The sequence below is a fragment of the Mixophyes fleayi genome, chromosome 2, assembly GCF_038048845.1.
Source record: "Mixophyes fleayi isolate aMixFle1 chromosome 2, aMixFle1.hap1, whole genome shotgun sequence".
NCBI classification, from domain to species: domain Eukaryota; kingdom Metazoa; phylum Chordata; class Amphibia; order Anura; family Limnodynastidae; genus Mixophyes; species Mixophyes fleayi.
Window position 1 is genome coordinate 289502837 of NC_134403.1, and position 123135 is coordinate 289625971.

General features: G+C 40.6%; 2 protein-coding genes across 4 annotated transcripts; both read right to left on the reverse strand.

The window, feature by feature from the left end:
• Positions 1-16714: 16714 nt before the first annotated feature.
• On the reverse strand, positions 16715-39312 carry LOC142139077 (ras and Rab interactor 3-like). 2 transcript variants are annotated; one of them, XM_075196356.1, is made up of 6 exons: positions 38646-39312; positions 30481-30758; positions 25142-25939; positions 19450-19764; positions 18899-19024; positions 16715-18444 (listed from the first exon to the last, which is right to left on the reverse strand). In XM_075196356.1, the coding sequence occupies exons 2-6, from the start codon at positions 30707-30709 to the stop codon at positions 18242-18244; spliced, it is 1671 nt and encodes a 556-aa protein (XP_075052457.1). In that variant the 5' UTR covers positions 30710-30758; positions 38646-39312; the 3' UTR covers positions 16715-18241. The 2 variants fall into 2 exon arrangements, with proteins under 2 accessions (XP_075052457.1, XP_075052456.1); XM_075196355.1 differs by having other exon boundaries at positions 18899-19027; positions 38646-39310.
• A 1611-nt stretch (positions 39313-40923) lies between these two features.
• SIRT2 (sirtuin 2) lies at positions 40924-77949 on the reverse strand. 2 transcript variants are annotated; one of them, XM_075196358.1, is made up of 16 exons: positions 77898-77949; positions 68689-68732; positions 66487-66526; positions 65086-65196; positions 63750-63791; positions 57666-57772; positions 56262-56318; positions 55625-55693; positions 55311-55440; positions 54660-54719; positions 52014-52069; positions 49248-49324; positions 47511-47562; positions 47347-47414; positions 46928-46994; positions 40924-42698 (listed from the first exon to the last, which is right to left on the reverse strand). In XM_075196358.1, coding segments are annotated over exons 3-16 (1032 nt in total). In that variant the 5' UTR covers positions 66488-66526; positions 68689-68732; positions 77898-77949; the 3' UTR covers positions 40924-42563. The 2 variants fall into 2 exon arrangements, with proteins under 2 accessions (XP_075052459.1, XP_075052458.1); XM_075196357.1 differs by lacking the exon at positions 77898-77949 and adding an exon at positions 70445-70514.
• Between the last annotated feature and the right edge of the window lie 45186 nt (positions 77950-123135).

The window sequence follows — 123135 nt, forward strand, 5'->3', positions numbered from 1 at the left end:
GCAGCACAAAACACCCGGTCGGGTGTCCATGACCAAATATTCCTCACGACCCTTGTGGCAGCCCACCCAAAACCTCTGATCATTTATAGCCCACACAAGGAGAGGCATAACCCGCTAGCCTCGCACACGGCCACTGAGGCCTATCTGACTGTCACCTTCCCCCTGCAGTCCATGGGCTGGGTTATTCACAGCCTAATCCACCCCCATTGCCGGATGCTGCAATTACTCGATTGGCACACACACTAGCCGCGGCTGAAAAGGGGGAGAAAAAGATAGGAGCAAAAATACCTGCGGCCGAACGGCTCTCCCCGCACTGAGAACTGAGCACACCTGTACTGTCCACCACACACACTACTGCTGCTGCACACAGTGTAAGACTGCAGCACAACATCCGACCCTCAGAAGGGCGTATGCAGGAACGGCTCTAGTACCGGATCACTTTTGCTTTGGGTATTATATTGGAGACTGAACCCACACTGCAGGAGCATCCCCCAGACAGTTTTCATCCATGCACACTTACCTTGTCAATCAGAAGACTGCTGCGGCTTTGAGACATCTCGTAGCAACATCACTGTAGGAAGGAATGTGCTACAGGATTACCTTCCTGTCCCTGATTACTGACACCTCACTGCCACCCTGAATCCCTCTCATTGATTGTTCCCTGGCAGTGTCTACGTCTCACCCCCTGCCTCATTGAAACGGATATTGCGAACACTACAGCATCATTGCCTTACAGCTTTTCTGACCACTTGCTGCCTCTTGGTGGATATAACTGCAAATTACTGTCATTTGCTACAGAAATTTGCTTTCCAGTGTATGCAGATTTTGAATAGATACTTATGACTCGCACTGAATGAGGTTGCCAGGTGCGAGGGGAAAAACCTGTATAATTTTATGTGCTAACCCAATTAACCTAAACTACTGAACCCTACTGGGAAGTCCCATCACCTGCTGACTGAGCCCTTGACACCGGTCTCTACAACTTATATCGGGCACCGTCTGATCACTCAAAATGTCACATTGTCACAAAAAAGTGCCATCTACACCCAAACACACATTTGTCAAAGCACTAGAGAACGCTGACGTGTGCACCAAGTTCACGGTGGAATCGGAGGACATGGGCTCAGACTCTGATGAGGCCTCTGTGGTGTCTTTGAAACTGACAGCTAACGATGTCATCACAATTGTAACCAAAACCATCCAGTCTGAAATGAGGATGATCGTCTCGTAACTGTACACTGATATAGCTTAACTGGGTGCTTGTACAGGTACTGTGAAGATTCAGCTTGACATTGTCTGCCTGTACCAACAAATCCCTGACACGGAGGTTTCTGATTTGCGCACTGAAATTGACTTGGAGATCATCTTAAAGATTTGGAGAATCGCAATCGGTGTAATAATATAATATTTAAAAATGTTCCGGAGACCATCACCCCAGGTGCCCTCCTGCAATATTTAGATGGATGTTTCTACATTTGCTTCCAGACTTGTACAAGGACTTCCTTCATCTGGATAGAGGGCACAGAGCGCTTCGCCCCAAACCGAGCTCAGATCAACCCCCTAGGGATGTGGTTATCCGTTTTCACAATTTTAAAATGAAAGAGCAACTCATGGATTTTGCACGCAATGTTTCCTCCATTTCTGCTGGATCCCAAGTGCAACTCTACCAAGATCTGGTGCCTTCCACGCAAAGACTTAATGATTGTCACCAAGGCTTTCCACAATCAGTCAGTTAAATAGAAATGGGTTTTACCCTTTCAACTAATCATTACTAAAGATAGCCGCTACCACTCTGTGAAGACGCCGGAACAGGGACTGGATCTCCTCAAATGGTTCGGACCTGCTGTCCACCTGCTTCTACTCGATCTCCGGCCCCCGCTCCAGAGTGGCAACAGGCCTGAGATTTGATTTCAGACCCACTTATCTTCAGTAACTATGTTTCGAAAGTTTTAAGTTCACAAATGTCATAACTATAACTCTTACTCCCATAGTGTAAATCTTTCTGAAACTACACATGCTTAGGCTCTTTACTCAGATTTCTCTACTTGACCTTGTGATACATACTTGACTTACTCCATTCAGGACTCCTGTTCTAACTGTACCTCCCCTACGTGGAGTGGCCTTGGGTCCCGACAGGGTACTACTACATATAACTTAATGTCTTCTCCTTTTAATATGATTTTCACTCATATCACCCAACTGTTCAGAGGCCCTCAATGTTGATTAGGTTACCTACTGCTTTTAATTTATATATTATAATTTGATGTTTCACCTGTTTTATCAAAGTGTGTATCTTACATTGTGTTCCCCTCTTGTCCCTCTCCTTGCATTGACTATTTTCTCAGGCCATGCAAGCCTTCCACCCGCGGCTGGCCACTGCCTCCCACTGTAAAGGAGAGTGCTTTTGTACCAGGACATGGGGTCACACCCCTTCCCCCACCTCGTCCTTTCCTGGTGTTCTTCCATCCAACCCCCACCTAACACGTGTAGCCTTGAAAAAATCAGCCGCCCGCCTACCGGATCAGCAGCTCCACTCTCACTACCCACCATGACATTGAAATTCCTCTCCCTAAATTTTAATAGACCTTAATTCACCAACTAAACGCACCATGGCACCCAGATACCATCCTCCTTCAGGAAATACATTTCAGAATACCCCACCCCTCTTTAGCCTCTAAACAATATCTTACAGCAGACGCAAAGCACAGAGGCACAGCCATACTCATCCACAATAGACACCCGTTCACTGTCATTGCCGCGATCTCAGATCCCCTGGGCCGTTTTCTAATCCTTACAGGCCTCTTAGAGTGCACCCCAATAACTCTGGTCTCAGGTTACGCCCCTAATGGGCATCAGGGTGAATTTTATGTTGATTTTTTTTCAGCATTTCACTTCCGGGAATGACGATAATAGGCAGGGATTTTAATACTATCCTAGATCCTTCCTTAGACTGATACTCCATTGCTCATATCTCATCAAGCCACATAGTGGAATCTTCAAAATTGAGCATGTAGCTAACTCTTAACCTATATGATGCATGGTAGATCTTGTATCCTGCATCCAGAACGTACACCCATTATTCAGCTCAATACAACCTCTACCCCCAAATTGGTTTTTTTTTATTTATTTTTTTATATAGATCATACGACCACTCAAGCCTTCATTGGCCTCCAGATCCTCCCTGTGTCCTGGTCCAATCACTCGGCAATTCAGATGGTCATGTGAGCCTTGAATACGCCCAGCGCCATCTCAAATGCTTAGGGGTGTGTTGATTAATCTAGCTATAGCTCAGAAGTGGACAGAAAAGGAACGTGTCGGAGACCTGGAAAGCCAGCTAGCAGACCTCACAGACCTAAAAAACTAACTTACCATAAGATAATTGCCTTGAGAGGTTAAGTAACGAATTGCTCTCCAAAACTGTAGCAAATACCCTACAGTGGTTAAAGCAAAGCCATTACAAAAAATGGGATAAAGCAGATACCCTCCTTGCCTACAAGCTCAAAGCTAGATGCACCCGCAATTGGATAATATCCCTAAAATCAGCTGACCGCTCCTTAATATATGATCCGAAACTTATAGCGCAAAGATTTCGGAACTGTTTTGCCTCTCTTTATAATCTTTCTTTCCCCAATTCCTCAGATCTCTGCTGGCGGGTCTGTGGTCAGAGAGGCACCCTGCTGCACATATGGTAGACTTGCCCAAAAAAAATGCCTCTACAGGCGGGAAGTCCACTCTCTCATTTTTCAATCACTGACGTCTGCATGCCGAACTCTGTATTATACACACTGTTGCCCAGACCTATTTCTGATACCCCTCGCCACTCACAGAAATTGATCCCCTACATAATAAATGTGGCGACTTGCCTCATAGCCACACACTGGAAACACATCTCCCCACCTTCTCTTTCCAATACTATCCAGAATGAGTGGGCCACTTACCACATGGAAAGTATAACGGCCATGTTGCATAATACCCCTAATGCCTTCCAGGCGGACTGGTCACCTTGGAGCAATCACTATGGAGCTACCCCTCCCTTAGAGATTCATTGCTGTTCACTATCACTTTCTCACATTGGCTTACTAACCTCCCCTCCATCCAGGCAGTTGCCCCCCCCCCCCCATGATTTCTTTTGGGTGGGCAAAGACTTAGTATGGAAGTATGGATCTAATACAGATTAAATTACTTGTTTTTATCTGAAAACTACGTTTTCCATTCATAATCATTTAAGAAATAACCTGTAGTGATGAACAACTAGATAATTACTTTTATACTGAACTTTGTGCAGTGTGTCCAGTAACAGACATGAGCTATAGCAATTTACATGTTTAGCACATACCATAATAAGTGAGGCAGTGACTACAGATTTAAAAATATTCCCAATCAAATGAGATTAGGCTGTCATCAAAATCTGAATAAAAACTAGGTTAATGATTATGAAAAATGTAAATTTTTAAGATGAACAATTTTATTTTTATCTATCTAACAGATATTGTACTAATTGGTAGTTAATATTAATAATATGTATTTAATAACATATAAATAAGTTTTTGGCCTCCTGAAGCACTGATAAAAATTAACATAGTATTGGAAGTCTTTGTACATCTACAGTGACTGTTAACAACTGTCATAAAACGAGGTGCCAAACGCAAGAAAAAGGGACTCCAAGTCCTATGGTAGTCCTCAGACTTTTGCACCCCCTTCCCCCATGAAAATTTTTGTTCCTACGCCCCTGCCTCCAACCACCTCTTTGTATGTCTTCCCCTAATAAACCTCGGTAAGAAGTTACTCCATGTTCTATTTTGGTTCCTCTCATTTGTTTAGACACTATTTTTGTACTTTAATATTGTCTTATTGATTACCACAGTACCTTTTGATATATTGTTGAATCTAACTTTTGTACCCTTTTAAAACCAATAAAAATGTATTTAAAAAAAAAAATATTCTCTCTTGACTGTTATATAGGTGTCGGTCCACCATTGTTTAATAATTAACCATCATTTTATTGTGTATTTTTTATTTAATTTTTTGTTTACCAAAGTATATTAAAGCCATGGTTTGATTAAACATGTGACGAGGAAATGCAACCCTAGGGTAGGAGACTGTGTTTGCAGATTCATTAGAGACATGTTAACTAGATTAGTTCTTGCAACTGATGTATTTGATACTGCACAATGAAGAATGAGCACTGGATGATATGGTTGCAGAAACTGTTCTATCCGTTTTTGGCTATTATAGGAATCCCATGTAAGTAAATATTGCGGTGCTCAATGCCAAGCTGGTTTATTAAAACAAATGTTGCTTTATCTTTAATACATGCATTTGCAACAGCTCGTTCTTATGTTGTGTTTATATCTTGTCATAAAAGTAGAAAAACATTCTGAAATATGTTTTTGGACTCTTCCAAAAGTATACAAAAATATGACCTCCATATATAATTTTATTACAATTTGGATAGTGTAGCCGTTTATTTAAGTAAAGTTCTCTCTAGCCAGTGTCTTTGGTGTCTGTGTGTTTGTGTGTAAATGTATGTAGATAGTGTATACTTCACTTGTTCCTTCATATAGCAGTAGGTAATCATATTACCAGTACTGCAGATTGGAATGAAACTTACCACATTTAGGAAGTAGGACAAACTATCTGCATGGAGTGGGGTCTCCATCAGCAAATGACTTTAGTCTGTTGCCTTATGTAAACCATCTTGCAACTTTTACATTGTACAAGTACATTGCTTTATGTCTTCTGTAGTTTTTAGCTATTTATTTATGACTTCAGGTAATGTTACTTATTTTTGTTGGATTCAATGGTTTATTGTGTCACTGAGTCATTTGTTATATTACAGGTATGATTGTAAAAACAAAAAACCAAAGTAGTCTTATTAATCCTATGGGGCATATTCAGTTAGCTGGGGAGTGCTGTGGAACACTAGCAGTGATGCAACATCGCAGATTCCTCCCCCCCCCCCCCCTCCATAGGGGTTTGAGGAGAAATCCACAATGTTGAGGTACCGAATAACGTGCAGAGGAACATCGAGGCTAATTGAATATGCCCCTATGATTGCTACTAATAAAAGGCCAATGATCCATAGAGCTTATGATCTACTTAGTTAATTGAAGACACACTTTGGTAGGTTAAATGTTCTAATCACAATTTGGCAATAGGCGATAACAAAAGTTTGACTTTTGTAAGAGTGCTAATGATTTAGAAGGTAAGATATCAGTCCTGATTTAGGTGTGACATGTATGCGTTCACCTGAACTCTATTTAATTCAGTTGTGTTCAAGTATGTAACAGGAATTTGTTCTCTCTTGTAATAACCTGTATTAGACTGCTGACCCGTAAGCATATTTTATGACACCATTCTAGCCTTTTCTCATTCAGCCTGACGAAGAGTAATAGAGGGGAATTCAATTCCCTGATATGAGCTGTCAGAAATCACCAAGGTGCAAAGAGATATCTGTAATATTACATCGCCATCGAATGCCCCTGCGACAGGTCCGGAGCACTCTGCAGAGAAGTGAATCTGCCCTATAGAATTCTATTTGATCAGATGACCAATTAGCACAGATGTAGCTAATTTGTATTCTTACATAACTATCTTGGCATTCACTCTAAGGGGCTGATTCAATTCACTGCGATGTCTGGCTGGGCACATTGCCGCCTATTATGGTAAGGAATCTGCTCATTTTTCAGCTCACCTTTATGGGGTGCAAGAAAAAATTAGTGAGTTTCCTCGATTTGTTTCTGTATACTGTTCAGGAGACAGAGACACCTAAGTGTTCATAAACACAGTTGAACAAACTGGGAACAAGCTCTGATGTCCTCTACCCTATGTCTCATATTTGTACCCTATGTCTCGTATGCCTACTCTCTGTCTTCCTCTCTGTCCCTATTTTGCCTTATGCTGATTTGTTTTTTTATGCTATATTATTTGTTCTGCTATTTGCATCCATGTCCTTGTTAATCTGCTTATCTGTACACATTGTTCTTATCTTTATATAATCTTGTATGTTCTAACCCCCCCTATGTATGGTGCTGTGGAAGCCTCGTTTATAAATCAAATATAATTACCTAAATGTTTATTTCTGAAATAAAAATTAATCATTATGATAATATGAAGATGGTCCTATGGATTTCCTTACCGTCCTAAACTCCAGGCTTAAATGGCCAGTTGCACACAATCATAAATGGAAAGGGGCTATATGTTGTCCCTTTGTGTGTTGTCTATTTACGTTGATGTTTTCTTTCATGTTTGTTTTTTCATGTCCTTATTCTTCTAAGAACCAGCTGATGTTTTAAAACGTCTTTTGTGGGAGCAGCCTTTACAGATGGTTTTGGTCCTTTTCGCATAGCAATCTCTTTCAGGATCTATAATGTGTGTTGTTTCTGAGCATGCAAAGCTCCCCCAGTAGACCACGTATAGATGCCATAGCTAATGCACTAGACCAGGAGGAGGCTGGTTGTCAATTACTTTTCTTAATTCATCTTGAAAAGATTTTGAATTTCCATTTTTGTTGTAGGAGGCCATCTGGAAATCTAATTTAAAGCCAGAAAATATAAATTGACTAAGATAATTGTAAACAAACATCTTCTATCATAAAAGATATTGAAATCATACCTTAGCCCACTCAACCTGGTACAAAATACTATGCTCTTGCACTTTCCACTTATCTTCTATTGCTTTGGGGTTTTCGTTAATGGTGTTTTTAATGTGAATTCAGACCATGTCACTGCAAGAGGAAAATAAGCGGGGATTTGGGATCAGAGCAGTTTTGTAACCACTGGGCTTCATTAGTAAAAAAAATAACATGTAGCATACAGGTGAATTAATCGCCGTACAGTCGTGCGCCGTGGCTCTTTTATATATGTTATGGTTTGAATGGCTGAAACTATTTTTAGACAAATTTTGCAGCTCCTGTCTATGAAAGTGTGGGGGGATACATTTAAATAACTATATGGATGTATGAACTTTGTGTGACCTAAGTTGTGGTGTAAAAGAAAATGTTTGCTTTGCTTTGACTCTAACAAACAGGCAAATTGAATAAGGACTTTAATGAAAGTGGGCATCTATAAAATGTGCGAAAATATAATCATCTACTCTTACTGTAACACTGTTCTAGAGCAGATAGCTGAAAGACACTGGGAAGATTTACTCATGTGAGTTGATCCAGCTCATTTAAAATGCAGATATAGATATTGTTGTGGTCCTCTCTTCCATTGTAGCTTATTCTACAAAATCTTTTTTTATAGCAAACCTACTAACATTATTCATATTCTGGAGAAGAGACTGTGGACTTTCACCATCTTGTCGTTTCTACATGATCGCAATCTCTGTGGCTGATACAATGGTCATCCTCCAGATCGTCATTCTTGAACTGATCCTTAAGTACCACACTCCTGAACCCTTCTGGAGCAGAGTGCCTTGGTGTATGATCCGAGATGTACTAAATTATGGAGCTTACAATTCTTCTGTCTGGCTGGTGGTCTGCTTTACCATTGAACGGTTTATATCAATCAGAACTCTCTGTCTGAAACCCACGTTTTGTTCTAGAAAATGGACGGTCTGTGTGATAGTGTCTGTCTTTATCTGCAATTACCTGCTCTCTGTACCATATTTCTGGTCAAATGAGTCAACACCACTGAATGAGACTGAAGTGTTTAGATGTGTATACAATGATGAGCTACCTAGCCTATATGTGGGAAGCTTGGTGTGGTTTCAGACCACTCTCGTATATATCATCCCCTACATTATAATCTTTACACTTAATGGAATCGTTTTAAGGCTAATCTGCCAAAGCAACAAAGTTCACTGTGAAATTAAACAAACCCACATTAGTTTTTCACCAAAGAAACAGAGGGTGAGGTCAATGTTGCTCTTAGTGACTGTTTCAATGACTTTTGTCTGTTTGTGCACCATGCGGTTTATTACCCAAATCATAATCAAGACTATGCACTACAGAATAGATAGAGAGGACTATAGTAAGAGCATTAATATTGCTGCAGATATTGGAACTATGCTTGACCTTACCAATACTGTAATTAACATTTATCTGTATGCCTGTACCCAGTCCAGATTTCGAAAAGAGATTTTACAGGTGGCAAAAATGTTTATAAACCCCTGCAAAACTGACAAGCCACAAAATAATATCCATGTGACCTCACACCTATTTCAGAGAATGCAGTCCTGAGAGGGGGAATTCATTTGACCGCAAGTTTTGTTTTTGTTTTTTCCCCCGCAGCGTTAAAAAAAACGCAGCGTGAATACTTAATTCAATTGAAAAAGAGAGAACGCTGCCCTCGCACATTACTCATTGTGTTTGCGGGTTTTTAGGGGAGTGAAGGGGAGTTTTCATGCGATCCTGTATAACACAAAAAAAAGTATTGGATACATTTTCATACATTAGATTGCATTACGCATTAATAATATCTACATTACAGTACTTTCTTTAGCATATTTTTTTATTTAACTATTTTTTTTACTATAGAATCATCTATATTATGTCAAAACACATTAGTACATACATATTTGTACCAAAAACATACATGAATTTATTTAATTAGTGATTTTTATTTAATTATTTTTTAAGTTGTTTTTTTTCATAATTTGTTCAAAAGAAAATCAACTTTTACATGTTAGGCATTACTGATAAACAATAGTTTATCGTTTTGTTTTTTTCATTATTACATGATTTCAAATAGTTTTCTTAGGTTTTTTATTTTTATCACACCCCAAAGAGATGCGAGATAACACAGCATATTGGCCTGTTTAACGCGCCACGTTAAAAAACAATTGAATAGCTTTTAACGTGGCTGCCTCTCGCACACCCTATACTTGCAATAGACCTTCTACTGGAGCGCGAGAGGACCGTTTCATGAAAAAAAATGGAGCGTTAAAATTGGAATTAAATCGCGTGGAATTAAATCTTTCACCCGCTTCCTACCTATAGCATATTGTTATTACTTGCATTGGCTTTTGAAAAAAATCTTTGTTTGATGGAGGGTAGGTATGGTGCTACTTGTTATTTTTGTTAAAAGTAAGCGTAAGTGCAGGGCCCTTTTTGATAAATGGGTAAAAATGCCAATTGCTCTGTGCTCAATAGCACAGGGAAGCTTCAAAGTAAAATTGCTTCTGTTTAATTTAGTAGTGTCCTACGAATAGAAGAGACCACTTGTTCTGTAGGGATAAGACTCCTCTTTACAGTAACTTGGCCAAGGTAGTCCTAAAATGTTCAAATAAAAAACAAGCCTCATGTCTAACCTGATATAGCCCAAAGTGGTGATATGGAAAATGTAAGTAAATGAAATTTGCAATATATTGTCACTGAACTGGCCTCATATGCCTGCTCACCAGCTTAAAATCAGCTCCAGGGCAGACTCTGAAGTCACAGTATGAACAGGTCTCACAGATATGTTCAAAATCTAAGAACCAGTTCCAAAATTTAGGAGTTCCATTAGGCTGATCCATAGTACACGCCAAGTATATTATGCCGAGACATATCTGGGTCCAAATGTACAATAGTAAGTCATATCTGGTGACCAGTATAGTTTGTTGAGCCATGCCTGATATGTCCAGAGATAAAACATTGAACACTACTTTCAAGTACATTATTTTGAACTATATCTGGTGCCTTATCTGGTACTGTCAAGTAAAATATGCTGAGCCATATCGGGGACAAAGCATACAAAGGTGAGAATATATATAATATGTTACTGAGAATGGGGAGGGAGCCCCAAATGTGTTAAAAGAGACGGACATGACACACCTCCTATGCCATATGGCATGATCATGTGGCTTTGTGGCAGAGCACACTCTCTTATTCCCATAGGAACTTTTTAACAATATTGAGCGTAACGGTGTAACTCAGCCTTTCCTATAGTTAATTTTATGCATTTTATATTTTTAAGCAAGTTATACTTTATTGTGGCCTCATCAGAGGTGTCTAATTTCCCAATAAGGCCATAGGACCTAAAACAATTGTGCACCCTAATTTAGATAGTCCTTGCCCCTCATCCTTACTCTTTTTTTGTCTCTTGGTAAGGAGAAAACTGCAGAGATATTGAGTGGGCATATTTTTTTGTTTCAGGATGGTGCAGGGATAAAAATTGTCCTGGTCTCTTCATTTGATATAGAGCAAGGTTTCCCAAACCCAGTCCTCACAGCCCCCTAACAGTGCAGTACAGGTGTATTCATTACTGGCTGGCACATTGTAACAGATCCACAGGTTGTCATCTGGAAAAACTGCACTGTTAGGAGGGGGCCATGAGGACTGGGTTTGGGAAACCTTGATATAGAGATACCTACATTTCCTTTTTTCATGTGGGATTTATGGACAGCACGGTGGCTTAGTGGTTAGCACTTCTGCCTCACATCACTGTCATAAGTTCAATTCCCGACCATGGCCTTATCTGTGTGGAGTTCGTAAGTTCTCCCCATGTTTACATGGGTTTCCTCCGGGTGCTACGGGTTCCTCCCACACTCCAAAAACATAGTGGTAGGTTAATTGGCTGCTATCAAATTGACCCTAGTCTCTCTCTCTCTATGTATGTGTGTGTGTGTGTGTGTGTGTGTGTGTGTGTGTGTGTGTATATATGTTAGGGAATTTAGACAATGGGGCAGGGACTGATGTGAGTGTGTTCTCTGTACAGCGCTGCGGAATTAGTGGCGCTATATAAATAAATGATGAAGATGATGATTTAATCATTCACATAATCTTTGTTTTTGTCTGTATTGAATCAATTCATAATTCCTATGTCCCTTTTTAAATTACTTAACATCTTATGTGAGATCTACTGTTGGCATTCCAAATATATAAGCTATAGCTAAGCAAATAATTGGCTTTGTTTTATTATTATCTTTATACAAATATCGGTTTGAATTGACTTAATATTAGGAAAACTAATGCTTAAATTAACTTGCCTAATTGATTGAACGCCTGTGGTTACATAGGTAGGATAGCTAACGAGGCGCTCTAATGATTGGATATTGTTTCTGAGGAGAAAACGCAAACTACCTATCTTTTGATAGTCGTTTAAAATGTTGAATTGCGCCATTCTTTCCGTGCATAGAAGAGGAAAGTAGACCAAGTACTCCACGTGTTTGCGGTACACTCTGGACTCAGCATTTTGTACTAAAAACCGCTGCTGTACTGAGGGTTACTTCATCTTAACTTGGGTGTGACCGCCCGTTCCTAATCAGAAGGTGACCTAGTCACTCACTATTTCACACAGTTGCAATATTTCTCTTTTTGGGATGTTACAGTTCTTAATAGTAACTTATTTTTGCATGAATGCGTGGTATGATACCTAGTATCTGACATATCAGTGTATGCTGGTTAGCTGCATATATTATTATTATTCCTCCTGCGTTTGAATCCAGCCTTTATTTGTGATTTTTTTTTACCTTTATTTATAAATGTTCTTTCTAACTAAGCAGTTTCTTTGCAAATGAACTCTGCCATTCATTTAACACACAACTTTTTTTTATAATAGTTGGCATCTAAGATCCATGATTACATTTAATTGATCTAATTTGTAAACTTATTAAGAACATTATATCCTCTTGCATACACATATTTTTTTTGCAATTTATTTTTCACGTGGTCTGTTGGGAATATTGCTCTATGACAGTGCTGTCCAACTAGCAGCATGTGAGTAGCTACAGCTCTGTCATCCCTTAGGTAAACCCAGCGTTCACAATGACCACTCGACTTTATTCTCCAAGTTACAGCAATAAGCAATATAATTGGTTGGGACCACTGTTGCTGTTTGACTAGCATAAGCTGCATAGTTTCAATATTAACCGTTGTAATCATTTATTGAAAACAAATGTGAATTTGTTGTTTAAAATCCTTTTTGATTTCTAGTGCATGCAAACCTTTCATTGGATGAAATCACAGTGATTCCTCTCCATTGGTTCTCCACACTAGCAGGGCATTCTCATGCCTGTCAATATTGAGAGAACCTTACCCACCAACAAAGAGATGGGACTTAAGACATGGGTGAAAGTACAGGGCTGTAATGTATGAGGATGTTTTGCTGCACACAGCTAATATATGGTGGGCATAGTTATAAGGGGTACAGGGCTACTTATTGTAAACGTGGGCATAAGTCTATATGTGGAGTTTAGGGCTGTGTATTTTGGGGAAGAGGTGATTATGACTATTAGGTGAACAATAGCTGGATAGTCAGGTCAGGAAAGAGGGCAAGCAAGAAAGGTATGTTGGCCAGAATATGCCGTGTGGTGTAAACACACTACATATGGACATGTAAATAAAGAAAAGATAAAAGGATGGAGAGCACATACCATAAGGTTTTTCCCTTGCTGTAATGAAAGGTGCATGGCCATTTCCACTCCTCAAAAAGATCATGTATTTTACATCAAATCAGAACTGATGGTCTGTGGATCTCATCCTTTTATTAATGGGGTGCAATTTGTGCTTTCATGTTACACTTCAGCCAAGCTGGACAGTTCCAGACCACTCAAAGCACAGTAATAACAAGCTTTATGTAGGTAAAATTGCCACAGGTACAAAGACAGCCACTTGGTCAACTCATTGTTATGATTAATTTAAGCCAAAGATTAAATTATATCGAGCAGTATTTTAGAAAAACTGATGTTCAACATCATGAAAGGGGTTGTTCTGTAGTAAAGTGGCAGGTCCATTGACTTAATGTGACATTTACACTTATGGACAGTGCACCTCTGGAGATATGTTTACCTCTCTCCACCCTCAGATCTCCCGTTTGGTGAAGGTTCTGCTGGGGTGGTGATAGTCTGAGATGTTAACATTTAGCTCAACACCACCTAGCTCCACTTCATAATTAATTTTCCCATTAAAACAAGCAAAAAGACCTGAAATGTATGTTTTTGTTCATCCGCCATTTCATTCCTTTGTCCCAAAGTACAAGCGTTATCTTTTATTTTATTTACACTTAATGCCAGTGAAACTAGACAACATTATGTAATTATAGCGTGCACATTATTATGATTTCATAAACAGTCTGTTCATGAAACATGATAAACAAAGTTCCATATTAGTGTTACACTCAACTTTCCAATAATAAAGATATGTAATAAAGAAGATAAGAGATGGTTAATCATTAATGGTTAATCCATGTGTGTATTTGAGGAAGGATTTACATACATTGGATGAAAACAGGAACATAGTACAAAATGTGCACAAGTCTTTATTTTAATTAACTTTACAAAGTACTGAAAATAGATTTATCTTTCATACTACAAGGAGGTCTAAAACCGCTCCAGACATATTATAAATATTTGTCTGGATTCAATGCCAAATTAAGATTTTTCAGAAGTGAAATGAAAAAAAATAATATAAAGTGCCCAAAATAAGATGCATAAAATAATTACTACTTATAAGGTGATCATTCTTGCAGCTAATACAAACAATAATATAGTGGCACAAACTCTGTGCTAAAACCTTAAAGCAGGATTGCTACTTTACTCACTGACCAAGTGCTTCCACTTGGTGGAGCCTGGAACCTGCATGTTCTTCCCGGGTTTCCTTAATTTCAGTGGTAGAACACCCATAACTGTCTGCAAAGGGAGGAGCGGAGGTGACCGGGAGACTAATAGACACAGGTGTCTATCTTTTCAGAACTTAACTTTTCCCAAAGTAACTTCTTCAGCATTGGAGTGTGTCCACATGCTTTATTTCATGGCTCCGTTGGTGTGAAACTTATTTAACGTGTCACGTTATAACCATTTACCATCTCATGCTTTTAGTTGACCTAGCTTTTATCAGTATATTCCCTATTCTAGCATTTGTTGCTCAAGTTCCAGCTTTATTTGTACATATTTTCAGTTGAGTGTACATTGCTGTATTTGCCAGTGTTATTACTTAATCCAGTGGTTCCCAAACTTTTGCAGTTCACGGCACCCTTAGAGTCTCCAAATTTTTTCAAGGCACCCCTCCAAAATAATTACTGAGCAGTCCTGTTTTAGAAGTAGTTGGGTCAAAAAAATGTAATAAGTATTTAGGTCAGGACAGAAATACTTATTTAGTTGTATGCAAAAATGCCCCCTCTACATCCAGACACACTGCCCCCTCTGCATCCAGTCACTCTGCCCCCTCTCACGCTGCCCCCTCTGCCATCTCTCACGCTGTCCCTTCTCACTGCCCTCTGTCACGCTGTCCCCCTCCTCTGTCACGCTGTCCTCCTCCTCTGCCCTCTGTCACGCTGTATCCCTCATCTGCCCTCTGTCCCCCTCCTCTGCCCTCTGTCACACTGTCCCCCTCCTCTGTCACACTTCCCCCTCTGCATCCAGTCACTCTGCCCCCTCTCACGCTGCCCCCTCTGCCCTCTGTCACCTGTCACTGCCCTCTGTCACGCTGTCCCCCTCCTCTGTCACGCTGTTCCCCTCCTCTGCCCTCTGTCCCCCTCCTCTGCCCTCTGTCACACTGCCCCCTCTGCATCCAGGCACTCTGCCCCCTCTGCAGCCCTCTGTCACGCTGCCCCCCTCTGCAGCCCTCTGTCACTCTGCTGCCCTCTGCTGCACGCTGTCCTCCTCTGCTGCTCGCTGCCCTCCTCTGCTGCCCGCTGTCCCCCTCTGCTGCCCGCTGCCCTCCTCTGCTGCCCCGCTGTCCTCCTCTGCTGCCCTGTGTCTCCCTCTGCTGCCCTGTGTCCCCCTCTGCTGCCCGCTGTCCCCCTCTGCTGCCCGCTGTCCCCCTCTGCTGCCCGCTGTCCTCCTCTGCTGCCCGCTGTCCTCCTCTGCTGCCCGCTGTCCTCCTCTGCTGCCCGCTGTCCTCTGCTGCCCCGCTGTCCTCCTCTGCTGCCCTCTGTCCTCCTCTGCTGCCCCGTTGTCCTCCTCTGCTGCCCCGTTGTCCTCCTCTGCTGCCCCGCTGTCCTCCTCTGCTGCCCCGCTGTCCTCCTCTGCTGCCCGCTGTCCTCTGTCCTCCTCTGCTGCCCGCTGTCCTCCTCTGCTGCCCCGCTGTCCTCCTCTGCTGCCCCGCTGTCCTCCTCCGCTGCCCCCCTCCGCTGCCCGCTGTCCCCTTCCACTGCCCTCCTCCACTTCTCCCAGCCATACTGACGTCGATATTCAGTGACAGCTGCGGGAGAGAGGAGGCTGCTGGGTCCCGGCGCCCGGCGGATTGGTAAGTTTATGTACTCTTTCTTTTTTTTTTATGGCTGGCCCGCGGCACCCCTGGGAGCTGCGGCGCACAGTTTGGGAACCGCCGACTTAATCAATGCACTTTAACTGATGTGATAAATTGGATCCATAAACATAGAAAACACGTTACCACCCACTCTTTCTTCTAGCTCCAGCCTGGTCAACCCATGCCTATCTAGGTGTTGTGAAACTACAAGTCCCAGCATGCTTTGCCAGTAGAAAGCCTGCGATAGCTAGCAAGGAATACTGGGACTTATAGTTTCATGACACCTGGAAAGCCACAGGTTGGGCAGGTTTGTTCTAGCTATTCGTGCTAGCATTTTCTATTTTGGTTTATTATTTGAGGTTATTTGAACAAGAAATATAATTCAAACGTACTATAAATATGCATACATGTGAAATAAATATATCAGTTATTTTTATCAGTTTTTAGAGCCATGACTTCAGCTTTTTAAATCTTCCCAAGTTTCTTTTCCTTTTTATCCTATGTATCTATGGAAATGAGATAAGCGAGTCTGACCTAAAACAAAGGCAAGCTCCTGATGTAGAGATAAATAACAAAGGAAGACTGACATTTTCAAAGATATATTTTTAAAAAAATGTTTATTAGTAAGTAATGAATTGACATGGATGTGAATGAAATGAGATTTTTTTTATGCTACCACCATCTCAGGACTTCCTTCTTCATTACCTTCCATATTTATTTATTATATGTTATGTGGTCCCAGGCCCCATTCACTTACTCCATTAGTTCACCACTTTCTCACACTTCTGCGCTGTGGCATCTCTGTCACACTGCATATGACGTATGCTAATTTCTGCTTAGTCACACAGCTCTTTGCCACCCAGGATTAATTCCAGTGAGTAAGAGAAGGGCAATGAGTAAAATCAATTAGAAAATGTTAAGACCTATCTCAAGACTGGCACGAAAATCCTGGGAAATTCGGCAACAATGCCTTAACGCTTTCTTGTTAAAACTGCCACATTACATGTCCCATATATGCAAAATATACAGACCTATAAATATGAGAAACACATATACAACATTTCTAATAAATAAGCAGTGGAATGGGTTGGGCCTGCACCCACAATATACATTGAAGATGCACATGGCACACATCAAATTAGAACAGTATGATCCAGTTGGAACCAGGAATAGTATGGTACATATATATATATATATATATATGTGGGGTATAATGTATACCTAAATCAAGGCTGTTCATGATGACAGGGTGGTGGTGAAAGTTGTTATAAAGCCTCCAAATGTTCTACTACATTACACCATCCTTAAGTACTAGTCTGGTTTTGTAATTTATAAGCATCATATATCCAACTGGCAGCCTGCAGGATATTACAGTGTTAGAACAGGTAATACAAGTAAAAATTCAGCTTTTTAGGACACATTGCTGATTCTGTGTGAGTTACAATGTTGCACTTGTTGGCTTGGTCTGATCTAAACAGCTCTATTATTAAGATGTTCAGGTTTCATTTGCATATGTGAAACGAAATAATTCATAGTGCCTTGGTAGACTCCATTATGTCTTTTTTTCCCCCCCAAATAGGAGTCCTTCATACATATTCATACATATTTCATGCTGTAAATGTATAGCATAATGTGGGGTGAGGCACAATAAGACTGTTTGGGAGACAACAAACTGTAGAGAATTAACTTCAAATATATCTAATGATATCTTAAGTAAGAATACTTATCTTATAGTGTGCACTACTAATATACATTCATGTAGTTTGAGCAAATTATGAGAAACACACCATTGTAGTTGAACCACCAGGTCTAGTCCAGGGGTAGGCAACCTGCGACTCTCCAGGTATTGTGAAACTACAAATCGCAGCATGCCTTGCCACCTATTTGCTGGTTATCTACTGGCAAAGCATGCTGGGACTTGTAGTTTCACAACACCTGGAGAGCCGCAGGTTGCCTACCACTGGTCTAGTCTTACCCATGAATACCATGTATTCCCTTTCAGTTCTACAATGAGTCACCATGGATTTTATAAGTTACCTCTCAATGCCTAGTTAAACATTGTGCAAATATACAACGGCGTGAATTTCTGCCTAGACATTGTAAAACAAGATTGTACACAACTTTCCATCAGAGGCCACCAGAGATACGTTTTTCTGATGTCTCCTTGTTCACTTGGACACGTTTATTAAAAGTGTGTTTGCGCTGAATAGTCCGTCTGCGCTGCCATTGGCGAATAGAATTCTGGGCCTCCACACTGAGCTGCCTTGATACAGTGTTAAAGCTGCCTATATGATACAGGGCTCCAAACAATGTAGTCAGATAGTAACCACCTGAGGAAACAAAGTGATCTTCATTACTGGGAGCAATTTTTATCATTTCCATTTTAATGGTTATCGACAGCAGGAACTGTGTTTTCTTTTACACTACTACCAAGACCCCTCATTATTATCATTTGCATAAAATGTAGCTGCCATTTGAAATTGAATTTGAATGCTATCAAAGGAGAGGCATTGATCCAGGTAAAAGCCAAATTGCTAAATAGAAAGTATATGTAGTACACAGGGCTAACATGATCACAACTGGTGGGGTTTGATTAATAGCTGAAAGTTATAATACATCATGACATGCACACTTTAATCATGTATTTGTAAAATAGCAATAGGGACAGTAAACAAGAAAAAGGAAATACAAATAGAAAGACTATGATCTGGCAGGGACACACTGAAAGGGGTGGACATATTGATCAGTTCTGCTGACCATGATTTTATCATAAAATATGCTCACCTTCTCCTTGAAGTTGAGAGGGATCCACAAGTTCCATCATATATTCCACATCTAAGAGCACAGAAGTGAGGTCACAGCCCAGTAAGACATGGATCAGAACGGGCAAGAAGTCATCAGCACCAAAGGCTTCTGGGAGGAAAAAAAATTAAAACTTTATCAGTCAAGCCACCATAGCTTGGAAGAAATGCACACATATGGAAGCACAAGGAAGTAAACTTCATAAACAGATGCATTTTGTGTTCACTAACTTTAAAAACATCATGTCATGTGCTACCAATGTTTACGTAATGCTACTGTTTCAGTGTTGGGAGAATGCAAATGTTGCTTTTATGTCTGTCAAAAAACACAGTTAAAATAACAATTTTATAACTGAAAAACTGTGTCCTCGGTTGAGGATAATTAAGATACATAAAATATTGCTTCTATCAAACAATTTTGATAACACTGTATTTTTACATTATTCCCCCCCCCCCAACAAAATATACATAATGGGTAAATGTAATATTTAACAATGATTTGCAACTTTGTATTATTTTTCAATAATAACACACCTTTTTTTCCACTGGAGGTCTCCATTGACTCATAAATTATTTTGCACACTTTCAGCAAGTGTCGTATCTTCTTCTCTGGGGAATAGGCCATGTGCATAAGTGATAGCTTCTGCTGAATCTTCTCTATAGTTCCGGGCCCTGGTAGTCCCGCACGTGGTTTCTGGTCAGTATGGCTCCAGGACTTCATCTTCTGCTGGTTCCCTAACAAGTTGTCCAGGGAGCCATCTCTATTGTGCAAATCCAGAAGTTGTGAATAAATGGCATCTTGGAGAGGTTTCAGCACACACTTGTATAGAGATGTTTCGATGATGGAAGCTAAGGCGGTCAAAAATAAAATGAGCATTTTAGTTAGCACAACTATTAGTGTTACATTAAAGTGAAAATATATTTTTCACGCTCATTAAAATGAAAATACTACATGATTAAAGTCTTAAGTTTGATCACTGTGACTGCCTTCTAAGTATTTCTGGTGTTACACCCTTCTGCACCAGCATTTCAATAGCATAAATTTACTTGTTATGGTCTACATTGATTAACTTTCCACTTTATGAAATGAACAGAGCTTATGTATTTCCGCAGTGCATGATACACATGGGGGTGAGCATAGTGTCAGAGTGAAAGAGAGATGGTAAGAAATATAATGCAAAACTATGTTTTGTTTTATTGACAATCTGCAAATCTACTGTCGCTTTACTTACTTGAAAGAGACGTACATGTATCATAGTTTGTACAGCTCATTAGAATAAAACAACATAAGAAATGTGTACGCAAGTGCTACTCCTAAAGCTCTCTGTTTCTACCGTATATGCCTAAGGAAGGACAGGGTAGATAAAGGGCTTTATTTTCTATGTAATTTTACTTTTTATTCTATTTTAACTGGTTGCCCTTTGCCACATGCCCAGGTAATTTCCACCCAATAGGATGGATTATGGGTGGGGCTTATTGTGGCCCTATTTTTCCACAAGGTTGTGAGGTATACCATACATCCAGTCAGAACCAGGGCCTGATTAAGAGTTCAGGGCGCCCTAGACTAATACAATTGTAGCGCCCTCTCGCCTTCCATGCCAGACTAATATGCAGTAGGTAAAAACAAACTCGTCCTTAATTTAAAATCTAGCTTTCTTCTCAACCCCCTTACACCAATGTTTATGTTCCCGTGTTTTAAATTTCAGAACCACTTGGCTATTTAAAGGGTCATGGCAATCTTTGTCATTCAATTCGTTTTCATTGAAGTCATATATGTATATCAGAACGGCGGCATGAACGAGTGCTACTGAGCCTGTTGTCATCCTCGTCTCCCCTACTCACTTATCCTCAAGTGTCTGACTAAGGATGACTCATTGTCTTCAGCCCTTACCATTGGAATACGTCAAGATCAAAACCTTACCAAGTTTTTCTTTCATGTTTTCTTTTAACTTGAGAGAACAACTATTCTCTGATATTCTCTTATAATGCTTAAGAACGTTAGGTTTTGCGGTCGGATGATAACAAGTCTTTGGATGTCTGCACCATATGTTTTTCTGCTTTTGCTCTGTGTAACATACTCATCACCCTCATGCTTCTCTTGTCATGCACATACTATTTGCCAGTAGTTATGCACCACATCATCCCTGACATCAACGGTGTTACCTATTTAAGTTTAATCATTTTAGTTGTTTCTTACCTGGGCAACAGTTTCCAACTGAGGAAAGCTGGCCAGAGTGACAGATGGGGTCCCTGTTCCCCAAGCTGGTCTCCCTTGCCAGTCAGAGCCGTTTAAGCAGTCTGATTGGTGGACAGTGCCGCCATTCATCAATTACTGTATCAGGAGGTCCCAACATGCTGACTGGCGAATGGCCTGCGTTAAACACTAGATTGCCTGGAGGGGTATACTGGATATAATGGCTTCACAGCATAAGTAAGCTTCCTCTCACTCATGCCAAGAGGCAACAGGAGGCCACAGGAGGGGTAAGGAGACTTTTTACATCCGCCTTCTATGGCAACCAGGGATCTGAATTATTTCACAAGAGATTTCGGGGTCTGCACTGTAAAGTCACCAGATATTTGGGGGTATTCTTTGTAGATCCACAGCAGAGTCAGCATTAAACTGGTCACTGGTATACATATTGTGTTTTGTATAGTAGTATCTAGAATGCTATCTTTATTGTATATCAGTCACAAAATGTTCTCTATATATTGTACCTAGGTCAATAAGATGTTATCTATATATTGCTGTCTATATTGTATATCGATCATAAAGATGCTCTCTGTAATGTATATGGACTACTAAGATACTCTAAGTTATATAGTGGTCTCTGCATTATATCTGGCACTGGAGTGTTCACTGATTTATATCAATCAACAGAATGTTCTTTGTGTTGTAAGTTAGGCATCACAAATTGCTCTGTATTGTATAGAGGACATTAGAATACTCTATTGTATAAAGATCAATAGATTAGATTCTACATTGGATACTGGTCAGATGGGGCTATGCGGTGTGAATAAAGCTTTTCCATACATTACATTGGCATTTCCTTTGCAGCTCACTGCTACAAGAACCTGGGCTTCTTACTTGGATTTGCCTCCCTCAGGTCAAAGGATGACCTCCCTAGGTATCCACTTTGCAGTTGCTGCTCCTAACACTCACTGGAATGCATGGTACAGATGGATACAACCTTGCCTACAGCCCTCACCTTGGATTTTAATTTGACCTTTCTTGCTTGCCCTCTTTCCTGAGCTGACCAGGTCCAGCTATTGCTCACCTAATAGTCAGCTACAACTTTCTATGTTCCTCTCAGGTGTCACAACTTCTGGTCCACACCCTTCATCATCATCATCATTATCATGTTACTTATATAGCGCCACTAATTCCGCAGCGCTGTACAGAGAACTCATTCACATCAGGTCCCTGCCCCATTGGAGCTTACAGTCTAAATTACCTAACATACACACCCTTGGATGTTCTTTCATCTTAAGTGGTATATTGTGGATCCACAAGTTGTTAAAATATGTGAGACTTTGTATGTCCGTCTCCAACTTGCTTCCCTGGCAAACACAGGTATGGAAATGGTGGCAACAGATAATGCTACTTATTCTATAATTGCTAAGTATTTTTAAATTACATGCTACTAGAAAAAAATATTTTAATAGGAAACATTTAGTTATACTTCCTATGTAAATAAATATCATGGTGTCAAATTATTTTTTCATAAACAGCAACTGCAACCTATAGTATATGAAAATAATATATAAAATATAGTAAAAGGCCAGTGTATATAAATAACAAAAAAAAAGATCTATTCACAACTAATCATTTTCTAATGGGAAAAATGACTCAGTTCAATTACTTTTTATTCACATTTTGATTATTTTCCTTAAATTGGCACCTGAATTTTCCACATTTTCTAGTTATCATAAGGTAACATTCAACATGATAGTGTGCAATACACCAAGGTAATGTGTGCAGTCCTTCTGTTATGACAACACACTTTTTCATTTTCTTTTATGTATTGCTGCCGGCATATATATTTTTAAGGTTAAGGTTAGAATGTGAAAGGAAGTCTCAGTGTGCATTGCCAAACCACAGACACATGCTATTTCTGAGAATAGTCGTCTCACCAAACACCAACCGCTTGTTGTGTCTAACCAGAGCAAGCAGCTATTGTCCTGCCTGTGAAATGGTGTGAACAGAAAAAGCAAAGTGACATCACGTAGGAGTCCTAGGGCTAAATTTACTCAACTGCGGGTTTGAAAAAGTGGAGATGTTGCCTATAGCAACCAATCAGATTCTAGTTATCATTTATTTAGTACATTCTGCAAAATGACGGCTAGAATCTGATTGGTTGCTCTAGGCAACATCTCCACTTTTTCAAACCCGCAGTTTAGTAAATCTAGCCCCCAGATTATGGGAATGGGATTTATGGTTAGAAACGGCATTTTCTAATATAGTTATAGGTTAAAAAGAAATGTTAGTTTAAATGGCAGTTATATCGTGATACTAGAACTCAATGTGGTAATGGGAACACATCTGCATTCTGGTGGTAGTTGTAATTATATTACACAGGTATAAACCTTGAAAAAAATTAAGCACATATGGGCACAATTAATTATGGCACTGGGGGTCTAAGTTATAGCTGGTTAGGTAAAATGTTTTCTGATCGAAAACTCTGTTAGAGAATATTTTTTGGTTACAGCATCCTTATAAGCAAAGTTGTGATAGTGTGTGCATTGCCCAGGATATTAATGTATACCATACTTGTCTACTTTAAGAAACTACCTCTCAGAGGGGAGTAGAGTGAAAAGTGCAGGGGAGCGTGTGGTCCTGAAACTCACGTCATTTTGGCACAATGCCACGGTTGTGTCATTGTGCCATGGGGGACAGGTCCAAAATGACGTTATTTCTGCAAATCGCATCCTTGAGGCCCCATACTAGGAAGTGGGTGGGTCCTGGGAAAAAGGCCTGCTCTCCCGTGGGTCAGAGAGAAGTATCCGAAATTCGAGTATATTGTATATAAATATATTATAGCTCTAAATTGGTCTCTCAAATTCAAAACAAACGATCTTTACTATGACACCCCTTCCCTTTTCAATATGTTTGCATAGGCATGCATAGCACATCTCATTAGGGTATGTACCTAGGGAGATCTAGAGAGATAAACTCTGCACTGCAGCCGGAGGGGTGTGTCTAGCACCACTAAGTCACACAATAGTGCCTCCAGTTCATATTGTGCCAAATTGACGGCACTTCCGTTTGGCATAATATGAACAGAAGTGCCCCCAGATCCTATTATGCCACACAGTAGTGCCCCCATATTATTTCACACAGAAATGCCCACAGATCATATTATGCCAAACAGAAGTGCCCCACAACTCACTTAACTGATCCGTCCAGAGCTCCTCTGGGGGCAGAGATAAATAGGGCGGGAAAGGGGCCGCTACATCTTGTGAGTCACTGAGACTAGTGACCTTCTCAATGACATCAACAAGCATGCAAGCACAAACAGTCTCCGTCGGAGATGGCATCCGACATTAGGGTGTGCCTGAGCACACCCGACACACCCTGTGCGCACGCCTATGTCTAACAGCCCGTAACTCTTACAGCCTGCTATAGTTGCTGTGTCCAGTAACCCATGAATAGGCTTTGTCAAGGACAATAGAGTTACCCATATTTGCTATATGAGGAGAAACAAAATAAAGCAAAATATAAAATAAAAATATAATCTGTATGCAATGAAGAAATAAATATAAAAATTCTGAATTTGCATGTAATGAATTATACTGCAATGTTACTCAAGACATACATACGTGTGAGTTGTTAAGTGGAGTATATTTCCTAGTATATATATTGACTTCTACATCTATGATATAGTTTAGGGGTCCCACTTAATCCTTTGTTCTCAAATAGGGCTACAGTGTATTACTTGCAAAGCTGTATTCTAGCATTGATTTGTACAGTCACTGTAATTGGTAACTGCATATTATGATATTACTTTACAATTATAGATTGCCCTTCTGCTTGTGCAAGGAGATTGATGTCTAAAGTATTAGGAAAATAGTCATGAGGTGGGGGGTACTTTTTTAAGGACCACCTGTTACTCACCACTATCCTAGCATAACAACTATACATAATTGTATAATTCTTCATTAATAATTAATTGTACGTAAATAATAATGATGTTTAAAGCATTGTGTTAATAAGGGGTAAAAGTCATACCAATTTTGAAATCTTCAATATCTTGATGTTCCACAATTTCCCAAATCTCATTGCTGTCAAGCAGATAGTTCTTGAGGTTAGTTATCAGTTGACGTATAGCCTGCAGCATCTCTGTACTGTACTGGTACTGCACAGTCCCCTTTTGGAAGTGACATATGAATGTCTGAACAGTACCTCCTAGAAAAGATAAAGGGTCCTCCGCAAGTTGTTGGATTCTATTTACCAAATGTTTCTCAGGGGATACAAGTCCAGTAAGTACAGTACTAACGGCTAGTAAGCTATGTCTGACCATATCACCAAGTCCATGTGAATGTTTTCTTTTGTGCCTCATAGAACTGCATTCTTCTTCTTCAACACTACTGATGGAAACAGAGTCCAGTTCTGGCAATGGAGGCAGCAAAAAGCTGTCGGAGGAGTTTAGTGAAGATTCAGAATTCGATTTCTTCAAAGTGGTTTCTGAAACATGATCCTGTTCAATCCAAGTGACCCTGTGTGGAGCAAAAGGATGTCTTTTCTCACGTGACTGCCATAGTGTTTGATTATTATCACCGAAACCTTCATCTACAGTTTGTGATATACTTATTGTTACATTGGTGTTTATGTTAGATGCTTTCCTTGTCCTTACAACAGGCTTCCGAAGCAGTTTTGAGTTCTCTATACGCGAGTCTGAATTATTTTGACCTTCACAACACTCTGTTACAGTCTTCTCCTGATGAATGAAAGAATCACTGCCTTCTATACTTGATGTTTCACAGGTGTTTGATTGTTCATCTGTATTGTTATAATGACCATTTATATCTGCAGAATTAATATTAAATGAAAGGTTAAAACTCATTCTCACAATACTGTGGACTTACCATCAACTTTATGCACAGTATTTTTTATGAAATCTAGCATATAGTAAATGAGGAAGCTAAGTGCTTTTACATGGTCACAAAACTCCAAATTGACTTCTAAAAACTTTACCTTTTAAGGAAGGGGATATATTGATCTTTACAATAAATGAATAGTAGACCAATGAATTTTAGTACACCACTTTTTCATCCACTGTGTGTAAGCCTTATTATACCCAACCATACCACAGAGTGTAATAAATTGGCACCATCATTATCCATTATTGTGATATGCAGAATTTACATATACAGTGCAGAATGTCATTCCGCAAGATGCCAAACTAACAGTGGAATTTGAAGATTGCAATGTTGGATCTTCACACCTCTGTGAAATGTTCTGTTTCACCAAACAATTTGATTTGCATGAAATTTCCCTACTATTTTGCTCATCTCTCATGGTGGGCAGAGCTTTCGTTTGGCAAGCTACAGGGTGGTGAGTATGATTGGAAGGATAACCCCTGGATGTATGGTGGTGGCAGTAACAACAATGGAAGAGTGGGGAATGAAACAGGGAAACTGTAGTTATTGCTTAAACAGTTTATGAATTCTTGTGAAATATACATCCCTATATACCAAATATAAAGAGATAACATCACAAAGTACAGAAGGTAAGACTATATTTTCACATGCGTTACAATTTACCACACTACTATATATTTTTGTATTTCGGATGTGCTCAGTCCTATTTTTGCTGTACTGTAATGTTTCTCCAAAGTCTCTCTTCAGTCCCTGCATTTTAAGCTAGAAAGAATAGCTCTTTTTGATTTCGCTAATTAGCTAAATATTCAGTATGTCTTTGTGTTTTGCTATTTGTAACAAGACAACTATTAACACAATGTATCAAGTAATAAATCTTAAACAGTTCTGCTTTTGGGAAAGAGATTAATCATCTACATTTCCATTTGTCAGTTTAATATGTTTAGTTGGCATTTCTGAAAATGTCCTGATTGTTGGCCGGTGAGAATATATAATTAAAGGATGAATAGGAGAGTTATTGGGGTAGATATAACTGTAAATGGATTTGTTTTACTGGGGACATAGTTTAGAAAATGTTTGAACAAATTTCTTTACCAACTAACAGCATGCAAAATTATGTTGTGCACAATTTGTCTAAACAATGGTAATAGTGTGATAGAGATAGGAGGTATAATTAATGACAGAGGGAGAGATAGTGGGAACTGGTAAACTTAACTCTTGCCCTTCCTGATAGTCTGTAACTTATTTGCTTGCAGTTCAAACCCAGGAATTAAAAAAAGATTTCCAATTTACCCCCATTTATTCACATACATTATTTAAAACTTTGAGGTCAGCTGGTCGCAAATGTATTTATAAAGTATTTTACTAGAAGGAAATAGATGGAGGTGCTCGGGTACAGTTGGGTGCATTTGTGTCCTGACTGTACACAGGAGATGAGGCGTTGATGAAAATGTGCATTTACATGCATATGTGACCAGCAGTACATTTCTAGCATTTACACCAGGTGCGTCATGGGTAACAAGTGTTGCTTCTCGGCGTTTTGGCTAAGATCAAGTGCAGTTGTGGCAGATCAGCACTTGCCTCTTTGACTAGAGGGCTGGAATGCAGCTTTGAAAGGCTGGGACAAATGTGTATCCGGACCGGCAATCCAGGGAGCCATAAATCACGGGTCAGGAGACCTTAATACAGATATAACGTGATTCTGTTGGTACCCACGCACTTTTGACCACTTTCTCCTAAGCAAATGCCATATTCTTTGCCTGGGCCTTTTGGCTGGGCAAGAATATTTTTGTACCCGGCCCAGGGTGAAGCTTCAGTGGATCTCAGGGGCAAAATGGGTCCCCTAGTGTGGCAGGCCAAGGGTGCCCATACTAGCCCAGCCACCCGGCTGGGGCCGTATCCACTTGGCACACCGATTCCTGGGTGAAGCTCCGGCAGATCTCAGGGACTAAGGGGCCCTACTAGCTTTGCGGCGACGAGGGTCCAACCTTGCCCAGCCACCCGGCTGGGGCCGTACCCCTCAGCTCGCATGGGCCCCCTAGTGTGACAGGCGAAGGGGACCCATGCTAGCCCAGCCACCCGGCTGGGGCCGTACCCCTCAGCTCACATGGGCCCCCTAGTGTGGCAGGCGAAGGGGACCCATGCTAGCCCAGCCACCCGGCTGGGGCCGTATCCACTCAGCGCACCGAGTCCTGGGTGAAGCTCCGGCAGATCCCAGGGACTAATGGGGCCCTCCTAGCTTTGCGGCGACGAGGGTCCAACCCTGCCTAGCCACCCGGCTGGGGCCGTACCCACTCGGCTTGAGCCCTGGGTGAAGCTTCGGCAGATCCCAGGGGCTAACTGGGCCCTCCTAGCTTTGCAGCGACGAGGGTCCAACCCTGCCCAGCCACCCGACTGGGGCCGTACCCACTCGGCTCACCGAGCCCTGGGTGAAGCTTCGGCGGATCCCAGGGGCTAAGAGGCTCCCCTAGCTTTGCAGCGAAGGGGGCCAGACGACCCCGGCCCCTAAGTGACCTTTTTGGTTCTGGTGGTCGAGGACTAGGGTCCTTCCTCTCCGGAGGGAGGACCACGCACCGAAACCATTGTGCATGTTTTTTGGGTATTTACTCATTTTTTTCGTTTACAATGGATAAAAAGCTCTGCTTTAAGGCTTTCAATAAAAAAAAAAAATGGGTAACAAGTGTGTATACTTATGCCCCGCAATAGCGCAAAGATGGGGATTGACAGTCTTAGTAGTAAATGCGATATCACATTACCCTATTTCTACACAATATAATGTAATGAAAACAAAATACTAAATTTAATTCAAATTAAAATATAACACTCCCTATCTACGTGTGCGTCCAGATCTGCTACTTGCAATTATGTGATCACATCCTTACTGTCCTCTGTCTACATTTGCACCCCTTTCCCTCCCCAATTCCACTTCTCCAGTCAAAAGGATTTGTAACTGTAAGATAGGTAAAAAGCAGCTTACATTTTTATTTATGCATGTGCAGTAAGAAAATGTGTCTAAATGAGTCCCTGAGAGTCATCTCTTGTGTTCAAGTATGTATTGCATACATTATACACAACTGTGACCTGGCTACAGCTATAATTCATTAAGCATTACAATCAGGGACAGTACAAGCTTTGGGTGCAACCTTCCCCACCACTGCTGCTTCTGGTGGGTAGTGGGGAGGTAAGCTTTACTCCTCAGACTGGGGGTGTGACCCTTAAATCCTCAGACCGGGGGTGCGACCCTTGGCTCCTCAGACCGGGGGTGCGACCCTTGGCTCCTCAGACCGGGGGTGCGACCCTTGGCTCCTCAGACCGGGGGTGCGACCCTTGGCTCCTCAGACCGGGGGTGCGACCCTTGGCTCCTCAGACCAGGGGTGCGACCCTTGGCTCCTCAGACTAGGGGTGTGACCCTTGGCTCCTCAGACTAGGGGTGTGACCCTTGGCTCCTCAGACTAGGGGTGTGACCCTTGGCTGTGACATCATAGCCAAGCACTAGACTCCAGCATAACATTGAGATGAGATGGAGGAGCACCAGCTTAACATGCGTGAAGGTGTTGGCTACTTCCCTTCATGTCAACAACCAGTGCTCTGTTTGGGGGCACCACTGAGCGTTAATGTTACAAATCCAGTGTTTTTTTTTTTTTTTATGTCACTCATTCAGTGTTTTAACCATTGGCTCCCTAGGCAAATTCCTAGGTTCACCTAGAACAGCAGATAGAAGCAAGTGACAGAAGCTTGAAAGATCTTACACAGGTGGCAGATTTAAATGACTCAGATAGCTTGTTCCAGAAATGGCGGCCTCCTTACGAGGAGGTAGAGTAATAAGATTCCTTATTAAAATTATATCTTAAAAGTATATCTTGTTTGTTTGTTCTGGTATTTGGGTAACTTGTCCCAAAAGTTTTTGAAGGATAAACAGGCAAAATATATTCTAGATCTCATAACAGTCACAATATTGGGTTTTGTAGTTAAAAACCAAACCAAGCAGTACGTGTAAAGTGGCTCAAGCTTGTCAAAGTGAATCTGTATTATTACTATTATTGTCAATTTCTATTTTATGTAAAATATGTTTACAAATCAAAAGCAATACAAATAATAAAACATTTTGTGTTTTTAAGAAGTGTTTGACCAGAACACTTTTTTGTTATCTATCTTCTGCTCATCCAAATGTGTCCCCTGATTTGCAGTGGGCTGCAATAGAAGAGCCTATAGCCAATAGAATTCTCAGACAGTTCACAGCAGTGAAGAATATTTCAGAAGATAATTAAAATAATCTTGTAGGAGGCAGTGACCTGTTCACTCAAGTTATTGTGCAAGAGAGTCCAGGGCTGCATGTGGCTGTGTTAGGATGTGAGGAATGGAATGGAGGCAAGGTTCCTGTGAGACAGATGTAGGAACTTTGCGGTGTCAAATGCTCCTATGTAAAATAAAGCTCATAAACCCAACCGGTTGTAAGGTTGTTGCACGTACCTTCCAGAGCAGTTCCGTGGCTTATTTTGTTGAGATCTTCTCCAAAACACCATGGTACACTCTTCCTTTTTTCTGCTACCTGGCTTTGTGAAACATGGCTGAGCCATGTATCTCCATGTTCATGCAAAAAGAGTGGATTGATGATGCAGAGGGCCCCATTTTCCGATGTCACCCGAACAGAACAGAAAGGCTGCCCCTCTTGGTTGCTTTGTGGCAGATTCAGTTTCATCCTCTAATGGGACAATTCTGTAGGAAATGCATACACTTTCCCGAGTCGCCTGAAATGAAGCACAGACAAGGTTGTTGCGTCTTATCATCACTTATAGGGAGTGCACAGAAAACATCCCAGGATAAAGAACTACCTAATTTCTACAAACGCACTGAATCCAGGATTTGGTTTAGTATTCAACTAAGTTGGCTAAATAATTAGGATTCAGCCAACTTAATCTGAACCTTGATTTATCTGTGATTTTAGTACATAGGACATTATTTAGTCTCCTTCTGTGTTGTAAACTTGATAACACACTTTATACTCTGTTTTGAAATCCCAATTTACTTTTAGGTTTGCTTTATTAACACATGATTAAGAAATAAATATAGTCCCCTTGAATTCTGTCATTGTATGAAAATGTTAACATGTATGTTTGAGGATGTTCTAAAATGCAGTCTTTTTTACACATATTCTCGGATACAGGATAAGCTACCCGCCTCTTCACAGCATTTCTGCTATTAGGAGTATCCTAACCCTAAACAGTAAGAGAGAGCATACCAGTTCATTTATTTTTAAATTGAGTGGTACATCAAAGCCTCAAAACAGCGGGTTTTATATAGACCAGCACCCCAGCCAGCTACTGATCTTATAGAGGCTGCTCAAACAGTAATACACACAATGGATTTGATTAATTTATAAGGAACAGGTGCTTTAAAGGAAGGGTTATCTAAAAAAAACAAAATCCTCCAGCTGTTAGCTAGTAATAAAGGCAATTAAAACCTTATAGTACATATTCCTTGCACAATATACACATAGTATGCCATGCTGTGGTTAGGTGCAGATACAGCATTACCAATTTTTGGGGGCATAGCTGCTCAGACCTTTAGTTGCATAGACTTCATGGGTCTGATTCATTAAGGAAAGTAAGTAAAAAATTGAGTAAGTTTTTTCCTGCACAAAAGAAGAAAAGCCCTAATAAGTGATGAGAGCTTGTGCCTCTGTGCATGCTGTCACTTGTAGTGCCACAAGTATGTACACTATATGGACAAAAGTATTCGGATGCTTGACCATTACACCAACAGGGACTGTAATGACATTGGGCTTCATTCATTAAGGAATGTTAAGCGAAAAATTGAGTATGTTTTGTTACTCAAGTTTTCTGGACAAAACCATATTACAATGCAAGGGGTATAAATTATTTTATTATTTTGCACATAAGATAAATACTGTCTGTTTTTTCATGTAGCACACAAATACTGGACAGTTTTATTTGTAAACTGAAATTTAAAGCTGATTTAGAACATGCCCTGCCCCAAATATAAATCTGCCATCACATTTTAAATTTGCCTCCTCTCCAATGCAATATGGTTTTGCCAAGGTGCAAAGTTACCAAATTATTTTGCCTTACTTACCGTTATGAATCAGGCCCCATGTTTGTATTCTAGCAAACACACAAATCTCTGTTTGTAGCTCCACCATTGTTTGAATGACAGCAATTTCACTCCATGGTAGTGCTGAATCTGCACCTACCCATAGTATGTGATGGCATATTAGGTCTGTATTGTGCATTTATTTTAAGGCTTCTCCATTAACGGACATATTTTCCTGGCTTTTTGGAGCTTGACTGAACCTAACATTTTTCAATTAGTCAAAGTATAATGTATGTAATTTCCTTTAATCATTGAGCTTGAGTAAGCATAAGACACAATTGGGGAATCGTAGCTAGCACTGAAACAAGACGATCATTGTTTTCGCTCTACAAGCCAAATAATGGAATCTTCTACCATGGAACCACTAAGCTATATAAATTGACTGAAAACACTCAATAGGCCATATAACTATTAATATCACCTTAATCCCACCTTAAGAGTGAAGTTTAAGAAAATCTGCTGCAGAAGCACTACTTTCAATAACATCATACGTGACCAGCGGGCCCTGCATTCAGAGCAGCTCACAATGTGCCTGACAGCAACCATCAGCATACCCCAGCATTTGCTTATCCTCCTCAATCTCCTTATTAGTACTCTACAAAAAGAAATACTGGCTCCCACTAAACTTACCCCTTACGTAACTGTCCAAAGACTCATGTCACTACACACTAGAGAGTCTGATGAGAACTATACGATATTGTATAGTATTCTTAATACTATCTTGGCAATCCCAACTCAATCCCAACTCTAGTGCTATAAATCAAATATAGCGGTGCTTATTGCATATTCTTTCTCCCCAACGCCTTAAACACTCTAACGATTGCATTAGAGCTAATGATTTCATTAATTTCTGGCCTTTTAAGTCCTGACAGCTCTGTTATCTAAACAGGCTGATTAGCAACTTCTTACCACCACCATCATAATCTGTCCTGAGAGCATAGTAGCATCCTGCCTCTGGTAGCCACCCAGCCCTTACACTCATTTAGCCTAAGCCACAACTCTCTGGTTTGTTTTTTTTACTGGCACAGAAGTCACCAAAATGAAAATTAAACCCTAAGGTGACTTGTGAATGAATCAAGTGCACAGCAACAGTCATATTATACCTGTCTTTCTCAGCATACATCACCATGATTACTTGGGACTGCTTTTATCTCAATACTATGTCTCAAAGAAACTGTAAGGATACCCCAACCCCCACCCCCCACATTACCACCTGAGATTCCTCATACTCCACCTAGTTCAGCACTGGACACTGAAGATACAACCTCTCCTGAGACTCGACAACTAATCGATCTCATGCATGAGGTAAAGCCCACTTCCCAGTCTAAACTGAAAGCTGCAAGTTTCAATAGTGTCAGGTGGCTGCAGACGGATGAGATCAGTAACTTTCAAGAGGAGATTGAACAATAAGTACATAGCCTCACAGCAGAGTTAGACTTGCTGAAGTCAGTTAATCCCAGATATACCCGCAGCTCGCTTGTGGGTGAGGGGGTATAAGTTCTGACGACCCCTTGGCATACCTGTTTAACCACTGCCGAATCAGTTTATCCTTTTCCAGCAGGTATGAAATGGGCACTTATAGGTTAAATCAGACCCTGGGATTAGTGAAGGGAAGCTTCAATCCCTTCACCTGACTATTTTTCTAAAGAGCTAGAATTAAGCCATACACTGTGCCTCCTTCCGATATCAATGCATGGTGAAAAAATGGTGTGCCCATTGAAGTGAATTGAGCACTGTATGTTATTATTTAAATGATTAGATTGTAAACTTTTGAGTTAAAAGTAGTTTGGTGATTAGTTCCACAAAGTATCATTTAGACACTGTATTTACACCCAAAAATTAAATTGAAATGGATCTTGAGATATGCTTTGATTTGAATACGGTCGGAAGTACCCTCAATTACCGTGCTTATTATATATACTGCAAGTGGCGTGCAAGTTGTGATTGGACATGAATCATGCTCAATATACTCAGCATAATATAAAGGCACAAATGTATACATACAATATATACTTAAGCCTTTAACTTAAATATAACTGAATAACCTTGAGTGTTAACCTTTGGTGTTAAAGACTTTTTTTTATTACTTCTCTTTTTTCCATTAGCAGCTAAAAGGAAGTATAGAATTATATAATTGCCTAATTTCCCACAAAATATATCTGCAAAAGTGCAAAGTGAGTAAAGAGTCCCAACTGTCTTGTTCTCTAATTTAATTTTGGCCCTTATTGAGTGAAGTTACTGGTGAAGTTATTTTTAGCCTGGGACTGTTTTATTGTAGACATCACCTCAATAAAAAGGAAGAGTACTGTGAGGATAGAGCATATCATTAAATATTACACATGCACACACATAGGAATTCAGCCACTATTTAAATGAACTATTGCCACCAAAACCAGATCAGTGATTGATGTTACTAGATCTCAGTGGCTCCTTCATGCTACATGCTTGCTGTGGATTTATTCTACCATTCTGCAGCACGCAGGGAAAGTACAGCATTCACATTGTCCTGGCAATCAGGACAACTATATTCACTGCCACTTACACACTCTCAGTCCTGCCTGTGGCTGCCTAGAGAAATGTGTGCTGAAGTAGCAGGACTTCATGAGTGCTTTACGCTCTCCCATCCCTGATATACAGGCAGAAATAGCTCAGCTCACTGGGACAGTGCTATTACTTCTGTACACCTACTGCTTTACGCAGTCATAAACATGATTAAGCCTTCAAGGGGCAGAATCCACTGTAAGTTTAGATCCAATTCACTGCATGTTTAGTACTTCAAACTCCAATGCTTGAAGTAAGCGAAACCTGAAGGTGACTTGCATAGCTTCCTGCTTCTCAACTAACTCAGACAGGTCTCTGGCTCCAGGTTTGGTGCAGTAGATGAGAAGCGAAGACCAGGTAGCAATGGATAATGGACAAGATGCAACTGTGTTCAAGGACAGGTCACAATAGAAGGCACATATTCTTTTTTTAGAATGATCTCCTCTTCCACTGGGAGTTTTCCAGGTAGGCCAACAACCCCCCTCTATTTTATATATAGGTGGCTGTCCCCGATACTAGAGCGCTTCCTGATGTCTGGTCCCATCCCAGGGACCAACCACATTATTGTATGGGCCATGCGGATAAGCCCGGATTTATTCTCTCACCTTCCCATTCATTTCCCTTCTTCCCCTCTGCATGAGCAAGTCAATGTGATTCACCTCCTGACACCAGTGCTGAGTGAACTGTATGGTGTCCGCAGTCACCAGCAGGGAGGTTAGGCTTCATGCTCTGTGACCCCCAACAGCACATAGTGGAGTCATTAGGTCAGTAGAGAGACCCTGTCATTGAGGATTGTAGCGCAAGTAGGTGGGTGAGTGTGTGTGTATTGATGTAATGTTGGGGCTATTAATGGGTGCAACTGATTTATTGTTGATGGGGTGGGGGTCTAGTTTAGTCACTCATTGCTCAACTTTCCAGAATGTAATAAGCATTTTACTATTTTGGGGGACTGTTTTGCATAGTCATGACTTTGCCCACACCAAACCAGACCACACACCACATATGAGTTATGTCCTGCTTCATGTGCATTTGCTCATGAAGGGGGAGTCGCATGCACTTTTAGCAGTAGTGCACTCATCATTACCAGTGTGTTTGAAGGAGAAGGGGTTGGAGGGCGGCCAAACATGTCCCTTTCATACTGTCCATGCCCACTTCGGCAGCATGGCAGTACCTACACCATGGTGCCCGGCCGCAAATTATATTCAATACTAGGAGTTGACTCTGAACAAGAATCTGCCAAAACTTCTGCAAGTGAACTTATATGATTATGTTTATTAATTCCTCTTCTTCTGATATAACTGCTTACTTGCTCCTTTTTTCCTATTAGGATTGCACTATCCATCCACTTAGAGAATTAGTAAAAATAAATTTTTTAAAATAGTTCATTTAGCCTTCACTTGCAGAATTTCATAACAGCAATGCTTTTTAGACAGTCAAGTTCCACTCCCTATTAAAGAAGACTATAGATCTAAAATGCTTCTCAGACTAGAAGGCTATCAGACTCAAGAATTGAGGGTTTCTCAAAGGGAAGTTTAAAGAAAGAATTCAATTATAGTGTGTATTTAACATTTGCATAGTTAAAAATGTCTGTATTTTATTTTCTGTTAAATTGTATTTATGTAGTGCAATTGCTTTCATTAGGTTTTTTATGTTATGCTAATCTCAATTCAGTTCACTAGTACAGTATTCTGAATGCAAGCACCAGGCTCAGGACACTCATATAAATGAGCACTATGTACCTGTTGACACAAAGCCTTTAAGGGCTAGATTTACTAAGCTGTGGGTTTGAAAAAGTGGTGATGTTGCCTATAGCAACCAATCAGATTCTAGCTGCTGTCATTTTGTAGAAAGCACTAAATAAATGAAAGCTAAAATCTTATTGGTTGCTATAGGCAACATCCCCACTTTTTCAAACCAGCAGCTTAGTAAATCTAGCCCGAAAACTCTACTTGGCTATGGAATATACTGCCAGACATATATTGCACTCAACAAAATCACAGTGTATGAAGAAAATGCATAAGCAATCCTGATTTGAAGAACAGACAAGGTGGACAAGACATACAGGATATGGTAAACAATTAAAAGACCAAATCACTTACTGTAAAAACGTGAGCAGCAGTGTGACACATTCATAAATAAATATCTTCATTACCCACCTTCCATAAACACCTTGTATATGATGTGTTCCTAAAAATGCATACATGGCACCAATATATTGCTACATTTGTCTGAAAATCCAATAAGTCTACACACAGTTGGTAACCAGTCCTTATTTTCAGGGACATTGCTAATAAATATCCCTGGTTTTCAATATAGACTAACTACACCGTACAATTCCTCTAATTTTGCTAGTTGTACGTGCTGGAAATGATCTCTTTGTGCTTTATAAATGAATATTAATTGAAAGTGAATATTTAAAATAAATAACATTCTAATCAAGTTCAGTAAACATGGCATGATGGTTGTTCCACACCAAGGTCCATCTAGACAGTACCATGCAAGATGTGCTTACATACACCAGCCTAGCATTTAAAAATGGTGGCCTCTATGCCTATCCTCACATAACTGCCTCCTGTCACTCCTTGCTCATACATAACTTTTTTAAAAATGTTAGGCCAAAATTTGAGTTCGAAAACTATAGCATATAAAAGTTTCAAGAAAAATTATCTTTAAAATTAAATTTAAATCCTCTTGATCCTTTGTACCAATGCTCACTTAACTGTCCCAAGTTGTTGGGTACTGAGAAACAAGGCAGTATGACAAGTTGTTGCGTTAAATAGGATTAATGCATAATGATATTTAGTTTTTGCAAGATTTCCTAAAACCTCCTAACAGAAAGGAGTCAGTTTATTCGGTCCAGTCTCCCTGCTCCTATTCTTTAATCACTCCACAAATCATTGTACGCCACTATGTGTTTACAATATGGGGGTAAATGTATCAAGCTGAGAGTTTTCCGGCGAGTTTGAAAAACCAATCAGATTCTAGCTATCATTTATTTAGTACATTCTACAAAATGACAGCTAGAATCTGATTGGTTGCTATAGGCAACATCTCCACTTTTCAAACCCGTCAGAAAACTCTCAGCTTGATACATTTACCCCATGGTATCTACCAAACAGAAACAAATAATGCAAGACCAGAAGACAAGATGTCAGTACCTTGTTGCGTACTTTGTTTTTCAAACATTAGCCTGGTATTTGGTAATGTGCAATTGCGGTGTGCAAAGAATACAGTTTGTCTATAAGCATGTCTTGGTAATGCCATTTGTATTGTCTTCTTGATATTGAGAGAGGGAAAGAAAGGGAGAGAGATTGTTTTTGCATATCTCTCATATCTGTGAAATCAGACGGAAAAAGGTGCTGCACTAACCATTAGCAGGGCAAAGAGAGAGGGGTGTGGTGGCAGTAGGCACAGCCTGTGACAGAGATAAAACTCACGGGGGCTAGGTGGGAACACACAACATGCAAGAAATTAATTGCAGGGACTGAGTTCTCTTAAGAATTGCAAGATAAAAAGGGATTAAATAATTCCAATATTGACGTATTCCTGGTTTCTAGTTTGATACACTCAGTAAAACTTATCTTTATGTACTTAGTGAGGGGTATATGACCAATGTTCTACAGATTTCTAGACAAGGTTAAATATTAATAAACAGCACTTACATTTTTCAAAAAGTAAAAGGGATGTTCTATACAAGAGAGGATATTGTTATCTAGATCTATATATCTGTGTATATGTACTGTATACACCTTCTTCTAGAACTAGATACTAATACTGAAAACTTAAACTAGAATAGATTTTACTGTGTAAGCTGTCAGTTGGTATTTACCCTTCTTGCTCTCACACTTTGCTCATACATACCAGTTTTTACAATACTATGTCACATTGCACTTCTAAAATTATAGCACATAATACAAGACATAAATGTCAATTAAACGTTAAAATAAACTGTAATAATTAAAGGCTGTTTCTTTATTACTTACCCAACTATCCTGACCTGTAGAGTCCTCAGAAATGCAGCACGATGATAAGTTGTTGCATTACAAAGGAGAACACTGCAGAATGACATTTTTTTTTTTTTTGCAATACTTCCTAAAAAGCTTTAACAGGAAGGGGTCAGATTATTGGGTCCACTCTCCCTCCTTCTCTATTTCCTCCACAAAGCATTGCACTTCTCTATGCGGTTTGACTCTTGGTTATTGTTTAATCCAGTAGACATAGTTGTGCTCAAACAATGCAAATATAGAAAACAAGTTCGTGCCTGCCGCCCGTTTCTGTTTTGGTTATAAGTCTTTGTTCAGTCCTGGCTATTATAGTGTCAGCTATGCATCATGTTTCTGTATTTATGTTACTGACCTATTCCAGTTGCTAAATTTAATACCACGCAAGATAAATGACAAAATAAAGTAAAAATGCAGTGTGGCTTTTCTAAGAGTTCTAGGTCTAGAATGTTAAATTATCAACAACAAAAAAACACGCAGAGATCAATAAAGGTCGTCACTGCCAAGCTAAAATTATCTCTCATAATCTTGTTTCTTGTTGCTACAGCGTAACATGTAATTTAATGACTAGCAGGATATTATAGAGGGTTACCTTGTATGGCAAGAAGAGAGGAGTGAATGGGGGTGTGAGATAAACCATTTCACAGAAATAACTGTAACATTACTGGCATTTCCTAACTGCATTTACACCTTCTCATTTCCTATACTATGTTATGAAAGTTGAACCTACAACAGATAAAATGCATTCTGTATATTTACCACAGAAGCATGCAGAGAGGAGTAAAATTCAGCCAACATTATGCTGGATTATATTGCATGAGACATTCTTAGTATTTCACATTTACAGGCTATGGGTCATCTACTAAAAGTCAAGTTTTAGAAATAAAATAACTAAATCACTGATTAAAAGAAAATTGGGCCCAAATGTTTAAATGGTGTTTATATAGGTGCGCTGTTTACCCCATTTAATTTAATGGATGCATGAAAGTGAACGTGAAAGCATTATTTTTCATTTTATCCCATCAACAGAGATTTGGAAGTCTTATTAAGTGGATAATTGATTTTCTACCACTTTGATTATGCTCAATATTGAAAGCTTACTACTATTTAAAAAATGTAATAGTAGTGGGGGCTTTTCAATATTCAGTATGACAGCACAGTGTTCACAAACGAATTAACCACTCAGTTGAAGACTTTTGAATCTCTATTGAAGCCACATAAAACTACTGCTGCAGGATACTGCACATATCTCGTTTGACTAGTAATGGAAATCTCTTTAGACATTTTTTTCCCCCATTCATTTCAATGTGTTTGACATGGAGATGAGTGCATATTTATTTTGACATGGCATTGTTGCACGTGTACAGTGTAAATGTAAAAGTTCCCATACCTGAACAGATCTTGATTTATTTACATTTAAAGTGTATTTCAGTGCAAACTAGTGTTCTCTGTGATCAACCATTTTCGGCAAAAGTTGGCTAAGACCGTGGCTGATGTGTCTTTCAATGTGATTACTGACAGGGGGTCTAAGAAAATATCTCCCACAACAAACACAACTTAATCTCAAATATCTACCATTCTGCTGAATTCTAGGAATATTTACTTCCATTATCGTTATTAGAAGACCTTATATAAACCATATATTGTCTTTAAATGGGGGAAAAAATATACCTTGCTCATTCAATTATTTCTTATTTGTGTTCAATTTAACAAAATGAATTCTGCACAGAAAGGAACAGTGCCCCTAGTGTCCAGACTGTAATAAAGTAAAACAGTTTGCTTGGCACTCCAAAGCATTGGCCTTTGACAACCCTTAGACATGATTAGACAATTCTGTTTTACTTAGGAAAATTAATCATACAAAACATGTCATGGGGAGACCTTTATAAAAACTGTTTCACAGGAAAAACAGTGATGTAACCCATATCAAACAACAGATTCTGCAATTTGTCTGGCTCCGTTTTAGAAAATTAAAACAAATATCTGCTTACGGTTTGTTATAGCATCAGTGTAACAGTTTTCAAAAAGTGTCCCCAATTGTGTTTCTAAAACAAGAAATCTTGTGTGGAGATGCTACAAATCTATCCGTGTAGACGGTGCAAATTGACAGCTGCCTCTGTCCTCCAACCAGCATGGGTCCCAATGAAGGTACCCCACTGATCGGCAAGTAAGGGGACAGGAGGATGGGAAAGGTATACGTAAAAGTAGATACTCATTTAATAAAGAATTAGCTTTTAAAGCAATGCAATCAATTCTGATAACAGGTTTTAAATCATTTTAATACAATAAATAATGAAAGTATATTATGATGTATCATTTTTACACACATTGTAACCAATGTAAAATCGAAATATGGAAATGATTCAATATGTTTAATGTTAACAAGTACATGTATGGGATTTTCTTACTTACCTATTATCCAGAGAGTTTAGAAAAACAGAAAGAAAATAAAAATGGGATAATTGCTGCTATTCAGGATAAATGTCATAAACACAGACATTATTACCATGTGTCACCTCCCATAGTCACTGTGAGGAGCACAGCTTAACAATTTAATAAGGAGAAGAAAGTCAGAGGCATGTGGCTATTTAAATTTTTGTTGTTGTAGGTTTTATGCAAGCATGGTACTCCAAATTTCAGGGGGAAAAAGTTTATCTGGAAAACCCAAGCATTCTGGATAACAGGATCTGTATTACACTACATGATCCCCTATGGAAATTGTATGTGTTGTGATTTCTTACTTCAAAAAACATTATTATATTGAACAAAATCCTGCCTTTAAAACCAACTATTTAGACAGCACTACTACAAGATGCAAAGGCTGAAAGAGGCACTACACACCAAAAACAAACAAATCTGCAAGTTTAGAGAAAACGTAAAAGTATATTGGCATGAAGAGATACTTCCCTCTTAAAGTCTTGTACCCCATTTTAGCCTTCCTTTTTAATGTATTTAGTGAGAGTGCTCTAGGTTATTACTACAGAGTTCATGTTTTGTTTTTTATTATCAATTTGAAAGATGATTACACAATCTCTTAGAATTAAGATGATTTTTTTTTTTTTTTTTAAACAAAGAACACTGTTTCCTTCCATTCATGACGTGCAGCACCAGGGACAAAATGCTCTGCTCCCATTCGTCCCAATAATCCTACTACTGCAGTAAAGTTAATTACATTTAAAAGGTGCTATTTAAGATCAAGTATTAAATTCTGCCCAGTTTGTTACAAATGTAAAAGAATTTTAAGAAAAGAACAGCAATATTTATAAGGTACACTGTGTGTAATTATAAGCCATAGCTACGTCATGTCTCTGGATTCTAACCAGTCATTTATACGAGACCAATTATAGTTTCCGGTGATGTTCTAGAACCAAACTGTAGATGACCAGAGCAGAATAAATGGTAACTGCACAAAAGCAATCACTTTACAGATGATACCAAGTATGGATAATAGCGCTATACTATTCTTTCTTTTCATTCCATGTCATTGAGTTAGCAATAATTAGTGTAACGAGATCAGATTGTCTAGTGACAGAAATAAAACAGTATATGCGTTTGGCGCCATCAATACTTATATGTCCCATTATATTAGGGGTAGGGTGCCCCAAATCCAGATGTTGCCAATTTTCATCTCTCAAGGTGCTTAGTAAACGGTCATGGAAAATTTACCAACAGCTATAGTGCTGATCACTCACTAAACAGTAAAAGCGAGAAAAATGCTCAGGGGAAAAGGTGGCAGATATGTAAACGCAGTTCAATGTTAACTGTGCAAAGATTACACTTACATCTGCCCTACTCCTGTGCCAGTAGCAGTTCTCAGATAGAGAAACAGTACAGGAGCACATTCAGTGTTAAAGGTGCATTTATGAAGATGTGAGAAATCACACGGACATCCCCGATCGGTTATATTGCTGATTTTTCATCCTTCGTTTTCTTAGGAGAGCCCTTTTTCTCTGTTTGCCCAGGACAGCTCTCCTTTTCCTGAGCGGCTGCATCGATTGCTGCATGTTCTTTCTTCACCAGTTCTTCCAACTCAGCCTGCAAGATGTTACAGGAGTGTGTAAGCGGAGCAGCTCATTTAGATGCGGTAAAAAATTAAATGGAGCAATCATTAGCACATTATAATATGGTGCAGCAACTGACATCTGTTATAGAGACAGGACAGAATGTTGTACTGGTTTATTTTTATAACATAATGTATAGTCATGAACAATCTGATGAGCTTAAATAGTAAAGTGTCATAAATCTGGACGGCTATCAGTACACACAAGACACTAAACAACTGGAGACAATGGGCCGGGACCCCAACCAAAACATCTGCAGTAATATATACTCATTGCAGCAACTAACTCATTAAGGCTAGGATATTTAGTATAACAATGACAAGCAGCTGTTTCACAGTTGCGTTATCTCAGCAATACTATCTCTCTCTGGTGAGCGAACCACCTCCCTTGCCTGATATAATGGTTCTTCATAGGACACTTAATATGTTCAAATACTATAAATCTCAGACACTGTCGTAATCTATTCCTGAATAGTTTGCGAGTCTGTAGCCATCCACTTACATGCCACACATTTCCTCTCAATAAATACTAATTTTTGCACCACTGTTTATTCCCCAGTGCCCCAGCCCGGAACACATACTTTGTGGTTCTCTGATATATACATATAGCTATCTATATCAATATATATCTATATGTATATCACATTCATTATGTTCAGACCAGTCTCAAATGGTCACCTAGTAGGATTTAAAAAAGAGCTCCTGATCAGCACTGAAAATCAGATTCAAACAGAATTACAACAATTCACCAGAGCAACTTGCCAAAAAAAGATTGAAAGCCCTGAGAACCTGAGCAATGATCTGTGTTTGATCTCCTCTTGGGCTATGAGGTTCAGTCTGCCATCAGAGATCTAGAGGATGCTACCTGCCCCCATGGGAATCATTAATGCAGTGTGTTCTCTTGTATCAATGACAGGTAGTTATTGAACACATGTAACAGTGACATACATGCTGCTTGTCCAGACAGTTGTATTCTGGATTGTTTCACTAGGTGCTCAGATTGTTGAGAACTGTAATTCGCATGTTAAATTCATATCTAACTACGAAGTTTAATAGCAAGAACACCCATCCTTACCAAATGGTTTCTTTATAGCAATACTCTGTATTCAGTTATGCTCCCACTCTATACCATCCAAAGAGCAATACAATACAGTACATAAACAGTTTGCTCATTTTTCAGGACTACCCTATGTTGCAATGACAATGCTTTGTTCACTCTTCTCTCATCTTACCCCCACTCCTATCCAGTCCCTTCCCCCTGTCCTCCGTACCCACCTTTATTCCTTTTCCCCCTTAGTTCTTTTACTACCCATGTCCTACTTCATCTCCCCTTTCTCCAGTCTTTGTTTCTTTCTTATCATTTCCCTCTCCGTCCCTTCTTTCCTGCTTCCACCTAATTTTTCCTCTTTTCGAATCCCTTTTAAAAATTTAGGTTTTTACTTTATTATATGTGTGACGGGTTACTACTGTAAATTATCTTATCTCTAGTGTCTATATTTTAAGAATACTTTTGTTGCTGTAAGTAATATTTCCTTCTCCTCTCTCTCTCACTCTCTCTCTTCCCAATTCTGTTATATATCCCTTTGCTGTTTGCTATCAGTTCGCCCTTTCATACATCAGCGGTTTTAAAATTGCCCCTAAAAAGCGATGAAAAACCTTGATGCATTTCCATATAGGGGTGAAACATGTTGGATTATTACACTGTAACAACTTACAATTTATACCCTGCAATCTCTGCTATTCAGTCTCTATTAGACTGGCGGCTGCTGACAGATATGGACACCAGCTTTTCACATTACCACGATCAGGAATGCAACTTCTGTGGCCACAGCAAACAGAATCAACCGCTCTCACTAGGAGCAGCGACAGAAACAGCGAGAATCCACTGCGTGGTTGCAAGGATGGTAGAGAAGCGGGATCTCTGGGAAAACAACCTCTAAGGGTAAGACACTCACACCCATGTCAAAGCTGATTCTGCATAAATAACTGCAACCTGAGGATCTCCTACCAAGAGCGCTATAATTCAAGTTATGTCGTCAGAGAAACTTTTTATAACTACGATAAAATTGTGTATCAAGTGTTTAACTGAATTAAGCCGTAAATGACACTGATTTTGGCATACAGGGAATTTGTCTACCTATTCTGGAAGATTAACACCCCTGCAACGAACTATACACCATCAATATTTCCTATCTGTCTTATACTACACTTTAACAAGCTCAACACCATACTACAACTTTTAACTGGTTTATGGGTTTTTTTCCCAGCAGAATGAGTTCAAAAACATTTGATTTAACTTTTTTATATCCATCTCGCTGCAGGAGGTTTAGGATCCAGTTTAAGGATCTTTACAACCATTGGTCTGTGCTACCCTTATTACTATATTTTATATAATTATATTTTTGTGTTACAACCTTCTTTTATTTACGATCTGTTTATGAAATATGTATTACCTTACATTTAACGGTAATTATCCCTCATTGCAGAAAGATTCACTTTGATACAGGCATTACTAGGTGTATTTTCTCCTAATTACAGACACCAGCTATAACAGTCGAGTCATAAAACCTGTGTACACCATCTGTTTTTACACCATACATACTGTGGATTTTTTTTTATTATTGTTTTCCCTCACCATACTGGTATGGAAAAAAAAATAATGGACTGCCAATAAGTAATAATTTGGACAGCACTGTTATTGGATTATTAACAACATGTACAGTCAGAAGTAAAATGTAGAAATGTTGAGAATTTTTTCAGGAAGTTGCACACATTTATTTTGCAAACACAAAAAAGCAACATGAAATTCAGATGAAAAATGTAATACCACAGCCTATTCAGTGCAATGCCATGCCAAAATATTGTATTAAATTAATCAATGTATAGCAGTTCAATAACTCCACACAAAATAACAACATTAACAGCAAGAAATAGATCTCCTACTGTGAGAACTTTTCATTTTTTTCTCAGCTTTTTGTGCACACACGGTGTTACCACGGATATCTATACAGTATCCCAGGGTGGTCCCTCTACAAAGTAAAAAAGTCTTACGTAAATGCTTCCTACTGCACTGTCATAATGCTGTACAATTTCCGGCCTTTGCTATAACCGTGGGAATGCTTTATAATAATTTTACCTTACTGACATTTAATGACATGCAGTGGTCTAAGTGGAAGTGGCGGTATGGAAAATGTAATGGTAGTGGAAGTTAATGATTGCTAGTTTCACAATTAAAGCAGTAGAAATGGCAGTATGACAAACCACTGTATACACTCCCTCTTCAACCACCAGACATGCACATATGCTGTCTCAGCTCATCATACGGATACTACCTGAGACTTAACTCGACCACTGAAGGTAGATCACCAAATCCCTACTATAAAAAAGCCAAATCAAATTAGGCCTTGAATCAATTTATCCATCCGCTTCCTCTTGGATTTTTTCTCCACCAGGTGACTCAAATGAAGGTGTTCTACCTGTAGTCTGGTGTCATTGCTTATCATTGCTTGTGCTACCACTGTTAGACAGATTCCTGGTCTGCATGATCACACATGCTATCTCCTGCCCCTTGGCAGGGTGGTTCTTCAGGGCTCTAAAATCACTTAGAAGTGTCTGCCTATTGAAATACTTGGAATTACTTCAAACTGATTTAACCAGTTCTAAAATACACCAAAAATTGAGCTAAATAGGAGCAAAGCAAAAAGGTTTGAACATGTTTGAACTGATTCAAACATGTTCAAGCTTAAATATTTAAATTGTATAGTATGTTTAAATTTTTTCATGTAACTTTTTGTTGAATAAAATCCTTCAAAAAATATTATAAAATGTAGCATTTACGCTTAAAAAGGCAGAAGATGAAGCATTTTGTAGTTTTTTTTTAATGTCACGTGACTACAAGCTTTGAGTGCTAACTTGATCAGAGCGCAGGCTACTTGCAGTTGGAAGTCCACATCCTACAAAGAGACAGCAACAAACTGTGCCAAATAGCCTAGAGCTGGTTGGGTGTAACCTTGCACCACGTGACCTGGACATGGTATTTCACAGAAATGTATCGCTCACACAGCAGTTGTCAGCCTAGTTCTTAAGGAGAAAAATATCACCAAATATGAAATAGTTACGCCAGTGGTTTTATAGGTAATGTTAATCTTATATTGACCTTATTTAAAAAATGTTGAAAAAAATTCTAAATACATTCTATAAGTACCTTCCATCCTAGGAATTCAGCTAATGCAAGGCAACCATCATCACAGTCTCCAAGCCAGGCTACATCCCTACGTACAAACAAACAATTAGAACCACAAAAATCTAATTAGAATTCTCCGTCAGCTCTGGAGCACAGCTCAACATTCATAGGGGCATTGAAAAATAAATATACAGAGGAGCACCTTTCTTTGATAGATACAGCGCAGTCTGGAATTTGTTAATAGGCGTTATTCATATAACCTACATCTGCCACACTCGTTTATATCAGTTTATGAGCAGGCAGAGCCAATGCAGCACAATCCAGAGCTTTTATCTCATGCTGTCCTATAAAGCATGGAGTCGGCTGTCTCAAAGAAAGGTGTTCAATTTGTATCACGATATTCTGCTTAGGGGTATATTAAAATGATTCTTGTTTATTACCTGTAGGCTTTGTCGGAGTCAAAATCCATCCCGCCTCCCAAACCAAGGAGTCCAAAAAATGAGTCCCCCTGGGGTGTCAAGCAAAGGAAGGTTATGATAGTGGAGTCAAAACAAAGCACAAAGTTATGATAAAAAAAATTATTTCTGTTCCCCCATTGTCCTACCTCTCCAGTCTTATCCTTGTTGATTAGAAGACGAGGTGTTTTGCTAGGAACCCTGCAAACAGAAAACACATTAATTCAGACTGTGGTTAAACAGGGTTCTCTCATCTTCCAGACTCCCAGATTACTATATTTTACTGCAAGATACCAATCATGGTACCTTGCAATCATGATTTAGCGCTGCTGCTGACTGCCCTGTACAATACCAGAGGTCCTGGCTGTAAGATGGGATTCCTGATTTCCCGTTTCTCTGCGGTCTCTTACCAGGTATAACTACTATATGGATAACTACTATATGGATAGTATAATATGCCATCAAAGTATATAATATTATAAACATTTACAGCCGGCAGGAGAGCACAGAGAAGCTGGAATCTCGGAATTGTGTCAATTGCTGTAAACATAATATGTTACAGTCGGGAATTGTTTGCTGCGCAGAGCGGTCAGCGCCAGGCTTCAGCTACAAAGCAAGGCCTATATACCCACTGGCATTGCGTTTAGGACAAACAAAAAACACAAATTGCAAATGACATGTGAAAACACATATAAATGCTACGCTTTTGGTATGCAGTTTACATGCTGTATAGCCACGGTTGATATGCACTAGAAGTGCTTGCGAATGTCTGCTTAACGCAAGACGCAAAGAGCTTTCCCATTCCTTTCAAATGGGATTTCCAGAGTGTGCTCCCCATGTAGAACCATAATATAGCTGTATATTGAGGTGAAGGGGGAAGCTGTGTACATTAAATAATTAAAATCAGGCAATGTGGCACCCCCCAAATGCCTCAACCTGCCCCAGCAATAATTAGCCTGGGATGGTTTCCATTTGAGCAAGGGCAAAAAAAAAAAAGCTCTGAAACGCATTGGGGCTCTGACACCAATGGGCTGTGACTACCAGGGGGCTATGAGCAATATTGGGCCCCCTGGAGTGGCAAATTTGCCACCTCCATGGTCAGTAAGATAGCAAGGAATCCATAACACCCCCATTCTATTATACTAGAATAATAAACTAAATATGTAAATAAAACACAGACACAATTCCTAAATAAATGTATTGAACTTAAAGAAACAAAGCCTTGTTCACCAGTTGTAATCATAACAAAATTATTATTCTTGTAATCCAAAGGGATTCCTTCATGTGATCTACAGGCAATGTTTTTAACTTGTAATAAATGTGAATATTCTTAATTTACAAAAGCACAGAAAAAATGTGTAATCCAAGGGAATTCTGTCTGTAATACACTGGAAATATCCTTAATTTGTGATACAAGAGATCTTTTTTTTTTTTTCTTTGAAGTCAATGGAAATGTTCCCACACTAGCTGCAATGTGATTAGCTGGCAGTGAGGGGAGACTTGGGAACTCCGTAGTTTGATCACCCATCAACATAGATTAAAGGAATCTCACTGATGATGGAAAGCACAAATGAACACTGATGAGGGACCCCTTTCATTTCAATTAAGTTTCTACATGAAACAAACAACTTAACCCCTAGTGGGTATGTACACAATGTGCTCCTATAGTGATCAATGTTTTTTTTGGAGCAAGTAGTATCCAAAATTAAGCAACACAAACACATGCCTGACCACAAATAGGTGTGGAATCATAAAATAGAGTGCGTCATGTGCAGCATTTAAATGCCAGTGGGTGAGGGCCAAGTATGGTTTGTGTAGAATTTTTTTAATGGGTTATACATTAGAGTACTAAAATGACGTCTTTATAGTGACATGGTAATGCTTACTTGCCAACAAGGGAAGCAAATGGCTGTACTTGTAGAGATGTCCCCATTATAATGAGAAGGTCAATCTTGTGGAAGTCCTAAGAAGAGAAAGAAGCCTTTGGTCAATATATAGAAAGCCTTATGGGTGTATATACATATACATACACAAGTTAAACAGTTACCTATTTTGAAAACAATGCATGCTCCATATGTTTTTTTGATGCAGTGTAAAATATAATGGCACTTAACACTGAGAAATGGTAGTGCAACTATGCCACCTTTTTTCATGATCATTTGGTCAATAAGGTCAGAGTTTCTTGTAGTTTCTGGACATACTGTGAGATCTACAGTCATGGCCAGTTTTGAGAATGACACAAATCACAAAGTCTGCTGTCTCAGTTTTTATGATGGCAATTTGCATATACTCCAGAATGTCATGAAGAGTGATCAGATAAATTGCAATTCATTTCAAAGTCCCTCTTTGCCATGACAATGAACTTTATACCAAAAACATTTTCACTGCATTTCAGCCCTTCCACAAAAGGACCAACTGACATCAGGTCAGTGATTCTCTTGTCCTCATCAACACTCTCACAGAGGTGAGAGTGTTGATGAGGACAAGGCTTTAGATCACTCTGTCATGCTGATTGAGTTAGAATAACAGACTGGAAGTTTTAAAGGAGGGTGGTGCTTGAAATCATTGTTCTTCCTCTGTTAATCATGGTTACCTGCAAGGAAACATGTGCAGTTATCATTGCTTTGCACAAAATGGGCTTCACAGGCAAGGATATTGCGGCTAGTAAGATTGCACCAAAATCAACCATTTATCGGATCATCAAGAACTTCAAGGAGGCTTCAGGGCACCCAAGAATGGCCAGCAAGCGCCAGGACCGTCTCCTAAAGTTGATTCAGCTGCGGGAACAGGGCACCACCAGTGCAGAGCTTGCTCAGGAATGGCAGCAGGCAGGTGTGAGTGCATCTGCACATACAGTGAGGCGAAGAATTTTGGAGGATGGCCTGGTGTCAAGAAGGCCAGCAAAGAAGCCACTTCTCTCCAGGAAAACATCAGGGACAAACTGACATTATTGAAAAGGTACAGGGTTTGGACTGCTGAGGACTGGGGTAAAGTTATTTTCTCTGATCAATCCCCTTTCAGATTGTTTGGGGCATCTGAAAAAACTCTTGTCCTGAGAATGAAAGGTGATCGCTACTATCAGTCCTGTGTCATGCCAACAGTAAAACATCCTGAGACCATTCATGTGGGGGGTTGCTTCTCAGCCAAGGGAGTTGGCTCACAAACAATTTTGAGACAACAGAGTTTGGCTCCGCACCAAGTTATGAACCATCCTCCTTGGTCACATTTTCATATTAATGTGTACCAATTGTGAGGGGCTGCTTCTTTCAACATATATGAAATCGTTTAAAAAAACAAAAACAAAGGTTGAACATTAAAGCACTCCAGTTCTTTATCTAAAAGATATAGATTAAAGCTAATCTTTATTAGTAACTTCTTAAAAAGCACTCATAGGCACATTATTGATAGGCAAATTATCTTAAAAACAAAGTAGGTGAAAAAAAGACAGAAAGAATAATGTGCGTTTAAAATCTAGACCCTAGGGAGGGACTGATCTTACTAAATCAAAACTTCACTAATAATGTGGAACAGCAGTCTAATCCATAGCAATAAAGCTATGGGATAAATTGTTAATGCAAAATTATCTTAATTCCCGATATCACGGCATAAGAGCCATCCCTCTAAATGGAATCTTACTATAATTATGGGCTTCTAGTATTGGTATGAAATATATTATTACCCAATTGCTATAGTAATATTGTGTGTGTATGGAGAAAAGGGGGCATAAAATGCACCACATATATAGAAAGCAATTGTCTGGGAAGATATAATATTTATCGCATATATGAGGCAGTTTAGGTAGTATGTTATATCTCCAGAATGGGTATGTTAGTAAGTTGCTTAATTTGCACTTAATTTGACTTGTGCTTCCAGATTTGAAAAAAATAAACAGCTAAAATAATATTGTTTAGAAAATGTGAAAAAATATTAAATATATTATAAATATTATCTATAATTAATAATATTATATTATTTATATGGCTATATAATATATCCATATCAATAATATAATAATATTGCTTTATTTATATTGCTAAATAATAAAGCTTTTTCTCTGTGGGCATCCAGAGAAGCCATTAGTAATCAGAGGACAGTGATGGTACTTGCACCACTGCTTCCTCTGTAAATCTTGTGACAGGATTTATGGCTTATCTCTGTGATAAATAGAATCCTATGTATGCCTGGAAAGCAGGGTAGCAGTTGTCTCTCATAATAAACACAAATCATCATTTATTTATATAGCGCTAACAAATTCCGTAGTGCTTTACAATTAGGAACAAACAGTAATAAAACAATACCGGTATAAATTGTGTCCATATGTTTTCAGAAAACTAGCCCCTGCTTACAAACAGCGTTTCATTTTTCCTTAAAGAGCTATAGTTCTATGTTTAGCTGTATGTTGTATTAACATAGTAATATAATAATAGTAATATTATAATTGAAAAATAGAGTCTTAGATATGTTTTATGTTATCAAAGACTTACAGTTGTACAAATTCCTGAGTTCAATATCTTGTATCTACAAACTGTGCTGAATACACATATAAAACTTTCGTACAGTAAATGAAGGTTATTTGGGGCTCTACCTGGTAATATTCATATATAATGCACACAATGTATAACCCCACAGTATACCAAGGACTATCCACTTACAGACTTTAGGGCAGAGAAGAATCGGGATGGCAGACTTTCTCCAAAAAACACAATATCTATAAAAAACAAAACAAAAGTACTCAGCATTAAACAACAATCTTTATTGAAGTTTGCACATTGTGAGGAACCTACTTTTGCGGCCATATTTGAATACAGTGAGATTGTACTTAATTGTTGGAAAAACTTAAACTATTGAAATAAGGATTCCTTTTGTTATCATATAGAATTGTATTGATAATTGATATTTGTTAACAATATGACAAATTATGTCATGCTTAATATCAATCTGGGTAATGCCTTAAATTAACAATCAGTACACTTTATAGAACCAAAGTCACAGGTGGCCTAGCACTTTGTAATCTAAAACTCTAATATTGGGCCACACAACTTGCATATCTGAAATAATGGTTTGGAGAGTCATCAGACATCTCCTGGATAAATACGGGTCCTCCCACAGTCCTCTACATACCCTACCGAGGGAGGGGGGGGGGATTCAAAGAGTACTGCCCCTCTTATTAGACAAACTGTGCAAGTGTGGAACATGGAGCATAAAATTATACATGGAACATGCCCTGCTCTGGATACACACAAATTACATAATGTGACATTTGGGAGGTTAGCTAAAACGGGGAAAAATAAGACATGGTTTAAGTGTGAGGATTATCTAAATTGGTCAACTATACAATAACAACCAGTTAAAATATTTTGAATCATTGAAAGCAGAATTCCAAATACGTTATTCTACAGATACCTGGAACTGCAACAAGCTTCTTGGTGCACTGTTTGGTGGTAAAGTGATAATCACCCGCTCAAGATAACGTTCCAAAAAATTGGTTTTCACAAAACAAATTTCAACACTGTATGCTTATGTACTGGCGCATGTTGCACCTGAAGGACTCATGATGTTGAGAAACAAGTAAAGAAGATATTGACCAGGTAATATAGGAGGAATGGGACTTCAAGCTGGGATGTGCTAGAGAGGCTAAATCCTGTGTTAGATTCCAACAAATACAATTGTATATCATGCACAGTGTATATCTTACACCTCTTAGGCTGGGTACACACTACAAAAAAATTCTCCTTATGCCATATAGTTAACGATTTTACCAATGACTGGGGAAAAAAAAAAGTCCCGATCAGCATGCCTTCATATCTGTGCTCTTCATCTGTCATAACCCTGAGCTGAAAAGATTGTGACACTGCACACCCCATAAAGATATATGGACACTCTGGTCATGAGCGCATACACACTGCAGAAATGAAACAACATTGTTCCATCATTGAAAGAGATTTTCAGTTTGGTTTAAAAAGCAAATCAAACGATACAATGTGCTTTGGAACGATAATTGTTCATCGTTTGAGTATACACACTAATGCAATATTGGGCGATAATCGGCTGAAAAACCTGTAGTCTGTACCCAGTCTTAGACTATGTAAGATGGATAAGATAAGCAACTCTGAATGTCCTAAATGTGGGAATATGGTGGGAACTTTTGGGGTTTGGGGTTCAAAGCATCTGGTTATCTGTAGGGGAATGTATTCGGAGAATGAGGGTGGATAGTCCTCAAATGTCTCCCATAGTATTTATATTCGGGGTACCCTTAGAAAGCTGTCTGCATACCAGTGTGTCGTTTGTTGACATTAGCTAAGGTCATCATAACCAGGACATGGCAAAAATAGCTGTCCTTGGCTAATGACAGTGTGGTGTGTGAAATATTTATCTGCACTAGTATAAATTCTATGGACAAACAATTCAAAATCTAGTTAAGAAGCGGTATTGCTTACCGACGATGGCGGATTGAAGCGATTGCCTCTCTATGTGGCCAGTCTCTAGTCCCTGCTCAATATTTTCTGCACTACTTTAGGAGTACTTTCATTACATGTTTATTCTTGTACTTTACTTACCCATGACCTCTATGTATCTCAACAAACCTCTTAGAAACACATTAACAATATCCTACACTTCACAATGTTTCTATAATATATACATAAAAGTGGGTCCTCCATTAATTTTCAATCTTAACCTGTAATCTATGTTGTTTCCATGCAGCTGCTGCTGACCACTCCAGTCCTTCTTTGCAATTCTTGTTTTTTGTTCAGTGTACGCTGCTTTTTGGATAACAGCAGGCATTTGTACTGTAAATGTTATGCATATTCTGATACTGTATAAGTATCAGTATATGGTAAATGTACCTTGGGTTATTAGTTGGGATTCTGTTTCATTTTGTATTAATTTATTTGTATGTTTTTTACATGTTATAATACTGTTTAATAAAAAGACATGATTCCAAATAAATGGATTACCCATCAAATACAAAATTGGGCGAGGTCAGCTTCTGGTGGCTTAATTTAGCAGATAAGGAACTATAAACCATAGCAATCAGATGTATGATTTGATTTCCTAAACCAACAGAAACATTGTTTACAATTTGTTGCTACAGGCAAATCATCTCTCCAATAGCAAGTATGACTACAGGCCACTCGCTACATAATCGATGACATTAAAGATATTTTAAAGCTTTCTAGTTATCAAAATACTTTTTTATACTTGTATCAATTTAAAAAAAATAGATTGCCTCTACTCCAGTACAGTATACAAAGTTTAGCCATATTCTCATTCAACTCCTAGCATGTGAAATCTCATACCTGGCTTAACCAACTTGTTACACTTTTCACACTTTGGGATCAAATCAGAGAAAATCTTTTCTGGAAAGAAAAATGAAACGATTATTAAATTTAAATTGTTTTCATAATCTAATCTCTTGACTCATTAAAATCGAAATGGCATTATCTGCTACTGTTGTGTATTAAAACTACCAATGACCTTAATAAAATATATTCCTTCTTTATCATTTGTTCAATTTGCACTGAGAAATAATAAACATGGGATGGTCCAATAAGGGAATTAAACTTTAAAACAAGAACAAAATATTTTAAATGAAAGAGCTAACTCACAGTAGAGATGCTAATAACAAGCAAGATGTACATAATCATTTAGGAATGATCTATAACAGTGTGTGTGTGTGTGGGGGGGGGGGGTGTTGTTTTCCTATGCACATCTGGCTTCCTGTATACAAACCTACTGAAAACACAGCAGTCAATTGGCCAAAAATGCTAATAATGGAATACAAAGGCTTCCACTGCACTGAGGGTTTAGTGGCCCTTAAAAGGATTACAAGATCAAAAAATGATCTTTATTTGACCCCCAGATATAGGTATTTATCCCAGTGCCCATTCTCTCCTTTGTACAGGACTACATCGAAGGTAGGAAATACATTTACTGATGATGATAAATACCTTTCATCCAGGAAAGTGGATACTCAGCTCTGCATAACGTCCCAATACAATGGGAGGTGTGGAAAGTTCCATGAGCCTCTACCAGGTCATCAGAAGAGAGTCCAGCCACTCTCTCAAGAGTGTCAATGTTCTAAGTGGGGAGATAGGATACTAAATATATGTCATCATATTGTTAAGTTAAAAACAAAACAGGAGGATTTCCTCTCCTTTATAGTATAAAAACACAGAGGACATAAGGGAACATATATTGTTTATTCTGTTATTATGTCTAAGTGCCCTTTCTGGACTGAACTTTGTAGCATTAGTACCAATACCTGAGTGTAGCATCGGAGTAGCAGACCTTTTTCTTTCATCAGCCGAATGAAGTAATGGCAAATAGTTGGCTTGAAAAAAAGAAAACAATAGTTTGTCAAGAAAAGGCAGATCAATATGATAAAGAAAAAAGGTAAATAAAGAAAAATGTGCTAGTTTATTTTATTTGATTCTTAACTTAGCTGCAAAGAGCAACATTCTGTAAGAATACTTAAAGCTCATCTTATAAACAAAATTAAATAGACATCGCCTTTAATAAGTTCAGTCATGGTAAGAAGTCATTTTTTTACCAAGTTTACAATATACCTTTTAATATTGAATCACAATTTTAGATTTATCGGCCTCCTAAGAGTTAAAATATATTTCTTCCTACATGCAATATAGAAGTCGAACATGTGAGTATATACAGAAAAAATGTGGAGAAAAATACATAAGGAGAGTTTTAAAAAAGTTCTATCTATCTTTGGTCATTCCTTTGTACTGAATGGCCCTTCTCACAAGTCCCCTAGTGGGGAGTGTGTGTGATTGCAGTACTTAGGACCAGTGAGCATCTTATTTATACAGTAATAAACCATGTCCTTCGTATCCCCCCCCCCCCCCCCGAGTCCATTGACACAAACTGTATTTCCTCTCTCTTACCTTAAATTGCCCTGGATACAACTCTCGAGCCAGAGCAAAAAATGGTTCTGGATTTTGCTATAAAGAGGAGCAAAACAAAATTAAAATATATACAATTTCTCTTTTTTAAAAAAGTACCTAAATGGCCCCCTGGTTGAGGAAAGTCAATATGGTCACTGATTACACTTTTAGTACAATCTCATGCAGCAACTGAACACCACGTTCACCAGGACTTTGTCCCCAGTACATAGCAAGTGGCCTCTTCTCAGTACACAGCACCACATCAGGTCAGCTTCTGTGTGTATGTATGAATATATATCTGTGTGGAGGTGTATATTAAATGTTTGCATTGCAAGGAATAATGTAACTCCTACTTTAAAAAAACAAGTATATGAGAAGTCACTCCGCATGTGAACTGTATAAAAGCACTCATCTGTGGCCTTAGTCCTTTATTTATAGATCTTATTTCCTGTACAGTTATCAATTACAGTAGGGGGTACATTATCTCTCTTAGGGGTCTATTTATGACCCTTCGTTTTTTTCACTTGATACTTTTCAATCCTTATCTCCTTGATAAGGATTGAAAAGTAACGGCTATGTATTAAAAAACTACTCAGGGACAGCAGTGCCGATAGACTGCTGTCCCTGAGAAGTGACTCACCTGATCATCGCAGTCTTTTCTCACGTTTAAAGGCTGCGGTGATCTTCTCTTTTTTTTTCCTTTTTTGTTAGTGCGCATGCACCGACTGAAAAGTTGGTGCATGCGCACTAGCATCCTGGACGGCAAACTGTAGGATGAGTGACAGGGAGGGATCACATGATCCCTCCACACATGCGCTGTCCAGCTCTGCTCATCAGAACAGAGCTGGACAGCACGAAAGTTTTCAGATATGTTAATGTACGCCAGCTTCAGATGGCGTACATTAGCATGTAGAAAAAGAGAACATTTTCTCTAGTTAGACTTTAATACATAGCGGTTCTGAGCACTTCCCATAGACTGTTATGGGGAGTGCTCAGAAAAACAATAGCAAATGCAAAGCAGCAGGCTTCAATAATACATAGCAATTTCACGGTAAACACCCGAAAACTGTTGTTTTCGGGTGTTTAACACAGGAAAAATCCTTGATAAATAGACCCCTTACACTGCACAAGAGAAAATTCAACAACTCAAACACATCCAGCCTGAGTGTTAGAAATATTGTGTATGAAAGTCTTCCACCACTCTAAAGTGGACCAATCTATGGCTATACAATGTGGATAACCTAAGGGCTTAAATTGTGATATATTTAGACTGAATGTGTGGATTTCTCTGAAGTTTTGCTCATTTCATTAAAAAAAATTAAAGTTATATATTAGGTTTGTATAGCTATAGAAAAGAACAACATCTGTAAACTACTGATGTTATGTCTCACAAGGTTTATTTACCTGGAAGAATCCAATTTCGAATATGGCCTCTGGGTATGGCAAGTTGTACTTTTGCAGGTTCGAGTACAAGCCACTGCCTGGTGAACGAAAGTCAGGAATCCCGGCAGCTACAGCGGATTACAAAAAGTGCTTAACGGAATAGTCCAGAAGAAATGAGTCACTGCCTTTTGTATAGTGACAACTGATGTAATCAAATCCTGCTTCTTATCAGCCCACAATATCAGAAATCTTTTCACAAAAATTACAGGTAGCCCCACCTCTCATTTGCCCTACTCCACCACTCATGTTTAATCTGGCATCTACTGGACAGTGACTGGCAGATTCCATCCAATAATTTTTTCCACGTCCACTCTGTGGCGAGTTTACCATAACGCTGCCCTCTTGAATTTTCCAATTTGTAGTTTATCCCCTAAGCCAGAGGTGTTCTATGCCAGGCCTCAATGCTTCCAACAGGTAATGTTTTCAGTATTTCTGTCTGTAGAAACAGATGGGAAAGATACTGAAATGGACAAATAAATTAACTCACCTGTGCAAGACTAAAAAAATCCTGAAAACACAAACTGTTGGTAGCTTTAGTGGACTGAGTTTGAGCACCTCTGCCCTAAGCACCCAATATATGTGGAAATCTACCCCCCCCCCCCCCCCTCCATTTCAGTCTTTGGAATAACCCACCATTAAACTCCTTCCCATCGCCACCCATTACCTGCCATTACTAATATTTCCACTTGAATTAACACCAACTATTTCCAGCCACAATGCTACTTGTAAAAGTACATCAAACTTAAAGACCCCAATATCAGATGTCTATGAGCAGGCACTGAAAATACACAATGCACAAAAGACAAAATGTGAATCCAATGAGTCATTGAGGCAAAATGTGAGTCAAATGAGTCAAAGTAAACCATTTGTAAAACTAGGCGTTTTCGTTTACTGGGCACGTTTGTGCACCAACTATAGTGTGATCATGTGAATAACTATGGGAAGAATCTGGAAGTGTTTTTTAATATTGTAGTAAATTTATTCCCTATTTAATGCCCGTAGAATAAAAATATATTTATTTTAGTGAAAGCCCTTTCTGTTTGTAAAAGTTAATTAAAAAAAAAAAAAAGACATGCTCATTAGAATCAATGAATTGCAAAAGGTGGAATTTAGTCTGGTAATGAAGAGACTAAAACCATGCAGTTTTGGGGGCATATTCAATTGTTGGTGTACTGCCTAAAGTAACGCGGTGCGCGCAATATTACCGTCTTTACGGTAATCGTGCGCATAAAAATCGCTGGATTTCAGCTCGCGGCTCAGGGAGCTGCGAGCTGAAATCCGGCTTAGTATTACCGTAATAACAGTAATACTTTTTCCACAGCGGAAACCGCCACCAATTGAATATGCCCCTTGGAGTGGTTAAATAGTAAATAAGGGCATCTGATGAGTCAGGGGGCCGCCAATGGCCAGATTAACATATAAGCTGATAGAAGTACAGCTCCAGGTCTCCATCAGAAACAAGTCTGTGAGATGAACAATCCATTTCCTTTGTTGTTGTTTTGTTTGTTTCTTTGTGTTTTTCTGGAGTGGAGGGATGTATCGTCCATTGTGATGGCTGGTTAATTGTGTGGCCGACCGCAGCTTCTATAGAAGCAGAGATACTCCTGTCAGTGAGCCAATTAGAAACGCGAGCACTAACACATCATGTGCTTATATGACAGCGCTAAGACCAAGAGACCTAGCGATTGCTGACCAGGGCAGTCAAGCAGACTCCGACTGGAGGAAGCAGAGGACACATTAAATCTTCTGTGCCATTAAGATCAAAGCCACACTCAGAGAAGGGAGCACAAGGTACCAGGCAGTATTCCAGTACGCAACGCCCAAAACTGTATTTTGACAAAGATAAGACAGGCAGTGTTTGTGAGTGGGCGGGACTGGGCTTGTTTATCAAGACATTTGTGAAAATGTTTTTTTCCCCGTTATAAACAAAATAAATCATTAATTTAAAGGGCATTAATGGCAGTGACAATGCAGATTTGATATTATACATGGCTGTGGGCAGTATAGTTTAAAAATGCATTTATATTGTACAGTACAAGTCTGAGTACTAAATGACCAGGGCCGGATTAAGGGAATGGAGGCCCCTGGGCTAAGGGCGCCTCCATTCCCCCGTGAGGCCCCCAATGTGAGACACCCACTGCCCCCTCCGTACCCCGTGAGGGCCCCCCTCCCCCAAACGCTTACCTGTCACTGTAGTCCTCCATCCTCGGCGCGCTGTAAGCTCCTTACTGAGGAGATCTCACGAGAGTTCACTCGCGAGATCTCCTCAGTAAGCAGAGTACTGAGCGCCGGGGACGGAGGACTACAGTGACAGTGCTCAGCAGCATTGATCGGGCTGGGGGCGCCCCCGCCCCCGGACCGATCAATAATGCTGCTGAGGACTTTGAAGGGCCCCCTGGATGCCCGAGGCCCCTGGGCTATAGCCCAGTTAGACCTCGGGTTAATCCGGCCCTGTAAATGACTAATGTGTATAATATACATATATCAGTGAGTAGTAAGATCTATGATTACGCACATTATCTCTAGTGATTAGTTTTAGGTTTTTTTTGTTTGTTTTGTTTTTTTTTAATTAATGATATATTTTCATTGGTTGAATGATCTAGAACACTGATCAAAGGGATTCAGTAAAGGTTGTAATACCAATATATTTGTAGTAATAGTTACTTATTTTATGTTGATTAAATTATTTGCTGCTTTCCTGATAGTGTTGGCTATTTTCTCAGCGTCCTCCTAAGTACACATCAGTGAGCTGCTTATGGTGGACTCATGACAACTGACACACAACTCATGATACTACAAGCTAGAACATGTGCAACCATTAACCTAGGTTCCTGTAAGCTTGGAGAACTGTAAGCTCCGCTGTGGGTGAGCACCTGCTATGAGACTATGAATGGATCTTACAAATACTTTTATGCTGTTTTTAATCACATTTTAATGTGCTGACTTACATTTTGAATTGTGCCTGTAATTTTAGGGCTTGATTTTTGAAAAGGAGACCACCATTATATATATATATAGAATAATATTTAAGAACAATGGACAGAGTCAGTCTGTGTATATAATGTAGGCTTAGTAATTCTTATTGTAACAATAATACTCCGTAATGGGTCAGCTGAATGATAAATGAGACCGAAAACTCAGGTGCCCTTTATCTGTTATTCCAGTAACGTTTGCATTACATCACTAATAAGGTAAGTCAGTATTTACATAATACTGTTAAATGAGTTACTTGATCAGTGAAGAAATCAGACAATGAGATGACTCGGTTTAGATTGGTCACAGATCATTATATTGGTATTATAAATAGTGCCTGCATTCTTACACTCAAATCATTTCTCTCACTTGTTTATTTATGGTTTTCTCAAAGCTGGCTAAATGGACTCACTTCAGTATTGACTCAACAGTGTCAAACAATAATGTACGGGCATTAAAAGTCAGCTGCTGACATTGCACCAGCTCTGTCCTCCTCTATTGTATCATTATTGACACATCACTGTGTATGTGTGATTGAAACACATTGCTGATCCCAGGGATTAGCCCACAAAATGTTCTGAAAAGGACGGTACATAAGCAGATTTCACCTTGTGATTTCTTTGTGCGTAATAATTAACATATGGGCAAACCAGGTCTCCTCCAAAAATGAGCTTACATAACGGTGCCAAGCCCACCCTCACATAGTTATGATGATGTCACAGGGTTGATGATGATGATAACAGCATCAGCATGTTTTTTGTTTCTGTGTTTTAAACATAAATAAAAATCAATTTTAGCTCCTAACTATCCCAGTGTCACACTTCATTGTGTTGGAGTACAGTGTTTCCAATTAAATAATTTCTCATTCCACTTTAACTTCACAGAACAATAACCTTGTTGATTATCTAGGTTATCTTTGGCAATCTTGAGACAGGTGACAATGTTCTGTATGAAGAGCCATGGTTTCCTCAGCACCCACCCATGCACTGGTGTCAGTGATATAATTAGGGTAGACCATAAGTACCGACACAAGACAAGACAAGGTGCTGTAGGCCAGAAGATCTTTTTATTGTGACCCCCCAGGACTGTAATCCTGGGGCTGGTTACCACTAAAGAGGGACAAGTGGCATGTATTAGAGTGAGGCTGTTGGGAACATTGCATTTTTCTATATATAATTATTATTATTTTCTCTTTAAGAATTTGAAATGCTATGTATGTTTGTAAAAAACAGATGGTCTCATATGCAAAACAATGTTTAAGATATCTGCCAGCTGCAGAGGGCTGGTACAAACATAACGCTCTGTTTTATGATCATTTATGGATCCATAACCTTATAACCACTACTTATCTTTTATACAATTGATATGGCTCTACTGCCATCTACTGGATTAAGTCATAATTGTTTGGTTTATTCATGATGTAGAAAAGAAGATAGAGCTATTATGTTAGAAGCAATGATGAATAAATGAATGAAAGTCATCAAAATATCTGGAAGTAATCACATGACACATTTCTAATTATGTATCATTTTCTCTGACAATTGGTAAATAAACCTATTTTTGAATTCAGTTCCAGTCTAATTGTCAAATCACTGAAAATTCACTACCATTAACAGAAGTGATGCTAACAAAGCCACCTCTCTCCCTGGAATTGAATGTGGCTAGAAATTGTATTAGATACAGAATTATTGGTGGGGTTATGACAACTTAACAAAAGGTAGTGACGCTTAATTATTAAATACAGCTATATTTAAAAAATAACGCACTTAACAGTAAAACAAATAAATACAACAATAAATACAATATGTATACTCTGGATGGTTAATTAACACAGGCCTAGGCAAATTCAACCATAAGTTAGCTGACATAATACGTAAACATACATTTTAAAGTACATAAAACAAAGGCATTAAGAGTATTATGCAAAACACTGATATTACACAGCCAAATGACTTGCTAGCTTAGCCAGCTAGTGTTTCCAAGACAGTGGCCCAGTACCGGTATTCCATACACAGTGTAGAGAATCCTCCACATTGAAGAGCACTGGCACAATCTGGTTTCTTCATGTAACCGGCTGCTGGTGTCAAAAATATTAGCAGGCAGAAGTGGTTTGCGAGATGAAAATGCAGCAAGTTATTTATAGCATTGACAAAACACAACTTACTGGTGCGCGAACTGAGTACGAGTGGCTGCCACTTACACAAAAGACAGAATAACCGGCTGTCCGCATACCGAATCACTGTATCTACAAGCACTAAAGCACTAGTCACCAGGACGCATTGTTGTCGTTTCCCAGTTGTTTTTGGCCAATCTATACCATGCTGACCTAAATGCCCTCAAGTGTGTGTACTGTATAATGTTTTGTAATTTCTAACATACAATACTGTTTTGCAGCTGCACATACTTGTACTGTATGCTTTAAAAATAAATGAATATGAATTTAAAATATGCTAGTCTAACCAACCACAGAGTACTAAACTGTGATACTCCACAGAAAGAACTTACATGTACATATAACCTAACAATGGATCACGAATATCAGCTACATCAAGATGAAAAATGGTATTAACAATTAATTGCTCTATTGCAGTTTCCATGTTATTTCCTCTTTAATAAAGCATTACAACATCATTCAAGGCTTGTCCATTTAAATAAAAAAAAGACCAACCCCCCTCCCATCCACATTCTTTTAAAACCCTTCCAATCAAATAACAGTCCTTATTTTTGAATTAATATTTACCAATTTTGCAATCATGGACTTAACAATTGTCTCCTTGCTTAGACTCTACATGGTAATGGATCTAACAGCTCAGGATATATGGGTTTTCATGCAATTTTTTCCTGCCTCTCTAAAAACACCAAAATGAACTATATTTGCACAGCACATTACAGTAAAATATTGACCATCACAGTGTATTAGAGAAGGAACACAGGTCTACATACCTGTCAATTCATTACCATACAGACTTAGAGCAGGGAACTCACCGGTGTACATATCAAATTAAGAGCATAATTTAAATTTACATGGACAGTCCCTTTAAGGATAACAGCAAAGGGAGAAATACTACTCACATGTTGAGATGCCAGCTCCAACCATAAACCCCACATTTTTACCTGCAAATGATAACAGGGAGATGGTGAGGAAGATGGAATTAAAAGAATATAGTATCAACAATTGGGGAAGAGGCTGCATTCCTTTCCCTGTCCTATCATTCCTGCAGTGATTTCATTGGTTCAGGTATCATCATTATTATTATTTAATGGTAAGACAACACAAACCTCTGCAGCACCAGACAATCAGAGTTACAAATCATACACAATAATATTGCACATAAAAAGCAAACAAGTACAGATGAGGTTGAAGGCAGAGGTGCAGATGTGAGACAAAGGGTAGATTGGACCTTGCTTGTGAGAGTTTGCTAGAGGTAGAGGGAAATGCTGAGACAATGAGAGCTAGTGGGTCATGGAGTGCATATGTGACTGAAGCTGGTAGAACATACAGAGATATTAGTATCAGGTGGAGGTAGAAGAGCCTATAGTGAAGAAGTTGGATTTGGAAAATTGAAGGTTGGGGAAGAGTCTGGTCCATGGGGGATAGGAAGTATCATAAGTGAGGAGCAGCACAGGAGAAGTCTTGGAGGCGGCAGTGAGAGATGGTTAATAGAGAGGAGGAGAGGTGTAGGTCTGAGGCAGATCGAAGAGGGCGAGGTGGAATGCATCTCATGACAAAGTCATGAAGGGGAGGAGCTGGTAGTTGGTGATGGCTTTGAAAATGAGGCCTTGAGAAGCTTGAATTGAATTCTGGATAAAATGGGAGCCAGTGCATTGATTTGCAGAGTGGCGCAGCAGATGTGGAGCAGCAAGAGAAGATGATCAGCCTCACCACGGCAGTTAGGACAGATTATAAAGGGAAGAGGAGAAGGACAAAGTAAAGCAGGTTGCAGTAGTCAAGGTGGGAGATATCGAGAGAACGGATAAGGGTTTTCTTAATGTCCTGACTGGGAAAGAGGCATATTGGAAATCTTTTGAAGGAGGAGGCAAAAAGACAGCTCAAGTGAAGGAGGGAAGCTGAGATTAAAGTTAAGGCAGCCACTAGTAAGGGAAATCTTGGTGGAGTGTAGAGGGCAGGAGCCTGATTGCAGTGGGTCGAGAAGAGAGTGAGTGGAGAGGAAGTGGTCCAGGCGGTTGTATTCAACCCATAAATCATTTGGTAGCAAAGGGAATAAGATAAATGGGGGATATATATATATATATATACACACACACAAATATGATGTTGATATAGATCCTGAGTGAGATTTCCTTCAGTGGAGTCTTAATCTTGGATATGAGCCACTTATGCTGGGATCAATTATATATTCTTTGAGACCAAAAGCTGAAAAAGAAAAGTATATGGGATGTAACTTACATTTCTCACTAAGCATGAACTTGCTCACCCCTTCCAGGGTCAGTTCATCAAGGACTTTTTCTGGAGTGCCAAGGCCCAGTGTCCGGGAGAAGAGATTACGCAGAAAATCCACTGAAACAAAACATTCTTGTGTACGGTGAAAAAAATACATCCGCTGGCTACAGTATTGCTAAACCTAGACATGCAGATACTTCCTGCACAAACACCAGGGGGTAAATGTATCAAGCTGAGAGTTTTCCGGCAGGTTTGAAAACTGGAGATGTTGCCTATAGCAACTAATCAGATTCTAGCTGTCATTTTGTAGAATTTGCTAAATAAATGATAACTAGAATCTGATTGGCTTTCCAAACCCGCCGGAAAACTCTCAGCTTGATACATTTACCCCCAGAGCTTTGATCATAAGCACAGTGATATTTCAGTAAAGCAATGTCCATTTCATTTGGTGTTGATAGCTCAAATTATAGCTAGATTATTTAACAAATTACATTTCATGGTGTTTTATGGTTGCTTTGAGGCCAAGTTTGTCTTACAACTCATTGTGATGGGTGGTAGCTTAGTCAAATTATTATAAAAAGTCCAATGCATGGTTACAGCTAACAATACTGCCATCATGTCCACTACCTTGCAGCACAATTTTGGGTCAGTTTAGTCACACATTATCTAAACATTGGTATTTACTCTGGCATAGTAATAATAATAGGGCAATGAGAAAACATACTTGCACAACTATATTCACTTTAGCAAACATATTTGTTGCTTTGCTGTATTACAAGTCTCAGTAAGGGTTCAAGTTTTGATCAGAATTTTTACTCATAGCAAACATACGTTTCATGTATATGAGCTCTGTAAATGCTATTTCGACCTACTATGATATATAATGTATGTATGTAAATAGTGTTACAGCTATCACCTATATGCAGAATACCTTCAAGAATAGAAACAGAGAGCTAGGGTGATAACAGACTAGTGTTTGCGAATGTTACAAATGTCCACTTAGAAAAACAAAACATTCTACTGAATACTGAAACATTGTATTCAATGTTGCCAAGGAGAATTCGTCATTTACAATATTATCTATCAAACTGCATTAACTGTGGTTTCCCGATGCTTTCATAGGGAATTTCAAGCAGAAGTCCTATTTCAAGTATCATGAGTTATTCCAGTAATTTGTAGCACCTGTCATAATTGTTTTAGGCAAAATCATTTTTAAAGTTACCTTTTAAGAGATAGAGCTTATGACAGGGAACTGTGGTTCCCATAGAGCACAGTCTGACACCATAGAAAAGCTCTAGCTATTTCCCAGGAAACATTCTATTGATCAATTACAGTTCCATGAAAGAAATGCCTTTCGCCACTACACATGCTGACTGTGCCACACAAATATGTATAGAAATATCTTACTTTCTGATGCACCGCTGCTTTCTTCACTGGAATCTGAATCCTATAAAATGAATAAAATAATTACATTTGCTCTAGACATAAACATGATATAACGCACTTGCTCAGATAAGGAAACAAGCCTTTAGTTTATAAACTCTACTGTCTAGGCTCCTCTCATCTTCTGTTTCATTGTATGTTATGGTGCTATAATTATTATATGTTGAAACAGTGTTCCTTATTAAACAGTGCTGCACAATATGTGACTGCATTATAAATAACAAATAATAACAATGGTCTATAACATTAATTATAAAACCGCTTTAAAATATGAATAATCCATGCAGAAAATTTGAAAATAAATTTCACCCTGTGCTTATGCTCAATACTTCCCTGATAACACATGCAAATAATACATAAAGCTTCTGTTAATAGTTTAGACCAGGGGTTTTCAACCTTTAAATACCCCCCGCCCACTTTTGTATCTTTGTTGATGGTAAAATTTCCTTACCGCCCACCGCACCAGTAACTCAATTTAGCTTAAGTGTGAAATAATTTGCAGAGGAGAGGGTTATTGTATTTAACTATATAAGCAGCAGATACTTGCAAAAGCCTATTTGAAAAAGTCAAACTCTGCGCTCTTGCATATACAAGTTACTGTATTCACATATATACATGCAGGTGCAGGTTGTTGGTATGCACTGTAACATTCTGTGTACACAGTCTCTGCACGTCTGTGCAGGACATACTTCTTGTTGTGGTGGACAGGCTCTCTTACGCTTATATTAAGTATAATATACTTGTTAGGTCCCTTCAGTCTGTCCTATGACTATCACTGGTTAAGGGGAAACCCTCCCACAACTGTTATTTATGTTAAACCCAGTCCTAAGGAATATGTACGCCACAGGTACTAGATGTGTATATTCACTGCGAGCACTAATGCAAGCCGAACTTTTGGTTTCAGGAGCATGCGCAGTAGCGCATTTTGAACACTAGAGTCCTGCCCCACTTCCTCCTACCACTAGGACCACCGGGGATCGGCTACCATAGAAACAGACCATAGCACTCCTGTTTTTAGCACTTAGCAATGTGGAACATTGCTAAAAAAAAACAATGCCACCATGAAAGCTGAATCACCCACTGGGCGGTTGACTACTACTGGTTTAGATATATACCATGTAAATTGCACTTCGATATTCTCTATCTTTAAGCATGGACTTGCTTACATCACTGAGAGTGTCAGTAACACAGGAGGATGATGGGAAACCAAATAACAGAGATATAACATTGTCATCATAATTAAATCCCTGTAAGGCAATTTCCTATTATTACTTCCTACTTTATTAACAGGCATATTAGCCAATTAGCCAATTTGACACTATAACGGCCAGCAAGAGACACGAAATACAACGGGAATGGCTTTGGCATCATTCTGAGCTCACCAAGACACAATAAAGAGCAAATACAGTATATAATATCCATAGTTTCGGACATTAAAAAATATTTTTGAGAATAAAAGTGCCACAGATAAAATTGGATAACATATAATGTTAAAAGTTAAATTATAATACCACATATCCATATCTACTGCAAATCACCTGTGGTGGAAAAAAACCATTTTAGAATGAAATGGAAGTTTTCATTTGAAATAACCTCTATACTAAATCCTCCCCCTTTCCATTAATAGTACTTTAGTGGTGGTCCCTCCCCTAAAACTCACATATAGCCAAGACCTGCGCTGATCACTTTTGGCTCTGCACTGGGCTCTCAGTAGCATGTAAGTATCAACACACCAACTGAAATGCTTTTTAATATTATACGAGCTGCACTAAAGGTGATCGGCAGAGGTTTTGGCTATATACGAGACCCTGCAAAATAAAGCAAAAGATACGGGATCTATGGGTGGTACTATTATTGGGAATGGAGGAGAATTACTACAGAGATTATTTTTATTTAAAGTGCCTTCAATATTTTAAATTGTCCCATAGTTCCTGGCTATTTAAGAGTATTCAAGCAATGTATACATTATATTTGACTATTAGTGGAACAGATAACTTTTAATATTGTGACAATACTGATAATATTTAGTTCAGCATTAGTTCAGTAAGAATGTCCTTAGCAGTAATATTCCTAGAGTAGGTCAGCAAAAGTAAGACAGCAGGGTTCGGTAAACAGAGAATTTAATGTAATAAAACAACAGGACAATAAGCCATTTAAATCAGTTACCTCTGAATCATCCACCTTGGTTGTAGGTTCCTTGCTTTCTTTTGCTTCCATAAAAAGAAAGAATAAAAAAAAGTTAGTAAACTATTAGGTTTACCCAGATTCTACTCTTGGTGTTGTGGTAATTTCTATAGATCGCACTTCACAGACTCTAAAAATGGTCAGATGGCTCCTAAATTTCTCAGACAAATTCTGATCATTTTGTCTTGTATGGGCCTCTAAACTAAACAACCTGGACATAGCACTCTACATTGAAGATCTCTCCTGAGAAACAATGGATTATTTAAAAGAAGCACCATTTTAAAATATTTTTACAGACACATGCCATACCATATCTAAAAGAACAGGTAGCTTGGCTATCATAATACAAGTTAAGAAAAACATAAAACATTCAGTGGTGCAAGTAATCCAGTGCCTGAAAATCATTTTAAGCAAATAAAGAGTTACAGGTCACACAACTAGAACACTTGTAATTAACACAGTTTACCTATTCCCAGCCAGGCCAGTTATTTACATGAACAGTATTTAGCAATGTTTGCATTACTAAAACAAAAAAATTAAAATCTTGGGCTTATTGAATACTTTAGATGAGAGTCACACCTTCGTTTTAGGGGAAGATCATTAAGGGGAGATTGTTGCATACACTGTATGCCATACAGTAACAGACAGCATTAATACACTGGGTGGACACATTATTTAAATCAGGAGTCCTACATTGGAAACAAAGTGCTGTATCCATTATTATTAATACAATACACTTAGACATTTAAGTCCTTCTAAATTTTACATAACACATATCCTTAAAAATGATCAAAGCAGTCACTTTATGGGCACCAGCATCCCTTCAATTTTATGTTTTTTTGCTTTTAGCTAGTGGCCCTCTCCCCAATAATTAGGGTTGGCACCCATCCATTGTGATCCATAGATACCAACCCAAATGCATTTCACTAATGTCAACAAATGGCAAGTTTATTGTGGCAGAGCTTTTACATGTAAAATACCTAATGGGCAGCAAGTGAATATCATGGTTAGCAGTGCTACATGGATGTTCTCCCCTTGTCCCACACGCCAAAGACATATTGGTAGGTTAATAATTTAGAATGATTATTCTCTGTAAATTGCTGTGTAATATGTAGGTGCTATATAAATTACTGTCAATAATAATGCCACCTTCAAAGCCAGTCTAGATGAAAGCCTTCAGTTGAATTAAGATTTCCACACATACTGCAATATCAGGCAGCTACAAAAGATATTAATATTGTTTGCAATACATCTTGTATATATTGTTCATTAATGATAAATTATAAATATGTTCCTATGCACAGATGTCTTTACCATCAAGTAAAGTTGCTATTACTATATATTGCCAAAAGTTTGCCCATCACAGAACAGTGCATGTTACCAGATTAATGTGCAACACTCAGAAAGGTTGTGCAGTTTGTTTCATTCTTCCATTATTCCCAGCAGTGAAAATACTTTCATGACATATGTGTGTATACATGGTTGTTGAAATCAGACACTAAGTTAATACACGAATGCCTGGCTGTGAGCTGCAATGAGTTCAGATTCATTGTGTATGCTTGTTTAATATCACCAGCAGGCTTGCCTAGTAACCCGGTGTACACATAAACCCTGCATACGGGGGACGGACACTATTCTGCGCTACTGACAGACTGTGCAGATAATACCCCTTCCGCTCCCATGCCTCTCCCCGTATGTTTTGGGGGACAGTAAAGGTGCTGAAGCCAGAGGATAGTACCTGCAGCCATGAAGCCTTCAACCACCTCCGCGTCCGGCAAGTAACTATAGATCATGTGACCACAATAGACCCACCTCTCTCGGGATCCCATTGGCTGAATTCATGACGCTTTTGATTGGCTAAGCACAGGTTGCCTGATATATGCTTGGTGTAGCTGTGGTTAATGCTGCTGTCTGCAATAATAGGTACAAGGGAGAGGACCGCGGTGTTTTCACTAGTTATTGCGAGAGTTTTGTACAAATAAAATAATCGCATGCACATGTGCGTTTTCCTGCTGTCTTTAAAACTAAGTGTTCATGTTTCCCTCATGAGTGAAATGCTAATGCTCTCAGGCTTAGAGATCATTGCTCCCTATTCAATGTGTGCTTGAAATCAAATCAGCTCCGATGCATAATGCATGCATTTACTGTTACTATGCCGGCATGTAGAATGCATTTGAAGTAATTGCAATGCAGCACAACCGGATTGTGGGTGGCTCTCCCAGGCTCCCGGGAGAGTATGCAACTCTATGTGTTTCATAAATTAATGTATTTTAGGATACAAGTCGATCCGGTTTGTTTTTTGCTTCATTTAAAGTAAACCACTCTATAGCTGTAAAATCACAACAATAAGAGTAACAAATAACAGATTCGTATGCCTCATCATCCCACTGCTGCCCCCATTTTCATCCCACTGCTCCCACCAGCACCAGGGATATTTTTCCTGTGCACCATAAGTGGGTATATGGTCTTATTGTATACGTAATATCACTTTGTATTATACAGTGTCACACACCTCAGTTATTAAGGATGAGCGGGCTCGGATTCTGCTAATCCGAGCCCACCCGAACAGTGCGGATCCGACGGGATCCGAGCACTGTTCGGGAACTTCCGGGCGCCAAACGAAGCCAAACCGAGGCTATGACATCCAAGTCTTGCATCGGATCTCGCGAGACTCGGATGTCAGAAATACTCACCTTGCGGCCGCCATCTTCATTTCGCCTGACATCAGGGAAGAGGGAGGGTGTGTAGGGTAGTGGTGCTCCTGCGTGATCAGTGCTCTGTCCTTGCTGAGTCCAGTGGTGCTTTATGCCTGTGTCCAGTGCTCTGTCCTTGCTGAGTCCAGTGGTGCTTTTGTCCTGTGCTCTGTCCTGCTGAGTCCAGTGGTGCTTTTGTCCTGTGCTCTGTCCTGCTGAGTCCAGTGGTGCTTTTGTCCTGTGCTCTGTCCTGCTGAGTCCAGTGGTGCTTTGGCCAGTGTCTGTCCTGCTGAGTCCAGTGGTGCTTTAGTCCTGTGCTTAGTTGTGCTAAGTCCATACAAATTTTATAATTATTAAAATCTCTTCAAAATTACAAAAAACTATTTATTTTAAAAATTATACAAAATTAATAAAAAAAAAAAATAAGCAGTTCTAAAGAATAGTTACTGCAATCTATATTACATTTACTACGTTCAATTTGTAAGCAGTTCCAGAGAATAGGTACTGCAATCTATATTACATTTAATACGTTCAATTTTTAAGCAGTTCCAGAGAATAGGTACTGCAATCTATATTACATTTAATACATTCAATTTTTAAGCAGTTCCAGAGAATAGGTACTGCAATCTATATTACAATTTATACGTTCAATTTTTAAGCAGTTCCAGAGAATAGGTACTGCAATCTATATTACATTTAATACGTTCATTCTTTAAGCAGTTCCAGAGAATAGGTACTGCAATCTATATTACATTTACTACGTTCATTCTTTAAGCAGTTCCAGAGAATAGGTACTGCAATCTATATTACATTTAATACGTTCAATTTTTAAGCAGTTCCAGAGAATAGGTACTGCAATCTATATTACATTTACTACGTTCATTCTTTAAGCAGTTCCAGAGAATAGGTACTGCAATCTATATTACATTTAATACGTTCAATTTTTAAGCAGTGCAAGAGAATAGTTACTGCAATCTATATTACAAGAGAAAGTGAGGGAGGAGCTTGTAAACCATTGCGATTCCACCAAGCATGTAGCTCTTGTGGATGAAGCCCTTCGTACGCTTTGATGATATATTGTGGCCCCGGTACCAAATTGGGTACCGGGGCCACTCCACTACGCAGTCCAGATAGATGCATATCAACTACATTCAGTGTTGGGGGCAAATCCAAAATTAATGAAAATGACCTGTCATCGTCAAAAACAAGAGGTATTGACACGCTCGAACTACACCCTGTATATGCTGCAGAGGATGTAGGAGCAGGCAGCTGTGCAGTGGAATTCAGAACTGTTTAGGGTGATATATTGTGGCCTCGGTACCAAATAGGGTACCGGGGCCACTCCACTACGCAGTCCAGATAGATGCGTATCAACTACATTCAGTGTTGGGGGCAAATCCAAAATGAATGAAAATGACCTGTCATCGTCAAAAACAAGAAGTATTGACGCGCTCGAACTACACCTTGTATATGCTGCAGAGGATGTAGGAGCAGGCAGCTGTGCAGTGGAATTCAGACCCGTTGAGGGTGATATATTGTGGCCCCGGTACCAAATTGGGTACCGGGCCCACTCCACTACGCGGTCCAGAAAGCTACCTCGATGCAACGTTTTGGACTAAAGAGAATATTGTGAGATGTGAGGTGTTCAGAATAGACTGGAAATTAGTGGAAATGATTGTTATTAAATGTTATTGAGGTTAATAATAGCGTAGGAGTGTAAAAAAAAAAAAAAAAAATGGATTTTAGCGCTTTTTATGCTTTTTTAAAAATAAATCAGAACCCAAAACCCTAAATCAGAACCAAAACCTTTCGTCAGGTGTTTTGGCAAAACAAATCAGAACCCAAAACCTCAAGCTAATCAGAACCCAAAACCCAAAACACTAAAAGTCCCCGGTGCACCTCCCTATCAGTTATGGATTACATTATTTAACTGTAGCTGTATTATGTCCATTATTGACTGGGAAACAAATTCTATATTCCAAGAAAATTCTTTCGATATTGCTTTCTAATGGGGTTATCCCTCTGGAGGAGAACGAATATGGTATATGTATAGCTGAAGCATTCCCAAAAATGTATTGCTTATTGTTAGCAACCATAGATATTATATTTATCAGATAATTTACATTATTTCCACTGCTACTATATTGATGAATTTAACATATGTATTTTGGCCAGCCATAGTACCTATATAATAATTCCCCTATTTGTTTTTTGTTAGAAGGGTTTCCTTTACAATAAAGAAAGCGAATAGTATCCTCTGGCCACTTCCATTATCATACTGATAACTGGTGTTGTTATTTTGTAACTTTAATTATTCATCATCATCATCATCATCATCATCATCATCATCACCACCATCATTTATTAATATAGCGCCAGCAAATTCTGTAGCACTTTACAATTGGGAACAAACATCAATAAAACAATACTGGGTAATTCATACAGACAGAGAGGTAAGAGGGCCCTGCTCGCAAGCTCACAATCTATGGGACAATGGGAGTTTGATACACAAAGGTAAGTGCTGCATCATATGTGTGTGCACCAGGCAGGGTGCTGCTACGTGTGGGCACCAGGCAGGGTGCTGCTACGTGTGGGCACCAGGCATTGTGCTGCTACGTGTGGGCACCAGGCAGGGTGCTGCTATGTGTGGGCACCAGGCAGGGTGCTGCTACGTGTGGGCACCAGGCAGGGTGCTGCTACATGTGGGCACCAGGCAGGGTGATGCTGTGTGGGCACCAGGCAGTGTGATGCTATGTGTGCACTAGGCAGTGTGATGCTATGTGTGGGCACCAGGCAGGGTGATGCTACATGTGGGCACCAGGCAGGGTGATGCTACATGTGGGCACCAGGCAGGGTGCTGCTACGTGTGGGCACCAGGCAAGGTGCTACTACATGTGGGCACCAGGCAGTGTGATGCTATGTGTGGGCACCAGGCAGGGTGCTGCTACGTGTGAGCACCAGGCAGGGTGCTGCTACGTGTGGGCACCAGGCAAGGTGCTGCTACATGTGGGCACCAGGCAGGGTGATGCTGTGTGGGCACCAGGCAGTGTGATGCTATGTGTGCACTAGGCAGTGTGATGCTATGTGTTGGCACCTGGCAAGGTGCTGTTACATGTGGGCACCAGGCAAGGTGATGCTACGTCTGGGCACCAGACATGGTGATCCTACGTCTGGGCACCAGACAGGGTGATGTTCTGGGTGTGCACTAGGCAGGGTGATGCTATATGTGTGTACTAGGCAGTGTGCTGCTATGTGTGTGCACCAGGCAGAGTGATGCTGTGTGTGCACCAGGCAAGGAGCTGTTCCTTGTGGGCACCAAGCAGTGTGATGCTATGTGTGCACTAGGCAGTGTGATGCTATGTGTTGGCACCAGGCAGGGTGATGTTACGTGTGGGCACCAGGCAGTATGATGGTATGTGTGAGCACCAGGCAGTGTGATGGTATGTGTGGGCACCAGACAGGGTGATGGTATGTCTGGGCACCAGGCAGTGTGATACTATCTGTGGACACCAGGCAGGGAGCTGTTCATCTAATATTCTTTCAGCATATTGTAGAAGGTTGTATTGTATATTATTGTGCTCCTACAAAATCAATTCTTATGTTGTCTGCTATACTATAGTGTGTCACTTCACAGATGTGATATAAAACTGAAAAACTGACCTCTATTAGATGTATAAAGGGTTTTCAGAATGACACTGCTTCCGGTTTGACATCACTTCCGGTTCACGGGTCTGTTCAGTACCACATAAGTTTGCTCAGGAGTTCAGTAAAACCAGCTGCCTCCTATACGATGGGAGCGAGGCAGTGTGCTAGGGGGGACAATCGCCCCACTACCCCCCTTGAATCCGCCCAGGGCAGAATGCGGGGAAACGGTCTACACTCCCAAGAATCCAGCAAACCTACCAGGAATTCTGGAGTATGGCAACATTGCGTATTTCCATGCGCACTGAAATTCACAATGTTGCGGTACCGGAAACTGCAGCCACCGTGCGTATCCTAACTGAATATGCTCCTTTGTGTCTTACCTCATGCATGTTCTTTACAACACAAAAAAAACGACTGCTAAAATGCATTTTTAAATATAATTTGAAACAGTAGCATGAATAAAAAACACAGTCAACTCATAACAAAATAAACCACTATAGCTAATAGATGGAAGCAAATGTAAGGTGGATCCATAAAAATCTATATATAAAAAAGGCTAACGTTGCTCCTCACCTTAATAAATACACACACAAAACACACAAACAAATTTAGTAAAATGTTTTGTATAGTGACTATTCCTACTGACTAGATTTTACTAATTTCTTGGTCTTATTGGTGTATTTAGTTTTTTTGGGTGGCAGTTACCATTTATAACAACCTTTGCTATTCCAAATTGACTCAATTTTCTATCCATTCGTTTTATTTGCACTTAGTGTTAAATTAATAGGAATATACTACTTAATTCAAGCAACAAAGTATAACTGCACTGCCACCTAAAAGGCAAATATCTGCTGTGGGAGTAACTGCACAGTAAGAAGCAGCAAAAAGACAAAGGGCACAGCGGAATAAAGCCCGACAAAAATCTATGACTAATGACCGCGAACGTGATCGTCATCACCATGCAATTGTGACTCCTCTGCAAATTGCCTGACACAGAGAAATCAATCGAAGAGTGAACAAGACAGAGGTACTATATTGTCAACGCCTACAAAGTAAGCGAACAAGATGTCACGCCATTCTTGTTGTCGGTAATTTTCCTGAAGTAAATATTAATGCTCAAATCTGTGGTCCCATGAACAGTATTTGTGAATCTTGCCAAGCTAAGCAGCTGAGCAGCCATCTGACAAACTATTCAATCTATGGGTGCCAGTATTGCACCACCACCTGACTATGGTCCCTATTGCTTCTGAGTTAATGGACAAATTTATCATTTAACAGTTACCAAAAAAGGGTCCAAAATTATCTTACTGTTTTTTTTCTTTCAAATTTGACGGGCTTTTAAATTTAATATATAAAGAACACAAAGTCCTCAAACCATAGGAATTCTTAGGAAAGAGACAGAATATTCTGTAAATGTGTGTAACGTAGGGACAGCGATTATCCCTCAAGTAAATTAGCTCTGACGCAACAAAGAAAACCATCAGTAAATTTTCACCACTCCTACAGGATGAATGCCTATTTCCTTGTTTCTCCATAGATTGTAAGCTTGTGAGCAGAGCCCTCTTACCTCTCTATATTTATGTATTACCCAATATTGTTTTATTACCAGGGTCGGACAGGCTCGCCAGGGGGCCGGGCTATTCCCCGGTAGGCCCCGACCATGATCGCTCCACTCTTCGTTGGTGGGGGAGCTGGAAACTTAAAAAAAAATTCTCACGTGCCCGCGGTGCCGGCGCCCCTCCTCTGTGCTCCGTTCGCACTGAATGTCGGGCGTGACGTTATCACGCCCAACGTTCAGTGAGAAGCGCCGCAGAGAGGAGTCGGCAAGAAGAAAGAAGACAGAAGAGAAGAAAAGAAAGAAGCTGATAGAAAAGGTAAGTGAAGGAACGGAAGAAAGGAGGGAGCATGGCAGAGTGAAGGGAGAGTGAAGATGGAGCACAGACAGCATGGCAGTGAGTGAAGGGAGAGCATAGACAGCATGGCAGTGAGTGAAGGGGGATTATGCTGCTTACTGTAGTTATTTTATTTAATGATAAAAAAAAATTGGTATCTTGTCAGCGTACGGCAAGTACTGTGTAGTGGTGCAGAGCAAGTATGATTTATGAAACCAATATATTTATTACTTTATTATGTTCGTTACAGTTCTTGTTATAGACATTGCCTACTATGTCTTATGTGCAGTTTTATGCGTCTTGAGTGCCTGTTGTTTGTCTCTCTTTGCTACTTTGCTCTACTTGCCAACTGTACAGCACTTCAGATTATTGCGGCGGCTTAGAAATAAACAATAATAAAAATAACAATAAATAAACTACCAGTGTTCATGGGATCTTCTGAAATGGGTGAAGACAATATACACATGTTCATAATCTGTTAAACATTTTTGAATTAATTGATCCTCATTTTTTTAGGTCAGTTAGTGATTGAACATGAAGTGAATGGATATTTTTGAAAACAGAAAATATGCACCTGTAGTTAAGCAATTAAGGTCATGTCAGGTGATTAATTTAGTATGCTGTGTTTTTCCACCTGGAAAAATGTATTTCCCCAATAGTGACAGTTTATTTTCTAGAAAATTACATTTTTCTTTTACACAAGATAACCTTACCTTTTAATTCTTTATGGGCTCACATGACCAACATTTGATACCCATTCAATAATAAAAACACAGCATTTATGGCACCTAAAAGCCACCAGTAGAGTGATCCCAAGAGCTTGTCCATAAATTGAAACCCTGAGGTGTACATAAAAATCCTACTTATAGCCTGATATGTGCTATTCATTTTTATTACATAAGGAACACAAGCCAAAACAGAAATCTAGTTTAGTAGACATATCAATAAAAGTATCTCTCACCTATTTCCTCCAATGCACATGAAAAGTTTAAGCAGCTATATTTTCTCTGCGGTCTGCCGGTGAAGCAAGGGAGTAAAATCTTCTTAAATGTAATCTGATTACAGCTATTTGCATGCCATAAACCATTTAGGTTTGTGTACCAGTCTGTTGTACTGTCGATTCAGAAAGTAGAAACAAATCTGCATTGATTAGTATACTCAGATCCAAAATGACTTTGCAAAGAACAATGCTTTGATCAGGATCCATGTACATTACCAGACATCCCAGCACCAGACATAATAAAGACTTTGTATTTTGAAACATGAAACTTGTGTGCAGCTCTATATGGTAAATATATTAATGGATCACGAAGCAGAATGGTTCTTATAGGGTTTATAAGTTTTAGATTGTAATTAGACACTGTAGAAAGTTTATTCTGTGTTTATGCAACTCATATTCCCTAATATTGTATATGTCTTGCACAGGTCAGTCAGTTGCATACACATCAGTTTCACACATAAGTCAGTTACAAATGCATCAGTCAGTCAGTGAGTTACACGCACGTCAGTCAGTCTCATGCACGTCAGTCATTCAGTCTGTTACATACACATTTCTGTCTTTCTTTTCTTACTCTGATCCTCTTCTTAGCACTTCTGCACCTTTAACCCACTCATTTACTAGTCAATTCTCTCCCTTCTATCATTCCTCTCCCTACTCCCTTAGTCATTCATCATGTCTCCTTGCTCCTGCCCAATACCCATCCTCACCCCTGCCCTCCTCTCCATCCCAGATCCAGCCCACACCCATGCACCAGAAACCCTGCCAATGTTATCCATATCTCCCCACTTCCCTTCCTCCTGTGCTCTTAGGAATTCCAGATCCATCCACAACAAACTGCCCTCTATCCATGACCTCTTCATCTCCACCTCTCTTAACCTACTTGTCCTCACTGAAACCTAGCTTTCTTCCACTGATACTGCTTCCCCCGCTGCTCTCTCCTATGTGGGCCTCTCTTTCACCCACTCAGTCCTGATGACCGTACAGGCAGCAGGGTGGGCATCCTCCTATCTCCCAATTGTACCTTTCATGTCATCTCCCCTGAGCCCTCTCTTTCATTCTCTTCCTTTGATGTCCACTCTATCTATCTCTTCTACTCTATTCATCTTGGTGTCTCATTCATCCACCGCCTCCCTGTTCCCACTTCCCAATTTCTTGATAATTTTGCTGACTGATTTCCGCACTACATCCCATCAGACCTCTCCTCTAACTTCCTTGGTGACTTTAGCATCCCCATTGACTAGCCCATGGACCCAATGTCCATCAAACTTCTTGCCTTTTCTTCCTCCTTTGGCCTCTTCCCCCACCCACAATGGACCTCGTCTCCCCCCCCACTGTCTCAGTCACTCCATTGATGTTGTCTTCTCCCATCTATGTGCTCTTTCTGACTTCCCCAACTCTCCCTACTCACTCTTTGACCACCATCTTCTCTTCTTCACTCTTTCCTCAGCTCCTGCACCCCTCCCCATGCCCAAATCTACCCTTTTGAGACGCAATCTTGATCATGCTCTTTTTGCCTCTTCACTTGAAGCTCTCACCCCCCCTTTTTTTACCCTGGCTGTCCCAACCAAGCGGCCTCCCTCTACAACCACACCCTCACCGCTGCTCTTCAGTCTGCTGTCCCGCCTCTTTTGTACACCTTCACCTCCGGAAACCCCAACCATGGCACTCAAGATTTACCCAGTTCTTTCAAAAATGCACACTTACCACTGAACATTACTGGAAAAAATCTTGTTCCTTTCGAGACTTTCTTCATTTCAAGTTCATCCTCTCATCCTACAGTTCCACCCACTCCTTGACTAAACTATCATTCTTCAAGTCTCTCATCTCTTCACAGTCCTCCAAACCCCACTGCCATTTTGCACTTTCAACAAACTCCTTTGCCCCACCTCCTCCCCTCCCATCCTCCCTTGCTGTCACTAACTTAGCCTTAATTTTGGAAGTGAAAAAGTTGGCAATCAGACACAAAATCTCCTCCTCCCACCACTTTTCTGCCACTACACCCTCCTTTCTCTCCAGTCACCTCCTCTTGTATTCCTTCTGCCCCATTACAGGCGATGAAGTCCATTCTCTTCTATTATCCTCTCCACCCTCAACCTGTCCCCTGGATCCCATTCTGTCTCACCTCCTTTGCTTCCTCTCTCCCACTGCCTGCTCCCACCTTGCTCATCTCTTCAATCTGTCCCTCTCCACTTGAATTTTCCCCTCAATCTTTAAACAAGCTCTTGTTTCACCCATTCTTAAAAAACACAATCTTGACCCCACCTCACTCTCTAACTACCACCCCATTACTCTTCTTCCTTTTGCCTCCAAAATACTTGAGCAGCTTGTCTACAACCGTCTCTGACTCCCTCCCAATCTGGCATCCGACTTCTCCACTCCACAGAAACTGCCTTGACCAAAGTCACCAATGTTCTTCTCTCAGCTAATGATTTTCTCTCCGTGCTTATTCTTCTGGACCTCTCTACGGTGTTTCACACAGTGGATCACACTTTCCTACTCCACACCCTTCACACCATTGGCCTTTCTGACACCGTCCTTTCGTGGTTTTCCTCTTACCTACCCCAACCACTCCTTCTCTGTTTCTAGCTTTGCCCTCCCCCCCATACATCCTTCCTGTAGGAGTCCCTCAGGGTTCTGTCCTTGAGCCTCTGCTTTTTTTCTCTCTATACCTCCTCCTTGGGTGAACTCATATGTTCCTTCTCTCTCCAGTACAACCTCTATGCAGACGACACTAAACTCTACCTCTCATCTCCTGATTTCTTCCTTTCCCTTCTCTTTCGGGTTTCAAGTTGCTTCTCCATCTCCTTCTTGATGTCCTTACGCTTGTTAAAACTAAACTAACTGTGTTCCCTCCATCAAGAGTCCCCTCCCCTCCTGACCGCTCTATCATTGTTGACAATACAACTATCTACTCTGTTCCCAATTCTGCTGTCTGGGTGTTATTTTTGACTCCTCCCTCTTATTTGTCGCTCACATTCAATCTCATGCCCAATCCTGTCGCTTCCAGCTCTGCAACATTACCTGTATCAGACTCTTCCTCTCCTTGGATTCCGCCAAAACTCTTATCCACTCACTGATCAATTCTCGTCTCGACTACTGCAACCTTATCCTTATTGGCCTCCCCGTCTCCCATCTTGCTCCTCTTCGATCTATACTTAATGCTGCAGCTAGACTTCTCTTCCTCTCTTACCGCTCCACATCTGACTCCCCTCTCTGACAAACCTTTCACTGGCTCCCCTTCCACTACAGAATCCTCTTCAAACTCCTCACCCTCATTTACAAGGCTCTCTCCAACTCCAATGCTCCTTACATCTTCAACTCAGTGGTAGTCATGATTACAATTACCACAATTCCAACAATCGCTATAGTGACAAAGAATGCTGATTATAATAATGCCGATATGAAGGAAATCCAAACTTACCATAAAAAAGACACACAACATGTCCGACACGCCTCCTGTACAGTCTGACTGCAGAAAATACTGGCAGCTGGAATTGGCGTAACTTAAAATGGCAACAGTGAGACTTACGGTTTTAAAGCAGCAGTGTCAGGACCCTTTATCCTAATTCTAACCCTAAACCTAACCCTTAGATTACATTATAGAGGCGGCGGGTTGGACATGTTGTGTCTTTTGTAGCTATGTGATTGTCAAAATTATCAGTACTGGAAAAACGTACCTGTCAGTATTCTAAACCAGGGCTTCTGCTTCTGTGGACTGCTGCTCTGCTGACTGAGCAATTCTGCATGCTGAACAGCTCCTTGCCTTCACTCTGTGTTCTAGCTCAGTTTTATTTATCTCCTCATGTTCCAGCATTTTATGCTTCCTCCCCTTGACTTCCTATAAAAGGCTGGCCTTCTAAATCAAACCAGGGGACTTGTTTATATTTATGGGGAGGGAGGGCTGAAAAATCATTGCTCCGGAGTAAGTTTCGTTCACCCCCAGGGTAAAGGGACTGCTTGAGACTTGCAGCAGAGGCAGTCCCCAAGAAGGGATATACCTACTCTGATGCCAGGGCAACTAGGACGCCTCACACTGCCACTACGCCCCAGCTAGTAACAGGCAGCCGGGGAGCATTTCTGTAATTAAATTAACAGGCAGAGGTCATTGGATGGACAGTGGTATGAATGAATAGAGTTAGACATTTTGGAAAGTAAATAGACAAAGATGGCCTGCACCCATACTACAAAAATTCAAAGATTAGAGACATAATTCATTACCAGAGCATTCATCGGTAGTCAAGAGTAGGTCTTTCCAACCTTCTTTTACTCATATGCTTTATGTTGTAATGCTGCCCTTCTGAATCAAGCCAGGGGACTCAAATATTTATGGGGAGAAAGGGCTAAAAAAATCAATCCCCCGGAGCAAGCTTCACCCAACCCCAGGGTAAAGAAGACTGCACGAGACTTGCAGCAGAGACAGTTCCCAAGAAGGGATGTACCCACTCTTATGCCAGGGAAACTGGGACACCTCACACTGCCGCTGCTCCCCGGCTAGTAAAAGGCAGCCGGGGTGCACAGGTGTAATTAAGTTATTGCTGCCTCCTGAGTGGACGTGAGGGGCGTGCTCTTGGCCCCATTCTTCTTTTTCCGTGCTACTGGTTGCTGCCATAAGCTATTACTACGTTAAGTCCTGGGGGTGCATCCGCGTACCTCTAGGGGAAAGTCAGCTATAGGTGAAGACCACTCTTGTTAGTTCTAAAAGCTTATCATAAATGATTATATCCTGGGACCAGTGGTGTAATGTCAATTTGACCTTCCACTGTTTGGTTTTGCTCTTAGTAGCTCTCTCCGTCACCATTTTTGTTTAACTAAAAACTGTGACCTTTTGCCAAATTTACATTGGTGTCCATGTGGCTATTTATTCAATTACATAAGTATGTCTGAACTTGTGAAGGAGGTTTGGGTGCAATGAAAGGGAGATATCAACACTATGCAGCGTATTATTTTTTTAATTGAAATGGAGAAAGCAAATGCAATGATGGAAAAATTTCAATATCCTTCATTAAGACAGCTCATTGCAGACTAGGATCATTAGAAAATAGACTGGAAATGACTGAAAGTGAATGTTAATGCCATACATAGTAATATTGTAGCAAAAACAGCTCAAAAATAAATTATTTTATCTCTTTTTCACAATGTTTAATTAAATCCAGATCCAAAACCAAAGCCTTTCTGGTTTGTTTTGCAAAACCAGTAGAAAAGCCGAAACACAAACACGGTTTATAACCGGCACCAGTTTTGGAAACCAAAACACGAGGGTCAGCGCACATCTCTAATAAAAATATCACCAATCAATCATCAGGCTATCCAATAAGAAGAATATAAAACATATACTGTGTGTATATATATATATATATATATATATATATATATATATATATATATATATATATATGTGTGTGTATATATACAGAGAGAGGGATATAGATAACATTTTAAAACATTTAACAACATATCTCAACTGTCTATATCCCCCACTAATCTTTTCTTGTTCCTCCCCTCTCACATTCTCATCCAGAGTACCCCAAAAGATATAGAAAGGATTCCTTATACTTCAACTACATCTAATCTGATGTATTCACAGGATAATTAGAAATTTGTGACATTTTTCCCTAACTGAAACATGGGTGACCCTTAAGTTACGTCAGTACAGTCCCATTCATTTCTGACCTGTTTCATCCACCACAGGTGGACTCTTTCAAAGGAAATATTTCTCTACACCCTACATATTTATTATTATTATTAATTTTTATTTATAGGGCACCACAAGGTGTCCGTGGCGCCGTACAGGGACAAAACGAATTACAATACAAGGTGAGACAGCACAGTACAGTAAACAGTAAGCACAGTAACTCAGTAAGCTCAATGCACAGCTAGAGAGGGTGGGGAAAGGGGGAGGGAGGATCGGCAAACAACGGAGCCCAAGAAGGAGGGCGCGGAAGACAGTGAGACCCCCAGAGGGGACGGGGGGAGGAGGGTTGTCGAGGAGGAGGGCAAAGTAGCTGGAGAGCAGAGTTAGAAGTGGTGGAAACAGGAGGAGAGATGGCCCTGCTCAGAGGAGCGTACAATCAGAGATGGGAACAAATGTTTTATAACTAATCCATTTAAGCAACTTATGAAATACAAAACATTCTCTGTGATTAAGATATTCACATAGTAGTGTTCCAGATGTTTATTCATAAACAAAAATTCTATAAAATGCATTTACAAACACTGCAAAAATGAAAATATAAATAAAAAGCAAACATTAAAAATACTTATAAAGAGGTCCATATATAAATATTTTTCCATTTCGGATTTTAAATGTGTTAGACTACCAAAATTAAACTGGCCTTCATATTAAATCAAGTATATAGAAAAAATACTAAAAATACTATATATAAAACATATACAACATATATAAAATAAAGGTTTTAAGCTATGTATTCATTACATTAACATTGGAAATTGGTCCCAATAATACTTTACCATAAAAATCTATTTTCAGACCACTAGGAGTCAGGGTACTCATATTGTAAATGCAATAGCTTTCATGTTGCTGTAATTCACTCAGTCTGTCCCATGTATCTGTATTTGTAAAAATGTATTTCATTTTGCGTGATTCCTTCCTTAAAGTGCTTGAAGAATCCTCCTCCTTTTATATAGACGAAATTAGAGAACATCTGGTCTCTAATTTGGGGAATTGGGGAAATTGCCGTCAAAGAGGTTGCGCATGCGCAATAGCGCAGTGCGGCTGGAACCAGGCGGTGCCTTGCTTCTGCAACACTAGACTACCGGGGACTATGGAGCGTCGTGCTCCTCTTCAACAAAATTTTATTATTAAGATGAATTAAAAAGATAGCAAAGACAAATGTGGTCCTCATGGGTGATTATACAGGTATAAATTAAAACAATAAAACTAGACATTCTGTTAAAGGAAACCAAGTTTTATATAGTTTAAAAGACAGCTACATTTTGCAAGTGGTAGAAGTACCAACTTAAGTAGGATCTCTACTGGTACATTGAAGCACCAATGCATATAGTAAAAATAACGACTTTTTAAAAGGAAATTAAAAAGAAAAAACCCCAAAGGATATCGGTGTGTTACCGAATGCAAATCAATATAAAATATAGCACCATTCCAATGGCTTCAAAATGAAGGGGAAAATTTGCTTGTAATTTCTACAAAAATGTCTCTTGTTCTCTTGTTTCTAATCCATCCTGTGATTCATGTAAAAGATAAACAGTGCAATACTGCTATATGATAAAATCAACAAAAATAGGATAGCGAACTTAGGTGATTAAAAGTGCTTCCCACACATGTGATCACCATCACTTCCTAATGAAAAATCTTTAGTTGTTCTCTTGGATATTCTAAGCTTCATTAACAAACCTTCGTGTCCGCCAATGTATCTTCTTCAATTCTTCTCAAGGTTATATCATATAGAAGAAAAAAAGCATCTAGCATAACATTTGTACACTACAAGCTTACATTTAAACAAACGATCATACATTAAACCTATTCCTCCCTCTAGGGTCAGGTGGTTCTCCCTACCGAATGACGTGTTCTTTGCAGCAATAATCAGAGTTATTTTGATAATACCTAGGTTGTCACAGTAAAGTTCCACAAATCAATAGGATTACAAACTCACCAGTAATGTATCCCAATGCATTTGAAACTTAGGTCTTTTTTAAAAGCAATGTCCAATATTATAAATAATTCATTCAGGACGTACAATTATATACTAATATGGCGTTTGTGGAATTATTCACATCAAGGTAAAGATGACATGGTTAGTGCTCCTGGGGCCATTGCTTAGGTCATACACATAGCCAAGAAAAGTGTCATTCACTAGATTCATTAGTTGTTGAAAGACATAAATGCTAATATTTGGGTTTCAGCACCAAAATATTGCCTATATGGGACCAAGGGGTGGCGGGGTTAACTAGTCCACCAGCAATTTATTAATATTATTATTATTAAGGGCTTAAAGACACCCTCAGGGTGCTCATAAGATAGATGTAGTGAACAGAGGTGGAACTAGCGAGATGTTGGCCCCGGTGCAAAATTTTGCATTGCCCCCCTTACTACACACACACACAAACACACACACACACACAAACAGAACCCGTATAGTATCTTTTTGTTTTGTTTACTTCAAATTTCAAGTATAAGAAATATTAATGTATAACATAAAAACTATGGACAACCCCCCTTCCCCATAACAAAATTTTCTTCAATTTCAACAACGGCTTGTGCTATATCGCCTTCAAATATTTTAAAGATATAAATGTTAGTACATTTGTGAAAAAAGATGCAAATGAAATGTCGGATTCTAAGTGGGAAACAAGAAGTACCCTAAACTTTGTTGGTTCTTCATGTTGGAAACAAAGTATACGCTCTTTGGTATGCTTCAGTTGCCAAAGAGCTCATTGTACAGCAGCGAACTGCAATGAAATTCTCAAAACAAACTCAGCACCAGAACGGAGAGACAGCAGACATTTTCAAGACCTGCTCATCCAGAAGTCAATACTTACTTTTCTACTCAAAACTATTATTGAAAATTCATCTATTTGACTTTACACTGAGCAAATTCGTCAATGATCTTATCCTATTGAATATTATTTTCCCTTTCATTTTCAATGAACAATATTACTAATCTTTGTAGCCTTTCCTATCCCATTGTGTTGGGTAGGTAGTCCTTAATTAGTTTTAGTTTTGAGAAGGAACGTTCAGCAGTTGTTACTCGGATGGACAGAAATAAAATAATCGTTGTACATACTTCTGAAAAACTTGAGACTAAAACACTATTATCAACAATGAGTAGCTTTGAAAAATCTTCCACTGTAGACAATATAGATATTTCTGGTTTCAAACATGTTATAAATGCAAACAATTGTCCCGGGAAAGAAGTAGAAAAGTTTAACTTTTCAGTATCTTCATAGAGCTCATCATCTGCTGCTGTCACAAGTGAACTTGGTAGAATGGCATAAACGTTTTGACAGTGGCACTCGGACTTTGTAAATGATTTGACTGTTGGGCCAAACAACCATAGAAAATACAATAAGCAAATCTTGCTTATAAGCAAATCTCAGGCGCTAAAGCCCACTAATTCAAACAGTGCTGTTATAAACCGCATCTCTCTTAAACAGGAATCTGAAAACTGTAACGGTCTGATCTGGAGTAAAAATCATCATCAATTTAATAAGTCACAATTCATAGCAATCACAGTGCATCAAATATTCCTTAGTATTGTATCTCATGAGGAAATAGAAAAGTTCATTATCCCCTTGGAGGAAATTAGGGTTAAGTGACCCAATGAAACGTAAATACGGCAATTAGTCAGACTCTCCAATATGAGCAACGGAAGACTATGCGCTGTATAAAAAACCCTTTTTCATATGGGAATAATCACAGCATAGATATAGCAATAATATACTGCTTCAAGATAGTAAGGTACTTGTCCTTCCTGCTGCTAGCTGTAATATCTGGAGAGCTGTTTGAGATGTTAATTCCAAAAAGTAATTACTCTTGTAAATCACTCTGCCATGTCACGTCAAAAAAAACTAAACCACGGGGTTTGTATATACAGAAGCGCCAGTATCAATTGACGAGTTTCACTGCCTACTTTTAAATAACCTGTGGTTTTGTCGGGGCAAAAGAAATTTAGGAACACTGTTTATGCTATCCGGTAATGATCACGTGATCTAAAGCACCCAGCTTGGCCTGGTAGCCATCTACAACTGACGTACTTTCCTTTAGCTCCTGTTTCGTCACCAAGAAGAACTGGTAAAACGGGAAAATACTTCCCCTAAATTTACACTAGCAGCTTAGACATAGATCCCAGATTCTCTAGGGAACAGAATAACCAGCTTATCACTACTGGGGCCCCAAAATCAGGGAATCTTTGTATGGGGGCATACCTCACGATCCTCAGCTAACCTACCTAACGAAGATTTGCTAGCGGCGCAGAGTATAGGAGACACACAACCAACGTCCCGCACCTCATGTACAGGAGCCACACAGCCGGCTATCTCTGATAAAGGTGAGGTGACTGTGAACATGATCAGGTGTTGTGCCCGCACCGCCATTCCTTCTGTGGCGCCTCTTCTCTCTGGCTCAATACATCAACCCCTGTTTCCAGGAGAGGAACCCAGCATCTATTTACCTGTGGGTCCTTGCCTGCTGTGCTGATCAGATGCTGAGACGGGACAGATCGAATGCCCAAGATCCCTTGCTGCTCCACGCAACATGGCTGCACGGAACAGTAGGTCCCTGCTCTAATCTCTGATCAGGCGCTGAAGCTACCTGGAGGCTCTATGGGGCACATTTATCATTATTCACATAAAGTGAAAAGTAGTTTTCAATCCTTATCGCAATGATAAGGATTGAACTACTTCTCACATTTATGTACAGCCGTGCAGAGAAACAGCAGTTCCGAAAAACTGCTGTTTCAGTGATAAAAAAAAACATACTTACCCCCCTCTTCGGAAGCGCTGTCTTTGTGTCTTCTCTTCACTCTTCAAGTGCGCATATCCAGTTCCAAGAACTGGACATGCGCACACAGATCCCCTCTCTGTCTCTGCAACGATAGTTGCAGAGAGAGAGCTGTGAGTGACAGGGAGGGATCATGTGATCCCTCCACACATGCGCTGTCCAGCTCTGCTCTCCGGAGCAGAGCTGACAGCAGTAGATTTCCTCATGTACGCCAGCTGCAGAGGAAGAGGAATGCAAAGCAGCAGATATCCATAATATCTGCTGCGATGCCCCCTTAATAAATTTGCGGAGGACACTGTGGGACCTTAATTATCCGTTAAAAGCACTATCGTGCTTTATTAAATATGCCCCTATATCTCATTGCGGGTGAATGTGCTACAGCACTCAGCTGGTCTATTATAAAAAGTGAGTTACCAGTGACATATCATTATCCCACAAGGAGGACACAGGTGGGCTGCTGAGAGACATTACTTTACACAAGTCTTTGTTACATCTCTGTCTGAGTATCTGATTATTTGTCATAAATATCCTCACGTATCTCCAACCTCACCTAAAGACATAGAATTATCCCTGAAAATTTCAGTCCCTTATCATGGAAGTAACTTCTATATTAAATTCATCCAAAATTTAAAGTTGAACCAATGTCTGGCTTAGTCTATGAACACTGACATCGGAATACGGAAACAACTTTAGCCTGTGGACTCCCTGCTTTCCTTGTCTGAGATGAAGGAGTTATAACTCCTGTCAGCTGTTGATGTGCTGTTCTTGATTGGGGCCACTATCTGCACCGCCATTCCCCCCACTGCACCTGTTTATGTTTGGTTTAATATACGAACAACGAGCATCGGAGTACGGAGCCTACATTTACCTGTGGTCTCCCTGCCTGTCTTGTCCGAAGTGAAGCTGTACGGGTGGCCGTGACTCTCTGCTACACACCGCAGCTGTGCAGTTGATTCGGCTCCTGTCTGTGACCGAGTATGGAGAGTATTGAAAATCGTTCCCTCTCTAGTATATGTGGCTTAATATCAGATTTATTTTCCGTGTTGTTCCTACTACGCTGCTGACAAAATCAATTGCTGTATACTATATTCCAAGGCTACTAAAATATTCTCCATAATATCTTTTACAACAATAAAACTATTGTGGGGGATAATACATACTTACCACCAGCTTCGGCTATTATTAACCCCTGTGCTGTCCTGAAGTTCTATAATTAGATCTACATCAGTGCTCATACTTACACCCCTGTTAGACAAATTGCAAAAGAACAGGGACTCCAGACTGTTCATCTAAACAACTTAAAAAAAAAAAAGAAAAAAGGGGAGAAAGGGAAATATATATATATATATATATATATATATATATATATATATATATATATATATATATATATATATATGTGTGTATGTATGTATATATATATATATATATATATAAAATAAAAAAATATATATATATTTTAATTCACCTGCCTCAATACACAGGTTCCTAATCGTAAGGATCCAAAGGGTCAATAGCTGTGTGGCCATTCATATTACCTAAACTGCAGAGACTGTTAACTAACTAACCCTAAATGTCAGTTGACCCCCGGATTGCTCATATAATCTTCTTGTGGGCTGATACTACATTGTACGTGTGTCACGGGCACTAGGAGTCTTTACCCAGGGATCACCAGGTGGTAGGCTTACCAGAGCAATGTAGGTGGTAATAGGGTACTCTGGTAGCAGGGTGATCACGGAACAGTAAATAGCAGATGATGAGATGCTCAGGAAAGTCTATGACTAGCAACACTGGTAATATGGAGGTAATAGTACACGAGGAACTGTATGGACAAGGACACGTGAAGGTAGTCAGTGGTCTGCGATAGCAAGTTGTACCACTGCTATAGTGAGGAGGAATGTCCAACAGAAACGAGGAAGTGATGAGAGTCAGCGGTCTGCGGATAGCAAGTTGTACCGCTGTCTGGGTGAAGGAATGGAATCCAAGTGGAGGTATCCGGGGAGTCAGTGGTCTGCGATAGCAAGTTGTACCACTGCTATGTGAGAGGATACTGGAACAGGTGATACTGGAAACAGGGATCAGTGGTCTGCTACTAGCAAGTTGTACCACTGAATATATATGTGAGGAGGTGCACGGGGAGAGACTGCAACACAGGGTAAACACGGCACCTTAACACGATCCACAGTAATATGCACAATATAGATATATATATATGAATGACTGAACAGCACTGCAAATATGGAAAGTCTCTTGAAGTAATCCGGCACAAGATAGTACAGTCAATGATGGTAATAGTCTCAGCGGATAGTAAACTCCAGAAGAGAACAAACTCAGTCCAGCAAGATATGCAATACACCAGCACAGTCAATGAGAAGTATGCATACCGTGGTTCAGAAGCAGGCAGTCAGACAGGAGTGCAGCGATACCTGAGCGGCAGGAGGCCGGCAGGATGAGAAGTCCCTGGATAGATGAAGCAGAGGTCTAGTAGGTGCAGCGCACAGGTAAGTAAACCAACAGGGACACGAATCCACAGGAATCGGTAGAACGCGGAACTGGACTCTTGGAGGACCCAAGAGAATGGTGATGATCTAGCAGCAGGATAGCGGATGAGACACGAATCCAATGCTGACAGGCGGGTAGAGACCAGCGGAACACAGGAAGGCGTGGAGAGCGGATCAGCAGTAGATGGACGATTAGCGCTGGCAGCAGCAGCAGGACTCTGCAGATCCCCAGAAGTAACCAGTAGCAACCAGCAGGTGCAAATAGCGATGGAACACGGGTGAGCAGAGTAGACCAGGAGCTGTTGATCACGGAGAGTAGCGGATGGCAATAATAGCAGCAGTCTCGAGGAAACACGGGAGAGATGAGATGAAGACTGCAGTGCACAGGGGCAGCGGATAGGAATCAGCTAACAGTCACGATGATGAAACACAGCCGAGTTGCAAGCTGGAGTCTGTAGTGCACGGAGGCAGCGGAATAGGAATCAGCTAACAGTCACGATGTTGAAACACAGACGAGTTGTACGCTGGAGACTGTAGTGCACAGAGGCAGCGGATAGGAATCAGCTAACAGTCACGATGTTGGAACACAGACGAGTTGCAAGCTGGAGGCTGTAGTGCACGGAGGCAGCGGATAGGAATCAGCTCACAGTCTTGATGATGAACAGGTGAGTAGATGTGGAGAGTGGCTGAAGTGCACGGAGGCAGCGGATAGGAATCAGCTCACAGTCTTGATGATGAACAGGTGAGTAGATGTGGAGAGTGGCTGAAGTGCACGGAGGCAGCGGATAGGAATCAGCAAACAGTCACAATGATATGAGATAGAGTTGAAGTGGCTTAGAAGACTGTAGTGCACGGAGGCAGCGGATAGGAATCAGCAAACAGTCACGATGATACAATTGATGGTAGAAGTGGTATGGGAACCACAGTAGTAGAAGTGGTTTGGAAACCACAGAGGTAGAAGTGGTTTGGAAACCACAGGAATCAGCAGCGCTGAATAAACGAGGAAACACCTTCAGAGACTCATGGGGAATGAGACTCCAAGATCAGGCAACGTGGTGTTGACCACAGGTGCTTAATATAGGGAGTGTTGCCTGATCTGCCAATTAAGTTAAAGGGATATACACTGAAGGGTAGGAAAGGGCTGCGCATGCGCAGACCCTCAGGATGGAGGACGGCCACGGTTCCTAAATGTCCGGGAGGAGGCACTCACGGTCCGGTGAGTGACAGTACCCCCCCTTTTAAAGGTGGGCACAGAACGCCTGGAACCGGGCTTGTCCGGATTTTTGGAATAAAACTTCTTCAAAAGGGCAGGAGCATTAAGATCTTCAGCTTTGATCCAAGAGCGCTCCTCAGGACCAAAGCCCTTCCAATGAACGAGGAAACGGAGGACTCCTCGCGAAATTTTTGCATCCAATACCTCCGTAATCTCGAAATCCTCCTCCTGGTGAACTTGAACTGGCTGCGGAGCTGAGGGAGGAGTTGAGAAACGGTTGATGATAAGAGGTTTGAGTAAAGACACATGAAAGGCATTGGAAATCCGAAGATTCTTAGGAAGAAGAAGTTTAACACATACTGGATTGATTATTTGAATGATCCTATATGGACCAATAAAACGAGGGGCGAATTTCATAGATGGGACCTTCAAACGAATATTTTTGGTAGATAACCAGACACGATCTCCAATTTTTAGTGGTGGAATAGCCCGCCTCTTTTTATCTGCAAAAGACTTATATTTGTTAGATGTCTTCTTTAAACAGGTTTTGACCTGAGACCAGATATTTTTGAAGGTCTGACAAACAGTCACCACAGCAGGAACTTGGGTGGGCGGGAGGGCAGGAAATTCCGGAAAAGACGGATGGTGACCGTAGACCACAAAAAATGGAGTTTTGGATGATGACTCATGGTACATGTTGTTATGGGCGAATTCAGCCCAGGGAAGCAATTCTACCCAGTTGTCTTGATTGGCTGAAGAGAACATCCTTATAAAAGTCTCAAGATCTTGATTGACTCGTTCAGTTTGTCCGTTAGATTGCGGATGGTAAGAAGATGAGAGTGCTAATCGTATGCCCAAGGTTTTACAAAGGGCTCGCCAGAATCTGGAAACGAATTGTACTCCTCTATCAGACACAATCTCCGACGGACATCCATGGATACGGAAGATCTCTTTAATGAAATGTTCAGCCAGAATAGACGAGGAAGGCAAACCAGACAGAGGGACGAAATGAGCCATCTTCGAAAATCTGTCCACCACCACCCAAATAGTATTATGATTCTTACTAGGTGGTAAATCAGTAACGAAATCCATACTAATATGGGTCCATGGTTTGGACGGAATGGGTAGTGGTCGCAGCAACCCTGCTGGAGTTCTGCGGGAGGATTTGAACTGGGAACATAACTCACAGGAAGCAATGAACTCTTTGACGTCTCTCCTCATTGAAGGCCACCAGTAATTTCGAGAGAGAATCTCAAAGGTCTTGTGTTCACCGGCGTGTCCAGAAAAACGGGAGGCATGGAACCACGAAAGGATTTTCCTCCTAAGAGTAGGAGGCACAAGGGTCTTCCCAAATGGTAGCATTTTGGTGGAGGAGGCAGCCAGTGAGATACATTTGGGGTCTAGAATAGTATGGTTGGAAACCTCTTCTACATCAGAGGACGTCACAAAAGCTCTAGATAGAGCGTCAGCTTTTTTGTTCTTGGCAGCTGGTTTGAAGGTTATAATTAATTCAAAACGGGAAAAGAAAAGAGACCATCTTGCTTGACGAGGGTTCAAGCATTGGGCAGACTGGAAATATGACAAGTTCTTATGATCCGTGAAGATCGTCACCGGATGGCGAGCTCCTTCCAATAGGTATCTCCATTCTTCTAATGCAGCTTTGATAGCCAGTAACTCCTTGTCCCCGATAGTATAATTCTTCTCTGCGGGCAGAAGACCCCGAGAATAGAAGGCACAAGGATGGAATTTTTGCTGTTCCGAGCGTTGGGAGAGAATGGCTCCCAAGCCCACATTAGAGGCATCTACTTCTAGGAAGAAGGGAAGTGTCACATCAGGCTGTCGAAGAATTGGAGCCGAGGAGAAGGACTCTTTGAGAATTTGAAAGGCTTGGAGAGCCTCAGATGACCATTGCTTAGGATTAGCCCCTTTCCGAGTCAGGGCCACAATAGGAGATGCAATGGAAGAAAAGTCTTGAATGAAGCGTCTATAGTAATTGGCAAAACCTAAAAAACGCTGGATAGCACGAAGAGTAGTTGGCTGGGGCCAATGTAGTACAGCATTCACCTTGTCTGGATCCATCTTCAGGCCAACTCCGGAAACTATATACCCCAAGAATGGAATCTGGGGCAATTCGAATGAACATTTTTCTAATTTACAGAACAATGAGTTTTTCCGTAGCCTGGAGAGGACTTCTGCCACATGTTGGTGATGAGAAGGCAGGTCCTGTGAAAAGATCAATATATCGTCCAGGTAGACGACGACACATACATATAATAAGTCCCGAAAGATCTCATTGATGAAGCCTTGGAAAACAGCGGGGGCATTACACAGCCCGAAAGGCATTACCAGATATTCGTAATGCCCGTCTCTGGTGTTGAACGCTGTCTTCCATTCGTCACCGGAACGAATTCTAATTAAATTGTAGGCACCACGAAGATCCAACTTAGTAAAGATACGGGCTCCCTTGATGCGATCGAATAACTCAGTGATCAGCGGAATGGGATACCGATTCTTGATAGTAATGGCATTGAGTCCACGAAAATCTATGCAAGGGCGTAATGATCCATCCTTCTTTTTGACGAAGAAGAACCCAGCTCCAGCGGGAGAGGTGGAAGGTCGAATAAACCCACGCTGGAGGTTCTCCTGTATGTACTCAGATGTGGCTTGAGTTTCAGGTAACGAGAGTGGATAGACCCGGCCCCTGGGAGGAGTCTTGCCAGGTAGAAGGTCGATCGGACAATCCCAAGAACGATGAGGAGGAAGACGTTCAGACTGAGCTTTATCAAACACATCAGTAAATGAAGCATACTGAGGAGGGAGACCCGGTGAGGAAGATGAGATGGAAGATTGCTGTACTTTGAGAGGAATAACTTGGGAAAGGCACCGATGGTAACATTCAGACCCCCAAGACGTAACTTGAGGAGTGCGCCAGTCAATCTGGGGAGAGTGACACTGAAGCCATGGAAGGCCTAAGACAATCGGACTTGTCGTAACGGGAAGGATTAAAAACGATATTTCTTCATGGTGCAGGGCACCAATCTGAAGTGTTACTGGAGACGTACTCTGGGTGATGAGACCGTTGATGAGACGTGATCCATCTATAGCCGTCACAGTAATGGGTGTTCTTAATGTAATTACAGGTAGAGACCATTGATGCACTAATGATTTGGAAATAAAATTTCCTGCTGCTCCGGAATCAATCAATGCCTGTGACTCAAAGGTTTTGGTAGCAAAGGAAATTGAAACATCAAAAGCGCAGACTTTAGATTTCATAGAAGATGGAGAGGACTCCAGGGACCCTAACTTCACCTCTCCAGAACTAGTTAGGGCCTGGCATTTCCCGATCTCTTAGGGCAAGAGCTGAGCATATGAGTGGAATCAGCACAATAGATACAGAGTCTATTCTTGACTCTTCGTTTCCTCTCCTCTGAAGATAATTTGGAACGTCCTATCTCCATGGGAATCACAGAGGGTGAAACAGGACGAAATTGAGGGTTTGAACGAAGAGGTGCTTTAGCAGAAGTTGTTTTCTCAGCCTCTCTTTCACGAAATCTCATATCAACACGATGGCAAAGAGAGATCAGATCTTCAAGTGACGAAGGAAGCTCCTGGGTAGTCAGTGCATCTTTAATTTTATCGGAGAGCCCCTGCCAGAAGGCGGCAACTAGGGCTTCAGTGTTCCACTGAAGTTCAGAGGCTAAGATCCTAAATTGAATGACGTACTGGCCTACTGTATGAGATCCTTGTCGCAAACGGAGGATGCTGGAAGCAGCGGAGGTCACACGACCTGGTTCATCGAACACACTTCGGAATGTAGAAATGAATTTGGCACTATCTTGCAATATTGGGTCGTTTCTTTCCCACAGAGGGGAGGCCCAAGCCAGGGCTTGTCCAGAAAACAAAGAGATAAGATAGGCCACTCTGGAACGATGGGTAGAAAAATTTTGAGGTTGGAGCTCAAAATGGACTGAACATTGGTTAAGGAAACCCCTACAAGTTTTGGGGTCCCCATCGTACTTTGACGGAGTAGGCAGGTGAAGCGTGGAAGCTGTAGACACCTGGGATGGCACTGGGGAAACGGAGGAAAGCACAGGAGCCTCAGTAGTGGCTGTCACAGTCTGTCCAGATGTTCCTTGGGAGGTTAATGATTGATAACACTGAAGTAACAGCTGTTGGCGGGCATCCTGTTGCTCCACACGGCTGACCAGATGCTGCAGCATCTCTTTGGCGGTAGGTTCCGTATCTGGGTCTGTCATTGCCTGATCTTACTGTCACGGGCACTAGGAGTCTTTACCCAGGGATCACCAGGTGGTAGGCTTACCAGAGCAATGTAGGTGGTAATAGGGTACTCTGGTAGCAGGGTGATCACGGAACAGTAAATAGCAGATGATGAGATGCTCAGGAAAGTCTATGACTAGCAACACTGGTAATATGGAGGTAATAGTACACGAGGAACTGTATGGACAAGGACACGTGAAGGTAGTCAGTGGTCTGCGATAGCAAGTTGTACCACTGCTATAGTGAGGAGGAATGTCCAACAGAAACGAGGAAGTGATGAGAGTCAGCGGTCTGCGGATAGCAAGTTGTACCGCTGTCTGGGTGAAGGAATGGAATCCAAGTGGAGGTATCCGGGGAGTCAGTGGTCTGCGATAGCAAGTTGTACCACTGCTATGTGAGAGGATACTGGAACAGGTGATACTGGAAACAGGGATCAGTGGTCTGCTACTAGCAAGTTGTACCACTGAATATATATGTGAGGAGGTGCACGGGGAGAGACTGCAACACAGGGTAAACACGGCACCTTAACACGATCCACAGTAATATGCACAATATAAATATATATATATGAATGACTGAACAGCACTGCAAATATGGAAAGTCTCTTGAAGTAATCCGGCACAAGATAGTACAGTCAATGATGGTAATAGTCTCAGCGGATAGTAAACTCCAGAAGAGAACAAACTCAGTCCAGCAAGATATGCAATACACCAGCACAGTCAATGAGAAGTATGCATACCGTGGTTCAGAAGCAGGCAGTCAGACAGGAGTGCAGCGATACCTGAGCGGCAGGAGGCCGGCAGGATGAGAAGTCCCTGGATAGATGAAGCAGAGGTCTAGTAGGTGCAGCGCACAGGTAAGTAAACCAACAGGGACACGAATCCACAGGAATCGGTAGAACGCGGAACTGGACTCTTGGAGGACCCAGGAGAATGGTGATGATCTAGCAGCAGGATAGCGGATGAGACACGAATCCAATGCTGACAGGCGGGTAGAGACCAGCGGAACACAGGAAGGCGTGGAGAGCGGATCAGCAGTAGATGGACGATTAGCGCTGGCAGCAGCAGCAGGACTCTGCAGATCCCCAGAAGTAACCAGTAGCAACCAGCAGGTGCAAATAGCGATGGAACACGGGTGAGCAGAGTAGACCAGGAGCTGTTGATCACGGAGAGTAGCGGATGGCAATAATAGCAGCAGTCTCGAGGAAACACGGGAGAGATGAGATGAAGACTGCAGTGCACAGGGGCAGCGGATAGGAATCAGCTAACAGTCACGATGATGAAACACAGCCGAGTTGCAAGCTGGAGTCTGTAGTGCACGGAGGCAGCGGAATAGGAATCAGCTAACAGTCACGATGTTGAAACACAGACGAGTTGTACGCTGGAGACTGTAGTGCACAGAGGCAGCGGATAGGAATCAGCTAACAGTCACGATGTTGGAACACAGACGAGTTGCAAGCTGGAGGCTGTAGTGCACGGAGGCAGCGGATAGGAATCAGCTCACAGTCTTGATGATGAACAGGTGAGTAGATGTGGAGAGTGGCTGAAGTGCACGGAGGCAGCGGATAGGAATCAGCTCACAGTCTTGATGATGAACAGGTGAGTAGATGTGGAGAGTGGCTGAAGTGCACGGAGGCAGCGGATAGGAATCAGCAAACAGTCACAATGATATGAGATAGAGTTGAAGTGGCTTAGAAGACTGTAGTGCACGGAGGCAGCGGATAGGAATCAGCAAACAGTCACGATGATACAATTGATGGTAGAAGTGGTATGGGAACCACAGTAGTAGAAGTGGTTTGGAAACCACAGAGGTAGAAGTGGTTTGGAAACCACAGGAATCAGCAGCGCTGAATAAACGAGGAAACACCTTCAGAGACTCATGGGGAATGAGACTCCAAGATCAGGCAACGTGGTGTTGACCACAGGTGCTTAATATAGGGAGTGTTGCCTGATCTGCCAATTAAGTTAAAGGGATATACACTGAAGGGTAGGAAAGGGCTGCGCATGCGCAGACCCTCAGGATGGAGGACGGCCACGGTTCCTAAATGTCCGGGAGGAGGCACTCACGGTCCGGTGAGTGACAACGTGACAGCTCCTTCTGAATGTGCTGGTCTTGTACTGCCTGCAACCTACGTTTATTTGTAAGTGCCTCTAAGGTTCACCGTCTTCCTCCAGAGCTCCACACTTGTCCTATAAGTAAGATACATTCCATACATAATCTTGTTTATCCAGATCTTCTGTCAGAGTTATCAATTTGATTGAATAGACCAAATTGCTTATAACATCTTTTGATTGGGACTTTGCTGTCACCACCATCATCATCATCATCATCATTTATTTATATAGCGCCAACATATTCCGTAGCGTTTTACAATTGGGGACAAACATAGTAAACTAATAAACAAACTGGGTAAAACAGACAAAGAGGTGAGAAGGACCTGCTCGCAAGCTTACAATCTTTGGGACAATGGGAGTTTGACACATGAGATTAAGTCTACATTTGCAGTCGGCCCAGCCAGACTGCAATGGAAAAAGTGACTCATAAGCTAAATGATCCTGTCACACAACAATGTTGGTAAAGGGGTAGTTGTATAACAGGTGGTAATAGGGTAGTGTAGTGAGGTTAAGAGGGTGGTTGAGGAATATTATAAGCTTGTCTGAAGAGGTGGGTTTTCAGAGAACGCTTGAAAGCTTGTAGACTAGAGGAAAGTCTTATTGTGCGAAGGAGAGAATTTCATAGAGTGGGTGAAGCCCGGAAAAAGTCCTGTAAATGGGATGATGTAATGAGTGTGGATGAGAGACTGGATCTTGTGCAGAACGGAGTTGCCGAGTTGGGAGATATTTTGTGACAAAAGAGGAGATGTATGTTGGTGCAGCTTTGTTGATGGCCTTGTAGGCTAGTAAGAGTATTTTATATTGGATTCGGTAGAAAACAGGCAACCAGTGTAGAGACATACAGAGTGATTCAACAGAGGAAAAACGATTTGCAAGGAAAATCAATCTTGCCGCAGCGTGCAAAATAGATTGTAGGGGTTTGAGTCTGTTTTTGGGAAGGCCAGTAAGGAGGGAATTGCAATAGTCAATGCGGGAGATGATAAGTGCAGGAATTAAGGTTTTTGCAGTGTCTTGTGTGAGATATGTGTGAATTCTGGAAATGTTTTTGAGATGTATGTAACATGATTTAGATATAGAGTCAATGTGGGGAACAAAGGTTAAGTGTGAGTCAAGGATTACACCTAGGCAGCGAGCTTGTGGGGTGGGATTTATGGTCATGTTATCAACACAGATATTAACTCTGTTTTAGAAAGATTAAGTTTGAGTTGGCGAGAGGACATCCAAGATGAAATGGCAGAAAGACAGTCAGTTACACGGGACAACACAGATGTCGAGTGATCAGGAGAGGATAGATAAATTTGGGTATCATCCGCATAGAGATGATACTGAAATCCCAAGGAACTTATTAGATTTCCAAGAGAAGCTGTATAGATAGAGAACAGCAGAGGACCTAGCACTGAGCCTTGCGGTACTCCAACTGATAAAGGAAGAGGAGCAGAGGTGGCCCCAGAGAAATTAACAGTGAAAGAGCGATTAGAAAGGTAGGATGAGAACCAGGATAGAACAGTGTCTTGAAGCCCTAGGGATTGCAGCATTTGTATGAGAAGAGAGTGGTCAAAAGGTGTCAAATGCAGCCGAAAGATCCAGGAGAATTAGGAGAGAGTAATGGCGTTTAGTTTTAGCAGTGATCAGATCATTGACAACCTTAGTCAATGCATTCTCTGTGGAGTGTTGAGAACGAAAGCCAGACTGAAGAGGATCCAACAGGTTGTTTGCGGAAAGGAAGCGTGTGAGGCGAGTGTACGCAAGTCTCTCTAGAAGCATGGAGGGGCACGGCAGCTGAGAGATGGGACTGTAATTTGATAGAGAGTTTGGGTCGGAATCTTGTTTTTTTAGAATAGGAGTAATCACTGCATGCTTGTATAGTGACTGAAAGATGCCAGTAGAGAGCGAGAGATTACAGATTTTAGTTAGAGGTGAGATGAGCACAGGAGACAGGGATCTACCAATTTGCGAGGGGATAGGATCATGAGGACAGGAGGTAGAGTAGGAGGATAAGAAGAGAGTAGAAATTTCCTCTTCATTTGTGGGGTCAAATGAAGAGAGTATGTCAGAGGTTGGTGGGAAGGAATTGAACCAATTGCTTGTCAAGGAAGAGGATACCAATTCTAGTCTGATCTTATTAATCTTGTCCTTGAAATAGGAAGCAAGATCCTGGGCACTGATAGTGGACGGAGGGCTTGGGGTGGGCGGATTGAGAAGAGCTTTGAATTTCTTAAAAAGGCGTTTGGGGTTGGAAGCCTGAGCATAGATAAGATATTGGAATTATGTTTGTTTTGCAGTGTCCAGAGCATTTCGATAGGAGCGGTAGATAGAAGTATATATGAAGAAGTCATTAGAGGTGCGAGTATTACGCCAGTGACGTTCTGCTTTACTGGGAAAGTTTTTGAAGATTTCGCGTTGCTGTAGTGTGCCATGGCTGACATTGAACTCGACGTGTAGTATGTGGTGTCGCTGGAGCCACTTGATCAATGGCTGTTGCTAAGGTTTGGTGAAAATGAGGTAGTGCCATCTATGGGGAGGAGAATGTAGAGATAGGGGAGAGAAGGTGTTGGAGAGAGGTGGAAAATTGTTGAATATTAATAGAATTAAGATTTCTGCAGGTATGAGGAGGCTTGGTTGAGTTAGACAGTAGAGAAGTTAGAGCACTGGGGGTGAGCGTGTAGCTGATAAAGTGATGATCCGAGAGAGGACCATTTGGCCAAATCCTAAAATGACATCCTTTTGATATCTTTTCTAATGCTACAAGTCCTATAAACCCGAAAGAAGACAAGTAAATTTAAATCTTCGTGTCTTATCTACCTTTGGCTATTTGACAAATCATGATGTGATACCTCTCTTGGTCTGGTGCGTGGACCAATATCTACTGGAACATCTTCTATATACCTATCTGGTTGTGTATACTCTTGATCTCTTTTTGCTTCTTATGAGAATGCCCAAAAATAAAATATCAACCTCTCAATCGATTGTGAAATACCTCATCCCAAACCCTAACACTTTCCCCAGACAAACGTCCTCATCATCTCTACCTGGTAGTGATTCTGAAATGGACTCTTTAGGTGAAGACCCTTCAGCTCATTCCACTAAAGCGGATATGGCTGCCCTTCTCTCAGAAATGAGAAATATTAAACAAGTTATTAAAGATGAAGTGACTAAAGCAATGTCCAACCTCTCTTCTGAGGTTGCCAAAATTGGCAATAGGGTTGATGCCTTTGAGCGATCTCATGATGAAATTGTCCAATACCAAAAATTCTCGGAACAGGAATTTGCTTCTATCCGAGACAGTCTTCAGATCCTTGCTGATAAACAAAAGGGCGCCGAGAACCGAAGTAGACAAAATAATATCAGAATTCGTAATATTCCAGAATCCGTGGAGGGGTGACAACTAGAGGACTATCTTCTCCCATTATTTCGCATACTGGCCCCCTCTATCTCTGATGACTTATTCCTGCTAGACAGAGCCCATAGGGCACTTCGTCCTCGCTCACAAGATACTGACTCTCAGAGAGATGTCATTCTTCGCTTACACTACTACAAAGCAAAAGAACAAATCCTTAGAGGTCTGTCCCCCTCGTCTTCCTGCGGTGGTGGGTCCTCAGATGGGACAGAAACATTTTCTATGGCGCCTCTATGTTATTACTATTCTGTCTATTTTATGATTTGGTCCGTCCACGCACCATGGACCTGTAAGGTTTTCACAATTCTGTAATCTATCTGGCATATGCCAGAGCCACATTATTCCCCTCTGGTCATTAGGACCAGCCTCGGACACTTTTGGCTATTATGCCATATTTTTTTCCGTGTCCATCCTCTCGGGCTATTCATTTCTATGACCCTAGCCTTCATTTCCTTACTTTTTCTATCCTTTCCCGACCCTGTTTTGCACCTTCTCTTGAGGTCGTTGCTCTGGGTTCCCGGAGGCATAAACACCATTCATTTATCTTTTTAAGCTTTAATAGTTTATTTCTACACTTATGGTTATCAAAATTCTAACGCTTAATGAAAAGGGGCTGAACTGTCGAAGGAAGAGATCTACTCTGTTCCATACTATCAGACAATTAAAGTGCGACATAGTGTTTTTACAAGAGACCCACTTTTCTGGTCCCCGCCATCCTGAACTCAAATCTAGATTCTATCCTTGCTCTATTCATGCTTGTAATCCTGTTAAAAAGAAAAAGGGAGTTGCTATTCTTGTAGCTAAACATCACACATTTCACAGTATCTAAAGAAATTAAGGATCCAGAGGGGCGTTATATTCTCCTAACAGGCGACCTTGATAACATCCCTTACACATTACTAAATGTTTATGCTCCTAACACGAATCAAACTCGATTTTTCCGTTCTATAAGTGACCTTCTCTCACTGCATCGGGTGGGTAGGGTAATTCTGGCGGGGTACATTAACACTACTCTGGACAGCCATTTGGACAGATCCACACCTCCCCCTTAATCAACTCACCATACTATTGATACTAACTCTAAGGGCTAGATTAACTAAGCTGCAGGTTTGAAAAAGTGGGGATGTTGCCTATAGCAACCAATCAGATTCTAGCTTTCATTTATTTAGTACCTTCTACAAAATGACAGCTAGAATCTGATTGGTTGCTATAGGCAACATCCCCACTTTTTCAAACCCGCAGCTTAGTAAATCTAGCCCTAAGACCCTAAGGTCTCTTCTGTCCCAACATCTTTTATTTGATGCATGGAGAGTCAGGGAACCTACTGCAAAAAACTTTACTTTCTTTTCGCCGGTTCATGGCGTACACACATGCCTTGACATGATCTTCCTATGCGCGGATCCAACCCAAAATATACATGACGTGAATATTCTCTCTAGCACGTAGTCGGACCATGGTCCGGCGATGTTGGATGTTATGGGTCCTCATATGGCACAGAAACATTTTCTATGGAGCTTTAATGATAGGGTTTTACTCAACCCCATTCTTAAATCGCAAATAGGTACATAAATCTGCCAATATTATGAGACAAATATTGATTCCTCTATATCCCCCATGCTCCTCTGGGATGCCCATAAGGTTGTAATCTGGGGTAGTTTGAATATACCAAAAAATAAGAACCCAGAAATTTTTAGAGGTTACCAGATGTGTAGCCAGCCTTGATAGAATCCATAAAAACTCGGGCCTGTCGGAGGATTATACTAAACTTGTAGCAGCTAGGGGAGAGCTAAATCTTCTGCTTTCCACCAAAGCAGAGAATTCTCTTAAAAGTTTAAATCAATCCTTTTATGAAAAAAGTGATAAAGCAGATAGATTACTGGCTTCTAGGCTAAGATCTAAACTTTCCCAAAACAATGTACCCTGCATTAAAACTCATTCAGGGGATAGTACTCAAGATCCAAACCAAATAACAGAGGAGTTTAAAAAATTCTATAACAAACTCTATAACATCTCATTAACACATGACCCCTCTTTAACTCCAACAGAGGCCTCTAGGCATTTCCTCTCCCAATGTCACTTGCCTAGATTTCTACCTGGGGCAATCCAGGAATTGGGGGCTATCTTTACAATACAAGAAATTTCTGATGTTATCAAAAACTTGAAATCTAATAAAGCGCCAGGTCCTGATGGTTTTACAGCTACTTATTATAAAACCTATAATAAGCTTATTTCGCCTTATCTTGCTGACGTGTTTAATAGTGTATTAAAAGGTGGCTCATTTTCAAAGGAAGCTCTTGAAGCATGTATTATTGTCATTCCAAAGGAGGGCAAGGACCCGTCGGATTGTGCTAATTACAGACCCATTTCACTTTTGAACAAAGACTTTAAGATATACGCGAAAATACTTGCTAACCTTCTTAACGCGGTACTACCTCTTCTGATACATAATGATCAGGTGGGTTTCATACCAGGCCGTCAGGCTTGTGATAATACCAAAAGAACCATTAGTCTAATTCACTACAATAATTCTACCAAAACCCCGGCTGTAGTGCGTTTTCTGGACGCAGAGAAAGCCTTCGACCGAATTAGTTGGCCCTTTCTGTTGGAGATTGACAATGTAGAGTCTTTACAATAGGCAATATTTTACCAGATGTAAAGGAAAAAAAACTTTGTACATTTGTGATCCACAAATATGCATGTAATACATTCACTTTTACCACAACATTAGAAACCATTTGGTCTATCTCCAAGCCAACTCACATGAATCAGTTCCACAATAGACTTTTCCTCAGTTTCAATACTTCTAAAGAAACTCAGCACCAATCTTTCCTTTAAAATCTTTGTTTTTGTAAACACAACATTTTTGCCCTTATTGATAGAAGGATGAATTAATACATCCAGTTCTAACAAACTGCAAGTATTTTTGATTATCTGTCTAATCTATGTTGCATAGCTGTTACATTGAGTAATGAAGACCATCTATCTGTCTTCCTCCTTTTCAGTAATACCCTTCATTCTGGGAGAACGAGCAAAAAGGCAAGAGCTATCAAGCTGTGCGATTTTCCTATATGCTTTATCCAGAATGTGGGATAGCCTTGTTTGAGAAAGAACTGATAAAGCTTTTCTGTATGCTTCCTGAAATCTTCTGGATTAGAGCAACTTCTTTTCATATGGAGAAATTGGCCGTTAGGGACATTAGTCTTCCATATTCTGGAATAGCCACTTTTAAAATGCAGAAAATTATGCGAATCCACTTCCTTAGAAAATGTTTTGGTGATGATCAGATTATCACTTACCTTCAATGGTATGTTCAGATAATTGATCTGTGAGGTACTAAAGGTGCTAGTGAAACGTAAACCAAAATCATTGTCTTTCAAATATGATAAAAAAGTAAAAATGGATACCTCATTACCTACCCAAACAAAAAAGTTGTCTATATACCTGTCCTATAAAGAGATTAGCAAAACTCGGGGTGAACCTAGTCCCCATGGCAGCCCTCCGTGTCAGTAAATAATAAAGTGAATATAACTTTCACATAGTGGTTACTAGCTGGTATTGGTCCAGCCGTGCGAGGAGGAGCGAAGTCCAGGGACCCGCCGCAAAGGGAGTTTGGGCTTCAATGCAAGGGGATGCGCAGGCCACATTTCTCTAAGACGGCCATCAACGTAGGAACAGAGTAGATGAAGCATAGTCAATCAACCGGATCAGAACCAACGGGCAGCGAGGTACAAAAGGATAATCCAAAGAATAGTCAGAGACGGGCCAAATATCAGGAAACCGGAGCTGGAGGCAAGGTACAAGGTGGAATCCAAGGTCAGAGGGAAGCTGGGTCAGAACAATGTCAGGAACAGATGCAGACATATAGCTGGAGCAAGGTGAAACCAATACTCTGGCACCCTGATGGTGCCAGAGGCTTCCTTAAATCCCCTGTGTCTCCCCTGATAAGAGGCAGAGATGCCGCGGTTAGGGTCGCTGACCGCCGAGCGAAAGTGCTTAGGCTTCTCGTTGCCTAGCAATGGGACGCACTGGGGATCTCGCATGCGTGCACGGCAACCCGGAAGTAAGGGGAAACATCCCGTTGCTAGGCAACGAGTGGCAGAGACAGGCAACCGCCTCTTGCACCAGAGTCAGTGTGGAGGCTGCGCCTGACAGTACCCCCCTCCCCTCTCTCTGGAGCAAGGTGTTTGGCAGACTTGCCCTTGAGGAAATTTGGAGAGAAGACGGGGAGCATACAAATCCTTCTGGTTCACTCAAGATCTCTTTTCAGGACCATAACCTTTCCAATGAACCAGGAACTGAGTCTTGTTCCGAACAGTGCGTGAATCCAGGTTACATTCGACCTTATATTCATCTCCCATAACCGTCTTGATGGGAGGAAGAGGAGGATGATTGCTAAAAAATTCATTAAGAACGAAGGGTTTGAGTAGAAATATATGAAAGTAGTTGTGAACCCGGAGAGAGGGAGGCAACTGGAGTTAGTAGGTAACAGCATCGATGATATGTGACATGCAGAAGGGCCCAATATAGAGGGGAGCGAACTTCATAGATGGAACTTTGAGTTTGAAATTACTAGTGGATAAACACACCTTGGGGTAAATGTATGAATGTCCGATTTCTGCAAGTCGGCGACTTTGCAGTGAAAATTTAAAGGGGCGATGGCTTGTAAAGGCAAACTTGCCTTTACAAGCCTTCGCCGCTTTAAATTTTACCTGCAAAGTCGCCGATTTCCGGCGACTTGCAGAAATCGGACATTCATACATTTACCCCCTTGTCTCCTACATGAAGGAGTGGATGAGTTCTGCGATGGCGATCCTCAAAGCGTTTGTGTCAGTTGAAGGCTTGCAACAATCGATCTTGAACCCGAGACCAGATTCTGGAAAAGTCACAGACCGTAATTAGATCAGCTGGAACGGGGGATCAGGAATCCTCAGAAAAGGTCGGTAAGACAGGATGTCTACAAAAGATAGTGAAAAAGGGAGATACATTGGTGGATTTGAGCTGATGGTTGTTATGAGAGAACTCCGCCCAAGGAAGATGAACACTCCAGGATGCTTGATGGTCTGAACAATAACAGCGAAGAAAGGTCACTAAATCCTGGTTGACCCGCACAGTTTGACCACTGGTCTGGGGATGGTAGCCTGAGGAGAATTTTAGTTGAATGCCAAGATGTTTGCAAAATGATCTCCAGAATTTAGAGATAAATTGTACACCTCGGTCAGAGATGATCTCTAGAGGACAACCATGGAAGCGAAAAATGTTGTTGATAAAAAAGAGAGTGAGTTCAGTGGCCGAAGGTAATTTCTCGAGAGGAACAAAGTGTGCCCATTTCAAAAAAATTATCCACTACTACCCAAATGGTATTGAATCCATTACTATTGGGAATATCAGTAACAAAATCCATAGAGATGCTTATCCATGGAGATTCTGGAACTGGAAGTGGTAGAAGAAGCCCGACTGGAGATCGCCTAGGAGTCTTGTGACGGACACAAACGTCACAGGTAGCAGTATATTTGTGGACATCAGAGCTCAAAGAAAGCCACCAATAATTATGGGATAGGAGGGCAATGGTTTTCTTAATGCCCGTGTGACTGGCACTTTGAGTTGTGGGCCCAAGATAAACGTTTAGGACAAAAATTACATCCACAAAGAAATGTCCAGCCAGAGGTGTCTTGAATGAGAACTTAGTTAAGGCTAGAACCTTGAGTGGGCTGATGATGGGTCTTAGAACAGAAGAGCAGGAATCAGATGGATCAAAAGACCTTGAAAGAGCATCAGCCCTGACATTCTTGAAACCGGCACGAAAAGTCAGGATTAGTTAAAATCTAGAAAAAGAAGAGTGACCAACGGGCCTGCCGAGGATTCGTACATTGCGCTGACTGTAGATAAGTGAAATTCTTATGATCTGTGAAGACCGTGATGGGATGGAGAGCCCCCTTCAGGAGGTATCAACATTCTTCCAAGGCTACCTTGAATGTGAGGAGCTCTTTATCACTGATGCCATAGTTAACTTCACAGGGTGAACATTTTTTAGAGAGAAATCCACAAGGGGAAAAGATGCCAGCGGAGTCTTTCTAGGAAAGAACTGCCCCCACACTGACTGAGGAGGCATCTACCTCGAGAAAAAATGGTTTGTGTTGGACCGGTTGTTTCAGAATAGGAGCTACTGAGAAAGCCTCCTTCAGAGATCTAAAGGCAATGATAGCATCCTGGGGCCAATCTTTCACCTGTCCCCCTTTGTGAGTGAGGGAGGTGATGGGTGCAATAAAAGTAGAAAAGTTTTTGATAAACTGTCGGTAGTAGTTACAAAAGCCAATGAAATGTTGAGTAGCTTTAAGGCCAGAAGGTTGAGGCCAATCGAGATTAGCTTTTACTTTTTTTGGGATCCATTTGCAAGCCAGTGTCAAAGCTTAGATAGCCTAGGAAGGGTACTTGAGATTGCTCGAATAGGCATTTTCCCAATTTGCAATACAGATGGTTCTCTCGAAGACGGCTTTGACATGTTCCCAATGTAAGACAAGGTCTTGAGAAAAGATCAAGATGTCGTCAAGGTAAACAACTACGGCGGAATATAACCGGTCTGAAGATTTCATTAATAAATTCCTGGAAGACTGCCGGGGCATTGCATAGCCCGAAGGGCATGACTAAGTATTCGTAATGCCCATCCCTGGTATTGAAGGCAGTCTTCCATTCGTCACCCTGGTGAATCCAAACTAAATTGTAAGCTCCCCTGAGGTCGAGTTTAGTGAATATTTGAGCTCCACGAATACAGCCAAAGACCTCTGAAATGAGAGGAAGAGGATAGCGGTTCTTCACCGTTATGGAGTTCAATTTTCAATAATCGATACAAGGTCTTAGGGATCCGTCGTTTTTTTTAACAAAAAAAGAATCCAGCACCAGCGGAAGAAGCAGATTTACGGATAAAACCACGTTCCAGGTTTTCGGAAATGTAGGCCGACATGGCGTGAGTCTCGGGCAAGGCTTATGGATAAACTCTACCTCGGGGATAAGGTTGATCGGACAATCCCAAGAACAGTGAGGTGGTAGAGATTCCGCAGCTGTTTTGCTAAAGACATCCAAGAATTCTGAATAAGCTTGAGAGAGGATGATTTGAGCTGTAGATGTGAAACAAGAGATCGAAGTTTTGGCAGGAAGTACCGGAGACAGACATCGATGCTTGCATGCAGAACCCCAGGAGATAACCTGGGCACAGTGCCAGTCGAATTGGGGTGAATGTAACTGGAGCCAGGGTAGTCTCAGAATTACCGGATTGATGGACTGTGGGAGAATTAGGATGCTTATTCATTCAGAGTGGAGAGCTCCTATCAGCAACCGTACTGGACTGGAAATGCGGTCAATGGAGCCGTTGGTGACGCAGTTATCATCTATCGCAGTTAGGACCAGGGACTGTGGCAATGGGTGGAGTAGAGATGGAGCTTGGACGCCAACTCGGTGGATATGAAGTTCCCAGCGGATCCAGAGTCCACGAAGGCTGACAATTGCTGGGGGCCGTGCGGTGCAAGGAGAACTATAGAAGTAAGAAATTCAGCATCCTTGGTGGAGTAGGGTGTGAAGGACCTGGATCCTAGGAGGACCCCCCTAACATCGCCTAGGATGAAGCATTTCCTGGCCTCTTGGGACAAGATTCACCACAATAAAGACAAAGATGGTTTCTGATGCGCCTGTCACGTTCCTCCTGGGAAAGACAGGACCGGCCTATCTGCATAGGTTAGTCGGATAAAACTACGGGAGATTGAAACTGTGGAGCCAGACAAGGAAAATTTCGGCAAGAGAGATCCCTCTCCTGGTTACGCTCTCTATGGCGTATATCCACCTTGATGCACAGAGAATTCAACTCATGCAGGTTGGGTGGAAGATCACGAGAAGCCAGATCGTCTTTGATGCATTCGTTTAAGACTTGCCAAAAAGTAGTTACAAGCGCCTCATTATTCCAACGCAGCTCCAAAGCAAGTGTCCGAAACTGTACTGCATATTGGCCAGCAAATAGGGAATCTTGACGAAAAAGCAAGCAGTCCTGGAGCAGCAGATGAAACCTGGCCTGGCTCATCGAATACCCTCCGGAAATTTTCAATAAAACAAGAAGAATTCTGGAGCATAATGTCATTTCTCTCCCAGAAGGGGGAAGCCCAGGCTAGAGCTTGACCCATGAGGAGGGAAATTATGTAAGTCACCTTGGAGCGTTCTCAGATGAAATTCTCAGGAGCTAATTCAAATTGAATGGCACATTGGTTGAGAGAGCCCCAGCATTTTTTAGGGTCACCATCAAATTTTTCAGTGGAGGAATTCATAGACCTCTGGAAGCTGAAGTGGTGACGGTAGCGGCTGGAGCAGAGGAGGAAACTGTAGCCACCACGGACGCTGGGTTAACAGGCAAAGATCCCTGAAGGGTGTCAAGACAGAATACTACCCCCTGAAGGCACTGTAACAGCTGGGCTTGATTTGACTCTTGCTGATCCACTCTCTGTGTGAGATGAAGCAGAAGATCTTGACAACTTATCTTCTTGGCCAGAGTACACTGTCACGTACTGGTTACAAGTTGGTATTGGCGCAGCCGTGCAAGGAGGCGCGCAGTCTAAAGCACCCCCGGTATTAATACCAGGGACCCCCACAAGGGAGTTTGGGCTTCGCTGCAAGGGGGTGCGCAGGTCGCGGTTCTCCAAGACAGCCACCAGCGTAGGAACAGAGTAGACGAAGCGTAGTCAATCAACTGGGTCATAACCGATGGGCAGCGAGTTACAAAAGGAGAATCCAAAGAATAGTCAGGGACGGGCCAAATATCAGAAAACCGGAGCTGGAGGCAAGGTACAAGGCGGAATCCAAATGGAGGGTCAGAGGGAAGCCGGGTCAGAACAATGTCAGGAACAGATTCAGGCAAGGTGAGACCAATACTCTGCACCCTAATGGTGCCAGAGGCTTCCTTAAATCCCCTGTCTCCCCTGATAAGAGGCAGAGTTGCAGCAGTCAGGGACGCTGACCGCCGAGCAGAAGTGCTTAGGCGTCCCGTTGCCTAGCAACGGGACACTCCGGGGACCTCACATGCGTGCACGGCAACCCGGAAGTAAGGGGAAGCGTCCCGTTGCTAGGCAGAGTCAGTGCGGAGGCAGCACCTGAAAATAACGGACTTGTGCTGAATGATAAATAATAAATAAAAGGAAGGATAAATAAACCATAGAAAATGTTCACTTGAAAGGATCTCTCAGCATCATTCAGTCTTTCATCCTCACATAACTCATCAAACTGTCTTTTTACTGTCTTTCTCCTTTTTGATGTAAACTTGACGCCCACACTCCACGCTTCAGACATGTTTATAGCAGTGTTTTTATCTTCTTCAAAATGATTTCTAAGCAGCCTCATTGACTCTTTTACATTACAAATTAATTTTGCAGCATTTTCTAAGTGTGTTCTTTTAGCTTGTAGGCATTTGAAAACAGAATTGACAGTTTCTACAATCTGAAGCACGGTCAGTAATACAAACACCCTAACATTTTCTTCAGACTAACAGCTTCATTACATTTATCCCTAGAAGAATTGTTCTTGAAAGTGGTCCCATGGTAGGTTGGCTTGTTGTTTCCTTAACAATCCACAATTGGTAATTTAAATGTAATTTGATATTATCACAATATCACACATAGCATTTGATATAGTGTGATAGTTTGGTTTCTACGATCTCTCTCTCTCTCTCTCTCTCTCTCATATATATTATTTGTAAATGGATTTGATGATGTGACTTAGTACAGTATGGACATTTATAAAAACCAGTCCACACAAAAAAATTGACCGTCTTTAAACTGTAATACAAAGATAACATGATTGGTTTTCCTCTGTACCAGTTTTCATAAATGCTTTTTTTGCACTCAGACCTGTACTTGCTCTGTTTTACACTGGTTTTGGTATATGCTATGCATAGAATGTACAGAAACTCTACTTGCTAAGGGGCAAATCTGCTTCTTACTTGTATGTTTTCCTCCATTTAACAGGATAGTGGGTTTGCAGCCCAGATCCCCCAAGCCATGCTTCCTATAGAATATTTAGCTGTAAGCAGGGCTGCCAAGAGGAATTCAGGACCCTGGTACAACAAATTCATGGGGCCCCCCTTATAGTCGAGTATGCTAGAAAAAAATTCGGAGGTGAGGTCATGCATTTGGGGCGTGGCAAATGCGCAATTGGGGCGTGGCTAACAAATCAAAATCATTAGGCTCTAGATTCGCCGGAGCGTCACATATGTCCAAGCACTCCTGACTTTCAGGACATCTAGCACCACAGTGTACTATAGAAAGAATGCAGTGTGTACACAAAGAGTTCAGTCTTGGCCTGCACCTTACATTGAGCACAACACTCACCAAAAATTGGCATTGTCCCTACTAGAATCACAACATTTCACATACTGTCCTGCTCTCTCCTACCTGTTCTTCTTACTTTCACCACCTGTGGCTGCAGGTTTCTTTAGTTGCGGCTTGTCTGGATCCTGGAATGCTGGGAGCCCTATTTGGAAAAAATGGCTATATTTAGATAATTCCAAACAACCCTGGCGTTAAATCAATACCACCCATGATTAATAATTAGGCCTTCCTCCAGCTCCAACATTACAACAATGTGCCCCTTCGCCATCGCCATGCCTTATGATCACACTGCGCCCTCCATGGTGCTTTTGCCCCCTTCACCTGGCTCCCCTTCATCACACTATACTATGCTGCTCCCCCCCTTTTTCAATCCCACTGTGCCATGCCTCCTCCCCTTTTTAACCCCACTGTGCCATGCTGCCCCCCGTTTTTTAACCCCACTGTGCCATGCTGCCCCTGTTTTTTAACCCCATTGTGCCATGCTGCCCCCCATTTTTTAACCCCACTGTGTCATGCTGCCCCCATTTTTTAACCCCACTGTGCCATGCCCATTTTTTAACCCCTCTGTCATGCTGCCCCCCATTTTTTAACCCCTCTGTGACACCCCCCTCCATTTTTTAACCCCCCTGTGTCATGCTGCCCCCTATTTTTTAACCCCTCTGTGCCATGCCCCCCCTCGTTTTTTAACCCCTTTGTGCCATGCCCCCCCCCCCCCCGTTTTTTAAGCCCTCTGTGCCATGCCCCCCCCTCGTTTTTTATCCCCCCCGTTTTCCTCCCTTTACTTACCTTTTCCTTTTCTTCTCTCTTCTTTCTTGGTCTTCTCTGCTCCTCTCTGCTCCATTCAGACTGAATGCTGGGCCGAACCCCCCCCCCCCACTGCAAAAATACAAAAAACAATAACAACAACAACAAAAATTAGTTTTGGAAAAATAATTTTAAAAAAAACAAATTAGTACCCGCTACCCCCCCCCCCCCTCTCGGCGGCCCTGGCTGTAAGTACTCATTTCTAATGTGCATTTCTTTCTTTATTCCTAGATTTGTCAGTCTAGCTCTTCATTCGTACTTAATTTTACACAATGCTCTGTTATTATCACATTTTAGTATAACTAGTATATTTTTATTAAAAAAAATAAGCATAAAACCAATGTGTGCATCAGTGCAGTGTTTTTACATTTTGCTTAATTGGTGCTCTCACGTTAAACAGTCCCTTCAATAGGATCACTTAGCCTAGTGTTATGTAGATAAATGACTATTTACCAATGCAACCAGGCAAAAAGAAATTTCTAACAAACATTCACTTTGTGCTGACTATGTTAATATCAGTAAATACAATTTCTTTTCTAACTACCATGCAGTTAGTATCTGCACAGAATAAGTAGTAAACAGTTGGATTTGCCCTTAAAAATGATGGTCTAATATTTTTTACTTTCACAAATCCCCCCAATGCCTTTATTTTGTAAATTAAAAATGATTACTTGGTAAAGTTAAGCAAGTGTTCCACTTTCTTGTGTAAAAAAAATCTACCTGCTTAGGCAGCGAGTAAAGTTTGGATTCTCACTAAACTGAAAAAGCCTCCAAATGCACACCCCAGAAACAAAACCTAAAATGTTTACTTTTGTTCACATAATAATACATTGTTTAGGGTACCACAAATTCCATACAATGCTTTTATCCAACAAGGTACACCCTGAACAAATTACACGTACTCCAGTTAATAGCTGTACTAATATCTATATAACTCCATAAAAACTCATCTCATTTGGTGCAAAAACAGGCATTTGGCATCATGATACATAAATCAAATGTCTTTTGTAATGAATATTGAATATAGTAGTATTGCACAAGGTCTCACAACATCCAGACCACATGCTTTTATACAAGTCACAGAACACAGGAAAAAGAAATGGAAAATTTTTGTATTTTAATTACCACTTTACTAAAAGATATTTTGCTATTTTCTATTTTTAGTGAGAGACAGAAATGTTTTCACACAGCTTTACTTTTTTTAACAGACTTCTATCTGTGTCAGACAGCAGCTGGGGTGAGGACAGATACAGGGGTGGTACTGGGTAATCGTGTGCATGCTAATCTCTGACTGGTAATTTGGTAACCGTATTCGGGGAAGAGGGGAGATACACACAGAAGCAGCAGGTATTGTTTAACCGCAGTATATGAACTACTGTGAAATATTTTATTTTACACTCTCTGGCATGGAAGCGGTTTGTTTAAAAATGAGCATCAAAGTGAAAAACTATCTTTGCCAAGTGATGTCAGTGACAAATATAAAGATATCGTACAATTATTCACACTACTGTGTAATGTAATTATATATATTTTTTATATACTATTGTATCTCATAACTTTTGTTTTGTTTTTCCTCCTCTGTTCCTTCAGGTTCTCAGCATGTTGCAGCTAGGATTCCATTGTGATTGACAATGAGCATCAACTCTTCTGGAGGAAATGATGTGGGAATTGATACTACCACGGAGAATGGAGCTACCATTGTAGCTGAATCTATTTCCATAATTATTATTGACATTCTTATATGTCTTGGCAACCTTGTCATTGTGATCACATTGTACAATAAGTCCTATTTACTTTCCCTCAGCAGTAGGTTTGTGTTTAGTTTGACTCTTTCTAATCTCCCCCTGTCTATGTTTGTCCTTCCATTTGTTGCACTTCTTTACCTGCTGATCAGCCCGACCAGTATGCTTACTTTGGCGATTATACTTATTGACCGGTAATAATTGTTTGTTTTGTGTGTTTTTATTTTACATTTTTGGTCAAATTAGGCACAAATCTTTTTTCATTACAGAACTACCTGAAAATCTGGTAGAGGCCACTGGCAGCAGTCCTACAGTGTTAGCAACCAGGGGGTAAATGTATGAAGCTCCGGGTTCCAGGTTCTTCAACACCCGCGAGTTCGTCGTCTTCAGCGCTTAAATTTAAAGCGGCGCTGCCTTGTAAAGGAAAGTTTCCCTTTACAAGGCAGCGCCGCTTTGAATTTAAGCGCTGAAGACGCCGAACTCGCGGGTGTTGAAGAACCCGGAGCTTCATACATTTACCCCCAGGTCTGCCTAGAAGAGTGACACAGTTTAGACAGTACATCAGTATGATGAGCAGGGGCGCAGAGAGGAGGGGGCAGGTACTAATTGCCAGGGCCCAGGCATGCCCACCATTTTTTACTTTTTTTGTTTTTTTACATTTTTTTTATATCTTTTTTTTTTGTGTGTTTTCCCAGGGCCGGGGGTATTTTGGGCTACCTGGTAGTCCAGTGGGAATGCGATCAGTGGTGGAACTACCATTGGTGTAGCAGGTGCAGTGCACCAGGGCCCATGGAGATAATGGGGCTGCATGGGGAACTAGCAAGCTATTGGCCCCTGTTCCGTGCAGAGGGGCCCACAGCTCACTAGTTCCGCCTCTGAATGCGATGCAGGCAGCCTATGCAGTCTGTTGCTGTCGCATACTACTACATGCCGCCGCACCATTCATTCATAGGCTATTGTACTTCAGCTACAGACTGCTTAGGCTGCCTGCATCGCATCTCTGTAAGTAGTGGCTAGATCCCCTTCAGATGTCCCTGTGACATCACCAGCATAGTTGCCAATTCCGCTTATAACAAGCGGAATTGTGCTTCTTTTTTGTGAAGTTGCGGGGTTTTTTTCACTGCCGCGGGTAGCTTGTTTTTGGGCTTGGACTCGTTCTCCAAGTCCTCAGGCTGCATAATCGTTTTTTGTTTTTTTTTCCTCTGTTACCATTTTGTGATTGGTGCATTTAGTTGTTTTTTTTTGTGGGCGGGTTGTGCATAGAATTCCTAGAAAGAAGTGGCGCTTTGTGGGTGGGCGGAGTCAGAGGAGGACGTGGAATAAATCACAGGAAGACGGATCTACAGCAACCTACTGAAATAAGTGCTGTGACAGACACACGATCGCTGCACTTATAACAAGTAACACTACTATATAACACCCTCCTCTCCCATTCAGTAAGCTGCTCATGTCAGAAGACTGCTTTCAGAGCCCTATTTTATACTGTTATATCATGGGGCTGTGTGGTATAGACATAACAGTGTCCCAAATTACAGCATTTGCTTTTTCATTTGCCATATTAGTGTATAAATGTGTCCTCTTGTGTTTATAAAGGTTTCCTAAATGGAGATTCAGTGTAGAAAGTCATGTTATAGAAAAGGACTGTCCCCTGTAAGTTGGGCTTTTTTGGGGGGCTTTTTAGGATTGGTTTGGGCTTGTTTTTCACTAAGCGGTTGCTTGCACGGCCATCTTTTCCATTGGGCACGATGGGGAGCTGCCCGGGGGCCCCACGGGCAAGGGGGCCCCATAGGCACGGCTCTTAATGAGAATAAATAATCCTGCAAAAGAAAAAAACCTGCAAAAAAAAACCTTCAAGGGTCACTGAGCAAGTACATCTATCTATCTCTATCTCTATATATCTATATCTATATCTGTATACATCTATATATCTATATCTATATCTATATATAGGGGCCCCGGTGCACTGCTTTGCCCGGGGGCCCATAATGTTGTTAAGATGGCCCTGGTTGCTTGTTTTTCATTTCAGAGTTGGCAACCCTGATCACCAGTTCATGTGGTTGCAAAAGTCACAAGGTACACAGTGCAGGAGCTGCTGGAAGTCACTGGTGGAGAAAAAGGTAAGAAGTAGAAGGGGTAATGTGATGGGGAGGCAGTGGTGGGATTCAGCCGGTTCGCACCGGTTCCATAGAACCGATTCCTAAAATACTTGCGGTTCGGCAGAACCGTTTGCTGGCCTGCTGTGCGGCACTGGCTCCTCCCGGCTCCCTCTCCCGATCCGTCACGCAGAGCTTCCGATGCTCTGCTGGAAAAGAAAACTGCATATTACCTCATGCGGCTGCGCGATGTGACATCCTGACGCAGCCGCCGTGATGTCATGCGCAGTCGCCTAGGAGCCTCTGACTACGCGGTTTCACTAGCTGGGTGCGCACAGTGAATGCCAGCAGCCTGCTCAGGTATTAATTTGTATTCGTCCTTCGTTTTGGTTTTAAGTAAGAAAGAGTATTTTTTTGTCATTGTTTCTGGGGGGGGGGGTGTAAGGAAATATCTGCGGGGGGAATAAGTAAAAATTATTGCAGGGGGGGCAATGACTGCAGGGGAAAGTATAAGGAAATTACTTTAAGGGGGGAGTATAAGGAAATACCTTCAGGGGGGGAATAAGTAAAATTTATTGCAGGGGGAGGCAATGACTGTAGGAAAGGGCTAATGAAAATACCATGCAGGGGGGAGTAAGGAAAAATGGCTGCCGGGGGGGGGGGGGGGCAATGGCTATAAGAGGAGGAAATGAAAATTACTGAAGGTGGGTAGTTAAATGAATTAACAAGTTTTTTATCTATACATATTTTGTTAAAATATATATATATATATATATATATATATATATATATATATATATATATATAATAACTAACCCACGCATCTAAACACAACAAAAACAGCGTTGTGGGGAGTAAACTGTATAAAGATGTATATAAATATATATATATATATATATATATATATATATATATATATATATATATATATATATATATCTATTTATATACATCTTTATACAGTTTACTCCCCACAATGCTGTTTATGTTGTGTTTAGATGCGTGGTTTAGTTAGAGGGAGCACAATAGTCCATATTAACAGCTACAGTGGGAAGTAATAACTATTTTGGAAGTACACAATTTATTTTTGTGTATCTGAGTTTATTACCTGTTTGAAGTTGTTATTGTAATGAAAATACCTGCAGGGGTAATGAAATGTCTTAGGGGGTATTTAATAAATAGAGCAGCTTTGGGAGGCATGATAACTTTATTGCGTGACGGTTACATGGATGCTCTCTGTGGTCTCAGCGATCACTAGAATATTAAATACTAGTGAAATGGGGCTGGTAGAGGTTAATATTTTATTGACCACAAATGTTCAGATATTGCTTATATATGCCTGTACAATGGGGTAGTTTTATCTGTCCATAATGAAGTGTTTTGTTTGAACTAAGGAGCCTAATCATTCAGGGTTTGTTAACATTTTGCATTATAATACAATTTTTGCATTTTCAATACAGGACTCCAACTTTCACAAGCCAGCGAGAGGACAACAAAGCTGCAAGAGAGAAGAGCAAGAACAGGTAAGAGACAATGGCACAATCTGTCTAAATTTAATGCTGGAGAACACTTATGAATATTCATATTTAGGAGTATTCAGTAACATATTTGTTTAATATGTGTTAAAAAGCAACGAGAACTATTCAATTCCTGAAAGTGTTCAAAGAGCTAGAAATATTGTCAGAACAATTGCTGTAAGTTCAGCAGAAGCAGAAAGGGGTTTTTCAAAGATGAACATTATATGTTCTGAGAAGAGAAGTCGGCTAACTGTTTCCAATATATCAAACATTATGATTATCGGTCTTATCGGCCTACCGCTGAAGGAATGGAATCCTACTCCTACAGTGCAAAGATGGTTAAGGGTAAATCACACAGCTGATGATGCTCGGATAAAAGCAAAGAAAATTGCAAGTGAGGACGCCAATCAAACAGCAATATGGAAATATCTTCACTAACTGTTTATGAGGTATTTAATATTTAAAATCTTACGTTACACATAATCTAGTTGTCTTTACCTCTTTTACTGTTCTTATTGCAGTATTTAATGCGTGAATTGTTAGACTACCTTTCGGTTTACCTTTTGGTATAGTTAAAATGGTCATTAGGACATAGAACCTGTTGTTAATTTTTTTGAATCCCACCACTGTAGGGAGGAGTTATGTGTGCAAAACATGTGGGCAGAGGGGGGCATGTGTAAATAAATCATGCAGGCAGAGAGAGGCATGTGTGACTAAAGCATGTTGGAAGAAGGGTATGTGTGAGTAAAGCTGCTGGGCAAAGGGGGACATGTGGAAGTGAAGCATGTGTTCAGAGGGGGATGTGTGAGTGAAGCATGTGGGCAGAGGGGGACATGTGGAAGTGAAGCATGTGGGCAGAGGGGGACATGTGTGAATAAAGCATGTGGGCAGAGGGGACATGTGTGAATAAAGTATGTGGGCAGAGGGGACATGTGTGAATAAAGTATGTGGGCAGAGGGCGGGCATGTTTGAATAAAGCATGTGGACAGAGCGGGGCATGTGTGACTAAAGCATGTGGGCCGAGTGGGACATGTGAGTAAAGCGCTGAACAGAGGGGACATGTGTGAGTGAAGCTGCTAGGCAGAGGGGGACATGTGTGAGAAAATCATGTGGGCAGAGGGGTTATGTGTGAGTAAATCATGTGGGCAGAAGGTACATGTGTGAGTAAAGCATGTGGGCATTTCTGTAATGACAGTGATCTAGGGCTACTCCCCTAGACTACGGGAGCCCCGTAGCACCAAAATACTGTGTCCTCTAATGAGGATATATTAAATTATTCCTTGCCTTGTGTGTGCATGTACATATCAGTTAATAATGAGGGGCACAGTGTGATGAGAGGGACAGTAATGAGGGGCACAATGTGATGCAGGGGCAGCAGTGTGAAGCGTGATGAAGAAGCAGCAGTGTGATGCGTGATGCAGTGGCAGCAGTGTGATAAGGGGAACAGCATGATGCGGGGCAGCAGTGATGAAGGGGGATAGTGTGATTAGAGGGACAGCAATGAGGGGCAGCAGTGTAATGAGGGACAGCAGAGTGGTGCAGGGGGGGCACAATGTGATGGACATGTTATTTGAAACATATGTTTTGGGTATGAACTTCTTTAGGGCAGAGTGGAACTCTCCTATTAAATAACTTATGCAAGGTCCAAGACAGTAATATTGCAATTTCACTTGGAAATAGGATTTACTTAAAAATACAGATAATAGTAATAAAACAGCAGACTCTTCTACAAGATAGTTACAGCACAAAATAAATATTTGCAAGAACATAATTGAAATGATATATCTTCTACTAAAAATGACGCTTTTTGGTCATTATCCCGCTGTCCTGAAAGCCAGGACTGCTGGTACATATGTTACGCTGCGGCGAGCGGACGCTGCACAATAATTTTTCCAATGGTGTACGCAGCAATGCAGGGGTTTTTTTTGTTGGAGGGGGACCTAGCCCTTTAACCTGCTAGGCACGCCCCACAATTATGCACAGCCACGCTCCTTTGACGGTAGCACATAACTTTCATTACTGCTCGACTATAGGGGGGCCTCATGAAGCTGCTGTACTGGGGCCCAAAATTCCTCTTGGGGGAGAGATGTTTGACTGTCCACAAATGCTATAAGCTGTGTTTATGGTCCACCCAGGGTCTATTGCCTTTTTGACTTGTTGTAGAGGCAGCTACCCAGTTGTTTAATAAGTGTTGAAGCTGCGTTCATCTTCTGGTATAAAAAAAAGCCTTTGTATTACAACAATATTTGGGTAAATTAATAAATATAAATGTATAATTAGCACTTTGGACACTATGTTACTTTCCTGTGTCACAGTTGCCACTGTATATTTGTGACACATGAAGAAAAAATTCACATAAGCACTTTATTTAGCAAACTGAAAACATTGGAAAGGCAATCATTCAATAATATATTTATCTCAAAGCAGATTTTTATACAACTGCAATCAGATTTGCAGCAATTGTCATTTTAATTCTAAGAAATGCTTTTAACTCATCATTTGAACATACTTTCTCCTACTTGCCGTATCTGCCGATAAAATTATTGTCAAACTACTGCTAAAAGAAGTTTACTAATAGATATGTTAAAAGTGCCTGCTGTCCCCCAGGTCTTTGCTGGCATTAGCCATGCACTTTTCATTTACTATATATTCTCTATTTTCCAGTTCTATAAAAAAAAGCTTTTAAAAGTTAGAAAATTGTTGCTTGTTGTGAGGATACCACCCTTAGCTAGGATGGCAGTTACCCTCTTTGGGAGTCAACTCACTCGGGTAGACCAGAATATATCCAAAATAAGGCTTAATTAGGACAGCACAGCACCACAAGATGTTCACAAGGTACAGGGTAAATGGTAGCGTGTATCCTCCAGCAGCCTCTTGCAGTCAGCACTCCAAAATAATAATTTCAGTCCCTTTCAGAGTCTTATCCTCCAGCAATATTACCACTACTGATTAGCTAGACAGTTACGGTGTCGCCCAGCCTGGGTTACTGGCTCACAAAGACCCTGTCCTGGTAGGGTTTCCTCCAACGGCACCACAATGCCTGCCCAGAGTCCTTTTTGCTGATGTCTTGTACACCAGGATCCTCCAAGCTAGAATAGCTCTCTTGGCATTCTGCTCTCCTTATATTCTTGGTTGCATATGCAGGGAGTAGGGTGAAATATCTCAATCCTCATGGGTCTATCAGTGGATACTTTAACTGTTAGACATACAGTCTCTGTTACCTTGATTATACAATGGAATGGCTTGACTCACTTAGCTGTTTAGCTGGATACACTAACAAGGGATTACAATATTAAATGGGGGAATGACACTTCACGCTTACATGAAATAATAAGACTTTTGACACATTGTATCAGCAGTGTTACACAATCTGAGTCTGTGATACATTTTGATACAATAACATGTATATTGATACATATTAATATTTTCCAATGCTATCTCAGCCAGTATATTACTGTGGAGGCACATTGCATATCATCTAGAAGTTCTAATCTAATTACCTCTCAGATAACCTGTTGACCTAGCTAATTAACTTGGGCTGATCTAACTAGACCAAATCTAAGCTGCACCTCATAGCAATGGACATTTGAGACAAATGGTAATTACATTAGCCAACACAAGCAAAATGACTTCTGCTGTCCTGTTATTTTCACACAGTATGGCAATATTCTTTCTATTTCTAATACATACAATATTGCAGGTAATAGCAAGGGCAAAATCTACCTAATAACATGAAATAATAATACACATAATACACCAATGCTCTGGTGTATATAGTTAGACTGGGCCAAGGATTAAAAAGTACATTAAACCGTGAGAAACGGGTGATGAATAAAAAGTACTCAGTCCATTCCCTGTTTCTTAACACTTGTCAATTGCATATTTCAATTACGCTTACTGTAAAAAAAAATCCTAATAATGTGTCTGTAAAACCACTGCTCACAGTTATATAAATGTACCCCATTGCCTAGTAGTGAGAATATTAATGTTACAAATGGAATGATAACTCCTTCACAAGCAAAATCTGTTACCTAACTCTTGGCATCAGAAAAGGAGACCGATCTCAATCTTTTGCTAATGCATCTCTGCATTTATCGCATGTCGCTGTTGGTGTGTGTTTGTGTCAGTTTTATTTTTTTATGGTAGGAGTTCAGCTGTTGGAAGGTCTTGGCCTGGGGAAATGGAGACCAGACATGTTTATTGGTTTGAACGTCTTAAGACATGGCTGATGGCCCAGAATTTTACATAACAATGTTACAAGCTGCACATGTTTCTGTGTAAGATATATTTGCTGCTATTCCCTTCGATCTTCACTCAGGAACACAGGAAAAATATTTATAAAATTAAATTTCATATTTTTGAAATTATAATGAAAATACAGTTCAGGTACATATTATTTTACACTGGCTTATTTGCTAATTGTGAAGCAAAACTGAATGCAGTAAGATAATTATGCAATTAGTGGTAACTTCACAGTCTATAGTATTTCTGCTAATCAAAGAACAGGTCATTTAGACATTATTAGAAAAAAATGATCAAAACAACATTTCATTCTTTATGATTTGGAACTGTGAACGTTTTTTTCATTTTCAAATAATATGTTATTTTTTGGTAATGACAGATGTTTATGTGTTTTTTACAACAGTCCTAGAAAAAGTAAATAGTTTCATAAAATAGCCTTATATTTTTGCCAAATTAACAGTGA

Bases quoted from the DNA above. Each gene is read 5' to 3' on its own strand.
- SIRT2 (XM_075196357.1), bottom strand. From the start codon at position 70,499: ATGATCTATAGTTACTTGCCGGACGCGGAGGTGGTTGAAGGCTTCATG. The intron at 54,720-55,310 runs GTATTTATCATC...TTTTCTTTCCAG, and splicing joins TCCACTTTCCTGGATGAAAG to AAAAGATTTTCTCTGATTTG. The intron at 47,415-47,510 runs GTAGGACAATGG...TTGACACCCCAG, and splicing joins ACAAGGATAAGACTGGAGAG to GGGGACTCATTTTTTGGACT.
- LOC142139077 (XM_075196355.1), bottom strand. From the start codon at position 30,709: ATGAAACTGAATCTGCCACAAAGCAACCAAGAGGGGCAGCCTTTCTGT. The intron at 25,940-30,480 runs GTACGTGCAACA...TTAATTCTGCAG, and splicing joins CCACGGAACTGCTCTGGAAG to ATATAAATGGTCATTATAAC. The intron at 19,028-19,449 runs GTGTGTTATTAT...TTTTCCTCCCAG, and splicing joins GACCTCCAGTGGAAAAAAAG to AAGCCTTTGGTGCTGATGAC.